General features: G+C 43.5%; 3 protein-coding genes across 4 annotated transcripts; all 3 read right to left on the bottom strand.

Annotated features, from left to right (window-relative positions):
* Window positions 1–4,492: 4,492 nt before the first annotated feature.
* On the bottom strand, window positions 4,493–13,934 carry LOC138757754 (proheparin-binding EGF-like growth factor). The gene is made up of 6 exons (XM_069925553.1): window positions 13,700–13,934; window positions 13,301–13,489; window positions 12,001–12,178; window positions 10,245–10,403; window positions 7,824–7,912; window positions 4,493–5,792 (listed from the first exon to the last, which is right to left on the bottom strand). The coding sequence occupies exons 1-5, from the start codon at window positions 13,743–13,745 to the stop codon at window positions 7,828–7,830; spliced, it is 657 nt and encodes a 218-aa protein (XP_069781654.1). The 5' UTR covers window positions 13,746–13,934; the 3' UTR covers window positions 4,493–5,792; window positions 7,824–7,827.
* A 42,663-nt stretch (window positions 13,935–56,597) lies between these two features.
* On the bottom strand, window positions 56,598–70,286 carry LOC138757758 (epigen-like). 2 transcript variants are annotated; one of them, XM_069925582.1, is made up of 5 exons: window positions 70,199–70,286; window positions 65,128–65,247; window positions 62,924–63,053; window positions 61,591–61,749; window positions 56,598–58,366 (listed from the first exon to the last, which is right to left on the bottom strand). In XM_069925582.1, exons 1-5 carry the CDS (start codon window positions 70,230–70,232, stop codon window positions 58,312–58,314), a joined length of 498 nt encoding a protein of 165 aa, XP_069781683.1. In that variant the 5' UTR covers window positions 70,233–70,286; the 3' UTR covers window positions 56,598–58,311. The 2 variants fall into 2 exon arrangements, with proteins under 2 accessions (XP_069781683.1, XP_069781682.1); XM_069925581.1 differs by having other exon boundaries at window positions 65,128–65,250.
* A 12,581-nt stretch (window positions 70,287–82,867) lies between these two features.
* LOC138757760 (bifunctional methylenetetrahydrofolate dehydrogenase/cyclohydrolase, mitochondrial-like) lies at window positions 82,868–119,889 on the bottom strand. Its single transcript, XM_069925584.1, has 8 exons — window positions 119,795–119,889; window positions 117,066–117,250; window positions 112,640–112,762; window positions 108,722–108,874; window positions 105,298–105,405; window positions 101,064–101,156; window positions 94,691–94,816; window positions 82,868–83,364 (listed from the first exon to the last, which is right to left on the bottom strand). The coding sequence occupies exons 1-8, from the start codon at window positions 119,887–119,889 to the stop codon at window positions 83,249–83,251; spliced, it is 999 nt and encodes a 332-aa protein (XP_069781685.1). The 3' UTR covers window positions 82,868–83,248.
* Between the last annotated feature and the right edge of the window lie 2,007 nt (window positions 119,890–121,896).

Genomic DNA, 121,896 nt, shown 5'->3' on the forward strand with positions numbered 1-121,896 from the left:
AAAGCAGAAAGTACAGGTGCACGATCTTTTATCCGGAACCCTCGGTGGACAGTGTGTTCCGAATTTTGGATTTTTCCAGATTTCAGAAAGCCCACCTGAATTGTGTTGCCATATCCACCCCCACCCCCTTCCAGTTGCCTGGCTGTCTCCCCAAACCACCGGTCCCTCAGCCGCCTGGCTGCCTCCCCCGAGCGCCAGCCCCTCAGCCACCTGGCCGCCTCCCCTGAGTGCCGGTTGCCCAGCTGCCTCCCCTAAGCACCGGCCACCCAGCCGCCTTTCTCCCCACTTACCAGATTTTGGAGCTTTCTGGATTTTAGATGTCCGGATAAAGGATCACGTACCTGTAGAAGTGGATGGAACATATTCTGCGTGGAGGTCATTCATTAGTGGAGCTCCACAAGGATCTGTTCTTTATGATTTTTATAAATATCCTCGATCAGTGGTTCTCAACCTTTTTCTTTCCACTCACATACCATCGGTGCTCTGTGATTGGTAAGGGAGTTTTTTAAGCTGGTATGTGGGTGGAAAGAAAAAGTTTGAAAATCACAATTTTAATCGTACCTAATTGACTTGTTATGTGCACGGTTTCATAACTCCAAAGGTAAATGGACCGTTGACAATTTTTCTCAAGCAAAATATTTCATTAACAATTGGGTCTAGAGCAGTGATTCTCAATTTTTCCTTCCCACTCACATATCACCTTAAGCAATCCCTTACTAATCACAGAGCACCGATGACATAGGGATTACTTAAAGTGGCATGTTAGTGAAAAGAAAAAGGTTGAAAACCACTGACTGAGGTGAAGAAGTGGAAGGATGGGTCAGTAAGTTTGCAGGTGATGTGAAGGTTGAAGGAGTTGTGTAGACTGTTGAAGGTTGCTGTAGGTTAAAAAATGATATAGACAGGATGCAGAGTTGGGCAGAGAAGTGGCAGATTGAGTAAATATGGATAACTGTGAGGTGATGCATTTAGGAAGGTCAAACCTGAAGGCTGAGTACAGGGTTAATGGACAGAAGCAGTGTGGAAGATGAGGGTCCTTGGGGTCAAATCCATAGTTCTGTCAAGGTTGCCATGTAGATTGATAGGATAGTTAAGAAGGCCTATAGGATGCCAGGCTTCAATAGTTGGGGGATTGAGTTTGAGAGTCGAGAGGTCATGTTGCAACTCTACAAATCTCCGGTAAGACCACACTTGGAGTACTGTGTTCAGTTCTGGATACCTCATTATAGGAAGGATGTGGACGCTATGGAGAGGGTGCAGAGGATATTTACCAGGATGCTTCCTGGATTGGAACTTATGAGGCGAGGCTTTTCCCTTTGGAGTATAGAAGGGTGAGGGGTGACTTAATAGAGTGCTACAAGATTCTGAGAGGCATAGATAATCTAGACAGTGTCTTTTCCCAGGGTGGGAGTAGCAAACATCAGAGGACATCTGAACAAAGTGAAGGGAAGAAGGGTAAGTTTTTTACATAGAGAGTTGTGGGTGACTGAAATGCCTTGCCTGGGGTAGTGATGGAGGCTGAAATATTAGAGGGATTTAAGAGAGTCTTAGACGGGCACATAGATAAAAGAAAAATAGAGGATTATGAGGTAAGAAGATGTATCTGGGGAAATATATGACAAAAATGTGACAAATGTTCAGGGAACATTTGTATGGTGCTCGGCACAAGTATAATAAGATGTTAAGGTGAAAATCTATGGTGTAGAAGGGATGTAGAAAATCTACTTAAGAAGAAAAGGTGATGAGCGATTTTATTAGATAATAGCTGATAGAACTCTGGAGAATTACAATAGGCCATGAGAAGGCCTTGGCCATCAAGACTGAGGAGAACCACAAAGAATTCTACAAATATGTGAAGAACAACATGATGAGTCGCAAGAGGGTAAGACCCACCAGAGGTGATATTGGAATTGGAGGAGGTAGCAAAGGTCCTTAATGAATTCTTTGCTTCAGTATTCACCAGAGAAAAAGACCTTGGCCACTGTGAGGATGACTTGAAGCGGACTGAAATTCTTGAATATATTGACATTTTAAAAGAGGATGAGTTGGAGCTCTTGAAAAGCATTAAGTTGGACAAGTCATCAGAGGCTGACAAGATGAACCCAAGGCTACTGGGGGAAGTGAGGGAGGAGATTGCCGAGCCATTGGTAATGATCTTTGCATCATCACTGGAGACAGGAGAAGTACCAGAGAAATGGAGGTTTGCAAACGTTGTTCCCCTGTTCAAGATGTGGAATAGAGATAACTCAGGAAATTATAGACCAGCAAGTCTTATTTCAATGGTAGGAAAGCTGTTGGAGAAGATGATGGATAGTCAGAATGACTTTATCAGGATAAGGTAATATCTCACCAATCTAATTTAATTATTTGAGGATGTAACAAAGAAAATTGAAGATAGCTCGATGGACATAGGGTATATAGGTTTCAGTAAGGCATTTGATATGATTCCCCATGCAAGCTCATTCAGAAAATAAGGAGGGATGGAATCCAAGGAGGCCTTGCTTTGCACATACAGAATTGGATTGTCCACAGAAGGCAAAGTGATTTAGAAGGTTCATATTTTGCATGGTGGTCAATGACCAGTGATGTTCCACAGGGATCTGTTCTGGGACACTTCCCTCTTTGTGATTTTTATAAATTGCCTGGATGAGGAAGTGGTTTAGTAAGTTTGTGAATGATAACAAAGTTGGTGATGTTGTGGATAGTCTTGAGGATTGCCAGCAGTTACAGAGGGACATTGATCGGATGCAGAGCTGGGCTAAGTGGAAAGGTCAAGTTTATTGTCATCTGATTGTACAAGCACATCCCAACAAAACCTCAGTCCTCAGAGCAAAATCTGCAGACACACAACCAGGCATAACACACATACAGACATGTGTGAAATGGTTAATTTCATTCAGTCAAATCTGAAGGCAGAATACAATGTTAATGGAAGGACTCTGAGAAGTGTGAACAAACTGATAGATTTTGGGGTTTGTAATTTCACAAACAGATATCTAAAGCAGGTTTGTTTAATTCAAAAGAAAGATGGGAACAGGATTTGGACATGATAAAAGTCTGGCAAAATTTGTGTAAAGAGGTTATCACAAATACTATTTATGTACAATATCGATTACTTCATGATAATTTTTTACAATAATTGTATATTACTCCTCCGAAATTGAGTAGACAGAGATTGGATTTATCAGATCTATGATTTAGGTGTGGAATAGAAATTGGAACTTTTCTTCATTCTACATGGTCTTGTTCAAAGGTCAATTCTTTTTGGGTTTCTGTTAGTAAATTTTTAAATGGATAACGGGAGTGAATTTTCCTTTAAATTCTGAATTACTTTTGTTAGGAAATTTTGAAAGTGTTACTTCTAAATTATTGTTGTCAGAATCCCAATTAAAGTGTATTAAGTTGGTTTTAGTAATAGCAAGGAAATCTTGGGGCCTGTGTCTATAGTGCACGTATGGCTGCTGTGCAGGTTGAAAAGTGTTGTTAAGTGTGGGATTGAGTTCAAGAAACAGAAGGTAATGTTTCAGTTTTATAAGATCTTAGTTAGACCCCACTTGGAATATGGTATTCAGTTCCGGTCACTACATCATCGAAAAGATGTGGATGATGTAGAGAGGGGGCAGTGGAGATTTACAAGGATGTTGCCTGGATTGGAGAACATGCTTTATGAGGAGTTGAGTGAACTTGGCCTTTTCTCCTTGGAGCCACAGAGGATGAGGGATGACCTGAAAGAGGTGTATAAGATGATGAGAGGCATTAATCATGTGGACGGCCAGAAGCTTTTTCCCCAGGGTTGAAATGGCTAACGCAAGGATGGTATAGTTTTAAGGTGCTTGGGAGTAAGTACAGAGGGGATATAAGAGACAAGTCCCCCCCCCCCCCACCCCCACTCCCACACAGAGAGTTATGGGTGCATGGAATGCACTGCCAGCAATGGTGGTAGAGGCAGATACAATAGAATTTTTTAAGAGACTATTAGATAGATGAACTGAGAAGGAGGGTTATGGAGTAGGAAAATTTTAGGCAGATGGTAGAGAAGGTTATCTGGTCAGCACACTACTGTGCAGTAGATTTCTACGTTCACTTGAACTTTAGACAAATAAACAACTCATAAGAATCTCAGTAAACATTTGCTGGACAAGCCTCATCCTGTAGAACGGGCTTAAGCATTACAACATTTTTTAGAAAAGTCCCCAGAAGGTTTGGTTTCACTAAGGTATTTGCAAGATAAGAATTGTTTCCATTTGGAAAAAAAAAAGTTCTTTAAATAGAATGAATCCCATCAGCTCAAAGAATGTCATATCTTGGCTTCCGATGGACATTGTGGAATCTGCCGAGTATATCCAGCACTTTTGTGTATTAAACTACAATCACAGCACCTGCAGACTCCCTGCTTAACTCAAAGAGTAAAGTGTACTGTTCAGTTCAATTCTTTGAATGATGAGCTTTAAAGTTTAAGCACGTCCATTAACACTAGAGCCAAGTTTCCTTCAACTTATTTTTTTTATTATTGAATACTTTCCACAAACATCTATTCATGTAAAAAATACATTTAAATAATTTAAATAACAAATAAATACAAATATATTAAGGAATCTTTGACACATTGTGCACACCAAACAGAGCTGGAAGAATGGACTGTTCAGGGGCCTGCGGTCAGTAAGGTGTTTAGGCTCTGAGCCGATTAAATCAACTTATGGGGATGGAAGGGTCAGAATGTTCACCACTGATTGCATGCTGGGGCAGAGGTTGCTGAAGGAGATTCCTTCATTTTGACTATGATCCCAACTGAGTGATCTCTGCTGAATGTCCCTTTTCCCAGCTCTGTGTGAGAGCCACACTCCATCAAGCACTTCATGCAAAATAGACACACATTGCAAATGCTTACTTCCCGAGCACGAGTCACAAACAGTTTTACTGGGAGTGTTTTGCGCCAGGCAAAGCAAGCCAAATAACCAGTGCTAGTTCCAGTGCCAGGCACAGTGAACCAAATAACTGGTGCCAGCTCCTCTACTGGTACCAGTTCTGGTTCCAGTGCCAGGCACAGCAAGCTAAGTAACCAGTCCCAGTGTAGGTGCCAGTTCCAGTGCTGATTCCAGACACAGTGAGCCAATTAACCAGTTCCAGTGCACCAAATAACCAGTCTTCCTGGTCTCTAGCTCTATGGAGTGCTGCAAACCAAGTGAAGAAGGGATTCAGATGGACATGCTGGTCTGAATAGCCTTTTTCTCCTCGCTGTGATATATGGGATTGCTCCCTGCGTTGCTTTGCTCTGGCAACTTTTGCAGCAAGCTCTTTCCACCATGCTGTTGCCTTCAGGCAATGAGTCCTCTTGGTTAGTCCCCTCTCCCTCTGCTCTTCATAAACATAAGCCCATCCAAACCCAGACCTGTCTGATCCCCCCCACTGCCTTTCATCCAAAGCTCACCAACTTGACTGGCAAGATAGAATCCACCCATCTTGCCATCCCTCTGCCCCTAGAAGCTCCAGGTTCAGTCACATCCTTGTCTTTCAGGATCAAGTTCTCTCCAAACTTTCCCATGCCATCTGATACATTGTGAAATGCCAAAGATCTTTGTCTCCTCCTTTAGCTCAGTGACAACTGCTGTCCACCAATAATCTAAGGAACTTTTTTTTTTAAATAACTACATTGTGGGCACTATTTTGCTCAGGTTACAGTTAATTTTGGTTCAAGTTTAAAATTACTAAAAAACAGAAGAAACACAAGGAAGAGGTGGGCAGAAGTTTGATACACTGGTCTTCAGGTTTCCAGATGGCCAATGTAGATCTTCCTGTAGAAACAAATTCAGAGCAGTGTGAAGCAATTCAACAAACAATGAGAAACATTCTATGTCAAACACATTAATAGATTTAGAATCTTAGAGCTATTCAGCATGGGAGCAGTTCCTTTGGTTTTACTGAGTCTACAACAACCACCCAGTTTCCATTAATCTCACTTGCAATTCTCTCAAAATCAACTTCCCACATATTCTACCACCTACCTATACACTGGGGCAACGTACATCTGCTAATGAACAACTGACAATGTTGGGATGTGGAAGAAATCTGGAGCATCCAAAGGAACCCCACAAGTCAAGGAGAGAACACATTAACTCCAGGCAGTCAGCGCTCAAGGAGAGATGGAACCTGGGTCACTGAAATTGCGAGGCAGCAGCTCGACCAGGTTTACGAGTTGGTTATATCCAAGTTCTAGCTTTTCCATTGAACATCTAATAGGACGTCAATTATACCCGTTAGGTTGGGCTCTGATCACAAGGTTTTCGGCCTTGCATCAGGCAGGCATTGTACACATCTCCCTGTATTCTTACAATCCTTGGTTATTATTCCAAAAAAAGGACAAAAATAAGGAATGGATCCATACATTTCTCCAAAGAAATCCAGTCAAGAGACTGAGAAGGAAGTTTGTTTTTAAATATCTTCAGAACTTTTTCCTTAATTAGAGGTGTGAACTTGGTGATGAGTTATTGTCATATGCACTGAAATTCTTACTTGCTGCAGCTGAATAAATACTTGTAAATTGTAAAAAAATACTATAACAGTAAACTAATTGAATCAAATTAAAAAGAGACAATAAACACACAAGATAAATGGATAATAAATATTCACAGTAATGCCAGTGTGAAAAAAAAGTGACTTGCAGTTTTGAAGACAGTGCTTTGGTGGTGTCAGAGCAGTCCCCAATTAGAGCAACAAGGGGAGGTTCAAGAGCCTGATAATGTTGGAAAGAAACTGTTCTTGAACCTGGAGGTACTCGTCTTTAGGTGCCTGCACCTTCTGCTCGAAGGTAGCAGTGAGCAGCGGTTGTGATGGGGTCCTTTATGATGCTGGCTGCCTTCTTGTGGCAGCGCCTCATGCACAAATTAACCAGATTGTTGGATCAGCATGTCAATTAAACAGTGCCCTGCTGCTCAGTGCCAACTCTGGTGACCTATTTTCCTGGAAATTTGATCCCACCATCCTCAGTCCTGGCCCCAGGGTCCCACCCCTCAACTCCTGCCATTGGTTGTCCACAGATAGCATTTCAGAGTGTTGCCCCCCTCAATCACCGGTGCTGGGCACTGGCAGTGCTCCATGGCTAACCACAGAGGCAGAAGGTTAAGTGACTCAATTGGATGGACCTTGGATAACTTATTCCCCTCATCTCCAACAGTATGATGCAGCAAGCAAAATATTCTCAGAGATTAATTTCAAGGAAATTTATAAGCAAAACATTTTTAATGTACACCATTATCAAGGATTTTTCCCAACTTTTTGTCAGCCCAGTCTAGGAGGCCCCTTTGTGATTCTGGAGTATTAAGCCAAGTATAAAAAGAAGGGGTCTGCCATCTCCCCAGCTTAAACTGGAGGCAGAGTACAATTCTGGTGAGGAACAGCCTTCTTTCTAAGGAAACCTGACAAACTGACTTATCTCTAAAACTTGATTTCCTTTGGAGTGGGGGAGGGGGGAAATATAGTCCGAATGCTTGTCTTTGACCTTGTACAGAAGAACCATTGGTCATGATCATTTGACACTCAACCTCAGAGACTGACAAATGCAATTCACTTATCTGCTGTTCAGTTTCGCGCATAGGGTGATCAGCCAACTGACATTGGGCTGATTTAAAGCAGAGGTTGGAGAAGTTCTTGGTTAGTAAGGGTGTCAAGGGTTATGGGGAGAAGGGAGGAGAATGGGGTTGAGAGGAAAAAACAGCCATGACTCGAATGGTGGGGAAAACTATTTGCTGAATGGCCTAATTCTGTTCCTACATCTTCTGGCCCTCTATCTCTGCATGAATGACCATGCTAGAAGAAAGTCAACTTACATTTTTAAACCACAATTCCATTCTCTGCTCGCAGTTTCAGTTTGTCTTCATTCTCAGTTTCATTTTCAATTCTCATTTTCTTTCTCATGCTGCAACAGAAAGGCATGGTTCTAGCAATGGTAACAAAAACAAAACAATTCAGCTAGCTGAGCACACAGGAGAGATGGAGAGGGACAGAAGGAGGTCCTTTCTGTGTGGTACCCGTAGCTGAGAAAGAAGATGCCTGCAGTGAGGGGTCACCTTCTGAAACCCCACTGCCTTTCTGTGCAACATTCTGGTCCGAGAACATTTCTGGTGTTACCCAAGTGAAGTATTGAAGTTCTTCCCTTTTTGCACACCCAAGGGATGTGATTCAGCATGTTCCAAAATACTGAAGTAGGCCCAGTACAGGCAGCTGCCAAATGCCAAATACTGGCATCCTGAATGGGATCCCTTAATTTCAACCCTTTGCTTTCTACCCATCAGCCAATTTTCTATCCAATCTAATAGCGTCCCTGTAGTTCCATGGGCCTTCATTTTATTTATCAGCCGAACATGCAGCACCTTATCGAAAGCCCTTTGAAAATCCAAGTATACAACATCCACAGCCTCCCCTTTGTTTATCCTACCTGAGATTTCTTAAAAAAAAACTCTAATAGGTTAGTCAAACATGATCTACTCTTTAAATAAAAAACATGCTGACTAGGACCTATCCTGTCATTCATTTCCAGATATTTCAGATGTATTGCCAGAGTACATACATGACATCACATACAACCCTGAGATTCTTTTTCCTGAAGGCTAAGTAGAATTTTTATTTCTCAGTAGTGCACACAGCTGTATTCAAGAAAGGATGCATATACAAAAGAGAGAAATGTAAATAAGGAAAGAAATGTAGACAAACTGACTGTGCAATGAAGAGTAAAATATTTAGTAATAATGTGGTAAATAAGAGTTCTTAAATGAGTCTCTGATTGAATCTGTTGTTTAGGAGTCTGATGGTATGAGTCTTGTGGCCCCTATATCTTTTTTCTCACAGCCATGGTCATTGATGTGGCTTATTATCATTGATCTCTGGGACATTGTTGCAAAAAATAGGTGGCTAGGTTCTCTGCTGACAAGACACCATTACCTGGCACTTTTTCCACTTACCACCATGCCTAAATGATGCAGGGATGGGCTGCTTCATTTGATGAAAACTTGCAGATTGAATCATCAGTTTTGACATGGTGAAGGAAGGTTGGTCACTGGTGAAGCAGCTGAAGAGGGTTGAGCCCAGATCACTGATCAGAGGAACCCCTGCAGTGAGGTTTCATACTTCTGATGATTGACCTCCAGCCTTAACAACGGAAACTTTCTTGAGACCTGATCATTGGTATTCTCTCTGTGATACCAAAGGCTTCAGTTTCACTGGGGTTCATTGAAGCCACACTGGGTCAAAGGTTGTCTTGATGTCAGGGGAACCCACTGCCACCTCTGAGATTCAGCTATTTGGTCAATGTTTTGACCCAGGCTGGATGAGGTCAGAGGTGAATGGTCCTAGCAAAACCCAAACTGGCACTGGTGACAGGCAGATGGAGGTGAAACAGTCGACTTAATTGTCACAGATGGCTGTGGAGGCCACTGGATAGATTTAAAGCAGAAGTTGACAGGTTTCTCGATGAGGGAAGGGTCAAAGGTTATAGGAAGAAGGAAAGAGAATGCAAGGAAAGCAAGTATACATGAGCCATGATTTGAATGGCAGAGCAGACTTGATGGATCGAATGGCCTAGTTCTGCTCCTACAGTACGTGGACAGGTTATTGATGGGTAAGCAATGGATGGCACAACTCTCCTGACGATTGAGAGTTGACAGATTGGACAGTGATTAGCCAGGTTGGATTTGTCCACACTGGACAACGTTGCCCATTGTGGGGCAGCTGCAAGTGTTGGGACTGGGACTGGGTGTGTTTGTCCGGTGGCACAGTGTCCAGGAGGACAGCTGGAATGTTGTCAGGCCTGTACTCTATTCTCTCATGCAAAGTGAAAGGACTGACCTGGAGACTTGTTTCGGTGCCGGTGGGATCTCAGTGGGGGGAAATACCCACTTGGCACTTTTGGCTGAACATGGCTGTGTATGTTCCAGCCTTGTCTCTGGCTTTCCCAGGCTGGGCACTGCCCTTCCAGAGGGCAACAACCGCTTCCTGTGAGTCAATGAACTGCTCTCCCCCCCCCACTCCAAATGATCATAACCATGATCACATGACCAGATGTGCTGGGACTGGGGTTGCAGAATATATGCTGATATGCTGGCAATGGAACCACTTCGCTCTGCATGCTATTTAACAACAAACTATGTTCACACAAAGCTGTATGGTGTAAGCATCGGACACCCGTGTTGAAATACAAGAGACTTTGGTGCACACATTCAGTGCTCAATAAAATTTCTTCAGATTATACTTACTACAATGTCAGAGCAACTGTCACAGCAGTCAGAGCAAAGACGAGCAGGGTAACCCCTACAGCAATCAGTGTCACTGAGAGGCTATCAAATTGTTCCTTGTTGGTTCCAGTGTGTAGTGCTTGGATCCCACACCGTTCATTCTGATATCCAGGAAGACATCTGCACAGGAGAAAGACAAACAAGAATACACTCAGCAGGGCTGAAAATAGAAAATAACTACCCAAGCGTTCTGGGAGGACAACATTTACAAGTCCAGAGGACTGACAGATTTCAAGCCTCCACATTACAAAGGCACACATTCACTTGTCAGAATTTTGAGAGGTTAAAGTTATCAGGAAAAGATCTCATCTATCATTTAGGATGAAGAATTGTGGAGGTGAAACCTGGAAATGACTTCAATAACATAGATGTAAAGAAAACAAACCGAAATGTGTAAAACTGGGTAATGTATACAAAGCACTGATCACTCCAACAGGGAGGTGGATTGATCATATTAACAGTATTTAAGGTCAACAAATGGCAGGTAATAAATGTCCTCTTTGGGTTGAGGTGGAGGTATGTGAGAGAAGGTTCCTGTGCAGCAGATCCAAACAAGTTTCAATAAAGTGTCTGAACCCCCAACATTGATTGACCATTTCTCCCCATGGATGCTGAGCTCCTCCAGCTTCTCATTGCTTGCAGAGTAGTGAACATTTTGTTGTAAATGTTCTTAGTGCTTCCAAGCCTCCCAGTATTGAACAATTTTTTTTCCTTTGTACAGTGATCTCTGTAGATTTCAATTCTACCCATTACCTACCACAGGTGCCCGCAAGCAGGGAACAATGTGTGGGGGAGGGGTGAGGAGCTCTTTGCAAATTATGCTCACTCTGACCCCAGGAAGAGAATTATGGCACCCCAATAAAAATAAAAATGCATTGATAGTGCCAGTGCATTTTTATTTTTATTGGGGTGCCATAATTCTCTTCCTGGGGTCAGAGTGAGCAAAGTCAGCCTCTGCAGTCCAATTGAAGTCAAGTCAATCGACTAGCACTAGCCAAATTGACTTGGATGTCTTTGGGGTGAAGGGAGATGGGTGGAATTAAAACATACACGAGTCATCAACTAACCACATGGCAGTAAAGTGTGAGGGGTTCAATGGGTTTCTCAGCATTAATATTACCTAAAGTGACAAGATAGACCATCTTCAATCACAGCAACAACTTTACAGCAACAACCTAACAAAACAAATCTGATCTCAAGCCAGACATGTTGAGGACCAAAGTTTGGTGCAGGAGGTAGTGTCATAGAGATATGGAGCATGGAGCAGGCCCTTTGGCCCAACATTTTCATGCTGGCCCAGTTGGTATTCTGGGCAAGCCCCATTTGATTGCATTTGGTCCAAATTCTTCCAATCTCCATGTCTGTTCAAACGACCTTTGAATGTCAAAATTGTACCCACTCAGTTCACTATTATTGTGGACTACCCTCTGAGTGAAAAGGTTGTCCACAGGTCCCTCTTGGATCTCTCACCTTGAACATACACCCTCTGGTTCTAGAAGTATCTACCCTGGGAAAAGGCTGAGCAATCAGTGGCATGAAGGAAATTCCAGAGCAGGAGCCAAAATAAACCAAGGTCACTACCAGCAAACCACAGAACTTGATTTCCTTTATTTTATTCTATACATGTGCTTCCTGCAATTAAAAGTACTCAGGCTACCTTCACATGGAAACATAAACCCATTATTTAGAGGGTATCTTAGCATAGGGTTTTACTTACACGCAAGAGGGTTTACCCAGTTCTTTCAGATACTGGCATTTGCCGTGGATGCAGTAATCCTTGTAAGTGGTTTTGCAGGGATCTCGCCTCTTTTTTCCACTTGTGCTTTTCCTTCTCTTTTGATTTTTTGAGCCCTTTTTCTTTTGACTTTTACTTTGGGGTTTCACAACAGCTTGAACTGCAAGCAAAAGTTAACAGATGTTATTGCAAAATTAGTCTGTATAATCACTGCCAGTTCGAACAACAGTAGAACAGCTTCTTTCCAACAACTCTCAGACTCTTGAACCTTCCCTTGTTACACTAATTAAGAACTGCTCCACCATTACAACAGGTCTGTCTGCACGATTGTATAGTCACTTATTTTGCACTGAATATTTGGCACTGGAAAAATGAATATTTATTATTATATTTTGTATTGAGTGCATCATTTTAATTCAATTATTTTAAATAATTGTTTTCTTTTACCAAGTACCTGATCAGTAACAGCAAGAATTTCAGTGCATATATGCATTGCACAAGGTGTATAACAATAAATTCAAAGCACAAAAATCCCCCTCCATGCATTTGGAAATCAAACACACATATAGGAAAATAGCAAAAGAACATAAGCTGATTCATTAAGTGTCTATCTTTTTAGACATATCATTTATTTCCAAAAACTCTTTCTTGATTACTTAGAATTATAGGCTTTCTCAGGATAGAATGAACCCATTCACGCCACTTCCAGAAGAGCCAAGAAATGGTCTTTGAGACTAATCCCACCTCCCCTCTCCAGATCCGTAACCCCGTCCGTTGTGGCTTTCATCCAGGTTTTAGTGTGAGGAAGGACACTGCCTCCTTTCAGGAGCTTGAAGTCACATTTTCACTCTCAAGATTTAACAGGTGAAGAGTCCAATTGAGGTCTAGAGGCAGAACATCCAGTACTGGCGTGTTCCAGAGAGGGTAAAGGTGTGATTGTGTGTGGAGACTTCCTGTGGACATCCCAAAAATTAATTTCAAAACTCTACCCCAGGTGGAAACTCCAGACTAACTTGACACTTAGACCAGGGAATGTATCAGGGGACGACCGGTTCAGGAGCCACAGTTAGTTTGCCAGCACAACTCTCCTTGCAAGAAACCAGGTGTCCCGCTTAATCCTTGCCCAGATGTGGATTGGTCAGGCTACCTGGCTCCAGAAAGATGGGAGCGAGTTAACTTAAATAAGCGCTGAGTGTTTCGATCCGACCTCACTCATCTAAAACAGGACGCAGGCCGTCTGCAATTTCTGGGCTAAAGGTAATATTATTGAGAGCGCATGAACCTTGAGGTGTTGCCATCCCATCCTCGAGCTCTTCCGATCCCGAAAGCTCATGTTCCTCCTCCTCCTCCTCCTCCGAGGACCCCAGCACTAGCTCGGGGACGAGACGTGGAGGGTCAGCGTGGGTGACGCTGGATACCTGAACGCTCGAGGTGGTCCTCACTTTGCTCTCGCCCTCGTCCACCGTCCAGCCTAAAGAAGGGAGAGTCTTAATTGTTCAGGCAAAGATTAGCAGCGTCGGGCTGCAGCGATCACCCAACATGGAATGCGAGACCGATGCAGCACCACTCCTGAGATAGACAGCGGTGAAGGCACCGAGCTCCCTCCTGACTCTGGCAGCCCGACCCACTCGCTGTTAAACAAGAAGGCTACAAACTCGCAGGGAAGGTCGGAGCCGTTTACCTGTGACAAGCAGCAGCAGCAACGCGCTTTGTAACCTGATCATCATCAGCTGCTTGGTCCAGGGGCCACGCAGCGAGAGTCAGGCAAGATGTGTCCGATCCTGCGCCCATTCGCCCGCTTTTAGCAGCCTGCCAGCCAATCCTGGTGACGTCACGACCCCGCCCCCACCAGGTGAGGGGGGGGGGGAAAGACCAGAGAAAGTTTATGAATGAGGGCAGGGCGGCAAGCCTGCATCAGTACGGTGCGAGGGAGCAGGACTGAGGGAGCGCCGCTCTGTGGGAGGGGCAGGGCTAATGGAGGGACGGTACTGAGGGAGTGTCTCACACACATTGTGGCAGCCCTATACTATGGGTGGGTAAATTTTTCCAGATAAGGTCCTGACTGGTCTATAAAACTCTCAGCTGACTGTGGATGCAGGAATGTGGGAGAGTCGCAGGGTTGGACAGAGGACTCTCAGATGGGATGGACTGTGTGAAGAGTTTGAAAGACACTCCTGCACCTATTGAAGACCATACCCCTGTGACCTGACCAATACTTAATCTGCCAGCACACATCAGTTGCAATAACTCCAATTGGGTCATTATCATGTGGCAGCCTGCCTTTGTTTGCAGAGTGACTACATTTCACACGTATTTCCCTGGCTCTGAAGCCCTCAGCACTGCATCTTGAAATTATATGAAAATTATATCTTGCAGGCACATGTCAGTTCAGGTCAGTATTAATCATTAACCTCTCTGTGACCATGACTAATTGTAATATTGATTCACCTTGGTTACCCAGATTCTTTTGTGGATGTGCAAGGAGCAATGTTCAATGTGAGTTTATTGTCATGTCCCGCATCGGACTTGTCAGCCACAAACGAGCCTGCAGCTGACGTGGACATTTACCCCCTCCATAAATCTTCGTCCGCGAAGCCAAGCCAGAGAAGAAGAAACATAAGTACAATGTACAGATGCATCAACATTCTTGCTTGCTGCAGCGGCCACACAGATAAGTAGAGAGAGAGAGAGAGATACACCAACTGTAATAGTAAAAATGTAAATGACTACAATGCAAGACAAAAAAAATGTGATAACAAATATCAAAAGAGACAAATAGTTAATCAGTCAGTGCAAAGAAAATAAAGTGGTGTTTCAGTAGTGCAGACAGACCTGGAGTCATTTATGGCTAGAGTTACTGCAGTACAGGGAAGTTCAAGATCTCGTAGCTGATAGCTGTTCTTAAACCTAGAGGTGTTGAATGTCAGGCTTCTACCCCAAGGTAGCAGTGAGAAGAGGTTGTGACCAGGGTGATGCAGGTCCATTATGATGTTGGCTGTCTTCTTGAGGAAGCAGCTCATATAAATCTCTTCAATGGAGAAGAGGTTTGTGCCCATGATGTACTTGCATTTAAACTTCTTCCACCTAGACCGTTTTAAGGGAGTGTTTCATTGACCAATACGTGGTTGCTAACAGATTTTAAAAGACATTTAGACAGGTACATGAATTGAAAAGGTTTTGAGTCATGTGGGTCAAGCAGAGGCAGATGGGACTAGCTGGGTTAGACAACTTGGATACATGGACATTGGGCCGAAGGGCCTGATTCTGTGCTGTTAAACTCAATAACTCTATGACTGAGATCTGTTCAGATGGAGACAAAGGTACCCAGAGAGTGATTCAGGGCAGATCATTGAATGAGCATTTAACTCCTCAATAGCAATAACTTTAATTATTCTGTGATCTGACAGCGGAAAATCAACCCAAGGATGTTCACACAATGTTTTTCAAATATCCCAACACCAAAGGCTTGATGACAAATAGCTTTTGTGAAGGAGGCCTATGTAGTGATGGAGAGGTCTAGAGATGGGATCCAGAGCTTGGGGCCCCAATAATGAAAGCAAGACCACATGTGAGGGAGCATGGTGGGAACCAGCACTGATAAAAGGACAGATTGAAGATGGGCAGAGTTTTAGAATGGGAGGAGGTTAAAGACGAGGAAAAATTAGCCCATTGAGGAGAGAGAGCACACAGGAGAGTTCTGGTGCAAGTCTGTGCACATCACAGCAGCTTTGTTTATGACAGATAGCCAGCAAGGGGATCATTGGAGTGGTTAGATCCAGAGATTAAATGAGGGTCTCAGCAGCAAATAGGCTAAGGGGGACATTGTGTGAATAATGTATGATTTGAGGGGAATAGGTGTGAGGTCAGAAATCTATTCTCCCATCTTGTTCAAAGAATCTAGCTCAGTTTCAGACAATTTCACAAGGAAAAGTATGAAATAAGCAGCAAGGGAATGGAGACTGAAACTATCCAACCCACAACCAATTGGGTTGGAATTCAGATTTCTTATCAAAGCACATATATTGCATCAGATACAAACTGAGATTTTTTTTCCTGCAGGCAAAGTAGAATTACTACTTATTGGCAGTACAAATAAAACTGACTCAACATACACACATAAACAAATAAAGAAATGTAATTAAACTGACTGTACAACAGAGAAGAAAAACAATAAAAGGGCAAAAGTAAGAGTCCTTAAATGAGTCCCTAATTGGGTTTGTTGTTGAAGAGTCTGATGGTGGAGGGATAGCAGCTGTTCATGAACCTGGTGGCACGAGTCTGTGGCACTTGTACCTCTTTCCTGATGGTAGCAGTGAAAACAGAGCATGAGTTAATTCCAAAGATCTTTGCTCTGCTACCAAAAGCAGCTTTGAAAGAATCCTATCCAATATTCCTGGCAGTCTTCTGAAACAATTGACTCCTGGATGCTCAGACAAGAAGTTATTTAGAGTTTGGGCCAATTCATCCACTGGGTGGAAACACAACGTGGAAACAGGCCCTTCAGCCCAACTTGCCCACACTGGCCAAAATGTCATACCCACACTGGTGGTAGGAATGGTAAGGCAGGAAGATCCTGGTAAGGAGGGTATAGGTGAAAACTGCTACACTGCTGGAGATCTTCTTTCTTTGTGCACCCCAGGGTGCGTAGACACTGCGCCTCCTATTCTCGTGTTAACCCAGCTGAATCCAGAGTATCTCTAACACAAGAGCAGAACTGACCCAACAGTGAGGTCTTTGTCTGTCAGTGCTGTCTTTTTGGAGTTTGTGAATAAGAGAGGGTTAAAGTGCTTTGTGATAGAGAAGGAACAACATGGGGAACATAGGATGCTGAACTAAAACAACACACCAAATTGATGGAGGAACTCAGCAGGTCAGGCAACATCCTTGGAAATCAGATCAGGCTTGAAGGTTCACGCCCGAAATGTTTACTGTCTATTGCTTTTCATGGATGCTGGTTGATCTTTGACTTTGTTGCCCAGATCTTTATAAATTAAAGAAACACATAAACTAATTTGGCTATAAATGGGATTGAAGGTAAAATTTAAATCTAAATTATTGTTGCATATTGTTTCAGGAAATTACCTGATGTAGTTCACACTTTTAATGTGCTGAGTATTTTCCTTGCAGTTAATTGTTTGCCTCAGGAAATTTGGATAAGTTATGAGCCCATTATTACTGCCAACATTTTAAGGTCCATTGAGTATTTTCATGTCAACAACCCTTTCCAATTCCCTTGGACCACCTTTGAGCTTTAGAATTAGACACTAAAGAAATGAACATGCATGTTTTATTGCCTGACTCAGTGAGATGAATAATCTTCAAGCATTGCAAACTATCCCTCCACGTCTGCACAAAGAACAAGCATTTGACTGCTTTGGCCTCAGTTCTTTGGAGAATAGTTTGGTGGATGTGTAAATTGAAAAAGAAATCCTTGGTTTTGAACCATTGTTCACATTCAAGTTTATTATAATTTGTACCAAGATATAGTGATAGAGATTGTTTTGAGAGCAGACCAGTTTGACATCTCATACATGGTACAACAAATAAAGCACAGTACAGAAGTGCAGAATTACAGAGAGTTATCAGCACAGAGAACATCATTTTGCTATTTTGAGGTTCATTCAGATAACGGTGGGATTTTTTTCACCATTTTTCAGATGATGCATGATCTTACACTCATAAATCATCTTGCTGACAGGAGGAGGGTGAAGAGAGAGTGGCCGGGTGGGATGAGCTGTCTTTTCCAAGACTGTGGGAATTATGGATGGAGTTGATGGAGGGGAAGGACAGAGGGTTGTATGATGATCTGAGTCATGTTCACCACCCTCGGCACTTTCTTGTGGTCTTGGGCAGAGCACTTCCCATCCCAAACAGTGACTTGCCCTGAGTGGTGCCCCTGTGAAAGTTGTTGAAGAATGCAGAGGACATGTCAAATGAGTGTGGAATTATGGCAACCCACATGTGGGGCCACCCACAGCTCCCCTTGGATGTGGAAAACACATGAGAGACTGCAGATGCTGGAATTTGGAGCAACACACACTCTGCAGGAGGAACTCAGTGGGTCAAGCAGCGTCCGTAGGAGCTGATGATTGATGATGGTTTCCAGCCCAAAAATGTTGACTTTTTTTTCTCTCACTGATGAACTCGGCCCAATGAAGCCAATTTAAATGGTATATGGATGGTTGAAAATCAGAGAGTAAGTTGTATGAGTGCCTATAGCCATTAGCAAAGACCCTGAATATGCCATTGGAACTTTAAAAAGTTGTTAACCACACCTGCTGTAATTGTCATCTGAGCTCCTGTCCAGTCCTGTCCCAGCCAGGAGCTGTATGCCCTTGGCTCACTAAAACCAATTGCATTCACAGCTATTCAAGTGTCACTAATGAGAAGACGGCACCTATACTTTGTGGTAATTAAACATCGCCAAGCCTCAGGAAGCGACGTCAACAGGTATTGAAAATACCTGCAAGTTTGTGGCGTGTTTCCTAGGGTTGCATAATCATAATCTCCAGACAAAGTTTAGGTGCCTTTTGCTCATGATTCACACAGGAGTTTTCTTCATAAGGAAGATTACAAAATGGTTGCATCCTGCTGAGGACATCACGGGAGCACATCTGGGCCAGAGATGTGCAATGAAGGACTACTAATTTTATAAAGGCAAATAGTTATGCTTAGGTTTATTGTCACATTGTACCTAGTTTAATGAGCAGGTTCATTTCATCCGATTTAGCAAGTACAAACAGAGGAGAATGTTTGGGTTTACTGAAAGAGAGGATAGGCTGAGAGCAGCTTATACATTCTCATAATGTCCTGGCACCATTTCGGTCATCAGGATTTCCAGGTCTGTATGTGGGCTCCATTGTATGTGTGTATGTGTATATAATACACACACACACACACACACACACACACACACACACACACACACACACACACACACATGCTTATTTATTTATTTAATCATTTATTTACAATGTGTGTGTCTTTCTGAGTGTGCGTGTGTGTGTGTGTGTGTGTGTGTGTGTGTATTTCTGTGTGGGTGGGTGTGTTTTGTTCTGTGTGCAAGTCTCTTTCTGTGTGCCTGTGTGTGGATATGTTTCTGTTTGTGTGGATCAAAGATGGGCAAGTGATGATTCTCCGGAAGACCCTGAAAGTTCTGCTCTTTCAGCCATTTATCGTGCACTTTTTGAAAGTTCCTCTTCCTCACCCTTTCAGACAGCCCACTCCAATTCCCCACAGCACATTACACAGGAGCAATTTTTCTTTCATTTGTGCGTCCACAGCCTTTCCTTGGTGTATCTTCATTGATTCTCCTCAACTATTCAGACTTAACCCATGATCTTCTGACCTGGCTTTGACCCAACCATTTCTTGCTTCCATCGTGTGTTGCATACACACTTGTATAATGATAATTTTTCTTTCACCAAAATATAATTTTATTGACAGCAAATTATTAACAAAAGGAAAACCATTCCTTTCTCACTCTTAGTTTTGTATCCATACATTTCTATCACTAAACATTGTTACATTCATTTCTATTCACACCATTACCACTATGGCTCCCTGATATTATTCCCCCCCTCTGTTGTTTGAGGGGCTCCCCTGTGGTCCTTCCCCACAATGCCCTTGTATTGACTGCGCCAAGCCTCACTGCATTTCTGAGCATGTACTCCTGCAGCCTGGAATATGCCAGTCAGCAGCATTCCCATACGAACATCTCCGTGTGTTGAAAGACCAGCAAGTTTCGGGCAGACAAAAGTCTGTCTTTCACTGAGCTGATGGTCTTTCAGCAGTTCTGGATGTCTGACTCTGTGTGTATTCCTGGGAACACCCCATAAATCAGAGAGTCCTCTGTCACACTGCTGTTGCAGATGGACCATGACAAGGACCCTTGCATTCATCGCCACACACTTAGCAAATCTGCATTCTGCAAAGAGGTGGGGCGACTGTCTCCACTCCACTGCAGTCATCTCAGGGACAAGGTGCATTGAGAGTAATGTTAATTTACAGTTCAGAAGAGAAAACAAAGAGATACTTGGGAGAACAGTGAAGCCCCATGGACTCCAATTATTAAAGCCAGAGTGCAAATAATCTGTGGGAGGAACTCAGTGGGTTGTGCAGCATCTGTGGGAGGAACTCAACGGGTTGTGCATCATCTGTAGGAGGAAATGGATGGTTGATGTTTCAGGTCAGAACCTTTCATTGAGATGGGGAATGCAGAGGAGATATAGTCAGTACAACGAGGAGAGGGTAGGAAGAGTTGGACATGGTCAAGTGGGAGATTGGTGAACCAGGAAGGGGCGAAGAATGATGGACAGAGGCAGATGATTGGAAGGTGTCAGACTGAGGAGGAGAGAGAGGTGAGAGGGAGGAAAGGGGTCAGATGGAGGAAGGTGAGATAAAAAGGTGGAATAATGAGAGGTGAGAGTAGAAAGAAAGAACCCAGGAAAAAGTGGCTGGGAAGGGTTGTCTCTCCCACATGCTCCTCTTTGAAGTTTAGTTAGTAAATAAATAGATGGCTGAAATTCACCTTAAGTTGTACTGTTTTCCTCATATTTTACAGTCATAAAAACTAGCCAAGATAAGGATAACAGACAGCAAAATCATCCTGTGTCCTCATGGGTAAGTCAATAGAAGGGTTCTTCTGCAAGCAGGTTAACAGGTTATCTCTAACTTTCTTACAGCTGTCTACAGAGTACAATTTACAGAGTGTAAGATTACAATGAAAAGGAAACTCAATCAACACCAAGCAAGGGCAGTGTGAGAGCTGCTTTGGGGATTTAAATTCAAATCTCTGGATTATTAGTGATCAGACCTGTCCTTCCAACCTGGCTATTTAACTCTTGCACCACATACTGCTGAAACCAGCATTATGAGGGAAGTTCTGAATGGAGTGTACCCATATTTTCCTGGCTTCAGCATCCCACTGTTTACCGGGACAATGGACTCACATCTGAGATTTATTACCAGTTAAGGACAAATTTCTGAAAGGTGCTGAGTAATGAAACACAACAGTCAAATCAACATTGCCCTCTGCTGGTTTGTACAACATCTCCTTCACACATCAGTATTCATTTTGACAAATAATTTATCAAGAATAAATTTTAATTTGGGAATTAAAAAATTGGAAGGATAAAACACCATATTTGTACATCCCTATTAACAAATATTTTGAATTATTTTTCCATAATATCAATTGGTTTCCTTTGACAATCCACATAAAATTCCTTTTGATCACAATCAAGGGAGATGTTTGCAGAATGGGAGATCTATCCCAGAGATTTCCTATCCCAGAGATCTCCTGTCCACAGAATTAGGGGGGACTCAAGATGGGGAACTGTCAGGACAACACTTCACTTGTAAATCTGCCAGGGTCATCTACTGCATACGATTCTCCATTTGTGGCCTTCCCTACATCCGAGAGACTGGGCAAAGAATGGGACAAAGTCTCGTTGAACACCTTCGCTCTGTCTGCTGCAATAATAGTGGCCAATCATTTTAATTCCAGGCACCATTTCCACCCTGACATGTCTATCCGAAGCATCATGTACTGCCAAACCAAGTCCATCTGCAAATTGGAAGAACAACACCTTATATTCCATATCAGCAGTTTCCAACCAGACGGCATCAATATCGACCTCCAATTTCTGTTAACCCTCCTCCCTGTCTCTTTTCTAATTCTCATCCCTCTGTCTCACTTTTTCCAGCCCCCCACCCCTCTCCTTTTCTTCCACAAGAGAGATACCTTTCTTAGCCCTCTGCCTCTACCACTTCTCAGGTCTTTCTCTTCTACCATTCCACCTCTATCCATCTATTACCTCTTACAGGTTATCCTGTGCTCCTCCTCCACCTTTTCCTTCCCCCCGCCCCCCCACCCCTATCTTTCTACTCTGGCATTGGCTTGATTTTTAACACTCTTGACGAAGGGCTCAAGCCCTAAACATTGACTGCTTTTTACTTCCTATGGATGCTGCGTAACCTGTTGAGTTTCTTCACTCGACCCCAGCCTCCGCAGATTTTCTTGTTTACATTTTTTCACCTTGTGGATTACATGTGCTTGTTTTTACTGGAACAAGAATTTACAAACCTCAATCTTGCGCCATAGAAACTTGAGAGACATTGCATAAATTCCACAAGATAACCAAAAGAGGCAGAACATACAAACTATATTGAAGTTTAACTGTGCTTACATCAGTGTCAATTGTTTCCCAACATCTCTCTCTCTGTCACACACACACACACACACACACACACACACACACACACACACACACACACACACACACACACACACACACACACACACACACACACACACACACACACACACACACACACACACACACATCCCTGTTTCCCATTTCAAGGGGTTCAAAAGACTTCCTTTTAAAGTTTATTTCAAAAGATGAGAGATGGGGGCATAGTCATGCGAAGGAGGTAGCAGATGTGTCTTGTTTGAGCTCTTATTGAAGAGTTTTAAAAAGACGGTTTAAAAGTTTAAAGTTAAGAATTTTTTCACTGTGGATGAACAAAATGAACAGTTTAGAAGCCAAGACAGCAAAAACCAAAATCGGAGGAGGAACGTTGAGTGAAATCACAAAAGGGAGGGGCATAGGAGCTTGGCAGTGCTGGCAGGTTGGTGAGAGTCCATAATATAATCCTGGATAAGATGGAGACTTTATGCAATAATTTCACGGGTGTTGAAACCGCAATAAGAGATATGTCAGAGAAGATGACTGAATTTAAAGAGTTAGTTGATGATTTAATAGAACAAATGGGCCAAGTGGAAGTTGACTTGGTTAAAACGCAAAAGCTGAAAGCTTTGGAAGAAGAAGCGAAGAAGCAGGACTTGGATAAAGAAGCTGTGCTGGATAAGATCGACTCACATGGAGAATTTTAGTAGATGCAATAATGTTCAAATTATTGGTTTAAAGGAAGGGACCAAAGGGTGAGACCTGGTGAGCTTCTTTATTGGGAGAAAATAAGTACAATAGAAATCTGCAAATAGAAAGGGCTCATCGGATCCTCAGATCCAGAAGATCCAACAAGTAGTGACCACAGCCAGTTCTGGTAAGACTTTTGAGTTACTGGGAACAAGAAGCAGTATTGGGAGCAACATTTGATTACTCCAAGCAACACGATGGCTCACTTGAGATTGATGGTGGAAAGGTGTTATTCTTTCAGGACTTTATCTCAACTATGATTAAGCAAGGAAGGAGTTTGATGATGTCAAAAGGCAATTGGGGTCAAGGAATACAAAATACTCGATGATATATCCTGTGACTCTGAGGGTCAAACCAATGGATGGCAATCGTCGTTTTATAAAAATTAAGGAAGAAGTTGAAGAATTTTTGAAAACCATATAACCATATAACCATATAACCGTTTACAGCACGGAAACAGGCCATGTCGGCCCTTCAAGTCCATACCGGTTCACTTGAACAAGATTAAAGATATTAAACCAGAAGATTAAAAAGAATGTTTACAGTGGGACCAAATAAAAAGTCTATTTATTGAGCTGTCCCGTATTTATTGTTAAATGTTATGGAAGTTTGCATGGAGAGTTCAAGAAAGAGAGAGAACTTGTTAAAAAATAGTAAAAAAAAATGTAAAAAATAATAAGGGGGATAATATTAAGGGGGATAGTAGAGCCGGGAGAGGAGCAGTTTTGCAAGATGGTGCTAAAGGGAGGGGTTCTTCTTTCTTGGAAGATTCCGCGGGCTTTTTCTGCGGGGCTTCTTGTTTACGTCACTGTCAGGATAAGGCACTATATATGTTTTTTAAAGGGGAAAGATCACTATTATTTGAATAATCAAAAAGGTTTTATTGCTGAACAATATTTAAAATCTGGTATGGATAGAACGTTAAAATTTGTTAGTCTGAATGTTAATGGGCTAAACAAGCCGGTGAAAAAGAAAAGGGTTTTGGCACACTTTAAAAAACTAAAAGCAGATGTAGTTTTCCTGCAGGAAACACATCTTACTAAATTGTAACATGCTAAATTAAAAAGAGGATGGGTGGGGCAAGTAATATCATCTTCTTTCAGTTCAAAGATGAGTGGAGTAGTAATTTTAATTAATAAAAATGTACCAGTAATGGTAGAAAATATATCGATTGACCAAGCTCTAAGGTTTGTAATGGTACATTGTAAAATTTATGCAGAATCCAGAATGTTTATGAATATTTACACTCCAAATTATGATGATGAAGCCTTTATGAAGGATATCTTTTTAAAAGCAGCAGAAGGTAGACAAAATATACTGGTCAGGGGGATTTTAATTTCTGTCTAGAGCTGATGTTGGATAAATCAGCGAGAACAGTAACAAGGGTGAAGGTCGCAAAAGTGACGCTATCATTCACAAAAGATTTAAATCTGATTGATATCTGGAGGCAGTTCAACCCCACAGAGAGAGCTTCTCCATGGTGGTGAACTCAACCTTGGCTTGTTGGAACTTGTCTTGTGGGAGGCACCGAGCCCGTGTGCACTGGGGGCCTGGCGGTCTCTATGTGGTGCTCCATGCCATGTGATGGGTTGGCGTCATGGAAATTGGGTGCCAGTTGGGCTGGATACTTGGCAAGTAGGTGGGTGTACTCATCTCGGTCCATTGCGTGGATTCCTAACAGTGGAAAAGGGAACTATCACAGGGTGAATAAAAAGTGGTAGCGTTCACCAACCGGCTTCTTGTCATATCCATCAAATGTTCATGTCCCTGTAGGAAGTCTGCTCCGAGTAGGGCCTGTTCCACGGCCACATTTGTGCACACCCACTGGAAAACTGTGTCCACTGCGTGGATTGTGACCTGGCGGGATCTATAGCTCAGTTTGGAGGAACTGTTGGCTGCTTGCAGTGGGAGGCCCTTGGGATTGTGTTTGGTTTCGAAATACGTTGGCGGGACGAGGGTTATCTCTGTGCCCGTGTCAACTAGGAAGTCCCTTTGTTTGTAGGTCCCTGAGGTAGAGTAGGCCTTTATGAACGTCAACCACAGAGGCCACTATCAGTGACCGGCCTGCCCGTTTACCATCGCTGTGTTTAGTTTGGCAGTGGGCGTTTCATCCCCATCGGCAGTGATAGAAGCAGTATTCATTCTGTTTGTCTGGGCACCCATCACATTGTGGTTGGGCCACGGCCACTGCTGGGGGCCCCATCGGGGCTGTTGAGGTGGCAGTGCCGATAGTGTAAATGGGCTGCACGTGGATCGAGCTCTGTTGTGGGGTGCAGAAAAGTCTGTCTGCTTCCTTGGCTACCAGGTGTGAGGTGCTGAAATCTATATCAGAAACTGCCAAGGAAACATGTACCGGCAGTTTGGAGAGGAACAGGGCCTCAAAGAGGAAGCGATTTGTGTGTCTTTCTGGCAGAGCCACCATTTCATTCATGAGCTTGGAGGGTTTCTCTCACCCAGGCCTTGCATATTTAGGATGCGAATGGCATGCTTGTGCTGGCTGAGTTCTAGGGTGTTGAGGAGAAAATGCCAGAATTGCTCATACTGACGCTCTATGGGAGGATTTTCCATGAAAGAGCTTACTCTGGCTGCAGTAGCAGTGACCATGGCGCTGCCGACGTGCCAGAACTTGGTGTCCTCTGAGACAATGCCTCTGACGTGGAACCGTGATTCGGCCAATTGCAACCAATTCCTGGGCTGGTTGGTCCAGAAGGGCGCCAAATGCACGTTCACCACGTTGGACGCAGCCATTGCGACTTTAGCGGTAGCAGTATCCTGCATCCTGTTGCGTTCGAGTAGGGTTCCAAAAACGTTGAAACCATCGGGGGCACCACTATAGTGTCTGCTACGGGAGGCGTCCACACAGGACGAGGGTGAACAGTAACTCACTTTATTATTTGAATTCCTCACGCTGTTTGCAGGGAAACATCCACTTCCAGTGACATGTACAGTGGCTTCTGGAAGTGACATCAGGGCATCGTGGTGTCACTCCTTGACTAGCAGTGCACCACCCAGAAGTAGAGAGTTCCCCTGGGCAATACATGGCGTCATCTGCAGGCTTCTCCTTGCGAGTGAACAGGGACCCTCACCATTTTGAGTCGGACAACTGGGGTGGTGATTCGGCCTGTCTAACCATGTGGTAGCTCGACCCGCTTGCAACATCATGTAGAATTGGATGGTTTGGAGAAAGAGATAACAGAACTGGAGAAAGAATATCAGAGGATGGATTTACAAGAAAAATATAGACTCTTAGAGAATAAAAAACTGAGATATAACACATTACAAACGTATAAAGCAGAAAAATTATTTTAAAACTAAGCAAAAATAATATGAATTAGGAGAACGAGCACATAAGGTTTTGTTCTGGCAAGTGAAGTCAGAGGAGTCATTGAGGATGATAAATGCAATTAAAACAGAAGCTGATATTTTAACGTACAACCAAAAAGAGATTAATGATTTTTTTAGGCAACACTATAAAACTATATAAATCAGAATTATTAGATTCTGGAAGTGACATCAGGGCATCGTGGTGTCACAATGAGATGGATGAGCTCCTAGGAAATTTTAAGCTTCAAAAATTAGAGTTAGACGCTCCTTTCACAAGAAAAGAAATTAAGAAGGCTCTGAAAACTCTGCAGGCCAATAAATGTCTGGGGAGGATGGGTTCCCGCACGAGTTTTATAGACCATTTAATGATTTGTTGATACCTCTTGTAATGGAAATGTTAAGTTGAGCAGTGGAGACCCAGACTCTCCTGGACTCTTTTTCAACAGCTATTATTACATTGTTGCTGGAAAAAAAAACAGGGATCCATTTAACCTCATCATGCAGACCTATCTCACTTTTGAATTCTGATTATAAGATATTGACGAAGGTGTTAGCTAATAGGCTGGGACAATATTACCTAAATTGATACCTACAGATCAGGTGGGATTTGTAAAAGGAAGACACTCTTCAAATAGTCGGGGTAGGCTATTCAATATAATACTTATGGCTAAATCAGGGTTGAATTCCAGTATAACAGTGTCCCTTGACACAGAAAAGGTATTCAACTGCTCAGAAAGACCTTTCTTATTTAAAACTTGGAGAAATTTGGAATAGGTAGAATATTTATAAATTGGATAACAACTCTTTATCTTAAACCACGCCAAAATTATAACTAATAGTCAAATGTCAGTGGTTTACCCTCTGAGTAGGTCTAGTAGACAGTGGTGTCCCCTGTTCCCAGTGCTTTTATTCTTGCGATTGAACTGCTGGCGGAGATTATAAAGAGAAATCCGGACATTAATGACTTCAAAGTTGGACAAGAAGAACATAAAATCAGCCGATTTGATGATGATTTGCTATTATATTTATCTGATCCGGCTGAATCTCTGGAGAAATTAGAAAAATATGGAAGAGTTTCAGGTTATAAAATATGGATAAAAGGAGGATAATTCCATTGAAAATATTTGATTATGAAAGATAGCAAAAATAAAGTCAATTTAAATGGAAAGTAGATGGAATTAAATACTTTGGAATCATAACCATATACCAAATGAAGCACCGAAACAGGCCATTTTGGCCCTTCTAGTCCGCACCGAACTAAGTACTCTCCTCTAGTCCCACCTACCTGCACCTTGCCCATATAACCCTCCATTCCCCTCCCATCTATTTCCCTATCCAATTTTTCCTTAAATGACAAAATTGACCCTGCCGCCACTACTTCTCCTGGAAGCTCATTCCACACAGCCACCACTCTTTGAGTGATGAAGTTCCCTCTCATGTTACTTCTAAACTTTTGCCCCTTAACACTTAACTCATGATTGAGAATAACCTACAAAATTTGTACAAATTAAATTATACTCCCCTGTTGGGGAAGATAGAGCAGGATTTGACGAAAGGGAAAGATTTGCCGATTACTTTGATTGGAAGGGTTGTGTCAAAATGAAAGTGATGCCAAGATTACAATATCTCGTTCAATCGCTACCTATTTCTTTGCAAAAAATATTCTTTAAATTATTAAATAATTGTTTTAAGGAATTCTTATGAAATAATAAAATGTTGAGAATTTTATTGGAAAAATTTTATGTGGGATTATAAGCTAGAAGGACTTAGGCAACCAGATTTTAAAAAGCATTATTTGACAGCACAGGCCAGATTTCTTTAATCTTTCTTTGAGGAAGGCAGCACCCACCCCCCCCCACCACCCTCTGTCGGATTTGAATGGGATCATACTCAATGAAAGAGGGGGCAGAAAAGGATTTTATCTATGTGGAGTGTTAAGTCAATAACAAAAAAGATAGATAATCCTATATTAATACATATGATTATTATGGCAAGAAATCAATGAGTGTATTGGGAACAAAGCAGGGATATCATTAAGAGCACCATTATGTAAGAACGTGTTGTTGCCTATGAATATAGGTAACAGAATATTAAACTCCTGGTATGACAAAGGAATAAATTGCATTGCTATACTGAGTGGACTCATGTATTTTGGTCAATTAAAACAGAAATATGGAGTAGCTAATGGGATTTTCTTCTGTTTTCTCCAGCTAAAATAATTCTTGAAAGAAAGATGGGGGCCAATGTTGGTCTCACCTGAAATTAGTGAAATGGAGTAAACCAGGGGTGTCAAACTCAAATTCACGGAGGGCCAAAATTAAAAACTTGGACTAAGTCGAGGGCCGAACTAAATATTTATTGAAAATTTTCAACAACATCTGCATGTTTTCTCATCTTTCAACATATGTAATGTTAAACTTTTTCTTATTAAAATAAATGCTTAATAATAGTTTTGGATCAACTCTTTCATTGTTGTTGTCATTGTCATTGGCCCATTTCCTTTAGCGTCTGAAACCGTGCACATGACGAGTCAATGAGGGATGATTAAAGCAGTGGTCTTCAAACTTTTTCTTTCCACCCACAGACCACCTTAAGCAATCCCTTACTAATCACAGAGCACCAATGGCACAGGGACGCGAGTGGAAAGAAAAAGGTTGAGAACTGTTGTATTGTGGTAACTCCACATCTGATTAGGTTAATTGTTAGGCAAGTGGTCAGAGAAGGACCACCCCCCCCCCAACCCCACTCCAAGAAAGGCTTAAATCACAGGAACAAAATAAGCTTCCGTCTCACTGCTCCCAATCTTACACACAGTCCTGAGGTTGAATGTGGGGTCGCAGCTCCACGTTCACCCGAGTTCAGGTGCTGTCCGTGTGGAGTTTGTATGCTCTCCCCTTGTCTTGGACCAACAGGTCGGTCGCCTGACGAAGGCACCTGAACCCCCCGTTGAAACGCCGGCGGCCGGGGCGGTGGAGGAATTGGCTGAGAAGAGCGCATTGCTCCCACCCCCCTCCCATGGTTGGAGAGGGATTAAACTGCGATCTCACGGCGCCGGACTCGTCTCCAACAAAAGGATCGGGAGGCGGGGTCTGCTGCGCACGGAGTGAGGGGGAAGACATCGCCAACGAGACATTCGGTCTGGCGTCGCCACTGAAGCGCAGACCCAGCGAGGATGGTCCCCAACTCCAGCTGCGTCTGTGTGTCCGGGAGCCGGGCAGGCTGAGTGCGGCGCTCCGATCCCCGGGATTTGGGAGTCTGAGATCCCTCCACACTTCCGGCGTCTTCATTTTCACCTTCAGTGTGCATGCGCTATACTGGCGCGGCGGCCAGCAGGCCAACTCTAATATATATTTAATATGATCTTGCGGGCCAAATATAATTATATCGCGGGCCAGAGTTTGGCATGTGTGGAGTAAACTATCTGGCTGGCGAGTACACCAAATTTATAACCAAAATGTACTATGCTCTCCAGAGTGAAAGTGCAAAACCAGGTTTACAAAGGTCAAGAAAGAGGGGATTCAGACTTAGGTGTTGTAATATCAGAAAGATGTTGGTCTGATTGGAGTTTTGGATAGTATGACATCAATTATAAATGCAAGATATGGATTGGTTCAATATAACTTTCTATACCAATTATATCTTGTGCCACAGAAGCTACATAAGTTAAAATCTGAAATATTGGAGATGTGTTTTTAATGTGGAACAGGAACGTTTTTACATGCTACATGGTTGTGTGTGAAAGTGATGCCTTTTTGGCAGGATATTGCAGAAATGTTAACAAGGATAACAGGAGTGGGTAATTTTACTGAAATGAGTAAAAATTAACTAAATTCCAAATTTCATTTGTCAAAGTAGCTCTAGCAGGGGCTAAGAAGCGTATTGCAATTACTTGGAATTCCGACTCTCCCTTGCTCATAGCACGATGGACTGCAGAGATGAATAGTTGTATACATATGGAGAAAATTACATACAATCTAAAAAAAAACAAGTATGACACATTTGTCAGGATATGGGAGTCATATTTGGACCATATAGGGGCCCAATTATAATAATGATAATAACAGATGCTGTTGCAATATAAAGATTGTGACTTCCCCCACATAGATTTTTTATGGATAGTATAAATATGAACTCTGATGGTGTGTGGATTTTTATTTTTGGGTGGGGGGGGGAGAGGTTTTTCTTTGTTTGTTTCTTGTATGAAAAAGTTTAATATATTGTGATATTAAATATTTTACTAAGTATATTTATGAAAAATGAAATATAAAATATTTAAAAATTGAGAGATAACTTTGGCCTGACAGGTGATAGAAATGTATTTGAAGTGAATTGGGTTGCCTGCGTGAAGTGAAATGAGCTAACCACTCTAGAATATCCAACATAAGAAATAGGAGCAGGAGGAGGCCATTTGGCCAGATGAGCATGGTACACAGATTCACCACTCTTTGGGAGAACCAGTTCCTCCTCAGCTTCATCCTAAATCAAATTTTGAGTCTCTGTCCTTCAGTTCTTGTCTCACCTCCAAGTAGCAACAATTTTTCCTGCCTCTCTCTTCTCTACCCCTTTTATAATTTTATGACTCATTATGATCCCCTTTCATTCTTCTGAATTCCAATGAGTACAGGCCCTGGAGACACAATCTCTCCTCATAGGCTAACCCCTTTCTCTCTGAAATTAACCCGGTGAACCTCCTCTGCACCACCTCAAAAGCCAGCCTATCCTTCCTCAAGTAATGAGATCAGAACTGCATGTAACCTGCCTGTACAGTTGCAGCAGAACTTCCCTGCTCTTCGATTCAATCCCTCTAGCAATGAAAGCCAACATTCCATTTGCCTTAATCTCGGTTTGGAAATAAATTTGTGAGTCCTACATCATCATGGGATCTCATCTTGGACACCTCTTCCAACATTGGATTTGGGATGGTTGATAAGCAGAGATTGAGTGTCCAGGGACTATACCCATTGAAGATTAGCAGGATGGGGGGAGGGGAGGAATCTTACATATAATGTTATGAAAGGAATGTTATGATAGAACCAGGGTGGTTGTTTGCACTGGTAGGTGCGACTAGAATTAGGGGGTATAGCTTCAAGATTCGAGAGTGGATTTAAGACAAATTAACTGTTTTTCCCAGAGGGTGGTGAATCTGTAGAATTCTCTGCCCAACGTAGCAGCAGAGGTTGTTTATTGAATGCATTCAAGGCACAGAGAGATTTTTAAAAGTAGGAAAATGAAGTACGGCTGGGTAGGTGGAGCTGAGACCACGGCTAGATCAGCTCAATAGGCCAGATGGTCTACTCCTGCTCCTGTTCCTTATGGTTCTATGACAACTTAAAGAGGAACCTGCCTGTTGTGGTGTTCCTCTGCTCTGCTTCCATTGTCCTTAGTGATGGTTGTCATGGGATTGAGAGATGCTGCTGGTGAGACGGTCAGTGTGGCTTTGTGCGGGGATGACGCCGTATCACAACCTTCGTTGAATGCTTTGAGGAGGTGACAGTGGATCTTCTCTATGTGGACTAGGTGAATCATTTAATAAATGTAAGCCCTCATGGTAAGACACACGAGAACTACAGTAAGTAGGTAAATTGCATTCAAAAGTGGTTTACGATCATAAGATAAGAAGACATAGGAGAAGAAGTAGGCTTTTCAGCCCGTTGTGTCTGTCCTGTCATTCAATCATAACCTGATCCATTTTCCCACTCAGCCCCACTGCCCCAATTTCTACCAGCAACCTTTGATGCCCTGGATAATCAACAACCTACCAATCTCTGGTTCACATACTTCCAATAACTTGGCCTCCACAACTGCCTATGGCAACAAATTCCATAGATTCACCACCCTCTGACTAAAGATATTCCTCTGTTCAAAGTGGATGCCCTTCATTCCTGAGGTTGTGCCCTCTTGTTCTAGACTCTCCTATGATGGGAAACAACCTTCCTGCATCCACTTATAAAATGCCTAATCTGCCTAAGTCCTTCTGCAGCCTCCCTGTTTCCTCAACATTACCCAAACCTCCACCTACCTTTGCATCATCTTTTTTTTTTAGACACTCAGCAAGGTAACAAGCCATTTCGGCCCACGAGCCCATGCCACCCAATTACACCCAATTAACCTACAGCCCAGTATGTTTTGAATGGTAAGAGGAAACTGAAGCCCCAGGGAAAAACCCATTATAGCACAGAGAGAATGTATAAACTCCTTACAGACAGCATGGAATTTGAACCCTGGTCCAATCACTGGCACTGTAATGCCATTGCATTAACAGCCATACCAACCGTGCTGTACAAACTTAGCCACAAAGTCATTCATTCCATAATCTAATTTAACTGATCTACAGTATAAGAAGAAGCAGCCCCAATGCTGACCCCTTTGGAACACCATTAGTAACTGGCAGCCAACATGAAAATGATCCCTGTATTCCGACTGTCTGCTTCCTGCCAATCAGCCAATGCTCTACCCACATGAGAATGTTTCCTGTTATACTATGGGCTCTTACCTTGTTAAATAGCCTCATGTGCAGCACTTTGCTAAATGCCTTCTGAAGATCCAAATACACAACATCCACTGCATCTCCTTTATCCAGCCTACTTGTCACTTCTTCAAAGAATTCCAATATGTTTGTCAAGCAAACTTTTCCCTAAAGGAAACCACAGTGGCTTTGGTCTGTTTTGTCATGTGCTCCAAGCTCTCTGCAACTTCATCCTTGACAATCCTGGATAATCCTCCACAATCAACTCCAATGTCAGGCTAATCAGTTTATAATTTCCTTTCTGCTAATTTCCTCCTTTCTTGAATAGCGAGGTGACATTTGTGATTTTCCAGTCCTCTGGGACCATGCCAGAATCTATTGATTCCTGAAAGATCATTACCAATGCCTCCTCAATCTCGAAAGTTACTTTTTTCAGAATCCAAGGGTGCATTCCATTTGGTCTGGGAGACTTATCTACCCTTAGACCATTCAGCTTTCTGAGCACCTTCTCCTTAGAAATAGAAACTACACTCACTTTCCTTCCCTAATACGCTAGGATAACCACCACATTGATAATGTTTTCCAGATATTAAATCTTCGCTGCACTCTTTCAATTTTATTGATATCTTTCCTGTCATTAGGTGACCAAAACTGTAAATATTACTCCAAATTTGGCCTCACCAATGTCTTATACAACTTTATCATAACATCCTAACTCCTGTACTCAGTACTTTGATTTATGAAGGCCAATATGCCAAAATCTCTCTTTACAACCCTATTTACCTGTGACACCACTTTCAGGCAATGATGTATCTGTATTAATTGTTCTACTGCACTCCTCAGTGCCCTATCATCTACAGTGTTTGTCCTACCATGGTTTTGTGGTGATACGACCACCACCCTACTGCAGCCGGTGACCTCTGTACCTGCAGGAAGACCACCTAAGGGGCTGTCTCCACCAGGCTGGCTGTCAATCAACTGACCTGAATATAAACCTGAGCCAGCCCCTCTTGAAACTGGTTTACAGACTTTTAATGGATTAAAGCTTGTTGTACAGTCTTTGCTGAGTTTTGTGCTTGCTTGTTGCTACCTCAGCGCACCACAACTTAATCCATTAAATTTTTTAAAGAGAGACCTTGAAGAATTTTCTGATGATTGGAAGCCTGGAGATCGACCCCCAACACCTGGATCTCCAGGCACGCTTCGAGATCTGGAAGCACATGATTGAGGGGATCATCCAAACACAGGCTGAGGTGATCAACACCAACCAGAAGTGACCCATGGTGCTCAGCACAAAGCTGGGCCCCCGATCCTTCAAAGCCATCAAGGACTGCACGGACTACAAACCTGCGATGGCCAACCTGGAGAGCATGTACAAGTCCCTGACAAACGTAGTCTATGCTCGGTAGTTGCTCAGTATCAGGGTTCAGCAGCCAGGTGAGGTGGCAGATGCCTATCTGGGGGTCCTGTGTGAGCTAGCTCACCTGTGCCTGGACAAGACCAGGGTGACCAAAGGGGAAGTGGAGTGAATGATCCAGGATGCCTGCATGCGAGGGCTGCGCTCAAGGAGTGCCCGAAAGAAGCCGCAGGAGGAAAACATTGCCTCACTTACCAGGACAATGGAGGTAGTCCGCTCTCTGGAGGCTGCAGCTCATCATGCAGAGGTCTTCGATGCCCAGACTCATGGTGAACCCTGCTAAGTGTTAGTTCAGCCTGGAAACTATCAATGTTCTTGGACACTGTATCACCCATGAGGGTGCCATGCCATTGCTGGATAAGGTAGAAGCCATCCAACATTTCCCCAGGCCGAGCACCATCAAGGGCCTACAGGAATTCCTAGGGATGGTGAAATTTTATCATCATTTCCTCCCAGGAGCAGCCACCCTCATGCAGCCCCTATTCGACTTCATCAAACTTATTGACAAGGCACTCTGGTGGACATGCAAAACTGTTGAAGCATTCCAGGCAACCAAAGTGCGACTGGCAGAGGCCACATCTTTGGCCCATCCAGACTCTTTCTCCCCCCGGCCCTTACAACAGACGCATCAGACAGAGTGGTTGGTGCAGTGCTGGAGTAGTGTGTCGATGAACAGTGGCACCCCCTGGCTTTCTTCAGCAAACATTTCCAGATACAAGAACTCAAGTACAGCGCGTTCGACCATGAGCTGTTGGCCCTGTACCTGGGAATATGACATTTCCAGTACATTAGAAGGAAGGGGGTTTTTGTTACCTACACAGACCATAAACCACTCACCCATGCACTGAGCAAGGTTTTGGACCCGTGGCCGGTGAGGCAACACCTCTCCTACATTTCTGAGTATACAACGGACATTTACCATGTCGCAGGCATATCCAAAGTGGTGGCCGACGTGCTATCCAGACAAGCCATCGCTACTACCTCAGGAAGCCTCAATGGCTAAAGACCAGGCGGAGGATGTCGGCATACAGTCCTACCGGACCGCCATCACCAGCCTGAAGGTTAGCGATTTCTGTCCTTCACTGGGGAGCCCAACTTTACTGTGCGACATGTCCACAGGCTTCCCCAGACCAATCCTACCCATGACCTGTCGACAGCGGGTGTTCAACCAAATACACAGTGTGTCACATCATTCCATAAGGTCCACAGTCTGCCTGCTGTCTGCCAAGTTCATGTGGCATGGACTCCGCTGCGATGTAATCCTGTGGGCTAAGACACAGCAAGGCCCCGCACCAGAGTTTCAACCCAGCGCAGTGCCATTTCGACCATGTGCACTTGAATATCATTGGCCCGCTCCCCGTGAGCCAAGGTATGTGGTATTTATTCACAGTAATCGACCGTTTTACCCATTGGCCAGATGCGATACCCCTGACCACATGCGACACAGAGACCTGGCTCTGGGCCAACCTAGCCAAGTTCTGAGGCAGACAGTTACATCACACCACAGCTTACCATCCTCAGGCAAACGGACTTGTCGAACATTTCCACCGCCACCTGAAAGCAGCCCTGAAAGCTCGACTACAAGACCCGAATTTGATGGTCGAACTCCTATGGGTGCTGTTAGGAATTCGCACAGCTCCAAAAGAAGACCTGCCAGTGTCGTCAGCCGAGATGGTGTACGGCTCGCCGCTTACCTTCCCAGGAGACATTTACTTCAACCCTCCCGGCCTACAACCCAGTGCTCTAGACGTCCTCCAGCAATTGAGGGAACAAACAGGTAAACAGAAACCTCCACAACCTTCCTGACATGGCTCTCCACCCTGCCACATCCTGGCAAACCTGCAGTCCACCAAATTTGTTTTCATGCAGAAAGGACAGCAAGGGACACCCCTATAATGCCCCCACGAAGGCCCGTTCAAGGTGTTGCAGCGCAATGGTGTAATTTTCACCTTGGACATTGACGGGCGGCTGGACAGGTTTACCATTGACTGCTTCAAGGCAGTGCATCTGGACTCAGGCCAGCCTGCCCCGGATCCCCAGGTCAGACACAGAGACCGCCTGCCCAAAGATAGTACGGTAACTTGCTTAAAGGGTGGCAGCGATTCTGGGGGGGTTGGTGTAGCAGGCTGAGTGACTGCGCGGTGAGATGAGCCGAATTATCTGACACAAGATGGCGCAGGCCCCCTTCCCTTCCAAGGAGAACCCCATGATCGGCAACATGCATTGCCCGGGGTACAGCACCGCTTCCATGCTGCGCGCCGCTCGATGGGGAGCAACGCCGCGACATGCTGACGTCACTTCCTAAGGCCAATGTGCCCTTCACAGGAAATGGGCGGTCTCCTCGAGCAGTGTGATTAATTCAAAATAAAGTTCAGTTACTGGTTTACCTCATGCTGTGTAGGCGTCTCTCATTTCGGTAGTGCTGCCGTTAGCAGACACTACAGGCCCTTATTTGGTATTTTCTATACCCTTATCTGCGAGGTGCCCACTCATGAAACATCTTAACATCCACCCTGTCAACTTTCTTAGGACACTGAATGTTTGAATAAAGTCTCCCTCATTCTTCTAAATTCCAAGGAATACATAATTCCATCCAGACATGTTACAGTTGTGAGGACTCAATTCAATCGCTTCACCTTGCCTTTCTTTTGTGTCCAAACTGATCTGTTCTGATAAAGCTGTAAGATTCATTCATGTTTCCACTCTGCACGGATCTTTATCTTTTGAGCAACAGTTACGTGTCACCATTCCAATGCGGTTTTCCTTCAGCAATCACTGAGCTTCTGGAGGCACTCAACAAGTTAGGCAGCAGTCGTGGGGAGAGGTGGTATTTTCTAAACAGGCATCGAGCTCACATTCAGAGGAGGAGAGGGACTTGGGAGTCCTCATGTAAGATTTCCTGAAGATTAACCTCCAGTTAGAGATGGTGGAAAAGAAGGCAAATGCAATGCTAGCATTCATTCCAAGAGAGATAGAATATAAAAGCAAGGATATCATGTTGATGCTTTATCAGCCATTGGTCAGACCTCATTTGGAATATTGTGAGCATTTTTGGGCTCCATGTCTAAGGAAGGATGTGCTGGCATTGGAGATGGTCCATTGGAGGTTTATGAGAATGATCCCGGGAGTGAATACGTCATCATATGAGGAGCATTTAATGGCTCCGGGACTCTACTCTCTGGAGTTTAGAAGAATGGGGGGGTGGGGGGGGAAATCTCATTAAAATCTATCAAATACTAAGAGGCCTGAATAGAGTGGATGTGGAGAGGATGATTCCTATGGTGGAGGAGACTGGGTCTGGGCAGCACAGCCTCAGAATACAAAAAAAACTCCCTTTGGAACAGAGATGAGGAGAAGTTTCTTTATGCTGAAGGGGAGGTAAATAGGTTATTGATTAGGAAGAGAATCAAGGGTTACGGGGAGAAGGCAGAAGAATGGGGTTAAAAAGGTTAGAAGATCAGACATGATGGAATGGTGGGGCAGACTCAATAGGCCAAATGACTGAATTCCACTTCTCAGTTGGAAATCTTCTGTGAGATCGTTTATTTTCTTCCTTCTACCTTCACTTACACCCTCTGTCTACACCTCTTCCAAATAATTGTGCTATTTTCAACAAGTATTCATCACCCTCTATTTATGTTATGTGGAAAACCCTGGTTACCAACTACATCAGTGGTCGTGGTGCTTCTCAGCGTGAGAGACTGCAATATTTTCCTCTGTGTACTTACAAATATCACACTTTCTTTCTTTGGCTTGGCTTCGCGGACGAAGATTTATGGAGGGGGTAAAAGTCCACGTCAGCTGCAGGCTCGTTTGTGGCTGACAAGTCCGATGCGGGACAGGCAGACACGGTTGCAGCGGTTGCAGGGGAAAATTGATTGGTTGGGGTTGGGTGTTGGGTTTTTTCTCCTTTGCCTTTTGTCAGTGAGGTGGGCTCTGCGGTCTTCTTCAAAGGAGGTTGCTGCCCGCCAAACTGTGAGGCGCCAAGATGCACGGTTTGAGGCGATATCAGCCCAATGGCGGTGGTCAATGTGGCAGGCACCAAGAGATTTCTTTAGGCAGTCCTTGTACCTTTTCTTTGGTGCACCTCTGTCACGGTGGCCAGTGGAGAGCTCGCCATAGAACACGATCTTGGGAAGGCGATGGTCCTCCATTCTGGAGACTTGACCCACCCAGCGCAGCTGGATCTTCAGCAGCGTGGACTACAAATGTGGAAAAAGACCTTGCACTATATGTATCTTTATTGTGAATAAAGTTTATTCTGAGATGTAAAATATCACACACATTCCCTCTCCTCCCCTCCCCTCCCCCTCTCTGCAATTTAAAACATGTTTGTTTTCTCACTCTTCCAATTCTGATGGGAAGCTGTTAAATTGGAACGTTAACTCTGAATTTCTCTGAGTGAAACAAGAAATTCTGCAGATGCTGTGATTGTAGTTAATTCACAAAACTGCTGGAGAAACTCAGCAGGTCACATAGCATCCATAGGAGGCAAAGATATATAAATCAACATTTTGGGCCGAAGTCCTTCATCAGGAAGTCAAGCCCAAAACATTGGTTATACACTGGATATGTCTTTACCTCCAATGGATGCTACAGGACCTGCTGAATTTCTCCAGCATTTTTCTGAATTTCTCTCTCTACTTGATCTGCAGTGTCTCCATTTTCCAACATCTGCAGATTTTTGTTTTTAGATCAAAATGAGCGTCTGAAGATCAAGATAAAGGGTACAGACCTGAAATGTTGACTGACCACCAGTTCTTTGTCTGCTCAAGATTCTAGCACTGCTGTCTCCTGTGTGTCTCCAGCTTCTATCCCAGTGGTTCTGCCATCTTTTTTGTCCCCGTTCATATACCATCTGTGGTGATATGACCACCAGCTGACTGCAGGGGGCGATCTCTGTACCTGTAGGAAGACCACCTAAGGACTGATTCCACCTGGCTAGCTGTCAATCAGTCAACCTGACTATAGACCTGAATCGGCCCCTCCTGAGCCAGTCACACAGGAACCACCAAAGCATGAACTGGTGTTCAGACTTTTATCTGAATAAATCCTGTTATACAGCGTTTTGAGTTTTATGCTTGCTTACTGCGACCTCAGTGCACCACACCATCTTACGTAATCCCTTACTAACCACAAACTACCTATTGCTTAGGTGATCTGGGATTAGTGAGGGATTACATAAATTGGTATGTGAGTGGAAAATAAAAGGTTGAGAACCACTCCCTAAACATTGACCAACTATTTCTACCCATGGATCAGCCTGACCAGCTGAGATCCTCCAGCAATTTGACTGCTCCAGATTCCAACATTGGCAGAGCTGGAGACCATTCTGAATCCTTTGCTTCCTGCTGCTCTTTCCGGCCCTCTGAATTCCTGTGTTAGCATGTGTGAGCCGCTCGATCACAGGACAAGACAGAAGTGGACAAGAAGACAAGAAGGAGGCAGACAGGAGATTGCAGAAGCTAGAATCAGGAGCTACACACCATCTGCTAGGGGGAAACTCAGCTTCCTTGACCACACATTATGACATTTATTCTTGTTATTCTCCCCTTCAGAATAACTTTCCTTCAGAATAAGTAATAATCCTGGTCTTGCAATCATTTCAGGAATATTGTTGATCTTTTGATAGCAAAACCCTCTGTTGGATGAGGGCTTAGCAAAATAAAAGAGGTTTCTTAAGCTTGTTCAAGTTTTCCTGTCATCTCACAATTTTCTTGTTTATTTTCATTGTGTGATGACATTGTGTAATGGGTTTATTATACTGTATGTGTTGAACGTTTAGTGGGTTGGGATGGTGGGTTGAGGGAAGGGAGGGGGGAAAAGGGGAGAAAATAACACTGTGTATATTCAAGAAAGAAATGTTTGTGTGTGTTTTGGAGAGTATGGTTCATAGTGTGAAAAATAAAAAAAAATTTAAAATATTTTCTTGTCATCTGAGTGTAGATAAACAATCTGACGAAACAGCATTTCTCTGGAGCACAGTGCATACACCATACACAGCATATCATAATCACATATGTATGTACATAAAGATACAATGTAAAATAAATGTATTTAAGTATTTGGAATTATTTACTCAGTTACAGGATACCTCTCAGCAGTCTCACAGTTTTGCAGGAAGAAGCTATTCCCCAGCCAGCCAGTCCTGATTTTGATGCTCCTGTACCCTCTTCCTGATGGTAGTGAGTCAAAGATTCTGTGTATTGGATGGAAAGGTCATCAATAATCCTTTGAGCCCTATTTAAGCAATTCTTCCAGTCAATATCATCCACAGGGGAAAGGGAGACCCCAGTGATCTTCTTGATGAATCTTTGTATTGACTTCCAGACTGAGGCTTTGCAGCTACTGGACCGTACAATGATGCAGCCAAACAGGACACTCTCAGTTGTGCTCCCTTAAAATATTGTCAAGATGGGGGCTTGGTAGACTTGCCCGTCCTCAACCTCCTTAAGATTTGTAGGTGCTGATGTACCTTCCTGAGGTGTTGTGGGCAGCCCAGGGCTTTCTTTGAATCAATGGCTATACACATTGAATCACACCGTTGTACCTTCCTAATAATGGAAGTGTGGTACCAGGACTTGGAGAAGGCATCAGTGAGCGGGAGACAAAGGGAGGGTAATAAATGGCACTGCCTCACCTGTGCCAACTGTTCTTCAATGCCCCATCCCCCTCTCCCCACAAGAGAGCGAAGATATTGAAATCCTTCCAACCCCTCTCCACATCTCCAATTCACCAATGTGTGCTTGTCTATTCAAGTCAAGTTTATTATCATCTGATTGCTCAAAGAAACAGCATTCTCCAAACCTCGGTGCAAAACATGCAGACACACAGCCAGACATGACACACATACAGACATACACATATCACAGTACAAAAAAGGTTCACCAGGGTGTGACCCATTCTTGAGTCAAAAGGAAAGGCTGGATAGGTTGGGACTGTTTTCCCTGGAACTCGTTGAAGGCTGAGAGGAGATAATACAAAACATGACTATACAAATCATCTTACTGTAAATAAGATAAGAGGTCATAGTCCCTTTCCCAGTATAGGAGTGTTGAAATATAAGGTGAGAGGAGAAAGATTTAAAAGGGACCGGAGGGGCGGGAGGTCTGTGGAACAAGCAGCCAGAGGAAGTGGTAGAGGTGGGGACAAAGTTTAAGAGAGATTAACACAATTACATGGAGAGGAAAAGGTTTAGAGAGATATTTATGTAAGAAAAATAGAGGGTTATAGGTGTAAGGTATGGAAAATTAGAGTGTTGTGGAGTAAGCACAACATCATGGGCTGAAGGGCCTGTACTGCACTGGAATAACCACAGAAGGTTGTTCAGACCAGTTCATTAGATATGTTCGATAGGGAGTTGGATGTGAGTAAAAGGGTCAAGGGGTATGGAGAGAAAGCAGGAATAGGTATTGAGGTCACATGATCGTATTGAAAAGTGGAGCAGGATTGATGGGCTGAATGGCCTCCTGGTCCTATTTTCCAAATTTCTAGATGTCCACATCTCTCTACAGGCCAAATGCTGATCAGGTAGGCAACTTGTTGGACTTGGGTGAGTTGGGCTGAAGGATCTGTTCCCATGCTGGCCAACTGAATCACTCTCTAAACATAGAACTGCATCCTCCAGCCCACATGTGGGCCAGTGCTGAACATGATGCCAAATTCAATTAAATCTCTTTTAACTGCACATGATCCCTATGAAGGACTCTGTAAAATCAGTCACATTCAGTGAAAGAGGACAAACAAGGGGGAATTTAACCTGAAATAAAACTGGGACCCTGAAAACACACAGCAGTTGGGCAGCATCTGTGAAGTCAGATGTAGTTCTTGCTTCAGGCAAAGAGCATTCCAATAAGGATGTTCACCTCAATTGGAGAATGGTTGACGCAGCAAAGAACTCGCTCAAATCTCCGTTGACCACAGCCCTTGTGAAGCACTGCCTCAAGAAGGCAGCCAGCAACATAAAGAACCCCATCACTCTAGTCACAACCACTTCTCACTGCTACCTCTGGACAGAAAGTACTAGAAGTCTGAAGACCTGCATCTTTACGTTCAAGAACAAACAGCTTGTTTCCAACAGCTGGCAGGTTCCCTCCACTATCCTAACCATAAACTACTCTGGTATCTCAAAAAGACCTGTCTGCACTATTGAAAACCTCTTCTTTCTGGCACGACTGTACCTATATATTTATTTTCTACCAACCTTTTATACTTATTATCTCTTTCTGTACAAAATATTGATGTATATTTTTGGAGCCCTGTGTGGCTGCAGCCAGTTAGTGCATATATACGTGTACTTACACTGACGCATCTGACATTAAACTCATTATCAAATGAGTTGGGACAAACGGCATTATACTAGAATTAAAGAAAAACACAAATCACCATTATCTTGAACAGTGCAAGTAGTTCTGAATTTGAAATACATCAATTTTTGTTCAGGTGGAATATAAATTTGTTACCCAATATAATGTGCCTATACTAAAACATTTAATGAAGTTATGGATAAAGAAAAATAAAATGATAGGTTCTAAGGGTAAATTATTGGCTTTGACTCCGTTGTATAATAATCAACTTTATTTCTTTTTCAATACATGATCAAAGTTTGTTGCACTGGAGATTTAAAGGTGTGAAAAATTTGGGAGATTGTTTTAAAGAGGGTAAGTTTTTATCTTTTAATCAGATGAGGGAAGGTTTCGGTATTGATAAGAATTCTTTATTTCTTTATTATCAAATTCGATCTTTGGTAAAATGTATGTTTGGTAGAGGTATGATTTTACCTAAAATGACTAAATTTGAAGCTTCTCTTATGAAGGTACCAGAGAAGGGTTATATTTCATCTATGTATCAAATATTACAGGATGGTATGGATATATCTAAAATGAAATGGGAAGTGGATATCGGTTTTACTTTTTCTGAAGAGGATTGGTTAGATATCTGTCATGATAGTGTAACTAGATTGATAAATGCACATTATGCAATGATTAATTACAATTTTTTACATTAATTATATTTGACACCTGAAAAATTAAAAAAATATGGTTTTAATGAATCAGATTTGTGTTTTAGATGTGGTGATACGGTTGGAACTTTTTTTCATGCTGTTTGGTCATCTTTTTGGAAGAAAATTCAATCGTTTTTAGAATATCTGTGTAAGATTAAAATAGTTTTAGATCCAACAGTATTTTTATTGGGTAGTTTGCAAACTCTGAAAGGCTTGGGATTAGATAAGTTTCAGCTTGCTTTTGTATATTTAGCTTTATCCGTAGCGAAAAAATGTATTGCTAGTACGTGGAAAGATACAAATATGATTGATATTAATAGATGGCATAATGAGATGAAATATTGTTTAATAATGGAAAAAATTACATATGTTTCGCATGATAATTATATTTTTTTTATTAATAAGTGGCTGTTATATTCGGAATATTTACATTTCAATTTATATTGATTAGATTTTAATATGTATATTTAACTTTTTTTAATATTTTTTCTTTTTTCTTTTTTTAATGGCTCTCCTTAGGAGAGTTGGCTGAAGGGGGGGGGGCGGAATCTTTTCTTTTCTTTTTTTCTATATACATAAAAAAAATGTTCATGTTCATGTTTAATTGCTGTATGTGTCATGTATTGTTTGTTTTTTGAACGAATAAATAAAGTTTTTTTTTAAATTTTGAACAGTGCTTCCACCTGGCATCATTTCAACTGAATAATCAATCAATAGTGAGTCACTGCATTCCAAGAATAAGTATAATCTCTAAATCATTTAATTGGATGCAGCCAAACATCCTGTAATGGGGTGTGTAAGGAGTCTATTGCTCTGTAGAATTATATAAAAATAAAAGTATTTTGTGGGCTAGTTAATTGTTTTAAAAGTTCCTGATTTACATCTATGGTTGTGTATCTCACAGTAACCCAGCTTTGGGCTCCATAGAAAACCAATTTGCTTATGCCGACTACTCCAATGTGCTCCCTGCCTGATCTCCCCTCCTCAAATCCTGCAAGGATTATCATATGAGGAGCATTTGATGCCTCTGGTACTGTCTTCACAGAGTTTTGAAAGATGAGGGGAAATCTCATTGAAACCTATCAAATACTGAAAGGTCTGGATAGAATGGATGTGGAGAGGATGTGGTGGGGGAGACTGGGACCAGAGAGCACAGCCTCAGATTACAAATACATCCCTTTAGAACAGAGATGAAGTAGAAATACTTTACTCAGGGAATGGTGAATTTGTTGAATTCGATGACGCGGACATATGTGGAGGCCATGTCAATGGGTAGATTTAAGACAGAGGTAAATAAATTCTTGATTAAGAAAGGAATCAAGCATTACAGGGAGAAGGTAGGAGAATGGGGTTCAGTAAATCAGCCACAATAGAATGGCAGGGCAGACTTGATGGGATGAATGGCCTAATTTCACTCATATAGCTCATGATCTTGTGTTCTAAGGATTTCTATTCTTGCATGAAAATCTAGCGCAGCTTTGAACTTCATTGAATCTGCTTCCACTAGCCTTGAAGGCAGCAGATTCTTGATTGTAACAAGTTGCTGCTGGGACATTCATCCTGGTCAGCCTGCTTTCAACTACTGTTGCTGTTACTGAGCCCTTCAGCTCCAGTAATAGTGGGCTCATTGTTTCACTGGCCTCAGAAGAACAAGAGGTGACCTCAGAGATGTACAAATACAATAATTCTTCCTTAGCTGAAACAGAGTTAGATCCAGGGATTCATCATTCTCTTTAATTCCTATCTGTGAACCCGTCGAAATGTCTTTTGAATTGTCCCCACCTCTATCACTTACTTGGGCACCTCGTTCCACACACCCAGCACTCTCTGTTTGAAGAAGGTCCCCCTAAGGTACCTTTTAAATCTTTCCCCTCTCACTTTAAGTCTCTGCCCTTGAGTTTTAGATCCACCTACCCTGGGGAAAAGGCAATGACTATCTATGCGCCTCATGATTTTATAAACCTCTAGAAAGGACTCTCCTCATCCTCCTACACTTCAGGAAGAAAATCCCCAGCCTATCCTGCCTTCCCTTATAATTTAATCCTTAGAGTGGAAATTAAAGCTTTTCTTTCTAGATCAGTGGTGTGAGCTGTCATGAATGACACCGTAAAGAATCAAGGAGAATTCACTCAAACCCTGAAATGGTTGTGCAATGATTACAAAAGCAAAGGCGAGAAATCAGACTGCTCAAACTACAGGGGAATCACGCTGCTCTGCATTGCAGGCAAAATCTTCACTAGGATTCTCCTAAATAGAATAATACCTAGTGTCGCCGAGAATATTCTCCCAGAATCACAGTGCGGCTTTCGCGCAAACAGAGGAACTACTGACATGGTCTTTGCCCTCAGACAGCTCCAAGAAAAGTGCAGAGAACAAAACAAAGGACTCTACATCACCTTTGTTGACCTCACCAAAGCCTTTGACACCGTGAGCAGGAAAGGGCTTTGGCAAATACTAGAGCGCATCGGATGCCCCCCAAAGTTCCTCAACATGATTATCCAACTGCACGAAAACCAACAAGGTCGGGTCAGATACAGCAATGAGCTCTCTGAACCCTTCTCCATTAACAATGGCGTGAAGCAAGGCTGTGTTCTCGCACCAACCCTCTTTTCAATCTTCTTCAGCATGATGCTGAACCAAGCCATGAAAGACCTCAACAATGGAGACGCTGTTTACATCCGGTACCGCACGGATGGCAGTCTCTTCAATCTGAGGCGCCTGCAAGCTCACACCAAGACACAAGAGAAACTTGTCCGTGAACTACTCTTTGCAGACGATGCCGCTTTAGTTGCCCATTCAGAGCCAGCTCTTCAGCGCTTGACGTCCTGTTTTGCGGAAACTGCCAAAATGTTTGGACTGGAAGTCAGCCTGAAGAAAACTGAGGCCCTCCATCAGCCAGCTCCCCACCATGACTACCAGCACCCCCACATCTCCATCGGGCACACAAAACTCAAAACGGTCAACCAGTTTACCTATCTCGGCTGCACCATTTCATCAGATGCAAGGATCGACAACGAGATAGACAACAGACTCGCCAAGGCAATTAGCGCCTTTGGAAGACTACACAAAAGAGTCTGGAAAAACAACCAACTGAAAAACCTCAAAAAGATAAGCGTATACAGAGCCGTTGTCATACCCAAACACCTGTTCAGCTCCGAATCATTGTTCCTCTACCGGCATCACCTACGGCTCCTAGAACGCTTCCACCAGCGTTGTCTCCGCTCCATCCTCAACATTCATTGGAGCGCTTTCATCCCTAACGTCGAAGTACTCGAGATGGCAGAGGTCGACAGCATCGAGTCCACGCTGCTGAAGATCCAGCTGCGCTGGGAGGGTCACGTCTCCAGAATGGAGGACCATCGGCTTCCCAAGATCGTGTTATATGGTGAGCTCTCCACTGGCCACCGTGACAGAGGTGCACCAAAGAAAAGGTACAAGGACTGCCTAAAGAAATCTCTTGGTGCCTGCCACATTGACCACCGCCAGTGGGCTGATATCGCCTCAAACCGTGCATCTTGGCGCCTCACAGTTTGGCGGGCAGCAACCTCCTTTGAAGAAGACCGCAGAGCCCACCTCACTGACAAAAGACAAAGGAGGAAAAACCCAACACCCAACCCCAACCAACCAATTTTCCCCTGCAACCGCTGCAACCGTGTCTGCCTGTCCCGCATCGGACTTGTCAGCCACCAATGAGCCTGCAGCTGACATGGACATTTACCCCCTCCATAAATCTTCGTCCGCGAAGCCAAGCCAAAGAGACACTCCACGAGCATTGTTTTCCAAAAGTATACCACAGTCAGCACCTCATGGCCACAGTATGTCCAAGCTGCACCAATAAACATCTTGACTAACAACTGTAATTCAAAACCACAAAAAGGAACATCTGTACTACTGCTCAGTCACTGTGATCACCGCGAATATTTATTATGTATGCTTTTTTTATTTATTGTCTATTGTTATTCACTTGTCATAATAAATACTATTGTAGCTGTGAAACAATACAGTTGCAGTTGATTTTTAATTGCTTTCATTTTTTTTATAAAGTACCTGTTCGCCTCCAGCAAGTAAGAATTTTGGGACATGAGTCCATTGTAATGATAATAACTATTATAACATAACATATAACATAACAATTACAGCATGGAAACAGGCCATTAGGCCCTTCTAGTCCGCACCGAACCAAACACCCCTTTCTAGTCCCACCTCCCTGCACAATGCCCATAACCCTCCATCTTCTTCTCATCCATATACCTGTCCAACCTTTTCTTAAATAATACAATTGACTCCACCGCCACTATTTCTCCCGGAAGATCATTCCACATGGCTACCACTCTCTGAGTAAAGAAGTTCCCCCTCATGTTACCTCTAAACCTCTGCCCCTTAATTCTTAGCTCATGTCCTCTTGTTTTAATCTTTCCTCCTCTTAACGGAAATAGTCTATCCACATCCATTCTGTCTATCCCTTTCATAATCTTAAATACTTCTATCAAATCCCCTCTCAACCTTCTACGCTCCAAAGAATAAAGACCCAATCTGTCCATTCTCTCCCCATACTCCAGATGCTTAAACCCAGGCAACATTCTGGTAAACCTTCTCTGCACTCTCTCCACTCTGTTTATATCCTTCCTATAATTAGGCGACCAGAACTGCACACAGAACTCCAAATTAGGCCGCACCAATGTCTTATACAATCTCAACATCACCTCCCAACTCCTATATTCCATGCAATGATTGATAAAGGCCAGCATACTAAAAGCCTTCTTCACCACCCTATTCACGTGAGTTTCTACCTTCAGGAAACGATGTACCGTTACTCCTAAATCTTTCTGCTCTTCTGTATTCCTCAATGCTCTCCCATTTACCACGTATGTCCTATTCTGATTCTTCTTACCAAAATGAAGCACCTCACACTTATCAGCATTAAATTCCATCTGCCATTTTTCAGCCCACTTTTCTAAGCAGCCCAAATCCCTCTGCAATCCTTGAAAACCTTCTTCATTATCCACTATTCCACCTATCTTAGTATCGTCTGCATATTTACTAATCCAATTCACCACCCCATCATCTAGATCATTAATGTATATAACGAACAACAATGGGCCCAATACAGATCCTTGAGGCACACCACTGGTCACCGTCCTCCCACCTGACAGACAATTATCCACTACCACTCTCTGGCCTCTCCCTTTCAGCCAATGTTCAATCCATTTGACTATCTTAAAATTTATACCTAAAGACTGCACCTTCCTAACTAACCTTCCATGTGGTACCTTATCGAAGGCCTTACTGAAGTCCATATAGACAACATCCACTGCGCTACCCTCATCCACATTCCTAGTCATCTCTTCAAAAAATTCAATCAGATTGGTCAAACATGACCTTCCTCCCACAAATCCATGTTGAGTGCTCCTGATCAGACCCTACCTTATGATCATATTTGGTCCCAGTTTTTAGACCACTGCATCAGAGTAATTCTTTCTCAAAGCAGTGGTTTTGTCCCAGCCACCTCTTGTGCTGACACCAAGTTTTATTATCACTGTCAAAGTATTTACCCAGTGTGGTGCGCTGTTAGCCAGAATCAGACACACACAAGGTAAAGACTGTACAACAGGCTTTAATCCACAAAGACTTCCACAGAGCCAGGGTGGCTGTAGCTGCAGCAACTCTGAATGAGGCCTCAGGAGGCCGGCGCAGGCTTATATCCCAGAGGGTGATTGACACCCGACCGGGTGGGGCTTGATCCATTCAAGCCGACTGATTGACAGCCAGCCAGGTGTTGTCCTGTCCCCTTACACTCGTGCAGGTACAGATGTTGCCCCCTACAGTAGGCCAGTGGTGTACCATCACATTCACCCCCTTTAAAATTGTCCCAGGGAGACAGTAACAAGGAATCGTATCCACTATACAACATACAATAATTACAGATTGAGATGGTCCGGCAGCCGCCGGGGTCTCTGTGACCATCGTAGGACTGGCTCTTGGTCACTGGTGGGAGGGGAAGTGGGGGGACTGGTGGCAGGGGGTCTGTGTGACTGGTGTGGTGCCGTGCGGAGGGGTGGCCGAGGGGACCAGGGTTGACGTATGAGAGTTGTATTGGATGGGTGGGGGGGGGGCAGGTTCGACCCCCAGGGCTGAAGCGGGCCCCTGGTGGTCAAGGAGGTCCTGCGTGCCCCATAGCTGCCTGGAGATGGGGATGTATGCCCAGTCGGTGGCATCCTGGGCTGAAGGATACCATTGTGTGGTAGGTCCTCCTGCTGGTGCCAGGTCCCTGGTTGAGCCGGTGTCCTCCCTGCCACTGCCGAACCTAACATAGGCGTAGTTGTGGTTTGCATGTAGGAGGAAAACCTGCTCAATCAGGGCTTCGGCCTTGTATATCCATACATGCTTACACAGGAGCACCGGTCCCGGGGACATGAGCCATGCTGGGAGGGACATTCCAGTCGCCGACTTCCTGCCCATTGACTTGAACATCCATCATAGAGTGCCCGAGGTTGTGAGAGATGTCCCTGGTCAGCATGGTGGCAGCCAGGACCGTCTCAGTGTCATAGTCATCGCTCTCCAGTTGTGGCTGGCAATTTATGGCGTCCGGAGGTGTGGGGAGTATAGGTAGGGCAGCCTGGTCATCACCCATGTTGACCATGTCGACATTGGTCATGGGGTGCGGCGTGCAGCAGCCGATGGCGTCCGGAAGCGTGGGGAGCCTTGATAGAGCAGCCTGGTCATCGCCTGTGTTGACCATGTTGTCAGGAGCCCTCCATGTCAGCCGCTGCCTGGACCAAGATGGCAGCGGCACGTAGGGGGCCCGCTGCATAGCTGGCCTCCTTCCCCAGCCGTGTTCATTGCGCTGGGATAAGTGACATCATCGCGGCCGGTGGCAGTGATGTCATTACGTCAGCCGGAAGTGACGTCATGCTGTGAGCCGGAAGTTACACCGCTGTAGTTCTTGGCGAGCGGCGCTGGTGAGGGTGGGGGCTTGTCTAGGTGCTCAGGGCACACGCTGTGATCATCGTTGGTGGAGCTGGATGCTGCACCATCGGAGTCGGTGAAGGCGGAAGTTGTAGCGGGGTCAATGGCGCCATGTGGAGTGGTTCACGGGGGTGGGGAGGTCATAGAGGGCCGCTGAGTTGCTGGTTGGTTTTGAGAGGCACACTTTAGCAAAGTGACCTTTCTTGCCGCATCAGGAACAGTACAGGTTCCTAGCCGGGCAGTTTCGGCGCGATCGTCGGTCTGACCCACACTAGGACCCACAGTACTTACAGGGGGGCCAGGCACCTGCCGCAGCGAAGTTCTCCTCCCCAGCTCAGTCTGGGGCTGCAGCTGCAGTGTGAGAGGGCCATGAGGGAGCCTGGGGGAACCTGGAATCAAAGGCTTTGATGTGCAGGGCTGCAGCTTCCGGGGTTCGGACCACTTCCACTGTATTGGTCAGGGCGTAGATATTATCTTCCAGCAGCTTCTGCCAGATGGCCCTCGAGCGTAGCCCTCAGACGAAGGCATCTCGAATCAGCCTCTCGACCTCCTCTGTGCCTACCCCGGGTTCAGCCAGACACGGTTGGACCAACTCTCACAGGTGTCCCAGGTAAGACTCTGCTGTCTCCCCCCGGGTTGCTGGGCTCAGGTGTTGAGGAGGTACCTTGCACAGACCGCATTCATGGGGGGCTTGTACAAGTTCTTGAGAGTGTCCATTACGCTCTTGTACGTGGTGCAGCCTTTGGTTGTCTGGAAGGCGTGGGGACCCAGCTTTGATCAGCGTAGGACCAATCTCTTCCAATCTGAATCCAGGATGCCATCTTCGTGTGCCTCGATGATTGCCTCGACCGCGTGCTGCCAGATCTCAAAGTGTGTCTGGGCTTCCGGGTGGCGTGGGTCAACTTCAAGGCTCCCTGCACTCAGGAGTGTTTCCATGGCAGCCGTAGAAAAATTTTGTGGATTAAATTGTGGTGCGCTGTTAGGCAGAATCAGACACACACGAGGTAAAGACTGGGCTGAAGGATACCATGGGGTGGTAGTTGGTCACCCCATGACCAACTGGCTTTAAAGCACAAAGACTTCCACAGGGCCAGGCTGGCTGTAGCTGCAGTATCTCTGAGTGAGGCTTCTGGAGGCCAGTGCAGGCTTATATCCCAGGGGGTGATTGACACCCGACTGGGTGGGGCTTGATCCATTCAGGCCGACTGATTGACAGCCGGCCAGGTGTTGTCCTGTCCCCTTACACTCATGCAGGTACAGATGTTGCCCCCTGCAGTAGGTCAGTGGTGGGGATTCCTGGGCCAGTGTCCTGACCAAACATCCTCATCTGCTTCTACAGTGGCCTTTCATCCATTGTAAGGTCAGCTGTGCAGATGTTCTTAATGTTTGCACAATGTTTGATTCCCTTCATGATCATTTGTTTTATCATTGCACTGTCTGCTGTACTTGCCTGGATAGCACATAAAACAAAGCTTACAACCCTGTCCACCTGAGATGTCACCTTCAGGGAACAATGTATCTGTATTCCTAGACCTTTTTGTTCCTCCGCACTCCTCAGTGCCCTACCATTTACTGTGCATGTCCTACCTTGGTTTTCTCTTCCAAAATGCAACACCTCCCACTTGTCTGCAGCAACCTCCATCTGCCATTTACTGGCCCATTCTCCCAGTTGGTCTAGATCCTTCTGCAAGCTTGGAAAATCTTCCTCACTGTCCACTACACCTCCTATCTTTGTGTCATCAGCAAATGTGTTGATCCAATTTACCACATTATCATCCAGATCATTGATATAGATAACAATCAACAATGGTCCCAACACAGATCCCTGAGGTACACCACTGGTCATAGGCCTCCAGTCTGAGAAGTAACCATCCACTACCACTCTCTGTTTTCTCCCACAAAGCCAAATTTGAATCCAGTTTACAACCTCTCCATGGATACCTGGTGTCTTAACTTTCTGGACTAACCTCCCATGTGGGACCTTGTCAAAGACCTTACTAAAGTCTATGTAGACAACATCCACAGCCTTTCCTTCATCTACCTTCTTGATGACTTCCTCAAAAAACTCAACAGGATTTGTTAAACATGACCTACCATGCACAAAGCCTTCCTAACTGTCCTTAATCAGCCCATGGCTGTCCAAATACCTATATATCCTATCTCTTAGAACTCCTTCCAATAATTTACCCACTATTGACATCAGGCTCACCAGCCTATAATTTACTTTTGGAGCCTTTTTTAAACAATGGGACAACATGATCTACCCTCTAATCTTCCAGCACATCACCCTCGGCTAAGGACATTTTGAATATATCTGCCAAGGCCCCTGTGATTTCTACACTAGTCTCCATCAAGGTCTGAGAGAATATCATATCCGGCCTGGGGGATTTGTTTACCTTTAATCACTGTAAGACAGGGGTGTCAAACTCAAATTCACGGAGGGCCAAAATTAAAAACTTGGACTAAGTCGAGGGCCGAACTAAATATTTATTGAAAATTTTCAACAACATCTGCATGTTTTCTCTTCTTTCAACATATGTAATGTTAAACTTTTTCTTATTAAAATAAATGTTTAATAATAGTTTTGGATAAACTCTTTGCAGAAGCATTAACAAATGAGAAATAAAATATTCAATAAATAATATTTCTCTATAGAGGATTTGTCAAATGTTGCTAGTGTGCTGTCGAATAGTAAAATCTGAGGGCTATTGAGAATGTGGGAGAATAACATGATTCCTGAAACAATCAAATGGGTGATTGATTGTGGGCATGAACTCTAGCAGGGTTATTTGCCATGCCCTTTTTCCATTGGTACAGATAACCTTTGATTTACACAGTTTTCAAGTTTTATGCCTAATGAGCTTGTATCCAGGTGCAGGACCATTTTTAACCAGGAATATATTTATCACTGTGACATGAAACTATTGGAAGATCGTTTTATCCTGAGATTAAAGTTCATAATCCTTACTCAGGCCTGTGTGCGGGAGGGCGGGGTTTGTGGGCGATCGGGTTGGACAACAACAGTGCGGGGGCATCGGCTCTCGCTGCAGGGCGGCATCTCGGCGGATCAGTGGCCCCGTCATCGTGAGTCGCGGGTCGGCCTGCGGCAGGGAGGGGGAGTGGGCAACGGTCCTGGCAAGGTCAGGCCCCCCCTGAGTTTCTGCCGGACCCCCCTTGACATGAGTTTCTCCCGGACCCCCCTTGACCTGCTGAGTTTCTGCCGGACCCCCCTTGACCTGCTGAGTTTCTCCCGGACCCCCCTTGACCTGCTGAGTTTCTCCCGGACTCCCCTTGACCTGCTGAGTTTCTCCCGGACCTCCCTTGACCTGCTGAGTTTCTCCCGGACCCCCCTTGACCTGCTGAGTTTCTCCCGGACCCCCTCCCCTTGATCTTCTGAGTTTCTCCTAGACCCCTCCCCCTTGACCTGCTGAGTTTCTCCCGGACCCCCCTTTGACATGCTGAGTTTCTCCCGGATCCCCCTTTGACATGCTGAGTTTCTCCCGGACCCCCTTTGACCTACTGAGTTTCTCCCTTCTGGTGTTTTTACGAGAACCACAGACTTTCGCTCATACATTGATGAGGGGGATCAAGGGCCAAACATTGTCAGGTACCTCTCTGTTGGATAAAGGATACGGTTTAACCCGCTGAGTTTCTCCAGTGTTGGGTTTTCACGAGGTAGAGTCAAAGGGCCGAAGGGCCTGTTTCTGATCTGTAATGTTCTACGGACCCTGCTCTTCTTTCCGTGCCGGTGTCCCAGGACCTTTCCAGGGACGTGCTGGGATCCCGGTCAGCGGTGGAGGAGCAGGTGAGCGCGGCTAATCCCGATCCAGCCCACGCCAATCCCGAGATTGGTGGGGGGTTCCACCCTACCTGCCCGACCAGCCTCGCTCTCCACATGTACTCCGGGCACCCGCTGCTGGTCCGGTGGGAAGGCGCAGGGCGGCCGGCGGCCGGCGGCCCATCGCCCGGCGGGGAGCCCCAATCTTCCCTCCGGCATCCCAATGCCATCTGCAGCTCCAAGAAACGCTGTGCCACTGGGAAGCGGCCTTGGCTTCCCCTGACACCTGCCAGGCCACGCTGCGGTGGGGGGGTGGGCGGGGGGACACGACAGCGTATTTATAAAACCACCCACCACTACTTTTCAAGGACCAGGATCTTTCTCTCTCTCTCTCACCCTGGGACACAGCGGTCACTGTGCATGCGCTATATTGGCGCAGCGGCCAGCGGGCCACTTCTAATACATTTTTGATATGATCTTGCGGGCCAAATATAATTATGGCCCGCGGGGCAGAGTTTGACATGTGTGCTGTAAGACATCAAGCATCTCCTCCTCCTTAATCTCCATATGTTCCATGACACTTCTGTTTGTTTCCTTTCCTTCCTTAACAATCCATATCTATGCTGTCCATTAGTCCTGTCTGTCTGTATTCGGTCCATCGGGTAGGCAGTCAGAATCTTTTCTCCAGGTTAAAAATGTCATGTGTTTAAGGTGAGGGGGAGGAAGTTTAAGGGAAATATGCAGAGCAAGTATTTTACACAAAGAGTGGCGGATGCCTAGAACGGGCTGCCAGGTGTAGTGGTGGAAATGGATGCAATAGCTGTGTTTAATAGGATTCTAGATGAGCACATGAATATGCTAGATGTGAGAGATTTGGATCATGTGCAGGCAATAGATATTTAGTTCATTTTGGACATATTTGCTACAGCATTGTTAACCTGCAACATTGTGTGATAGGGTAGTTGCAAAGAATCAGGCCAGAAGCCAATACAGTGGACCATTAAAATGGCCAAGAAGATCACTGGGGTCACCCTTTCCTCTGTTAACCACATTCACAGAAAGTGTCACTTGAAAAAGGCTCAAAGAATTATCAAGAATCCCCACCACTCAACACACAGTATTTATGACCCACTTCCATCAGAATGGAGGTAGAGGAGCATTCAAACAGGACTGCAGCCTGGGAAATGGCATCTTCCTGCTGGTAACCTCTGTACTTCTGTTCATGAAGTCTTCTGTAGACAGTAGTCATTGACACATCCACCCCTGCCTCCTGAGAGTGTTTCTGATCTGTCGGACAGGCATTTGTGGATTTTTCTTCATCATGATGAGAATTCTTCTGTCATCAGTAGTGGGAGTTTTCCTTGGAATATCAGTCCCTTTGTAATTACTGAGCTCACCAGTACACTCTTTCTTATTAATGATGATGTTCAAACTGTTGATTTTGGTAATCTGAAGGTTTGGTGATGTCTCGTGTTTTATTCTTGTTTTTCAGTCTCTTAATGGCTTCTTTGACTTTCATTGGTACAATTCTGGTCCTCATGTTGAAAAATGGCAACCACAGTCTCTAAAGGTGATCAAAAGCTTAGAAGCAAGCCTAGCTCTCTTATACCTGCACCAATGAATGAGTTAAACATACCTGAGTGCTCATAAATGCCTGTGAAGTCAAATATCCCAAACATTATGGTGCCCTGAAATGACGGGACTATGTATAAAAATGTGCTGCAATGTCTACATGGTCAAAACAAAATATATACAAATAACCTTGAATAAAATCTGGAATGTGCACTTTAATTGCTTGCGAATTGTTTGATTACAAATTTAAAACTGTGGAGCACAGCGGCAAATAAAGGAAAAAAAGTGTCTTTGTCCCAAACTTTATGGAGGGCACTGAACATGTGATTATTCTGTGCTGCATATTGTGTGTGTTTGTGCACCGTGGTCTGGAGAAATGCTATTTCGTCAGGTGGTATATGTATAGCGTAAGGTAAAACATCATGAGATGGGAATGTGTAGGGAGTTACCCTGTACAGGGCAGTAACGGGAAGGGGAGGTGTCCTTGTACTCCTGTTAGGTAAAACATCATGAGATGGGAATGTACAGGGCTGTAACAAGATGTAAATGCATCCTTGTACTTACAAGATAAGAGAGACATTGATGGATTGAGAGGCAGGAAGCTAGCAGGGAAAGGATAGCAACAGTTTTAGTCATTGGACAAGTAATGATATGATGATGTTCTAAGCATGTATCCAAGGGTATAAAAATCACCATTTTGCTGATAACGGCAGAATGCATTCTCCGTCTAACATGGTTGGTCGCAAGTGTTACAATCCGGTAATAAAGAACAAAGAACCCTGATTTCGACTCAGCCTGGTGTTTGTCTCACTCATTCATGAACAAAGCAGACCTAACAATTGTCAGATGATAATAAACTGGAACTTGAAGTACTGGTGGCTGTGGGTACAGTTACATCAGAGGAGGGAGTCATTGGGCTCATCAACCTTCCACTGTCCCTAAAGGGACTTTATGTCTTTGTTTCCTTTCCTCTTTGCAGGATGGCAACGGAGGATGGCAACTCTTTGCTTGGCTTAGAATGGCACATAGAAGAAAGCTTTTTGTTGTATATTGGCACATGGCAAAAGCATTAAATCAAAATCTAAACCTGGTATACAAAGGATCACACATTAGGACAAAAAATAATTTATTTGGGTTAACAAATAAATACTGGCAATATATAATATTTGGCTTTCATCTTACAATGCATAATTTTTAAGATAATACAGACAATCATTTCATAGAATAACGACATGATTACAGTATCAACAGAGACTATTTGCCCCCATGAGTCTGTACTGGTGATGCAAGAGCAATCCAGCCAATCCCACGCTACACCCACCTACAGCCTTGCTAATTCTTCAGATACTTATCCTCCTCCCTTAATGCTACAATCTATCTCCGCAACTTCCCCAATAGTGGATTCCACCTCTCAAACTCTTGTTGCATCAAAACACTGTTCCTCCTGTCACTTTTAATTCTTTGCCAGTAATCTTCATTCGATACCACCCTCCACCAATTAGAACAGTGTCTCTCTCTTTCTATCTTTTTCTTTCTCTCCCTCTATATCTTGCCGTCTCTCCCTCTGTCCCTTCCTTCCCCCTTCCTTTCTGTCCTTCTCCTTTTCTTTGCCATCACCCTCTATCTCTTCTCCCCTCCTCTCTCTCTCTCTCCCCCCTCCTTCCCCTCTTTACCCCTCTCTTTCTCCCTCTCTTCCTTTCTCTTTCATGATTTTAAAAACCATATGATGCTTCAGCACCTGTTCTGTCGTAAACAACTACAGTGTCTTCAGTCACTATCCAGGACTTTCCTGATCTTTTTAATTTTTAATTGAGACATGCAGCATGGTAACAGGCCCTTCCAACCCCATGAGTCCGTGCTGCCTTAAATACCCCAATTTGCCTTCAACCCCTGTACATTTTGAAGAGTGGGAGGAAACTGAAGTACCAGGAGGAAACCCTGGCAGAGAAGGGGAGAACATAAATACTCCTTACAGGAAGCGCCAGATTCAAATCCGAATCACTGGCACTGTAATAGCATTGTTTTAACCACTGGGTTAACCAAGCTGCCCTCTGGAATCTCTTCTGCACCTGCTCCAAAGCCTTCAGATTTTTCTGGTGAACTGCCCAGGATTGGATACAATATTCCAGACATGGTGAATCAATGCAGACGCAGTCTCACTAAGGCTGCACTAATTGCACTGATGCATTTTCATTCCTGCATTCATCTCCTGTCATAATAAAGACCATCATATGTACAATTGCTTCATGCACCTGAGTGTTGGCTTTCAGTAAATGTGAACAAGGACACCTAGGTCGCTTTGGTGATCAACATATCTCCATTTGTCTCCATTTCATAGAGATTCCACCTTGTGCTCTATGCAATAAACTGGACCATTTCAGTGTTTTATTTTCTATTCATCCACCATCTTCTTCCCCACTCACTCAATTTATCTGTTGCTCGTGGCGCCTTGTTAGATCCTCCTTCCTGCTCACAATCAAACCTAGCGTGGTAGCATCGACAAACCTGGAAAAGTGATACCCAGTCCTTTCCTCCCAACTCGTTGATGTACTTTGTGCACTCTCGGGTCCACCAAGGCACATTGACCAGGCACAGAATGTATCACTTGAACACATCTTTACGTATCAGCTTCTAAAACTTTGCAGGACTGAATTAAGCATTTTCCGTGTCACAGGAGATGCTCAATGCTGTGTTGCATGTTTCCATCATTCTGCTCAAGTGCAATATGGAATTGCAGAGTTTATTTTACTTCTGAGGCAGTTGGATTACACCAGTCAGTTAGTTGATCAGTAACAGACTGCTGGAACAGGGTCACAGAGCAGGTCAAATCCTTGCCTCGATCGAGCACGCATTATACTGTGTTTTAGATTTCTCGCATCTAGGAGTAAACAAAATTATTATTAGAATATTTGGAAATCTACTTCACACTGACAGACAATGACCTTTTGGCCCAGATCCAGAATTATTATTATTAATGATTATTATTAAATTATTTACTGTCAATTGTACCAAGATACAGTGAAAAACTTTGTTGGGAGTGCTATCCAGGCAAATCAACCCATTCGTGGTACAGCAGGTAGTGTAAAAAGGAAAATAAGATGATACATTTGAACAACAGTTCAAGGTATAGTGTTAAAAGTACAGATGTGCAAAGCATCATCTTGCATCGAAGGGAGGTCCATTCAAAAGTCTGATAACAGCAGATAAGAATGGTCTTTGAATTCAGAGGCTCATGTTTTCAAGCTCGTGTTTCTTCTGCCTGACAGGAAGGGGGAAACGAGAGTGTGGCTGATCCTGTTCAGACCAGTTCTTTGCAAGTTCTTAACTATAGCCAGAAATAGATCATTGCCTGTCTACAATTCAGTCATTGCTCCCAACCTCAGGTCCATTGAAGTCTTTTCCTTCAAATGGTATCTCAACCACAGGTGAGGTCTAAAATATTTCCCAGGACCCCATCCCTAGAACATTCTTTCCTGACCTCATGTGACCATTTCTAATGGCAATTGAAAGTGAAGAAGAGACAAAGCTTTGTTCCATCGGAGATAAATGGTCAGCACCTGCCTACTAACATTTCCTGACAACTCAGCCAGATTATTGAACAAGTGAATAACACTTTGTGAGCTTATTGTGCCTTTAGCTTCACAGAAACATTTCAACTTGCTTTACGAGAGTATTTATCAGACAAGCTACACAGAAGAAGATTTGAATTAAATTAAATAATTAATTGTGATAAGTACTGAGATACAGTGAAAAACTTTGTTCTTTGTGCTATCCAGGGAAGTCGACCCAATCATAGAACAACAGGCAGTGCAAGAATACACATAGAAGTACAGGGAATTGTGTCACATAAAGATAAAGTTCAAGGTTTACTTCAAAGAGAGAAGTACAAGTCATCATTTAAAAGCCTGCTGACAGCAGCAGGAAAGATTATGAGAGGTATAGATAGAATAAATCCAAGCAAACATTTTCCACTGAGGTAAAGTGCGACAAGAATGAGAGGATATGGGTTAAGAGTGAAAAGTTAAATGCTTAAGGGGAACATCTTCATGCAGAGAATGGTGACAGTATGGAACGAGCTGTCAGCTGAATAGGTGAATGAGGGCTTGATATTGACATTTAAGAACAATTTGGATAGATACATGAATGGGAGGGTATGGAAGGCCATTGTCTGGATGCAGGTCATTGAGACTAGGCAGAATAATGGTTTTTCAGAGGCTAGATGGGCTGAAGGGCCTATTTCTGTGCTGTAGTATTCTGTGGTTCTATGGACCATATTAAAGAGATCCTGCAATTTCAGGAGAAAGCAGTGCATAGATAGGGAACAGAGTTGACAGTCCAAGCAAAAGAAGGCCAGCCGATCAGTGATGGAGTAAGTAAAATGAAAGGACCACAGGGATCTCAGAAGATATGTAAGGTGTCACCCTGGCCAACCTCTGCGGTGGACACCAAAGATTGCTCAGTCCTGTTCCAAAGGAGGGAGAGGATTTCTCCCCGGCTCCATGGCTCACTTTGAGAAATGGTCACATCAAAATTCAAAGTAAAGCAGATGCTGGCATGCTGAAATAAAATCAGAAAATGTCAGAAACTCTCAACAGCTCAGGCAGCACTTGTGGGGAGGAGAATCAGAATGGTTCTGATGAAAGGTCATCAACCTTAATTCTGATTCTAACCCTGGTTCTGTAAAGCGGGAATGAGCTAGAAAGAATAGAAAATTCTGCTAATGTTCAGGAAGTCAGGCATCACCTGTGAAGACTGAGGCAGGTTATCATTTCAAGTCTTTGATCAGAACTAGGAAAGGGTGAAACTTAGTTTGATTTAAGTCAAGAGACAGTGAGGGGCTAGGGAAAGGTCTGGTTAATATTTAACAGGTTAATGAGAGCAGTTAGAGGGAGACAGGCAGAGACAGCGAGAGTGAGAGAAACAGAAAGACAGAGACAGTGCATGTGTGGGAGCTGGAGAGCAAGAGAGAAACAGAGAAAGAGAGAGGGGCAGAGAGATATAGAGACATAGAGAGAGAGAGAGAAAGAAAGAGACTGATGAGATGTGCATGTGTGTAAAAGAGGGGAAGAGAGAGAGCAAGAGAGACAGAGACAGATGGACTGAGAGACGGTGTGCGTGAGAGAAAGAGAGAGATGTATATAGAGAGAAAGATGGACAGACAAAGAAGCACAAAGCCAGAGAGAGAGGGGGAGTGAAAAACAGAGAAAGAGAGAAAGATAGGATGTGTGAGAAAGAGGTAAACAGGTTTCCTAAGAGGTTTCCTATCTGGGAGCCGAAACTCAATTCTTTACATATTATTCGTTGGTGACCATGTTTAGTAGGAGGGGTAAGATTAGTGTGGGAGGGTTTTTCTCTTTCTTTTTCTTCTTTCCTTCTTTTCCTTTTTTTCCTTCTTTTTCTCTTTATAACTATAAGAGATTACTCTAATGAGATAATTTACCATGAACACATTGTAATATTAGAATATGAGGTGAAGTTTTCCAAAGGGAATTTCCATTGTATCCAAGCATTGTATATAAGACAATGTATAAATTAGTTATTATTCATATTCTCTATTGTATTGCGTAAAGTTGTGTGCAGTTAGTGTGTAACGTAATATTTCTCTCTTCCAAATCAATAAAAATATAGAAAAAGAAAAAGGCAGACAGAAACTGAGAGAGAGAGGGAGAGAGACAAGCAGATCAGAAAGGAAGAGTCAGAAGCAAGATAGAGAGAGAGAAAGAAGTAGAGGGAGAGCAAACAAAGGGAGATATTAAAGCTGTTGATCTGCAGGTCAAAGCTGTTGCTGAGGCCTGTCACCCATAAGAGAATGCTGGAACCCAGTAAGAAAAGCTGCATGGTCTGTCAAGCATTTCCAATGCATTTTGTTTTATTTCAGATTTCCAGCATCTGCAGTGTTTTGATCTTTAATCCACCAGTTTCTGAATGTATAGCTTATAACAATAATCCAAGCATAACTATTACCATGGCTTTTGTGAGGCTCAGAAGGGATCGAATCGACTGTAATCACTTTAGGAAATTAGGAGTTCCAAGCATAAGTTAAAATTCTATCTTCATTGAAGAAGCTCCTTTATGTGAGGTTATTTTCATCCTGGGTCTTACCTCATTCGCAAGTAGTAAGCAAGTAAGACAGCCAGTCCACTGAGTAACAATCCGATCCCAATCCCAACCGTGATGTACAGATCGCGTTCTGTCTTTTTAACTGCATGCGACGTTAACAGTGCATGTTGGCACCTTGTTCCTGTAAATCCACGATTGCAACTGTTGAGAAAACCCCATTAATACATTAAACATTACAAGCTAAACACCAAAACTTGGTTTCTTCAGAGTTAAATTTATGTTGTAGTTAAGGACAAGTGCAGAAATGATGGGACATCAATAACTAACTTCATAAATAACTCACCTCCTCCATGCTGTAGAACTCTACAACTCCTTGACACCCTCCACTCCTGCAATTGGTCAGTCTGCATGTCCATCTTTCAAGCTCACAGCCAGTTGGAAGCAGTTTCTTTTTTGATATTTATTGACTCTCGGTCAATTATTCCTTTTTAAATTTTAATTTCATTGATACAGCATTAGTAGAAGGTCCAAGAAACCTCTGCTGCCGAATTACATTTGATTAATATTCCAACCCCATACATTTTGGAGGGTGGGAGGACACTGGAGCTCCCAGAGAAAACCCACACAAGTCTCAGGGAGAAGATGCCAATAAATAGCACGGGATTGCTGGTGTAGTAATATCATTGCACGAACTGCTGCACTATCTGTGCTACCCTGTCTCTCTGTTCAATTGAAGAGTGCAAACCATTTCCAGAGGGTGAATGGCCAAAAACCAAAGCAATGAAGATGGTGTAGTTCTGAAATAGAATCAGAAAGCAGGCAGCCTCCATTGTAGAGGAAGAGAGTGGAACTATCACCTTGAATACCTTGCAGTGAAATGGGAAAAAGTTAAAACAATGAAGGGGTAAAAACAATGAAAAGAGCAAGGGCAGGAGAGAACAAAGAGAGGGCCTTGTCTCCTTGGTGAAGACCAAGAGAGTCGGTGGTGGTGTAGGCTGAGAGAGGGACATGTAGGAATGCAGAAGGTGTTAAGGGAAGAGATTAGGAGAAAGAAAGACAGGATTTGAAACTGGCTGGTTATCAGAAATTGTTGAAGGATTGCAACTTGCTCAGACATGAGATGAGATTTTATTCCTTAAGCTTGCATGAGCATTACGAGAACACTGGCGATGGAGAAAGGCTGAGAAGTCAGTGGAAGAGGGTCAGAGCATCATAGAGACAGAGGATTCAGTAACTCAGGGTCAGACAGAACGGAGGGGCTTCACAATGTGGTCACCCCATCGAAGTGCAGAGGAGCAACCATCTTGAGCTCCAGAAATGGTTGACTCTCTCCATAGGACTTCAGGTCCAAACATTTCAAAGGAAAATGACTTACATGCAGATTGGATGTCTGGTGTCCTGATCTGGATCTTCGTGGTACTGGCAAATGCCATTCAGACAGTAACTTTTTTCACTTTGCTTACAGGGTTGTTGTGATTTCAGAACCATTGGGAGACTGGAGTTTCCTGTCAAATGGAGAAAATTCAGGTTCAGGAACAAGATTAATTTTGGCAGACATCACTCTCACTGGAACTCACCACTTTATCATCATACAGCACGTAGTAAGGCCACCAGACCATCAAACCTGCCTCCTGGAAACACTCCCTGTTCTCTACCTAAACCTTGCTTAATCTTCTCTGCACTGATTCTATTCTTGTGGTTTTAGCACATATTCCTTAGTGAGTGCTGCATTGCCTGAAGTGTTTACTTTCAGGTATTAAAGGTTACTTTATGTGTCACTTTATTTGGCCAAAAGCAATTTTGAAGAGAAGAGCTATTTTCCCTTGTGTCCTTGGCCAATACTTCAAAACAGGTCACTTAGACATTATCCCATCCCTGGTCATCGCACTATACAAAGGATGTCTTTAAACTAGAGAAGTGCAGGGAAGATTCACAAGAATGTTACCATCATTGGCTGGATGGAGTTACAAGGCGATCTGAGGGGCAAGTTTTACCACACAGAAGGTAGTGGGTGTGTGGAACGAGCTGCCAGAGGAAGTGGTAGAGCAAGGGCCATGGAGATTAATAAAGAACTAGAATAGAAAAGCAAGGATTTAATACACAAATGCGATGGGAAAACTCAGTGGGTCACGCAGCAATCATAGGAAGTAAAGGAAAAATAATGTTTTGGACCTGGGCCCTTCATCAGGTTTATGATGAGGCTTTATAGGATGTTGGTCAGTCCACATTTGGAGTAAAGTGAGCCATTTTGGGCCCCAAATCCAAGGAAGGATGGAGAAGGTCCAGAGGAGGTTTATGCTAATGATCTTGGGGTTGAGAGGATTAACATATGAAGATCATTTGATGTCTTTGGGCCTATATACACAGGAGTTTAAAAGGAGGATTAGTGATCCCATTAAAACATACCAAATATTTAAGGACTGGATAAAGTGAACGTGGAGAAGATGCTTCCAGAAGTGACTGAGACTAAGACCAGAGAACACAGCTTCAGAATAAGAGGACTTCTTGTTATAATAGAGTTGAGGAGAAGTTTCTTCAGACAGACGGTGGTGAATATGGGATTCATGACCATAGACACCTGTGAGACCAAGTCATTAGGTAAATTTAAAGCAGTGATGGACAGGTTCTTGATTAGTTAGGAGTTCAAAGTTATGGGAATAGGGCAGGAAAATGGGGTTAAGACTAAAAATACACCAGGCATGATTCGATTGGTGGAGCAGACTTGATGCATCAAATGATCCAATTCAGCTCTATTGTTTTGTCATCTTATAATGAAGCAAGTCATGGCTACATGATGCAGTGTTCAGTAGCAGGAGCAATAATCAATAACATCTGTGACCCACAAGAGACTGCAGATGCTGCAGTCAGAACCCAAAGACAATGTAGCGTAACACCCCCTGCCTTAAACCTGCCACCCTGTAATCTTTGCACTGCTCCTGCACTAATATCCAACTGTCCTGATGAAGAGTTTTGGTTCAATCATCAACCACTCTTTGGCTCTCACTGATGCTGCTTGAACCAGAGGAAGGTGAGGGTTAGAGGGATATTGGCCAAATCCAGGCAGACAGACTAGTGTGGAGAGGCATGTCGGTCACCTTGAATGAATTGGGCCAAATGGCCTGTTTCCATACTGTAAGACTATAATTGTGAATTTAAGCGTCCCTCAGTCATACGGGGTGATTTCAATCTTTATTTTGCAATCTGCGAGGCTTGAAAGTTATTTAACTCAATTATATTTTGAATTTCCTGTGGTAAAAATTCTTCAGTGTTCACCCAACACACTGCAGATCAGAAAAAAAAAACAATCTACTGGTGGAACTCAATGAATTGAGTAGCATCAGTGAGAGAAGAAGAATGGTTGATGTTTTGGGTTGAATCCATCATTGAGAATTTTTTCCTCCAGCAGATGGTTTTCTCCAGTATCCTGCAGTATTGTGTTTCATGAAAGCTCAGTGGTGGTGGGTTCCAGAGAACCTTTACAATGAGGCCTGATCTTGGAACATTGAGGACACTCTACTGTAAATCTCGGCCAATGTTTCCAGCACTGCTAAAGTGGACCAGCAACGTCGGTCTCCTTACCTCCGTGTGTTGGAGCAATGGCTTCCTGGTCATTCAATCCGTTTTCCAACACAGTGAAAGTCCGGACAGACCCAGTGTCAGGATGAGTCAGATCACTTGTAGTTGAAGCCACAGCAAGAACTGCTGAGAAAACACAAAGGCTTTTGTTAGTGGCACCAGGAGTGTGGTAAATCCATACACAGGCACTGAGTCTGTGTTAGATCCATACACAGGCACTAGGACTGTGTTAGATCCATGCATAGGCACTGGGTCTGTGTTAGATCAATACATAGACACTGGGTCAGTGTTAGATACACATAGGAGCACTCGGACTGTGTTGGTGGGTGGGCAGCCAATGCCAAAGTCCTTGTGGCTCAGCTCTCATCAAAGCCACCCTGAACCTTACTCTTCCATTCTGTTCATCCCTACCCATCCTTGACCCCTGACTCTTCACTCTTACCCCTGACCCAACCCAGCCCCCAATACCTTGCTCCTGACCCCTCATCCCTGACCCCTTTGGCCCCCGACTGTTCACCCCCTACCTCCTGACATGATCCATGCCCATGACCCCTTGCCCCCTGACCAGTCCATTGACCCTTTTCCCACTGGCCCCCCTGGTTCTTGTTAAATCTGTTCCCCTCGGGTTGGGACAAATATTTGCAAATTGGATTAAAACTTTATATAATGGACTGAAAGCTAAAGTTGTAACAAATAGGCAGATATCAGCATCTTTTAATTTAACTAGATCTCGTAGGCAAGGGTGTTCTGCAATAGAATCACTTGCAGAACTGATTCGATCTTACCCTGATATTAAAGGTTTTTTAATTAGCCCAGAGGAAAATAAGATTAATTTATTTGCAGATGACATATTAATTTACTTGACAGAACTAGAAGGCTCACTATGTAAATTATATGTATTTTTAAAAAACTTTATTTAAAATTTTAAGCTGCATTATATTCTATATTCAAATATGATCATTCATATACAAAAAACAACATATATACCAAATCCCTCCTCCCCCACCCCTCTCATCCACCCCAACATCCATCCCTCCAATCCCTTCCCCTCCCTACTACCCCAACCCCAAAGATAGAAAAAAGCAAGAAAGAAGATGCACCCATCAATAACATAATTAAATACCGTGGATTAGGGTAACACCACCACAACAGGCCGAAGAAAGTTCAAAACTTTAAACCCACATAAGATCATTATCATATAGATTATATGTTATCTTTTCCAATGGAATGCATGATCTCAATTCCATATGCCATCATTGCAAATTTAAATCAATCTAATTTTTTCATGTATACATTTGCTATACATTTTCTTGCTGCAGCCAAGGCTGTAAATTATATTTAAGATTAAAGGAATATTGGACAGTATCCAGTTATAAAGTTAATGGGGATAAATTATGCCTCTTTGTGAGGTGATTATACTCAGATTCAAAGAAACACTCAATTTGAATGGCTGATAAATGGAATAAAATATTTAGGATATGGGTAGATAACAATTTAAATAATTTATTTAAATTGAATTATTCCCCTGAGGAAAATTGATGAAGACTTGAAAAAAAAAATGGATGGAATTGCCGGTAACATTACTGGAAAGAGTTAATTGTATTAAAATGAATATATTTCCTAGAGTACAATACCTTATTCAAGCATTGGCTATAACCTTACCACAGAATTCTTTTCGGGAATTAAATAAATATGTAAGAACAATTCTTTGGAAGGGCAATGTTGAGGGTTTCTTTAGAAAACTTAACATGGAAACTTGATTTAGGAGGTCTACAAATTCCAAATTTTAAAAATTGCTCCCTTAATACCTGAAAGTAAATTTTAAAAGGCAACACAAATGAGATTTATGTCTTCTTTTTCAAAGCAGGAGATAAACCAGCATGGATTAAGATAGAGATGGATAAGATAGGAGAGAAGACACCAGAAGATTTTATGGGATCCAAGATATATTTGGTGACAGGGAAAGTCCATTGTTGACACATTTGATTAATATATGGAATAAAGTAAATACTGAAATGGAAATGAGGAACTCTGTGTTATCTAAAATGCCTTTGAATCAAAATAGACTTATCTCATTTACAATGAATAATCAGCTTTTGACTATTTGGTTTTCTAAAGGAATTAGAAATATAGAAGAATATTATGAAGGAGGAAATTTAATGTAATTTGAACAGTTAAAAAATAAATATAGGATACAACATAATACAATATTTTGTTATTATCAAATAAAAGCATATTTACGAGATAAACTGGGACCCACAATGTTATTACCTAAAAGTAGTGAAATAGGAACCTTGATTTGTAATAGATCTATTATCTCAGCCATGTATACATTATTGCAAAAGGGAACTTAAAAACAAGGAATTCATAGGTCTAGACAGAGATGGGAGACAGATTTAAATATTATTACTGAGGTGAAAAATTGGCCAGAAGTATGTCAAGATAGTATGACAAATAAAATAAATGTTAGATATAGATTGGTTCAGTATAATTTTTTACATCAACTATATCTTACCCCACAAAAAATATTTTTTTAGATGTAGCCAAGAGATTGGTACTTTTTTACATTCTACATGGTCATGTCCAAATTGAGACCATCTTGGATAGAGTTAGGAACTGTTTTGGAACAAGTCACAGGAATTAAATTTCCACAGGATTCAATGTTGTTTTTACTGGGTAATATTTCAGTCATAAGACCAAATTAAAACTGAATTGATATCAAAAAGAATTTGTAAAAATTGCATTAGCAATTGCAAGAAAATATATAGCAGTGACATGGAAATCGGATTTTCATTTAGGTTTGGAGAGATGGCATGTGGAAATTCATAACTCTTGATAAAATTACATATAAATTACAAAATAAATATGATACATTTTTTAAATTTGGTGCCCATATTTATATATTGTAGGTATAAATTTATAAATGGCTTTCCCTAAACCTCGTGAAATCTCGTTAACATCTTTGAATAAATAAAGCAAATAAAACTGTACCCTTGACAACCAGATCTGCTTCTTTTTTCTTTCTTTATTAAATAGTATTCTTCTTTCTTTCTTGTTTTCTTCCTTTTCAACCCTTATTGGGGTCATTATTTTGGGGGGGAGGGGAGTTGGTGGGTTTTTATTTTCTTTTTTTTTGTGGTTTTATAAATCCATCATGTATAACGGAATTGATTTGACTATACAATTATTATATTTTGAATTTTGACATTAATACATGTATGGAAAATTTAATTAAAATATTTTTAAAAAGTCTGTTCCCCCCTCACCTTAAACCTATGTCCTCTAGTAACCAATTCCCTATTCTGGGCAAAAGACTGTGCCTTTACCTAATCCATTCTTCGCATGATTCTCTCTATGAGATCACCCCTCATCCTCCTGCACTCTAAGGAATAAATCCTCACCTGCTCAACCTTTCCCTTTAGTTTAAACCCCCTGAGTCCTGGAAACATCCTGATAAATCTTTCCTGCACCCTCTCCAATTTTACAATATCTTCACGAGAGCATGGTGATGGGGAAAATCGGCAATGAACCATGAACAGCAAATGGACAATAAATTTCTAAAATTAAAAGCATCTTGTCAGGGTGCATCACTGAGTAGGTTTGGAACTGCTCCATCCAGGTCTGTGAGAAACTGCTGAGAGTTGTGATTGTGGCTTAGAGCATCTCACCCATGTCCCCTCCATCAGCTCCATCCTTAACTCCCGCTACCTTGGAAAAGCAGCTAACAAATTAAAAGACTCATCCCACCCCAGCCACACTCTCTTCACTCATCCTCCCATCAGAAAGAAGAGTCACGAGTGTGATGTCATGCACCACTCGATCCAAGGACTGTTTCTTTCCTACAGTTATCAGACTCCTGAATGAACCCCAAAATAGTAAAATTATGTTGTCTTTACTCTATCCTAACTGATCTCTCTCTGTAACTCTCCACTTCTGTATTGGGTTTTACTTATTGTATTATGCATGTCTGGGGCCTGCTCTTAAAACGATCTTTCTCACTGCATTTTTGATACCTGTGACTTGGGATCTCCCTGTAGCACTTGTGCTTCCCTTTCTGTGATTGAGCAGCTTAGGCCCTAGAAAACGAAATCATCTGTCCTCTCTCTTTTAAGGGTGCTATAAAAACACACATTTTTGTTGTCAGCCTTGGCTTGTAGAAAGGAGAGAGGGCAGCTCTCCTCAGCACCATGGTACTGATCTGGAGCCACCTTGTGTTTGGAATGTGCAGAATATGCTGGATACAAGAAAGGAAATAAATTCCTGCAGATTCCACACACGAGCAGTGCCTGGTGCCTGTAAAAACTTTCAATACACGCAACCCCTGCCCTCGTCGCTCTGCCCTGAAAGTTCCCAATCTCATTCCCTTTGGAAAGCATTTTGTTGAACCTGCTCTCGGTGCCAGATAACATGAACTCAGGCAAATGGGACTAGCTTGGATAGACAACTTGGTCGACTGAAGAGCCTGTTTCTGTACTGTAAAACTGGATGATTCTATAAAAACATTCTCCTTTGACTAAATCTCATGTGCCCAGCTCTGCTTCTCCTGCCAATCTCCTTCACTCTGCTGGCACCTCACCCACAACTCCCTCACCAGAAACATTTGCTCCTCATTCCTAACCTTATACGTTTCCATTCAATCTCACGTTGAATTCCTCTTTTCACAGATAGCAACACCATCTCACTGTGAGGTGTACAGTACAACTGCATGAACCAGCGGTGAATTCCAAAGCAGAAAACACTGGAAACACTTGGCAGGTCAGGCAGACAAAAACCTTCACATTCCTTTCCTCTCAATGCTGCCTAACCTGCTAAGAGTTCTTGGCATTTTATGATTTTGTTTCAGATTTGCAACATTTTTTTTCAGTTAATAGCTCTGGAGACTTTTTACCCCAGGGTTAAAGTAGAGGGAGCATCCAAACTCAAGTCACTATCAATCTCTCTGCCTTCAGACACAATCCTATGACTAAATAGGACTCCACAGTACAGAAAGTTGCTAATTTCTTCCTTGAAGCATTGGCAGGGAGCTGGAAATCAGAGTAAAACAATTGCAGAGCAGTTTAAGGCAGAGACTTACCACCTAATATGTAGACACTCGCCCTGGATTCCATTCTCAGTCTCCCAGCACCTTCTCCCTCTTGATCTACACAATGTGGTTCGCCTCGTTGCTGTGTTGGGACTGGCTGATCTACCTGTATTTAAACTTGCTCAGGGGGAGTGAGTCACCAATAGGAAGTAATGCGTCAGAAAGGCTTGGAGCTCAGCCCACATTCTAATTTCAAGTAGCTTCATAGCAGTCCTAGTCTCAGTAGCTTGTACAGCATTCCAGATAACCTGCGGCAGGATCTAGCATGCGGGCTGTACGTCAAAATGTACAAGCAATCCTTTTGTGCATTTTGTTGGATCCAGGGTAACTCCCAAAGCAAATCCACAAAGGACCTAGGCAACGGGGATTCAGCAAAAGATTGTTCAGTGCATTTCCTGATGACAATTGCTTGCACCCCATTCATATTCCCAGTGGAGCATGACATCAAACCAGCACCCTATACCAACAAAATTACACCAGTTTGTAATTTTATTGAAGCATTAAAGCCAGTTGCCTTTGAAGATCTCATGGAGAGACGTCTGCTATCAGCCGATCAGGGGTCAGAGGTCTGATCGGCTGTATGAAGACTGTGGTTTGAGGTCTTTCAAGATCACATCAGCATCTCATCATTTCACAGGATCAATTCCAGAATTGCTAGAACATTGGCTTCTAGAAATCACAGCATCTCCATACTCAACTCTTTCAACATTCTTAAGTTCAAGTTTATTATCATCTGATTGTACATATACTGTACAACAAGATCAAACAGCATTTCTCCAGATCACGGTTCACACACAGAATCACACAATGCCAACACATAATAATCACATATATACACAAACATGTAATTTAAAATAAATGTGGATGTAGGATATCAGATTCTTGGGATTTAGCAGTTTTTGGTTTCACAAACTTTTCTAGGGCTTTCCTTCAGTTCATGTTTTGAGACATTTAATTCCCAAATATATCTGGCAGGTTTTGGGTGCTTTCTTCTGTGGAGATAGACACTGACTATTTAAATTCTCCTGTCGCTGTCAAGGGCCACCTTTGCCCTCACTACCTAATAAATTACCTATTAATGTCTACTCTCATTTTCTATCTTGAAGAGGTAGGGCAGGTCCTGAATGAATACTTTTAGTTAGTGTTCACCAGGAGGAGGGACCTTGGTGAATGTAAGGACAGCAAAGAACAAGCAAATGTGTTGGAGCATGTTGAGGTGAAGAAAGGTAGCATTGGAGCTTCTGAAAAGCATTCAGTTAGCTAAATCCCTGAGGCCAAACCACAGGTTACCACAGGAAGCGAGGGAAGAGATTGCAGGGGTGTTGTCCATGATCTTTGCATCCTCCCTAGCTTTGTAGTCCCTTTGTTGAAGTAAGAGGGAGAATCCAGGGAATTATATACCAATGGGTCTTATATCAGTGGTTCAAAGTTCAGTTTTATTGTCAGAGTACATACATGGCATCACATACAATCCTGACGTTCTTTCTCCTGTGGGCCAAGTAGAATTTCTACTTACACTGGACAATGAAGAGTTTGCTTCCTGAATTTTATGGATTTTGAGCTGCTGGTCTTGAAAATCACCTTAACATTTTCCTCTCACATACCACTTTTTTTAGGTATAACCTATTTTTGTGATTTCCTGTCTACAGTATATTGCCCACAAAGCAAAATGTTTTGGTCAGTCCAAGCATGCCTGTGCATGTACTCAGAGTAGGGGCTATGCAAATGTTGTCTTTGGTCTGGGCATACTTGCAAGGCATTTAAAAATGTTGAGAATTTTCTTGTCAATTACAAAGCACCAAACTACATCCAGCTGATTGACAACATGCTTCCGGCATACAAAACCATTTTCCGCAATTGCACTTGGACTTCTTCCCTGCTGACAAACAGGGTGAAAGGTTTCACCAGGACATTGCAACCATGGAAAAGGTGTCAGGGCAATTGGAATCCATAAATGCTGGCCGACTATTGATGGACACTGACATGAGAGGCATCAGAATCTAAGTAAAATTGAAAATCAGTGGCAAAACATTTTTAGGTCAGTTGAATTCATGCAACGTGTCAGCATCATTATGTGATTAAACATGCTAAATTCAATAAAAGTTAATTTCATGTTTCTCCAACTACCTATGTGATACAGCAAATCTGAAATTATCTCTGTGTTTAGCCTGAAGTCCGTCATCATCCCCAATTTTTTTTCAGGAAGCAAACCTTTTGAATATTCAATAATAAATAATGTGCAAGGTACGAATCCTTAAATACGTCTCTGATTGTCGTTGAGGAGTCTGATGGTGGAGGGGTAGCAGCTGTTCCTGAGTCTGGTAATATGAGTCTTGTGGCACCTCTACCTCTTATCTGATGGCAGCAGTGAGAACAGGGCATGTCCTGGATGGTGTACATCCTTGATAATTGTTGCTGCTCTCTGATGGTAGCATTCCATGCTGATTTTCTCAGTGGTAGGGAAAGTTCTGCCTGTGATGTTCTGGGATGTGTCACTACATTTTTCAAGTTTTCCACTCAGAGGTATTGATGCCTCCATACTATGATGTCATGCAGCCAGTCAGCACACTTTCCACCACATATCTGTAGAAGTTTGCCAAGGTTTCTGATGTCCTTCCAAACCTCAGCAAACTCTTAAGAAAGCAGAGTTCTGTCTTCACAATGACATTAGTATGTTGGGTTCAGGAAAGGTCCTCCAAGATAATGACTCCCAGCAATTTACATTTGCTCAGTGTGGTGAATGTCTGCAAAGTTGCCTGTCTCCCCTCTGGTGAGCCTTGCTGTATTAACATTGGCTGTGCATTATCTCTACTGTTAAGGACACTCCCCTTGGATATAACTGTATATGCATCTATTGTCTTTCATTACTGTACCATGAATTTCTGCTAATAAAAGCCATGATTATTGTTTGACCACATCGTCTTTGTCTACTTCATCAACTGGTACTTCACTCAGCCTCTCCACTTCTGATCCCACAATGATCACTGTATTGTGTACCTCTAATTTTCCCCTCCTAAGGTCCTCAATTAGCTCCATTGTTTTGGTGACTGAGTATGAGGTTGTTTGTTCATCATTCAGCCAATTTTTCAAACTCCCACCTGTATGCTGACTCATCGCCCCTTTTCATACAACCCACTACTATGGTATTGAAGATGATGCTATTGTCAATTGAACCAGTCATGGGTGTATAAAGCAAGTGGAGCAGTGAGCTAAGTGGAGCAGTGTTCTGGTACTAATGGAGATTGTGGAGATGTTCTTACCAATCCTCACTGATTGTCATCTGAAGGTGAAGAAATCCAGTATCCAATTACACAGTGGGGTATGGAGGCTAAGGTCTTGGAGTCTGCTGATCAGTTTTGAGGGGATGATGGTGGTGGGCAAAATATTGAAGAGTATACTTATGGACAGGATTTATGCTGGCTTTCCCCTTTTGTTTTTGTATTCTTGCACTCTCTGTTGCATGATGTGCAGGTTGATTTGTCTGGTTAGCAAGCAAAATAAAGATTTTCACTCTTTCTCAGTGACACATGACAGTAAATCAATTAAATTTCCCTAGAATGAATTCTCTTATGTCCCCATCAATTCCCTATTACTCATCTGCACACCAGGGAGTAAATTACGGCAGCCAGTTAACCCACCAACCCACAAGTCTTTGGTGTATGGGACTGCGAAGCGCTGTGGTGCAGCAAGCAAACACAAAACACGAGAACACTGTACTACAGGCTTTAATCGACTTAAACTCTGTACAGTTGTCATACTTGATGGCTCCACATGTGCCCAACTGTCCTTTGCTGGCTCCATATGTCCAACTGATCCAGGAGGGGCTGGTTCGAGTCAGTGATTGACAGCCAGCCAGGTGGGGCCAACCTTCCAGGTTGCCTCCCTGCAGGTACAGTGGTTGTCCCCTGCAGTAGGCTGGTGGGAGTGCAGCTAGTGTTGTGGTTGTATCATCACAGGGAGGAAACCAGAGCACTCAGGGAAAACCCGCACAGACACAGGGTGAACGATCAAACTCCTTACAGATAATGCCTAATTCAAGCCCGGGTCACTGGCACTGTAATAGTGCTGTGCTATCTTTCTAGGGAAGGTTCTAGTTATATCCTCTCAGTGTAATGACATTCTCCTCTCCCTCTGGCCCTTTTGCCAATCCCTCTCCTCACTCTCTTCCATGAGAAACTGTTGCTCCTTGGTTATTCTTAATAAGCCCCTACCTGGGTTTACAGCTCCCATACTTTAAAAATGATTACCGAGCGGTCCAGATGAGATTTCTTACTTCCTTTTTTGAGGAAGGAGATAACCCTGCATGGTTGAAAATAGAACTAGAAAAAGTAGAAGAGAGAATAGCAGAAAATTTTATATGTAAATTGGGAAGCAAAATTAGTATCTGGTGTGAAAAACGCCCTCTTGTTAAAACGCATAATTAATATTTGGTATAATAAATTATGAGATTGGAACAGAAGGGAGTCTATCTCCTAAAACACCTCTGATTCAAAACAGGTTTATCCCTTTTATAATAGGTAATAACATTTTAGAGACTTGATCTTGTAAAAGGATCAGATATATTCAGGATTGCTACGAGCAGGGGAAACTTATGTCATTTGAACAATTAAAAAATAAATAATGGAATCCTTAAATACACAATCTTCTGCTATTTTCAATTAAAAGCATACATAAGGGAAAAACTGGGGTCAACAATGTTTTTATCAAAGTGTAGTGATGTGGAGAGTTTGAGTCGAAAGGAAAACACAAATAAATTCACTTTGGCCATGTATTTCTTACATCAAACAGGAGCCCGTGAACAGGGAGTTCATTAGTCTAAACAGAGGTGGGAATCAGACTTAAATGTAAGTATTAATGAGCAAAACTGGTCTGATTTATGTAAGGACAGTATGACAAATACAATAAATGTATGATACAGATTAGTACAGTACAATTTTTTTTGCATCAGTTATATCTCATGCCACAGAAATTAAATAAGTTAAAGTCAGACTTATCAGATAAATGTTTTAGATGTGGTGAGGAGACAGGAACTTTCTTACACTCGACTTGGTTATGTTCCAAAGTGATACCTTTTTGGGCGGATATAGGAAATATTTAGAACAGATTATTGGAATTCCATTTCCACAAAACCCAGAATTGTTTTAATTGGGAAATATAATGGGGATAAGACCAAAATTGAGAATTTTCCTTCTACTGCCAACAGTTTTCTAATATGAGATACATTTAAATCTTATTTGAGGGGACAAATTATTTCTTACACTAAAAATCTTAAGAGAGAATATGCAAGAGATTTAGATGGTCTGGAGAAGGATATAACAAAATTGGAAAAAGAACATCACATATCAAGAACACAAGAATAATATAGAATGTTAGACAACAAAAAGTTACAACATAATACATTACAAACATATAGAACGAAAAAAATCTACATTAAAAACTAAACAAAAATATTATGAACTAGGAGAACAGGCACATAAAGTGTTATCTTGGCAGGTTAATGCAGAGGAGTCATCCAGAATAATAAATGCAATAGAAATATAATCAAAAAGAAATAAATAATGTTTAGACAATACTATATGAAACTATATAAATCAGAATTAGTAGGAAATAAAAACGAGATGGAAGAATTTTTAACAAATGTTGAACTTTCTAAAATTGAAGAGAGAGAAAAAGATGATGAAGATACTCCTTTTACAGGAGAAGAAATAGAGAAAGCTCTGGATACTTTACAGGCTAATAAGCCTTTGGGGAAGATGGGTCCCACCCGAGTTCTATAGACAATTTAAAGATTTGTTGATGCCCCTGTTGATGGATGTGTTAGACCAGGCGGTGGAGACCCAGACCCTCCCAGAAACTTTTTTCAACTGCTAATAATTATAGTGCAAACAAAGAAAGGTGGAGACCCATTAAAAACCTCACCATACAGACCAATATCATTCCTGAATGCAGATTGTAAAATTATAGTAAAGGCACTAACCAACTGATTGGGTGAGAATTTACCAAAATTAATACATCCAGATCAGGTGGGATTTGTTAAAGGAAGATATACTTAAAATAGTCTAGGTGGATTATTCAAAATAGTGCATGGCAAAAATCAAAGTTGAATCCAAACATAATTATTTCTTTAGATGCAGAATAGGCATTTGACCTACTAGAATGGTCTTTATTATATAAAATTTGGTGTCGGTAGAAAATATATAAATTGGACAAATGCTCTCTATCATAAGCCACAAGATAAAATTATTATAACTAATAACCAAATGTCATCTATTTTTCCCTTGAGTAGATTGCATAGACAGGGGAGCCCCCCCATCTCCAGCATTATTCATTCTAGCTATTGAAACTCTGGCAAAGATTATAAGAGATCCAGATATTAAGAGCTTCGAAGTTGGACAGGAAGAACATAAAATCAGTTTATTTGCTGATAATGTGCTATTATAGATGATTGATTCAGCTGAATAATTGATAAGATTACAAACAATATCAGAAAAATATGGAAGAGTATCAGGGTATAAAATAAATATGGATAAAACTTTGATTATGAAAAATACCAAAAAGGCAGTAGATTTAAATAGAAGAAGTATGGAATTAATAGTTAGGAATAATGACAGGTAATAATTTACAGAACTTATATAAGCTAATTATATCCCTCTACTAGAAAAAATAGAAAAAGATTTACAGAATGGAAAGATCTTCTGATTACATTATTAGGAAGGGTAAATTGTATAAAAATGAAGGTAATGCCAAGACTACAATATCTCTTTCAATCATTGCCTATTGTACTAACAAAAACTTTCTTTAAATTATTGGATAATTGTAAAAGACAAATCCTATGGAATAAGAATGTACCTAGAATTGCACTGAAAAAGTTAACATGGGACTATAAATTGGGAGGATTTAGATTCCTGGATTTTAAGAAGCCTGCAAGATTTTTATCATCTTTCTTTGAAGAAACAGTCCCCATTTCGTAGATTCGAGTGGGACTGAATTCAGTAAAAGAAGAGACCATGAAGGACTTTATTTATAAGTGGAATGTTAAGTCAATAAGGAAAAAACGGATAATCCTATATTAATACACATGATTAGAACATGGCAAGAAATAAATGAATGCATTGTGGAAAAAAGCAGGTATATCATTGAGGACACATTATGTAAAAATGTACAACTGCCTATGAATCTGGGTAACAAAATATTGAATTCATGGTATGACAAAGGAATAAGATATGTTGATGATTGTTATGTGGAAGGATCTCACGTCTTTTGAACAATTAAGAAATAACTATGGAGAAGCTAATGGGACATTCTTTTGCTTTCTCCAGTTAATATCATCCCTAAGAGAAAAATGGAGACAAAACTTGACCCCACCTGAAATTATTGAGATGGAATGTATGATTTGGCTGGGAACACACCTAAATTTTTATCTAAGATGTATTTTGCTCTCCAAATTGAAAGTGCAAAACCAGGTTTACAGAGATTGAGAGAGAGAGAGAGAGAGATGGGAATCGGATTTAGGAGTTGCAATATGGAAAGATGCTGGTCTGATTGGTGTTTGGATAGCATGACATCAATTATAAATGCAGGGGGGGCATGGCATTATGGCGTAGACAGAAAACGTGGAGAACACCTCCCCTGGTAGAACTTTTTAAAACCTGTATAAAAGTTTCAAAATTACCTTAAAAATTGTTGGTTGTATTGCTGGAGTATTCTACTAGCAACTATGAGAAAAACTAAGACTCAAACAGTGAAGAAAACAACTAACTACAAAAGAGGAATCTTGGCCAACCTTACAAACCTTATAAAAGTTTCAAAATTACCTTAAAAATTGTTGGTTGTATTGCTGGAGTATTCTACTAGCAACTATGAGAAAAACTAAGACTCAAACAGTGAAGAAAACAACTAACTACAAAAGAGGAATCTCGGCCAACCTTACAAATGCAGCCTGCCGACTCGATTTCTCTTCAAACTCGACCACAACGCCATTCCAGCAATAAGGTGTATACAACACCAGCGCCTACTTTGCATGCGGTTGCGCAATGGTGCTGCTGTACGACTTTGACCCACTCCCAACCAAGAAGATCAATTGCACATGTGTGAAGTTTCGCACATGTGCACATCACCCAAAATGGCCCAGGCTGCCAGGGGACCCGATCTCCCTCAGCCCAGTGATTCTGGGCTGGTGGGCGAGGGTATCCACACCCATAGTCAGGCTGAAGTGGCCTTTATACCAACAGAGGAAGAAGAGGACATCATTGGAGTGGAGGAGGAAGAAGAACAATATCAGATGGAAGAGGAAACAGCAATATTTCAGGGTGGGCCTTTACCTTTAACTGCTGATCTGGCTTTGCAAATAAGACAAGGATTTTCAACTATGAAAGATCAATGTGCCGAAATGAAAAGGGAAATAGCTTCAATTAAAATGGATGTGGCAAAATGTTTGTAAGCTGTGGATAAGGTTCAGGACAAATTTAAGAAGATTGAAGAAGAATTTATTGACTGTAAAGATGATGTAGATCATTGCAAAGAGAAGGTGGGACAGATGGAGGATTCATTTACTGGTTGGGAAATTCAGAAGACTGATTTGTTGAAAATTGATGCTTTGGTGAATCAAAGTCGGAGGAATAATGTTAAGATAATTGGTCTTCCGGAAGATTTTGAAGGTCCGGAGCAGTCCAGTTTTTTCAAAAGCGGATTCCCAAGGTTTTGGTTTATAATGCATTTTCTGAACAGTCTAGAGTTGGACAGGGCTCACTGAGCAATGAAAAGGAAGGCACTTCCTGGCCAAGCACCACAGTCTATTTTGATCCATTGTTTGCGTTATCAGGACAGAGAATTTATTTTGAGACTTGCGGTACAGAATGCGAGAAATAACCAGGGCCCGTTGCTTGTTAAGAATAACAGGGTATTTTTTTAATGCTGATTTGAGCCAAGCTGTGATGAAACTTCGTAAAAATATAAATGTTTCTTCTGATTTATGTTTTAGATGTCACAAGGAAGTGGGTACCTTTTTACATTCAGTTTGGTTATGTGAGATGGTTAAACATTTTTGGAATAAAATTAAGGAATTTTTGGAGGTTCTGTTCAAATTTTAAATTGAACTTAACCCCAAGATACTTTTTATGGGTTGTGTTAAAAAATTAAAATTAGATAGATTTCAAATTGCTTTTTTAAGACAAGCTTGAGCAGTGGCTAGGGAATGTTTTACAGTTACATGGAAAAATTAGACTAAAATGAATATTCCTTTGGAGAAAATAACATATAACTTACGAAATAATAATTTTTTAAATTAAAACTTTGAACCCGTATATGGAATATATGCAACTAGATCATTAATATTTTCTTTCCCATACATTGATGGTGCGGTCCCAATCCATGGCAAATGATTGAATGCCATTGTTGTAGTAGATCTCCTCTTCTCTTTCTTCTTTTCTTTTGGTAGTTTAGAGGAGGGTTGGGGGTTGGAGGGTGGGGGGGGGGGTAAAATATTATATATTGGATGGTGTTTTGATTGTATGATTCATTATCATTTATAAATAATATTTACCAAAAAAAATTATAAATGCAGGATACGGATTAGTACAATATAATTTTCTACATGAATTATACCACACACCACAGTAATTATATAAATCAAAAATCAGAAATGTTGGAGATGTGTTTTAGATGTGGAATAGAAATAGGAACATTTGTATACGCTACTTGGTCATGTGTGAAGGTGAGACCTTTCTGGCAAGATATTACTGAAATACTAAAAAGGATAACAGGAGTGCCCTTCACGGACGACCGACCTGAAGTTTTATCTTTTGGGCAACTTTATTGAAATAAGTAAACTAACTAAATTCCAAATTTCATTTTTTAAAATAGCTTTAGCTGTGGCCAATGAATGTATTGTGATTATTTGGAAATCCAACTCCCCTCTACAGAGAGTGCGATGTAAAACAGAGATGAACAGTTGTATACCTATGCGAAAAAAATCACATATAATCTAAAGAACAAATATGACATAGTTATAAAAATATGGCAATCATATTTAGATTATCTAGGGGCCCAAATATAATAAAAAATAAAAAAGGTGCTATTATTATAAAAATATAAGTGACCTCCCCAATGGAGACTTTCCTTTTTTAAACCCAACTGTAAGCCGTGATGGTGTACAGATTTATACTGTGAAGGGATGGGTGGGTGGGGGGGCGGTGAGGGGAGGGAAGGGGTTGTGTTTTGTAAGAAAAAGTTATACCTATACTTACATATTTTGAAAATGGAAATTTTTTTATATGTATATTTATGGAAAAAAAACAAAAATAAAATATTTTTTAAAAGGCCATAATTGAAATGATCAAAATATCAGGTTGAATTTGTTCGAAATGTATTGGCAGTGGCGAGGAAGTGCATTGCAGTTACATGGACGTCTGGCTCCAATCTAGGTTTGGCGCAAATCTTTAGTTTCTTCCAGTCCTTAAGTCCACGTTAACCTTCCCCAAAGACTAGTTAAATAATGAATTGAAATCCGTGGAGTGAATGCCACTTTCCAGCGACCTTTCTTATTTTCCCTCCCTATCTTTCTTTCTTTCTTTCTTTTTCTCTTCTCACACTTTTTTTCAGGGTCTTTTGGGTGGGTGGGGGGTTGGAGGGTTTGGGTTACAACCCACCATGCAGCATAGATTTGTCTACTTATGTATTTGTATTTTTTAAATTTTGTATTTGACTTCATGTATGGTCTAAAAAATTTCAAATAAAATATTCCCAAAAAAGCCCCTACCTGATTTTTAACATATCTACCAAACCTCCTCCTGACCTCTGGTCTAAGAACAATCTCTCCAAATACTCTCTCCTTACTATTGTGAGATTTTATCCAATATTGGATTATTACCATAGGCCGATCTATAATTGAATCTTAATTTCTTTAATATTCTACCTGAACCATCAACAAAGCAACATACCCAAACTTTAAGGGAATTTGCTGATCCTTCAGAGATTGGAAAGGTGTGATTAGATACCTTGAGCTTGAGTTGACTGGTGAACAAAAGGCCATGCAACTCTGGAGAGTACAGGACACGGACACACAGCATCTCTGAAGGGACTCTCCTTTGCTTCTCTTTCTTGTTTCAGTAATGGCAATGGATGAGTTGGCAACTCTGTGTTTGTCTTTGCCAGAAAGGCAAAGATTTTTGTGCACCTTGTGCACACAACAATAAAATGAAACTGATGAGAGATAACCTCCTTTATTTTCACCACTCTCCTCCAGTTCTTGCTTCTCAATGACTTTGGAATTTCATCACCAAGAGCCACGTGGTCAAGGCCTACGGCTCAGAATTTCCTTTGACTCTGTTCTGAATTCCTCTGACAAGCTTTAGGGCATCTGTCTAAATATCTTTTCTGTGGCCCAGTGCCAAACAAGATAACACTTCTATAATACATCTGGTGAAAATCTACTAGGCTAAAGGTGTTTTATAAATGCAAGGGCTTGGTCTTACTGTCACAACTTCAAACAACCAGCCACGTATTGCAGAAAAAAGCCCTTTAGCCCATCGAGTCTGCACCCATCAGCCACTCATTTTGTTCTCTCACAATCCCATCAACTCCCCAGATTCTACTCCTCTAGGAGTACACAGTAAGGGTGCCAACAAAGACTTTCATCATATGTGTACATTGTACTTGTGTACATGTGTGATAGTACAGATCTATCACCAATGTACATAGTGTATATAGTTACTGTATCTAGACTGTGCTTACAGCGATTGGCTGAGAGCTAAGCCACGCCTATTGTCTGGGCCTTAAAGGGTTGTGTCCCTAGCCAGGTCGGATCATTCTGGACTGGTCGGCCACCTGTGAAGAGCTCCTGTCTTTTGCTAATAAAAGCCTTGGTTTGGATCAACAAGTCTTTGGTTCTTTCGATGAGCTCTACAATATGACAATAAATTCTGTCATTCATTCATGGGGACAATTTGTAGCATCCAATTAACCCAAGCTCCCCCCCCTCCCCCCACCGCTGAACCTTTTCCTGGGGCGGAAACCAGAACCTACTTCCGGGGTCCACAACACCAGAGTAGCAGAACAACCCAAATCCCTGTGAACAACAGGCTTGGCAGCACTGATTCCAACAGGCATCAAGAAGTAAGGGGCTGAAGGAGGGAGGTAGTTGATGCATGTGCATTATGGCAGAACACAACACAAACACTGGGCCAAAGGTAACTGCTGATGCTGGAATGTGGAGCAATACACAACCTGCTGGAGGAACTCAATGGGTTGAGCAGTATCAAGGGGACAAAATGGTCACCATTTTGGGTCAGAACACTTCATCAAGATTGAGAGGGCAGAAAGGAGATAGTTAGATAGTTACCTCGTACCTTTGGAACTGAGCTCCTCCCCTCCACCTCCCTCCCCCACCCCCCCAACCCCCACCATTCTCAGGCGCTTGCTTACATTTTTTCATACCTTGAAGGGCTCAAGCCCAAAATGTGGGTAATGTATCTTTGCTATATAAAGTACAATGTTTAATCTGCTGAGTTTTTAAAAATATTGTGTTTTTACTTCAACCAGTGTCTGCAGACTTTTTGTTTCAATTCGATATAATGAGGACAGGTTGGGAGGGGTTGGACAGGGGCCAGTGGGGGGGAGGCGTGAAGGAGGATGGTCAGAGGCAGATGATTGTGAGATGGCAGATACGGAGAGGGAGACACACACAAAGGGGTCAGACAAAATGGAAGGGGGAGGGGGTGGTGATCAGAGATGGAAAAGGTGCCAGTGCTCGAATTTGGGAAGGAGAGAGGGTGACAGTAGTGGTACAATGAGAGAGCAGATGGATCGAAGAGGAGGGTGGGGGAGTGCTGCAGAGGGAATGTGTGTAGAAAAGGATGGGGCCAGGGAGGGAGGGGATGAGAATAGGTGAAGTGTGTGCGTACGTGGGAAGTAATCATGACACGACAGTTTCCAGCAAATCTAAATACCTGTAGATATGGTAAACAAAAATATCTTTTATATCATAACTTAAGCTGTCCTCCACCTTGAGAGAGGGTGTCTGGAGCTAATGTATTGGCACTGTCTTTAATAAGTGACAGACTTCTTGGCCACGATTAGTGTGTTCTTCATCAGCATTGCTACTGTCATCGGACCAACTCCACCAGGAACCGGTGTAACGTAACTAGCCTTCTTCTTGATCTCTGCAAGGAAACAAAACATCTTAATTGTTTCCAGGCAGAAGAGCAATGGTGGATGTGAGATGGTTGGGACTGAAAAGCCACTATAAAAACACAAACATTTGTTAATCATTTGATGTCTGTTACAATTTTTTGAGCATCTAAGATCCAGACCAGTTTGTCAGACCCCTATCCTGTGTGACCCAAGATCATTGATCAGAAGAAGGCCCCGTGTTCCTCAACAAACTCATCACGAACAGACTACTGCATGCATCACAGTGTGGGACGGGACCTGCATCACAGTGTGGGACGGGAGCTGCTCTACTCGATCATGAGAAGCTGCAAAAGGTGGCAAATGCAGCTCAGAGCATCACGCAAACTTCCTTTTCATCTATCTCTCCCACTGCCTGGGAAAGGTAGCCAACATACTGAAGGGCCTATACACCTCAGAAACACTCTCCTCTCTCTTCCCATCAAGAAGATTCAAAATTGCAAATTGTACACTAATTGGCTTCAAGACAGTTTCTTCCCCACAGCCATCAGACTTCTGTATGAACCCTACAACAGTGTTCCCATGCTGCCCTTGTTTGGTACTAATTGATCTTCTTCATATAACAGTACACTCTGCAACCATGCTCTTGCTCTTCTATGGTTGTATGAATGTAAGAGATGACTTGCTGGACCATTCAGGGAAGAATCCTTCTCTGTGCCAGATACCTGGATACTGTTTGACTTACCAAGTTCCTCCAGCAATTCTTTGTTTGCTCAAGGTTTTAACTTCTACAGTCTTTGTCATTTTAGATAATGAGAAAATAAACTTGAATTGAACTTCTCATAGAGTTATAGAACAGTACAGCATCAAAACAGGCCTTCAGCCCAATTTGTCCATGCTGACCAAGTTGCCCATTTGCCTACAGTTGACCAATATCCTTCTAAATCTTTCCTCTTCATGTAACTATCTAAATATTTAATTAAACATTATAATAATTCCCCACCTCTACCACTTCCTCTTATTCCACACACCCACCATCCTCTGTGAGAAGAAGGCGCCCCTCAGGTCCCCTTTAAATTTTTCTCCCACTGGGATAAAAACTGTCACCATTCACCTTATCCTGCTATAACCTCTGTAAGATCACCTCTCAGCCTATTCAGCCTCTTCTTATTCAGTCCACCAATCCTGGGAACATTGCCATGAATCTTTTCTGCACTTTTTCCAGCATTATGACATCCATCCTGTAGCTGGTCTCACCAACATCTTGTACAGCTGTAACATGACATCTCTGCTTTTGTACTCTATGTCTTGGCCAATGAAGGAAAGTGGAATGGGTTACTGGGAAATAAGCAGAGGAAATGGCAGTGATGGGATCGGTCTTGGAGTCAGCGAAGAGTCTGCCATGCCACTGAGAAATATGCAAGGTTAAAACCAGGTAGAATAGAATGTATCTCAGGGACTGGTCTCAGGGAGCAGAAACATGCTGATTGCTTCATTAAAGGTTCTTTGAAACATACCTCAAAGTTATGAAAGACAAACATCGTTTGGAAGTGGTCAGATGAGTTTTCAGAGTTCAGGGAGAGTGCAAGAATCTTGAGGTGTGTGCTGCAATCTCTTTCCCTCCCTCCATCTACCCTGTGTCGCTGAGGAAACCTGTGCTTTTAATAAACCGAACAATAACTGTACAAAAACAAACCACAGGTGAAGCTACAAAAACAACTCAAGGTAAAAGGTCTCTTGTCAAAAGCCTGGTGTGGAGTTTGACTATGTCGGAATCCATTCTCTTACTTGGATGCAGGAACCTCCCAATGTCGTACCTGCTCTGTTTACATTCCAGATTTTTACGCAGTGTCAATAAAAGTCACTCCCAAAGTGATCTCCTGTGGTGAGGGTCAGCTCTGTACAGGAAGATTGAGTAATGTGGTTCAGTCATCACGACATTAGCAATATGAGAGTGAATCTAAGGGTGCTAAGGAAATTGGTGGATGCAGACAGGAGTCTGGGGAGGAGTGGGTTGGTAAGAAGAAGCTTCTTCTCTCAGAAACAGGTGAACTTTGAACTCCCTCCCCCAGAAAGCTCTGGATGTCCACTTGCTGAGGTTGAGAAGGCGTTGAGTTTTGGAGTTTAATTGTCATTCATCCATTGTTGTCAATGAAGACCTCAACACCATTTGCCTCTTGGATGCATGTGTCCGAAGATGACTGGTCTAGCCAATTCGGGCATGGAATGTCCTGGCGCAGCTCGCACTTATGTTGTGCTTCAGCACTGTGCTTTGCTTCGTAAACTTGACAGCCCGTGTGAATAAGGCTACGCCAGGCAGTTTGTGCCAGCATTTCCCAGGTGGTCTTGACTATGTCAAGAAACTTCAGGAAGGCCTTTAATGTGTCTTGGTAACATTTCTTCTACCCTCCATGCAAGCATCTACCAACAGAGAATTCCCCAAAAAGGAGCTGCTTGGGTATCCGCTCATCCAGCATACCGATGACATGATCTACCCACTGGGTCTGTGCTCTCATCACCAGTGTGTGGATGATGGTAGACTTGTTCTAGAGAGAACTTCAGTGTCTGGTGCTTTGTCTTGCCATCTGATGCCTTATATTATGCAAAGACATGTGAAAATGGTTGAGTTGTCCTGCATGCCTTCGATGCACAGTCCACATTTCACAGGCATACAGGAGGGTAGTGAGTACCGCGGCTCTATAGACCTTTAGTTTTTTTTGCTAGACTATTCCTTAACGTTCCCATACAGTGGAACGCAGCCTTCTGAAAGGAGAACTTGCCTTTGCTATTCTGCAGTTAACTTCTGTATCAATAGTCAATGCTTGGGGAGAGGGTGGTGCCAAGGTAAGTAAACTGGTCCACTGCCTGTAGTTTATGGATCCACTGCCTGTAGTTTCTGCCCTTTAATTGTGATTTTGGGTTCTGTTTACGGAGCAGGCTGGTACATGACTTCAGTCTTTTTAATGTTGATGGTGAGTCCAAAATTGGCACAAGCCTCTCTGGTTCTGAGCCAGCACGCTTTTGGTCAAACCTACAGCAGACAGACCAGAGACATGAACAACCTTAGTTGTCAGAGAGCTTGCAAGATACAAGATTGACATTGCAGCCCTGAGTGGGACTCATTTTGCCAACGAAGGTCAGCTGATTGAAACTGGAGCAGTCACGACAGAGATGAGTGTTGTGATGCTGGAGTTAGATTTGCCTTCAGGAGTCACCTTGTTTGGAAACTTCAAGATTCAATTTATTATCATGGTAATAAAACAGTGTCATATAAAATGAAATTTCTTTTTGCCTGCTGTAAGGCAGACAGATTTGCCACCGGCAAATATTGCCTAAGTGCCTCTTATAGTCAGAGAGAGGGAAGCAAAAGAGAGTCCCTCCAGAGTCACGTAGATTCATCGCCAGCGCTTCTGCAGTCCCTGCAGCTACACAGAGTCAGGTCCAAACCACTGGAAACCCCGAGTTCCAGATCCGAACCTCCGGCATGTTCAGGGTCCCTTCAGAATCCTTGGTACCTCCTCACATCCCAGTTCCGATACCTGGTAGTTTGAGCCAGTCTCCAGCTGTCTGCAGCCCGGTGTAAATCTCCCGACAGCAGTCTCCAGCAGCCCGCAGCTTCTACGGGTTCCTCGCCTCGAGTCGCCAGCAGCCCCGCCATATTTTCAGCTGTTAAGCCGCCTCACTGGTCTACTATCATTGTCACTGTCCCTGCGGTCATCTCCTCTGCTTCATCTTCTCAGATGGTGCATGATCTTCCCATCCTCTGGTGCCCTGCTCCAGATCTCTGTTTCCCCAGAGACCCTCGTGGCTGCTGCCGATTAATAGGCGCTTCCATCTTGGGCACAGACCCACGGTCACAGAATTTCAACTATAATCACCGTTGGCTCTCTCAAAGCCCGTGTGGAGCTGATGGCAGTTGACTGTTTGGATGGACCCCACGGGAGTGCTGCACCTCCACTCCCTCACTCCCCAAGGGTCCACACCCGAAGCAGCGCTGCCGCTACAGTGGCTCCAGCAGCACCACCATCTTTCAAATCCAGTCTCCCCAAGGGTCTGGACGACTGGCTCATGACACTACAGCTTCCGTTACAGAACAGAGCCAAGCCACCCTGATCAGTGCCTATGCCCCCACAATAGCCAACCTGGATAAGGCGAAAGACAGGTTTTATGAAGAACTGGACACCCTGCTATCAGCAGTGAGCAGCATGACAAGCTGATCTTGTTCGGCAACTTCAATGCAAAAGTAGGGTGCAACTCTGCAGCCTGGCAGGGAGGCGTTGGGAGACATGGAGTGGGCTGGTGTAACAGTAACAGCCTACTCTTACTAAAGACGCACAGCACATGACCTCCTCATCACCAACACAGCTTTCCACCCCCCTACCTGCAACGAGACCTCCTGATGCATCCCCACTCTAAGCATTGACATCTTATCGACTATGTCATTGTCAGGAGAAATGACAGGATGTCAGAGTGACCAAGGCTATGTGTGGTGCTGACTGTTGGACAGATCACAGGCTCATTGTCTCCAAAATGAATCTCCACATCAGACTCAAGAGTGACTACAAGGAAGCAAGACCATGAAATGAATCAATGTCGTCAGGCTGAAGAACCCCAGCATAACTTCAGCACTGGCTGAAGACCTAGAAACTAAATTTGCTGACTTACATCTTGCAGGGAGTGCTTAGGACAACTAGGAACACTTCAGGAATGCTGTCCATTCATCTGCACTGATGATGATAGGAGCCTCTCCCTGCAAGCAGCATATGGGCCTACTTGTTGAAAAGCTCTGCCTTCATCGCGGCCATCAGCTGCCAAGAAAAACGCCTTCACCAGTGTTCAAAGGACAGTGCAGAATAAACTGTGTAAAATGCAAGATGCCTGGCTGAGCACCAAGGCAGATGAAATGCAGGGATACGCTGAAAGAAACAAGTTGAAATGGTTCTATGAAGCTCTCAGTGTCATGATAATGAATATCATGTCTATCGAGCAACGCCTCATGCAAACACTGGAAAAAGTCCTGCAGAAGCATTTTTTGGGAGAAAAATCCGCACAAAAATGCCAGAAATAAAAGAAATCCGAGATGACCAGGAGATGAGGGACCACGATGCTGAAAAGAAAGGTGCAGCAAAGCTGTACACAGATTCGAAACGTGGAGCCAAGTACTCAGACATCATGCCAGGAGATAATGTTCTAGTGAGGCATGAAACTGGTGGTAAGCTAGACACACCTTATTACCATCAACCCTATACTGTCGTATCCAGAAGTGGCAGTATGGTGACAGTCAAGTCTCCGACTGGAGTCCTGTATAAGAGAAATGTATCAGGTATAAAAAGGTACCAGTCCAGAGATATATCGAGCGAAGGGGTTGAAAGGCCAATACGAGATGCTGAAACTGAGAGACCTGATGATGTTCCAGAGGCAGTTACCAGCACTCCTGATGAAGTGACTAAAGCGCCAGAAACACCCGAAGTCGTGGCAAGCAGTATTTCCGACGCTGAGAGTGAACAACCGAGAAGCGACGACAATATCGCAGGCAGGCGGAAATGAAACTGGAAAGTGCCCAAACGATACGAAGACTTTGTGCCATAGTTTTAATAAGAACTTTGGGACAGTATTTTAATCTTATATCATAAAGTGCATGTATGAATGCTGTAGGAAGTAAATTTTATGTAGTTGAGTTATAGTATTACCATTAGTTACGATGTTTGTATGTTTGCGAGGGAAAGTGAAGGTAAAGTTTATTTCTGATTAAAGGAGGGATGTCATGATAATGAATATGTATGAGATATACCGGAAGTCACGTGGTATGAGAGAGAGATAAGAACACAAGCAGGAGAACAAAGGAAACCGGAGAATAAAAAGACACTAAGAAGTTTACCTGATAAAACTTGTGTTTAATGTTTCATTAACTTCACATTTCGGGCCACAAATGTGACACTCAGCACTTTCTACAGGCCTCAGTCTCTCGGGAGCTCTCCCTTCCTGAGTACAGATGGTGCAACTCTCATTACAGAGAAGGCTCAAATCCTGCAGAGATGGGCTGAACACTTTGAAGCCATCCTCAACCAATCATCATCTATCAGTGATGAGGCGATAGATAGGATTCCCCAGGTGGACGACAACTGGCCCACCAGTAGTAGTCGAAGTCATGAAAGCTGTCAGCCAGCTATCCCGTGACAAAGGGGCAGAGACCATACCTGCAGAGATCTACAAAGACAGTGGTCCTGTACTTATCGAGAAGCTCACCGAGTTGTTCCTCAGGAACTTAAAGATGAATCCATCGTACACCTCTACAAGAGGAAGGGCAATCAACAAGTATGCGACAGTCACTAAGGTATCTGGCTGCCTTCCATTGCAGCAAAAACCCTTGCAAGAGTCCTGCCAAATTGTCTGGTCACTCATGTGCAGCTGGGCCTGCTGCCAAAATCAGAGTGTGGCTTCTGCAAAGGTCGTGGGACTATTGACATGGTTGTTGACGTGCGCCAACTTCAGGAGAAGTGTCAGGAGCAGAACCACAAACTCTATACAAACTTTGTTGACCTCATGAAAGCATTCGACACCGTCAGTCGACGAGACCTGTGGAGAATCATGTCAAAGTTCAGCTGCTCCGCCAAATTTATTCAGATGGTACGCCAGTTCTGGCATGATGGCCAGAGTGCTGGACGGTGGAGAATCCTCTAAAGCATACCTATTCACTAATGACGTCAGGCAGGGCTGTGTGTTTGCAACCACAATGTTCAACATGATATTTACTGCCATGCTGAATGATGCCTTCCCGGACAGTGATCCTGGGATCAGCCTCAGGTGCAGAGGGGATGGGAAGCTCTTCAACCTGAAGAGACTTCAAGCTATTGCCAAAGTGAAGGAAATTGTTCTGGGAGACTTCCTCTTTGCTGATTTGTCGGTTATAATCCTACCGGAGGACAGTGAAGAGCAGGGAGACTCCTGTTCCCCACCACACAGTGAATCAACACAGACAGCTCACCGACATAAGTCGGGAGCTGCCCCTGATGTGAAGTAAGTTGTCTCTAGATTAGTTTCCATTATGTTATCTAGGCAACATTCCCTGCCCTTCTGGCCAAGGTTCACAAGAGAACATTCCCATCCACACACCTCGTCAGATTCCTTAATTCCAGCCACTTTTCCCCCTATCAGAGGCAGAGAAGACCAGAGGACATGTATTTCAGGTAAGGGGAAAGAGATTTAGTGGATGTAAATGGGGGAATCATCTCCACTCAGAAAGGAGGGATGTCTGTAACATAGTGCTGAAGGGTGAGGTGGAACCTAGAACGTAACAACACAGTACAGGCCCTTTGACCCACAATATTTTGCTGAGATAGAAACCTACTCAACAAACTAAACCTTCCCTACCAAACACCCATGACCCTCTATTTTTCGTATCCATGTGCCTGTCTAAGAGCCTTTTAAATGTCCCTATCATACCAGCCTCCACCCCCACCCTTGGCAATACATTCCAGGCACCCACTACTCGCTGTGTTTAAAACTTTCCCCTAAACGTCTCCCCTCACCCTGACATTCCTCCCCTCACCTTGTACTGATGTCCTCTTGTGTTTGCTACTCTCACCCTGGGATAAAGGCGCTGGCTGCCCACCCTATCTATGCCTCTCATAATCTTGTAGACCTCTATTAAATCCCCTCTCATCCTTCTTCACTCCAAAGATAAAAGCCCTAGCTCTGCTAACCTTGCCACATAAGACACGTTCTCCAATTCAGGCATCATCCTTGTAAATCTCCTCTGTACATTCTCCATGGCTTTCACATCATTCCTGCAATGAGACGATCAGAAATGAGCACAATATTCCAAGTGTGATCCAACCAGAGTCTTATAAGCTGTAACCTTATCTTACGCCTCTTGGACTCAATTCTCCGACCAATGAAGGCCAGCATACTATACTCTTACTTAATCACTCTACCAACCTGTGTGGAAACCTTGAGAGATTTATGGGCTTAGACCCCAAGATCCCTCTGTTCCTCCACACTAAGATTCTTGCCATTAACCATGTTGTCTGCCTTCAAATTTAACCTTCCAGTGTGTCATTTCACACTTATCCAGATTGAACTCCATCTGCCCTAACTACCACCCTACCTTCATCAATTACTTTTGTTACTTAATCAAAAAGTTCAATTTGGCTTGTGAGGCACGACCTCACAAAGCCACTCTCACTATTCCTGAGAAGACTATACTTCCCTAAATGCTTGTGAATCATGTCTCTAAGAAACCTCTCCAAAAGTTTGCCCACCATTGAAAGAAGACCCAGTAGTCTATAATTCCCTGGATTCTCCCTATAACCTTTTTAAACAAGGAACCACATTTGCCATTCTCCAATCATCCAGTACCTCCCTTGTGGTCAGGGAGGACTCAAAGATCATTGCCAAAGCCATAGCAATCTCTTGCCTTGCTTCTTGTAAGAACCTGGATTATATCTCATCCACTCCTGAGGACTTACAGTATCAATCCTAATGTTTTTAAGAAGATCCAGCTCTTCCTCCTCCTTAATTTCAACATCCTCCAGCACATAGTATAAGCTTTTTCTATATTGACCTCACACTGACCAAGGTCCCTCTCTCTGATAAATACTGAAGCAAAATATTCATTAAGGACATCCCCTACTTCCTCTGTCTCCAGGCACATGTTGCCTCTATTATCCTTAAGTGGCCCTACCTTCACTCTCATCATTCTTCTGCTGGTTGCTGACATTGTGGCAATGTTGCACTAACTGCGACGCTGGCCGTGCTGGTTAGATTGCACTTCTGTGCTTTTCCCCAAGAACATCTGTTCCCAATTTACTCTCCCTAGTTCCTGTCTAATGCCATCATAGTTATCCCTTCCCCATTTAAACACTTTACCATTTAGTCTATTCCCATCCTTGACCATTGCTATTCTAAAGGCTAGGGGTCACTTTCACCAAAAGGCTCCCCCACTGCAAGGTTTGTCACCTGAGCAGGTTCATTACCCAGTACTAGGACCACTATGGCCTCTCCTCCAGTTGGCTGTTCCACATAATGCGTCAGGAATCCTCCTTGGACATGCCTGACAAGTTCTGTCCCATCTATCCCTCTTGCATTAAGGAGGTGCCAGTCAATATTTGGGAAGTTGAGGTCTCCAAAAACAACCACCTGTTATTTCTGCTCCATTCCAAAATCTGCCTACTTATCCGCTCCTTGGTGCCCCAAGAGCTATTTGGGGGCCGATACACTACCCTCAATACATTGATTGCTCCTTTCAATTTCTAACTTCTACCCAGGTTGACTAGCTCAGTAGACAATCGCTCCACGATGTCCTCTCTTCTGCAGCAGTTTTACTGTCCCTGATTAGTAATGCTACTCCACATCTCCTTTTTTACCCCTAATCCAATCCCTTTTAAAACTTCTAAATCCCAGTACCTGGATCAGCTTATCCTTCCCTTGCATCAGCCAAGTCTCTGTTACAGCCACATAGTTCCATGGACTGATACATGCTGTAAGTTCATCTACCTTATTCCTAATACTTTGTGGATTGAAACTGACTACATTTATGCTTCCTCCCCTGCCTGTCCTTCCTCACAAACTCACTATACATTGCATCAACCTTTCCACCATCTGATCCACTCTTTACCTTCTTTCAGTTCCCATCCCCCTGCCAAGCTAGTTTAACCTCCCCCCCACCCCACCCAGAGCAGCACTAGCAAAGCCTTCCTGCAAGGATAAGTCTTCCGCCAGTTCAGATGTGAACCACCTTCCAGAGGTCCCACCTTTCCTGAGAGAAAGCCCAAAGATCCAGAAATTGAAGGCCTCCCTCCTGCGCTATCTCTTGGATTTTGACTCAGCTCGCTGTGCTGTAGTTTGAGAATAACCACTCCTTGTTTCACAGCTTGGTCTCCACAGCCTTAATACAGAGTCGATCCCCATGAAACAGCTCAGAGCAATGAAGTGATTCAGCTCTGGCAACCTAAATCAGGTAATATGTATTGCCAAGAAAGCAAGAGGGAGAGATGCCTGACATGGTCACCACTATGCAAAGCCAGCCATGCAGAACCCAGCTGTTATTGCACACATTCGGACTCCAAAGGAACTTCACTGCTTCCTTTCTGTGTGGATGCAGTCGGTGCACAATGACAGCGGGCAGCCAGCGTTAACAAGATCAGCACACAAAGAAAATACTCGTGGGTCAAACAACATCCGCAGAAGGTGATCAACAGTCAATCTTTACGCCGAACCCCTTCATTGGGGATTCATCAAGAAAACCCTTCATTCCAAACCCTTCACCTGTACCTGGTGCAACATCTGCAATCTTAGTCGCGGTCTCTCAGATGAGACCATTCCCCTGCACTCCAAGAACAACACTCCAGACTCCATCTGGGTAGTCCACAACTCAATGGCAATCTACAACCCAGCAGATGCGTACAATCCAATGGTAGTCTGCAACATAATGGTAGTTTACAACCCAACAATAGTCTTACAACACAACCTATACCTTTTCCCCCAAAGGTAGCAATGACCAATAACAGAGGACATTTGTTTAGAGTGGAGGAAAGTTACAGGAAGCCATCAGAGCTAAGTTTTAGACACAGTGTGGTGGGTGTGAGGAATGCATTGTTGAGGGTGGTGGGGTGGAGGTTGGTGCAATAAAGACATTAAAAAGATTCTCATACGGATGTAATAAAAATAGAGGGATATGGGTTGTGAGGGTGGGATTGATGTGGAGTGGGTTTATGTGGGTCAGCACAAAATTATAGGCTCAATGACCTGTACTGTGCCGTAATATTCTATGTTCTGATCTACGAACACTGAGTGTCCAATTTCAGCCATCCCTCACCTCCTGAGTATTCTAACTCTTTTTCTACCTCTCACTCTCATTCCGATCCATCCCCCATGTTTGTTCTCTTTCCTATGGCCTCTCTCCAGCCTGATCATCCACCTTCATTCCCCCTTCCCCTCCTGGTTCCATCCACCCACAACCCACACCCATCTTGTTTTGTCAACCCTTTAACTCTCCCCTAATGGTTCCCAATGGTAGCTTTGTGCTCCTCTATCACCCTCCAGTAGCTATCCTTATCTTGACCCTTCCTTCCCCATACCCCCGTGGCTCAATTTTCCCCCTGTCTGCTATCACTTATCACCCACCAGCCTCTTGTCTCCCAACTCTCATGCCACCCTCCATCATCTTTCACCTTCCTAGGTCCACATATTTCACCACTCCCATCTCCCCTCCATCCTGTCCTCATTGCAGGACTGAACTCTCAGTCCTGACCCTGAAACACTGATGATTCCCCCCTCCCCAAACTGATGGTACCTGACCTGCTGAGTCCCTCCCGCAGTTCAATGTATTGACCTTAATCTTCTCATGCGTTAGATTACCTTCAAAGTCAGCATCTCCCACCAACTTGGTCTTGCCTGTCACAGAATCCCAAACACGGTTGATGCCAACGTCAATTACAGCTGTTCCCTTCTGAATCATGTCTGCAGTGATCAATTTAGGAATTCCTGCAAGAAAGCAAATATTTCATAATCACTGTATCCACTCTGTTAAGTAAATCACTCATTGATTCTCCCTATGCACGTGGAACAGGAGAATGGAAAACTTTCCATTTTTGTTCATTAAATAATTTGTTGCCCTTGAGAAGTTGGGAGTGAGCCACCTTCCATAAGATCACAAGAAATTGGAGGAGGCCCACCATTCAATGAGATCACGGGTACCTACCGCCCTTTTCCCCATAACCCTTAATTTCCATACTTTGAAAAAATCTATCTATCTATCTGAGTTTTAAATATACTTAATGAGGCAGCCTCTACTGCTTCCCTGGGTGGAGATTCCCCACTCTCTCTGGGAGAAGCAGTTCCACCTTACCATCCTAACTCTAATCTTAAGGCTCCATTTCCCCCAGTTCCACTCTCACCTATCAGTGGAAACAATTTTCCTGCTTCTATCTTATACTGTTCACACTTATATATGTTTCTATAAGATCCACTTTCATTCTTCTGAATTCTGAGTACAGTCCCAGGCAATTCATTCTTTCCTCATAAGCTAACCCCTTCACCTCTGGAATCAAGCTGGTGAACCTCCTCTGCTACAACATCCTCCTTCAAGTAAGGAGACCAGAACTGCCATAGCACTCCAAGCATGGCCTCATCAGTACCATGTTGCAGCAGAAACTCCCTGCTCTTCAATTCAGTCCCTTTAGCAATGAAGGCCAACATCCCACCTGTCTTCATCCTGACTTGGAAATCTATTCTAAATCCTTTTCTGCAGCTGTGATGCTATCCCTGATTAGTAATGCTATTCCTCCTCCCCTTCTTTTACCTCTCTTTTGAAACCTCTAAACCCTGACACCTGCATCTACCACCCTGTTCTTGTGTCAACCAAGTCTCTCTCATTGCACAACATTGTAATTCCGCGTACTGATCCACACTTTAAGTTCATCTCCCTATTCCTATTATGTCTTGCGTTGAAGTAAACATATTTCAATCCTTCCAGCTGATTACATTTATGGTCTCTCATGGCCTGTCCTTTACTCACAAACTCACTACACAACCTTTCCACCATCTGCTCTATTCTCTGCCCTATTGATCTCCTTCCCATTCCCCTGCTAAACTAGTTTAAACCCTCCCCAGAAGCTCCAATAAACCTCACCGCCAGGTTATTGGTCCACTTCCAGTTCAGGTGAAACCAATCCTTTTTGACAGATCGTACCCTACCCAGAAGAAATCCAATGATCCAGAAACCTGAAACCCTGCCCCCTGCATCAATTATACAGCCATGCATTGATCTGCCATATCATTCTATTCTTAGCCTAACTGACTTATGGCAGAGCCTCATCTCTTTCCTTACTATGTCATTGATATCAATATGTACCACGACTTCTGGCTTCTCACCTTCCCTTTTTAGGATGCCATAAACCCAATCTGAGATATTCCTGAACCTGGCTCCTGGGACGCAACAAATCATCGAGGTGTAATTTTCATGCTGTTGGCGGAGGGGGAGGGGGGGGGTTTGAGATGGTGGATAGGGTCCCATCAAGCCGGCTGCTTTGCTTGGATGGTCTCAGGAGGTGTTGGAGCTACACTTACCCTTTCAGTAGAGTTCTATCAAACTTGTTAGCCTTGAAGACCAGCAGGGTCTCAGGAGGTGGCAATACACAGCCTTAATCTCTGTATTCACCTCAGGATGTTAATGGTGGAGGAATCAATGATGTGTCTGATATTTTGAACTCAGACAACAATTGGAGAGTGGTGCCAGCTGTAAGATGAGAGGTGGCGGTGAAGGCTCAGGACCCTGTACATGAGACCCGAGTTAAGGTGCTGTTGACGAGGTGGGGTGGGATAAATTAAGTGGGAGGTGGGGGGGGAGGGAAGGGGGTAGTAAGGGTTTTTTTTATTATGTGACAGCAGACGCGGACAGAGATCGCTAAAGTGACTCCCAGGACAACGAACTGGCGGGGGTAGAAGCTGGGGCAGCATCAGACCAACAGCCCTAAAATGGCACTGCTCAAGCTAGCCAGGTAACTCAGCCTCAGCAGAAACAGGCTGGGGAAGAAGGGCATTCATATACATGGATGTTCCCGCCCGCTATTGTTATTCATATGGATGACTCAGCAAATCAGCAAAAATGGTGAAAATTAGAACAGTATAAAAGGAGCCTTTCCAGCCCTAATAAAGGAGTGAGCTTAACCTGTGTGTGTGTGTTTCTTTGTACCGGTTGGCTACAATTTGTGACCACCAACGGTTTAGAAGGAATCTAAACCTAGCGATGGAGAACGAAGTAGCAGTCAGCGCAGTCGGCCTGAAGCTCCCGACTTTCTGGACAGTTCGACCATGCGGAGGCTTAGTTCCAGATCCGGGGCATCACTGTAGAGACCATCCGGAACTACCATGTGGTCAGCGCCCTGGATTCGCAGACTACAGACAGAGTGGCCAACTTTATCCACAGGCCACCATCGGAAGGCACTTACACTGTCTTCAAAGAGCTATTAACCGAGACATTTGGACTCTTGCGGTGATAGCGAGGAGCTCATTTGCTCCACCTGGATGGGCTTGGAGACAGATCCCCATGGGACTCATCGACAAGATGCTGGCCCTCCTGGGAGATGAGCAGACCAGCATCATGTTCGAGCTGGTGTTCCTGGAACAGATGCCTGAAGACATCCAACAGCTCCTGGCGGATCCGGATTTCACCAACCCCCAGAAAGACGCAGCACGGGCAGACATTCTGTGGAAACAGAAACAGAAGTGCTCGGCTACTGTGGGGCTCATAAAGAAGTCCCACGCTCAGACCAGAGCAGTCCCAAGCAAGGAACAGCAGACGAGAGACAGGAGCGAGTCCAGCGACAGATGATGCTTCTACCACCGGAGATGGGGCACTGAGGCCCGCTGATGCCAGTCCCCCTGCGAGTTCCAGGGAAACAACAAGGCCAGCCGTCGCTGATGGCCACGATGGCTGGCCATCAAGAGAGCCTCCTGGACATCTGGTACCGCCTGTCCGGCAGACGCTTCCTGGTGGATACAGGAGCAGAGGTCACCGTGATACTCCCAACAGGGTTGGACACTAGGGGCAGGCTAGCGGGACCCACAATGAGGGCTGCCAATGACAGCAGTTCTATGGCACCCGTAGGGTCGAGCTGCAGTTCGGGGGCAGTCACTTCTCGTGGGAGTTCACGCTGGCCGCCATAGAACAACCACTCCTTGGAGCGGATTTCCTGTGAGCCCACAGCTAACTCAGCAGAAACAAGCTGGGGAAGAAGGGCATGTATGTTCCCGCCTGCTATTCTTATTCATATGGTCAGTCAATCAGCAAAAAAACGGTGGGAACTTGAGCAGTATAAAAGCAGCCTTTCCAGTCCTAATAAAGGAGTGAGCTTAACCTGCCTCACTGTGTGTGTGTGTGTATTTCTTTGTAGCAGCTGCAATTAGACTATTTTGTATGTAGATGCTTTGTAAAGCTTTTAAATAAAATTTTCCAAAAAAAAAGGTGCTTTTGACATTCTTCCTGATGTTCCAGTCAATACAACAGCGCACAACTGTGGCAGGAGGCGATCTGCTGGAAGAACTCAGCTGTTCGAGCAACATCATGGAGAAAAAGAATGGTTAACATTTCATGCCAGAACCCTTGATCAACCATCTGTCCTGATGAAGGGCTCTGGCAAGAATTCTTTTTATCCTCCTGTTGCTGCTCAACCTGCTGAGTTCCTCTTGGAATTTGGGCCCTCTCATATATTTAGCATGTTTTGTGTCTTCTTCCACATTTGAATGGCCTGTCTTGTGAAGGACAGAGACGAGTCAGGACAATCAATGGAGTCCAAACTTTTCCACCTACTTCAGGTTCCCTACTCTAACTATGGACACTGACTGGTCCTTGGCATTCGAGCTCCCAGACAGTACCACAAACTGACACAAGTGGCATCGATGCATTGTGGGAGAGGTAGCACCAAGGGACTGCCATGTTGTCTCCGGAGCAGTGCTGAGGGAGTATCACACTGTTACCAGTGCCGCCTTTCTGTGGAAACATTACATCAGCTGGGGTCAATCCTGTGTCACCACTTTGAATAAAAGCAGAGAATCTTTCCTGCTGTATAATGCACGATCAATTACACAAAGACTGAAGATGCCGAGACTGAAGACTTTTATTTGCAAGGGAAGGACAGCATCCCCGTGTTGGTCACTCACATTGACCCGGACTCGAACTGGGGGCAGGCTTGTGGCATGACAGCCTTTATGGGGAAGAAAGGGGGAGAAGTCATGAGCCGGCCAGTGAAAGCAGGGTCAACCAGGAAAGGACATGACATTTACATATGGCAAACATATACCGTAGTGGTTTCACCACACTGTACAACCCTATATTCATCCCAGAATCACTAAAACACGTGATGTATTTTCTATCATGTTGTAAACTTGCGGGAGCTTTCTGTTCATGGAATGGCTAGGGTTTCTACCTTATACACTATGTCTGTATTACATTTGGGATCAACCTCAATATATTGCAAGGGGCTATACAAATGCAGGAGGGAAGGTGCTGTGAATATATGACATAGATTCCATGTTCAGCAATGTCCTGGGTGATTCTGATACATCAGACCAACCACTTCAATTCCACATCCCATTGCCATACTAACATGTCTGTCCATAGCTTCCTGTACTGCCAAGTTGAAGCCACTCTTAAATTAGAGGAACAACACCTTACATTCTGTCACAGCAGTCTCCAACCAGGCGGCATCAATAGCGGCTTCTCCAGTCTCTGTTAACTCCTTCCCCAGTCTCTCTCGATCTATGATGACTCTCTCTTTCTCCAGCTCCACTCCGTTTCCCTTCCTTTTCCTGTCAGAGAGCACCTTTCTCAGCCTTTTCCCCCCTAAGACCTCTCAGCTCCTTTCTCTTCTTCCTCCTATTTGTATTCACCCATCACCTGCTAGCCTGTGCTCTTCCCCTTTCTCAACCCCCACCTTCTCATTTGGGCATCTGCCTGCTGAGGAAAGGCCCAGGCCTGAAATGTCGACTGTCTTTTGCTTCTGAAGGACGCTGCATGACCAGCGCCATTATGTCTTGCACTAGACCCCAGCATCTGCTGACTTCCTGTTTCCCTCCACCAGGGGTATGTCCAAACCCCTCCTTGAGAGCAACCAGTGTGTGAAACACACTTTTTAGCCCAAACAGCCAGACTACCAAATGTGACAAGTGTTGCAAACATCATAATTGTTGCTTCCAAAACATGCTTCTGCAGGCAAGTCACAACACAGTTTGCATGTGTGGACTGAAAAATGATAATTGGTACAGCAAGATAGAAAGCCACAGTTAAAACTATAATGGATAATCATTCAATATACATAGAATATACATAGAATCATACATACATACAGCATGTATGTACAAATTCTAATATCTCATGGGTTACATACATACAGCATGGCCCATAGCCATCTAAATGTAATTGTCTCCAACCTTGACACTTCCTCTGGCAGCTCATTCCGCACACTCACCGCCCTCTGTGTCAGAAGTTTGTCCATCAGATCCCCATCAAATCTTTCCCCTCTTACCTTAAATCAATGCCCTCTAGTTTTAGATTCTCCTATCCTAGGAAAATGACTGTGACCATTCACCTTAGCCATGCCCCTCATGATTTTATCAATCTCTGTAAGGTCACCCCTCAGTCTCCTGCACTCCAGGGAGAAAAGTCCCAGCCATTGAAGTGTCAAATATGAGACAGCAAAGCTTTAAAGTGAGAGGGGGGAAACTGTAATGGGGATCTTCCCCATACAGAGAGTGGTGGTGCCTGGAGCAAGCTACCAGGAGAGATCGTGGAAGTGATGTTTAAGAAGTATAGGAACAGGGAATGAAGAGAAACATACAAACCACGTGCAGGCAGATATAGAGTTGAAATTGTCACCATGGTCAGCACAGCAAAGGGCCTGTTTCTGCATTGCACGGATCTATATTCTATCCAATCTCTCCTTATCACTCAAGCTGACGGTCCTGCACCGGCGTAGTAGTTAGCACAACACTATTACTGAGTCATTGACCTGGCTTTGAATCCGCTGCGGTCTGTAAGGAGATTATATATTCTCCCTCTGCTTGCGTTTCCTTTTGGTGCTACAGTTTCCCCTCGCCAAATTGTACAGGGTGGTAGGTTAATTGGGTGTAATTTAGCGGATTAGGTGGCACAGGTTTTATGGGTTGGAAGGGCTTCTACCATGCTTTATTGGTAAAATTATTTTTTTTTAAAATAGATTTAAGCAGAACTTGCCAGCTCCCACGATGACGATATCAGCCAGGAGGGTGTGAGCCATCAGTTGCTCCTTGGGAGTAAACCTATGGGTGATGGTCACCGTAGCATCACCTGCAATTCACAAACAACAGCCTGAATAACTCAGCACTTTCAACCAATAAATACCATGAAGCAGAGATCAAGGGAGGTGACAGAAAGCTTGGTTACGGAGGAAGAAATAATTCCTGACCTTGGAAATTTGGTGAGAACGGCCAGCCGGAGTGAGGTCAGAATTTGAGGGCTGCAGAGTTCTTAATGGGTTGGAAGAGACTTGATGAAGGATTCTGGCCCAAATCGTTGAAAATTCCTTTTCTCCCACTGATACTGTTCAACCTGCTGAGTTCCTCAAACAGAGTGTGTTTTGCTCCAGATTTCAGCATCTGCAGTTTCTCCTCTGTTCCGTGTTTATAACCAGTCTTTTCCACACTTTCCCTTTCTTTACAGGTGTCCATTGACAGATTTCCACATTCCTTCCCAGAGAAGGCCTCTCGAGCCTGATGGCTCAGCACAATCCCATTCTATCTACTTTTCCCACTGACCTACTCTGCCCACATTTCTATCAACTCCCCTCAGATTCAAAAGTTCAAAGGTTTGTTTTATTGACATGTAATGACACATTAAAAATGTAATAAACATGATATACTTTAACATTTGTCTGCCATAAGGCATTCATCATGAGCTTTGCCCAGCACCCCTAACAATAGGAGAAAACTGGGGCAACTAAGCCCCCCCCCCCCCCAGGCCCATGTCTTTGGGGTGTGGGAGGAAATCAGAACACCCAGGAAAATCCATGCATTCACAGGGAAAATGTGCAGACTCCACACAGATAGTGCCGAAGGTCAGGATCAAACCTGGGACTCTGTGTCTGTGAGGGAGTGGCTCATTAATTCACTACTCTGCTGTCAACAATGGCATTCACTATCTCACAGGGAGTAAAGAATGGTGCTGGTGTACAAGGACTGTTGGTAATATCGGGAAGGTTCATGAGAAAGAAAGTTACAAGGAAATTATTCTACAGAGCAATGAGGTTTCAGGGGAAGTAATTACTGACAGTTCTTTTCAGGAAAGATGTTTTTCAGCATTTAACTGTGTTTCATTCTAATATCTGCATGGGTTACGAGTTATCCAACCTCTCTATTGATATTATATACTGCATAAATGTGATTTTTATGTACTGTGTTTCGACCAGTTGTATATGTAGTCAGATGACAATAAACTTGAACTATCTCTGTAACTCCACCAGTCCTTCAAACCTCTGAGATCTCTGTCCCCTTCCATTCCTGACCCCACACACACCCACAGCATATTTCCAAAAGCACTGCTGGAAATTTGACATGAAAGGAGAAAATGGTTGAAGCACTCAGTTGGTCAGCTGTGGGGAGGAAGAAAGAGCTAACCTTTTTGGTCACATGCATGGGCATAGGTACTTTTTCTGGCAGAGTGTACCTTCCCCATTCGTTTTAAACTCTACATTCCCTGGAAAATTTATTTCATTTCTGTGTTGGAAAATGTGAAATAGTATGTTTGGGTCTAAATAGCAGTAGCATCCAATAGTCCAGAAGTTCTGCTAATCCAGTGCAACTAAAGTCCCAAAAGTGCAAGATCATTGGAGTTTTACTGCAATGGATAAATAAAAATCAAAACACTACAGAAAATCTGAAATAAAGAAGAGATAATACTGGAAAGAAACGGCAGGTGGAGAGAGACCGTATCAGATCTTCAGATGTGACCTAGAAATGGTCCAAGGCTCCATCAAGGACAGGGCTCAAACCTGGGGAGATGCAAGACAAAGTTTTAAAAGGCTGACATGCAGCAGCAGAGCCGTGCGTACCAGTGATGAGAGCCCAGCTGGGGCATGACTGTTCCTGTGCTGGGGCAAGCATACACGGGCAATTCCTGGCAGAGAACACACTGCTCTAACATCAGGAGGGAGGAATCACACGCAAGAGAATGAGCCCTGAAATGTTCTTGTTTCACTCTGTTGATACACGAAATTAAGTCTCTGTCACATTCCTGAACTCCAGGGTGTAGAGTTTCTCCACAGGTTCTGGTATTGTGCTTGCACACCCACCCCAGAGAATGAGTAGATAAGTAATCCAGTGTAATCTAGCCACTCCTGAGAACAAATAGGTCAGGAATCCAGAGAATTCCACCTTTTCCTGGCAACAAGTGGGTCAGTAATCCACCCACTTCTGGAAGCATGGGTCAATAATCCAGAGTAATCTATCCTCTCCAGAGAACGTGGGTCAATAATCCAGAGTAAACTACCCTCTCCAGAGTGGGTCAGTAATCCAGAAGTTCAAAGAGACCGGTTCAGATCCCACCAAAGCAGCTGTGACTCTTGTCATTGTTCAAATAAAATGAAAGGCTACTGATACACAACTTCAACATTAGAACACATAACAAATGCCTAACCAAAATAGTTTGTGAGCGCACTGCACAGCTCAAGGCTTCTACACTTCTCAGATCACCCTTGATGAGGTAGGGCATTAGCTGCCTCCATGATTCACGGAAATCCTGGTCGCACAGTGCCGTCAGGGAGACAATTCTAGGATTCAGACCCAGTCACAAAGAGGGAACACCAACATTGTGGAGGGGTACCTCAGTACTCCTCACCTCTTGTTGGTAGAGGTGATGGGTTTGGGAGGGGCTGTCAAGAGTAGTTCGGGGACTGACCACAATCCGTTTTGTAGGCAGGTCATCCTGCAGCCACTGTAGAGGGGGTGGAGTGTCTGCAGTGCTGCATGGGGAGCCAATCGAGTGGACTGCCTTGTCATTGGTGCACCCATCTGAGCAAGTGGAGAGTATTGACCACACGCCTGATCAATGCGAGAAAGGTTTTTGGGCAGATTGAAGGTGTGTCACTCACCGCAGGGTCCCCAGTATCCCACCTGCTCACAAAGTCATATTGATGCAGATCGCTTGATCGAGTTTCTGTCAGAAGTTTGGTGATGAGGATCTCCACAATAGAATGCCATTATGTGGTTGAGTCTCTTCCTTATGGGTCATCCCCATTGCCTCTGGTGCTGATGCCACCTGCAATTTACTAGCCTCAGGTGGACATGGACCTTCACTTGTGGAGCAACTGTGAATGGACCTGAACATTGACCAATCGTTCACATGAATCCCCACCTCTGACCTTCAGCTGGGTCACTGATGAAGTAGCTGCTTAGACATAGGGCACTGTTCCAGATGTAGGCTGTTTAGATCTGACATGAGGAGAAAATTCTTTACTCAAAAGATAATGAATTTTGGAATCCTCCAGCCTGGTTGAGAAGTTTTGGCCATTAACAAAGATCAATAGAATTCTGGATTTTAAGGGACTTAGGGTAGAACAGGAGAATAGGTGTGGAGAGAACTTTGAGGCTTGGTGCTGTTTCACGGCAGATCAGGCAAGGTTCAGAAGGGCTGACTCCTGCTCTTCCTTCTAGAGAAGGAAGAAGTTGAGGGAGGGAATTCTAGTGCTTTGAGTCTCAGTAGCTGAAGCCAGCAGTGCAGCAATGGACGATGTTGATCAGCATCGGCCAGGAGTTGAAAACATCTCTCCCACAAGGTGGGTGGGTGACAGCAGGTTAGAGTGATTTGTCAGTCCTGAGAATGCTGCCACCATCAACAAAAACCTCTGTCATAGCCCTGCACATTTAGTTGTGTGCAAGGACAATCACTCTCAGGACATGTGTTCCTTGAGGAGAAGAAGTTAAATTTTGGACCCTTTTGGTCTATGAGCCTCTGTTGCCCAATTACACCCAAATGACTTACAACCCCCTGGTACATTTTGAAGGGTGGAAGGAAACTGGAGCCCCTGGGGAAAACGTAGACAGGCATGGGGCGAACGTACAAACTCCTTACAGAGAGTGCGGGATTCAAGCCCCGGTCATGATAGCTGGCACTGTAACAGCATTGCTCTAACCATTACACTAACCATGCCGCCATGTGCCAGGTATAATATGACAATGAACTTGAACTTGAAAATTTGAGTATCGCACTCTAATGAAGACATTTACCACAAGGTCTCTTCTTCCCTCTCAGAACACACAGTGTGGCAGTGAGAAGTGGAACTACACCCCATGTCAATGTTATTGCTTCTCATCATGCTACTGCCCTTGGGATGCTACTGTGCACTGTCCATCCATCCCATTCCTACTTCCCCATAGCAACCATGTTTCTGGAAGGATTCTGTGGAGAGGGTCAAGGGCAACGCGGACTTGCCTACCACCAGGTCTCTCATGCCTGCCGTCCGTATGCAGGAGTACAGCGATGGGCATCCCAACGTTCTTCGACCTCCCGACAACCACCACATTCTTGCCCAATGTCTTGATCCCTGCAAGGAAGGAAGGTGGTGTCAGCATTTGGTTGACCTCACTCCGAACTAAAGGCAGCAGGATGAAGGATATCCTCAAAGGAGCACAGAAATCATAGGTGTGGGCTTGATGTCAGCACAGTGACCGAGAGGGAAGGGTTGTCCGCAAGACTGGTCCTGAACTTCCCAAGCCTTCTGCCAGCAGAGCAGGACAATGAAGCTCATCAGTTTGCAGCAAGAGAAGGTCTGTAGAAGGTGGCAAAACCTAGCCAGGTCATTAAAGACTCCCACCTCCCATCCACTCCAGACATGGATGTGAGAGGTGCTATCACAAGAAGGCAGCCAGAATCATAGATCTCCATCACCCTGGTCACAACCTTTTCTCACTGCTACCTTCGGCCAGAAGCCAGAAGGCAGCACCTCTAGGTTCAAGAGCAATTTATTTCCAAAAGCTATCAGGATCTTGAAACTTCCATTGTTACACTAATGAGGGACTACTCCAACAGCACAAAAGGACTGTCTGTGCTATTTTTGCTCGAAGATTACTGTGAATATTTATAACCTATTTTATGTATTTATTGCCTTTAAATACAATTAAGTTTACTATTATAGGATTGTTTAAAAATACCTGTTCAATTACAGCAAGCAAGAATTTCAGTGCATCTATACATTGTACATTGTGTATTACAACAAACTCGTTATTATGTCCTTTGCCCCTCCTCCCATACCTGTATTGACTGACCTTTCACTGTATCACAACACCCTGTCATGTTTTCTTGCTCTACTACTTTATATTATTGTTGAAGCTGACTTGCTTGACTGCTCATAAAATGAGCCTTCTTACTGTACCAGTTGTAATGTGACCATACACATGAACATAAACAACCCTGTGAGACTCTGCTCCTCTCCCCTCCCCCTACCCCCAACATTTTGTTCAGATGCCTGCCTACATTTTGCTCATACCTCAATGAAAGGGTCAAGCCTGAAAAGTTGGTTATGTATTTTTATCTCTGCTATATAAAGTACACTGTTTGACCTGCTGAGTTTCTCCAGCATTCTGTTTTTAACTGGAACTTGTTCATTAACTCCATCTATCCCTTGATTCTGGAACCTTTAACCTCTTTACCCAACAAACATCTCTGCCTTCGTTTAGAATTTTTTTAGTGGACTCTTTCCAAAATTTTCCACCTCAGCAGCTCTGTGGAGAGGAAAGAAGCCTGACCAAGATGAATCCAATCATAAGCCCTGTCCCATTAGTTGCCAAAGCCCATATATCCAGCACACACCATATATCCAACACCCTGGTAACAGCCTGTCAAATATAGTGTGGGCTCTGAACTTTATGCCCATTTTGGTTTTGTGTTCTGAAACTGAGAATAACTGGGAATAACTTGAGAGTCGGCAAGTCTCCTGCTGTATTTCCTGCTGCAGTTTGGTCACTGGAAATGTATCTGAATGTAATCAATGGAAACGTCGAGTTTAAAGCTTCTAATCAAATCTCATCATTGGACAATCTGCTTTACCGAAACAACCCCACCCTTGCAGAGTCTCATTGGCACTAAATTCTCTCTGCAACTTTCAAGGCCCTCAATGTCCTTAACCACGTACATTGAGCATTTAACGTTAATGATAATTCATTCGCAGCAAGTGCTGGGTTGTTTCTCTGCTGCACTCCAAGTTAGGGTTTCATTCCTGCTTCCTGGTGTTAAACATACTACAAAGGAGTGCATTGTAGTTCCAAGATCCAGTTCCTGACTTCCAGCCCAGGTGTTGCTATCCTACCTTAATGCAGTGAACAAGCTAATGCCCTCCAAACCCTGCTCTCTCCTTGTTTGCCCTGTGGTAGAAGTTGCTTAGACTTTGCCGTTTATCATGTAATTTCTTTCACATTTCAAGAGCTTTAAAGCCATTTGTTTGAAATCTAGTGCAGAACTCTTCAGACGGTCCCAATCCAGAGCAAAGACTCAAGGCCAAGGTGTGGTAGAACCTGATTCACACTTTGGCCAGCCAAATTCAGGAGGAAACTCCCAGCTGTTTTCCTGTAAGGTGCTGAGCCCTGATCCAATCTTTGAAAGGACAACATCGCCCTCCAGCGCTGCCTGTAATGACCACACACACACACCCTCCAGAAAAAGACACAGCACAGAACACTTGGCCCATGGTATCTGTATATGGTCTCTGAAGAACCCTCCAGCTAGCCCCACTCCACTGCATGACTTTTCCTTTCAAATGTTTATCCCGTCCCCTTGAGAAAGCTGGATCTATTTTCACACAAGGGATACAAGTTAATTGTTCCAGGCAGACAGCCTTTAATGTACACAATAACGAGTACAGGAGTCAGGATGTGATGTTACAGCTGTACAAGGTATTAGTGAGACCACACGGACCACTGGGTCCAGTTTAAAATTTTTAATTTAGACGAACGGCATGGTAACATGCCCTTCCAGTCCACAAGCCCGTACTGTCCAATTACACCCAATTAATCTACAATTCTCATATGTTTTTGAAGGGTGAAAAGACACCAGAGCACCCAGAGGAATCCCACACAGTCAGGGGGAGAATGTACAAACTTATTTCAAAGTGCAGGATACAAAACTGGATCGCTGACACTGTAACAGGCACTGTGCTAAATGTACTGCCCAGTTCTAGTCATCCAGCTATAGGAAGGGTGCTATTAAACTGGAAAGGGTGCAGAAAGGACTGATAAGGATGCTTCCCAGACTGGAGGCTTGAGTTTTAGAGAAAGACTGGATAGATTGAAACTGTTTTCCCAGATTGTAGAAAGTTGAGGGGTGAACTTATGGAGGTTTATAAAACCATGAGGACATAGATTAGACATAGACTTTTTCCCAGGGTAGGAAAATTGAAAACTAGAGGGCATAGATTTAAGATGAGAGTGGAAAGATTTAATGGGGGCCTGAGGGACAACATTTTCACACAGTGCCTGGAGTGTTTGTGTGGAACAAATTGCCTGAGGAAGTTGATGAAGTGAGATTAATTTTGATTATTCCAAAAAGGGATATGGATAGAAAAGATTTAGAGGGTCAAATGCAGGCAACTGGGACAAGCTTACACAGACAACTGGTTGGCAAGGACAAGTTGGACCGAAGAGCCTGTTTCAATCGTGTAAAACACTCCTCTCCACTGAGGCCTTACCCTTCTCCTCACATTTCCAAGAATGGTGTGAGCAATTTTATAGGTTTTATTTGCTCTCCAAACATTCCTGTGTCCAAGCAAAGCAGTCTCATCCACCCCGCCTCTCCGTACATAATGCTGATTGGTCATTTGACTGCAGTTACTTCTGATGTCAGGGTGGTTGCATGGAACACTCACATACCCGTCTGTTTAATCATCTCCCATACAGCTGCAGGAGTGGCTGGGAGAATCGCTTGCTGATCCAAGCATAGCCTTCCGACATTGACAACGTGGAACCCATCGACATCCTTCTCTGGGGCCACCGCGTTACAAAGTAACCGCTCATCGATGTGGTCTGCAGGTCATACAACAGAGCGTTTCAGAATAAGCAGCGGCATTCTTGGTCTTAAATCCCTCCCCACCCTCAACCCTACGATTCCTATCTGTCCCCCCATTCTCCCCATCAGTCTCTGTACTCCCCCTGCACCATACCCCACCACCTCCTTCCCCCATCTCCCACCAGCCTTCTACTCCACCTGCCCATTATATCCCACCCACCTGTTTCTGTACTCCCCTCACCTCTCTTCCTCTCCTCCCGCCCATCATACTCCATCCTCCACCAGTCTCAATACCCCACCCCTGCACATCATCCCCACCTCACCTCCTTCCCCCATCCCCCACCAGTCTGTATACTCCTCTCCCCTCCTTGCCCATCATCCCTCACTTCATCCCATTCCCCCATCCCCATCTCACCCCATCTCCCGCTATGCCTTGCCCTAGCCAGGATCTCAACCCAAGACCTGACCATCACAGATCCTACCAACCCGATGAAATCCTTTGGCTTTCATCTTCACATCCAACATGGGTTCAGTATCTAGCACACTGACTTCTAAGGTTCAAACCACCCCCCCTCCCCCACAGTCACCTGAGCATGAAGAATAATGGTTCTGTCATTTCCTTCACTCCCACCCCTCCTTTCCATAAATACCATGTCAACTGATGAGAAGCAGGGTGCAGAGAACCATAGAGCATGTAATTTTGGCCCACTGTCTTCTGCTTGTCAAGCACCTATTTATATTCCCAGAACTCAGATCTGGGATCACGAGTGACATTTGACCTCAGAGCTAATAATTTAACCCAGAAAGCAACAGAGGAACAAAACTACAGCAACTTCTCCCAAAGTAATTTACTTTTAATTTAGAGATAGAGCAGACAAGCCCATGCTACCCAAATGTACTCCTGTGTCCAATTAGCCTACAAACCCCATATGTCTTTGGAATGTGGGAGGAAATTGGAGCACCTGGAGGAAACCCATGCAAACATAGGGAGAATGAAAAAATTCCTTACAGTAGCAGCGGATTGGAACCTGAGTCACTGGCACTGTAATAACATTGTGCTAACCACTACACTAACTGGGCTGCCCACAATTTAAGAGTGCACTTCACTGCAAATGTTGGTGGTGGATGATAGTTAGATGTAAATTATGAGTTTCAATTCTACCTTAGTCACTCACAGCAATGCAAGATTAGTTGGCTGTGAAATTAGCCAATCACACTCACTGTCTCTCAAAATAACGTGCCCACTATTACATCCCCCGGGGGGTGTCTTATCCTATCAGCACAGATGCCAAGTGGCCTAAGGGTGGGAGGGAGAAGCCCTTAAGGTTCCCAACACCTTAAAGTGTCATAGTATCAGGTCAATTGGCGCAAGGAAACCTGCTCTCGATCACCCATCAACCTCCTACAGCTGATTAATCAGTGATGATTATTGTCTCACACACACAAGTAAAATAAGAAAGAAAGCGGTGTTTCAATAGTCCAGACAGTCCTTTTGTGATGTCAGAGCAGTCCCTGATTCGTTTAACAAGGGGAGGTTCAAGAGACTGAGACGCTGGAAAGGAATTGTATCTTCTACCCAAAGGTAGAAGAGAGAAGAGATTCTGAGCAGGATGATGGGGATTTTCTTTGATGCCTTCTTGAAGCGGCACCTCACCTAGATGTTGAACCCTTGAAGATGCTCTGAGAGTAGTGATGTCACACAATGTCCCCTGGATGGGGACATCACAAGAGTGGATCAGGGGCACCATCGCTGACTGAGCCAGCCGGGTCCAGGAAGTCAGGGCTGCCGGATTGAGTGTGCGGCAAGTAACGTGAACCAACATCAGGGGGGATCCAATGGAGCTCATCCTCACCACTCTCTCTCTGTGCACCAGAGGGTTGGAACATGGAACATCATTGCACAGTTCAGGTCCTTCAGCTCACAATGTTGTGCTGACCTATGTAAACCTACTCCACAACAATCTAATCATCCTTCCCTCCTTCACACCCGTAACCCTCTAATTTTCATTCATCCATGTGCCTATCTAAGAGTCTTATTGTACCAGCCTCCATCACCATTCCTGGCAATAAATTCCAGGTACCCACCATTCTCTTTATGTAAAATGTACCTCTGACACCACCCCTCAACTTTTCTCCATTCACATTAAACAGATGTCCTCTGGTATTTGTTATTGTCACCCCAGGAAAAACCTGTTGGCTGTCCATCTCATCTAAGCTGCTCTTAATCTTACCTACTTCTACGAAGTCATCTCTCATCCTCAATCACTGCAAAGAAAAGAAGCTCAACATTTCCTCAAAAGACATGTTCTACAATCCATGCAACATCCTTGTAACTCTCCTTTACACCCTCTCTAAAATTTCCATGTACTTCCTATAATGAGGGAACCAGAAATGAACACGATGCTCCAAGTGTTGGTCCAACCAGAGTTTTAGATAGCTGCAACATTACCTTATGACCCTTGAACTCAATTCCCCAACTAACGAAAGCCGACACAACATACATCTTCTTAATCATCCTATCAACTTGCCCAGCAACCTTGAAGGGATATGGATCTGTACCCTAAGATCTCTGTTCCTCCACACTGTTAAGAATCCTGCCATTAACCTTCAAGTTCACCCTTCTAAAATGCATCACTTCACACTTCCTCGGATTCAACTCCATCTGCCACTTCTCCACCCAACTCTGCATCCTAACTCTATTTCTAACCTACAACAACCTTCTGTGCTATCCACAACTCCTCCAACCTTTGTATCATCTGCAAACGTACTGACCCATCCCTCCACTTCTAGTCCAAGTCATTTATAAAAATTACAAAAAGCAGGATCCCAGAACAGATCCCTGTGGAACTCCTCTAGTCACTGACCTCCAGTCAAAATGCATTCCATTTACTACCACCACACTTCTGCGGGCAAGCCAATTCTCAATCCACACAGCCAAGTTTCCATGGGTCCCATGCCTCATGACTTTCTGGTCTTGGTGGAGATGACTCCATTCACCACCCAAAGTACAGTGTGAACTATCTACAACTACACTCGAGTCCTTTGCCCAGGTTACTCCAATAGTTCCTCCCAAACTTATGACCTCTACCAGCAAAGATGAGGGTAGTAAGTTCCCCTTCAATTCACACACTAATCCCTTCTTGGAAATAGATCATAGTTCCTCCAGGATCAATGGGTCTCAATTCTGTGACGTGGGAGGACTTCATCTGGAGGAACACAGCACTTCAAGAAGATGAGACTATTACCTTTTCCGGGGTGATTTGGGTTGAGCAATAATTTCTAGCCCAAAAACATTCAACTCCCAGAAACTGTCAAATAATTTCAAAATGCTTCCATAATAACTGTTGGTGCCTTAACAGTGACAACACAGTGACACTATTAGTGGAGCCTGCTGCCTCACATATCCAGAGACTCAGGTTCAATGCTGACCTCTGGTGTTGCCTCTGGATTTTACACATTCTCCCTGTGTGGATTTCCCCCAAGTGCTCCGGTTTTCTCCCACATCTCGAAGGTGTATTGATTTGAAGGTTAATTTGCTCTGTAAATTGGCCCTTGTGTGTGTCAGAGAAATTGTGGAAAGTTGATGATAGGTTAGAGGGAAATAAGCAGGAAGATGGAAATGATGGAACCATTCAGGAGAGCCAGCACAGACTGAAGGAACTGGGCAGCCTAAATTTTTGCTGTAGGAAAGCAAAAGATTCACACAGTTCTGATGGATGGAATTCAGTGTGAAAAAAGTTAATGGAGTATTTTTCTAACGCATTGCGTAAAATCGCACTCACCAGGCAGAGGGAGCTGAACCAGCAACCCAGTCACTTTTGGATCCCTGTTCAACCTGTCAATAAGTTCCATCAGCTCCTCCTGTGACACACTGGCAGGTCGCTGAATGGTTTCACTCTTGATGCCTGGAAGCAGAGTGAAGTTAGAGAACATATTTGGGGAATTGCAAAATTACAGGCAATCGATAAAAGATAGACAAGTCAGAAATGTCTTTACTTGGAGAATGCAGAGCTGTACAGTTATGTAGAGATACGGGGAGACATAATGGTGAAGAAGACGTTTGGGACACTTGCCTTCATTGGTCACGACAATGAATACAAGAGCAAAGACATCATGTTACAGCTGTACAAGATGATGGTGGAGCCACACTGGGCGAATTTGTGCATATTTCTGTTCACCCAGCTGTAGAAAGGATGTCATTAAGATGAAAAGAGTCAAGAGAATGGTAGGCTTGAATTATAAGGAGAGGCTAGATTGGCTGGGACTTTTCTCCCTGGAGTGTAAGAGGCTGATTGGGAACCTTATAGAAGTTTATAAAATCATGAAGGCCATAGAACATGTGATTTTGTTTTTGCAAATTTTATTTATTAATCAAAATGTCATACAACAAAAATACAATACAAAATATTTTGTCCCATATAATCCCCCACCCCCTAACCCTAACCCACCCACCCCTCCCAACCCCCCTCTAAACTACCCCAAAGAAAAGAAAGGAAAAGATAGAATAAAAGAGGAGATCAACTTACATAACAACCTTCAATTATTTCCATGGTTTAGAGCAATCCCAACAATTGTGGGGAAAAAAAAACTATTACAAATTCAAAAACATATATCTCATATATGGGCTCCAAACTTTAACAAAGAAAGAATATTATGTAAATTGTACGTTATTTTTTCCAATGAAATACAAGATCTCATTTCCAAATGCCACCTTTGAATACTCAAATCAGATTCATTTTTCCAAGTAATAGCCAAACATTTTCTAGCCACAGCTAATGCCAATCTCAAAAAAGCAATTTGAGACTTATCTAATTTTAATTATAAACTCAATTTCTTAATATAACCCAATAAAAATACCATAGGATCAAGCAAAATTTTAAATTTAAATAAAACTTCTAAAAGTTCCTAAAGAAAATGTGAATATTCATAGGCTTTTTCCTAGGGTAGGGGAATCTAAATCTGGACAGTTCAGATTTAAGGTGAGAGGGGAAAGATATAAAGGGGACCAGAGAAGATGGTGGTGGGTGATTGGAACAAGCTGGCAGGGAAGTGATAGAAGTGGGGACAGTGAGAACAACTGTGATATTCAAAAGACATTTAGAAAGGTCCATGGAAATCCACAGTTTAGGGGGATATGGGCAAAATGCAGGTAAATGGGACTAGTTTGGTCAGCATGGACAAACTGCGCCAAAGGGCCTGTTTTCCTGCTGTCAAACTCCATAATTCACTCACAGGGAATGTTGACAAGGAAAATACAGACAGCTGAAAACAACTGCTGGAGGAAGTCAGTGGGAAAGCCAGCAGAAATACTCTTCAGGAGGTAGGTGTGGATGTGTCAATGTCTACTGTCTGCAGAAGACTTAGTTAACTGAAATACAGAGACTACACTGAAGGATGCAAATGACTAATTGGCCACAGAAACAGGATGGCCAGATTACAGTTGCCAGAAAGCATTTAAAAGAGTCTGCAGAATTTATGAGACTAATATTAACCTGTATCAGAGTGATGGCAAGAGCAAAGTGTGGAGGAGTAAAGGAACGGCCCAAGACCAAAGCATACCACCTCATCTGTGATACATGGTGGTGGGGGTGTTATGGCCTGAACGTGTTCAGCTGCCATAAGTATTGGTGCACTTATCTTCATTGATGATGTAACTGCTGATGGCAGTGGAAAAATGAATTTGAGGTGCATAGAAGCATCATAGAAACATGGGCAACATGATTAGCTCAGTGGTTACCGCAATGCTGTTACAGCACCAGCGATTGGCTGGGGTTGGAATCCCAGTCTTGATCACTGTCTGTAGTGAGTTTGTACGTTCTCCCTGTGTCTGTGGGTTTCCTCCAGGTGCTCCAGTTTCTTCCCACTCTTCGAAACGTACTGGGGTTTGAAGGTTAATTTTGGGTGTAATTGGGCGGCACAGGCTCATGGGCCATAAGGACCTGTTACCGTGCTGCATGCCTAAATTTAAAATTGATCTTATTTGCTCAAGTCCAAACTCATTGGACGGCACTTCAGCCTAAACCAAGACAGTGATCCCAAACATACTGTTAAAGCAACAAAGGAGTTTTTCAAAGCTAAAAACTGGAAATCTTGAATGGCCAAGGCAGGCACCCAATCTAAATCCAATTGAACATGCCTTCTGTATACTGGAGAGAAAACTTAAGGGGACGAGCCCCCGAAACAAGCAGGAGCTCTGCAGTAGAGGCCTGGCAGAGCATTACCAGAGAAGATACTTAGCACTTGGTGGTGTCCCTGAAATGAGGGGATTATGTATAAAAAGTGCTGTAATTTCTACATTATCAAACTAAAATTTATACAAATAACCTTTAATAAAATCTGGAATGTGCTTTAATCATATGTGAATTGTTTGATTACAAATTTAAAACTATGGAAAAAAAGTGTCTTGTATCCAATTATTATGGAGAGCACTGTAAGTTCCTGTCAAAATGCCTCCTAAATGTAGGGACTGTATCTGCTTCCACCACCTCTTCTGGCAGTGAGTTCTAGATATCAACCACTCTCAGTGTGTGAAATAAAGGTACCCCCTCAGACCACCTTAAACCTATATCCTCTTGTATTTGATACTCAACCATTAAAAGAGATTTTGACTATCTATCTGTGCCTCTCATAATTTTTCATCTTGATCAGGTTACCTCTCCACCTTCTTAACTCCATCTTGTCTGATCTCTCCCTATTACTGAAAGCTCTCCAATAAAGATAACATTCTGAACAGTGAGGCAAGGTATCTGAGATTACAACAGGGTCTAGATGAAAATACACCAAGGAATGGATCATGGGATTTAACACGGAGAAGGTGTTGCACTTTGGGAGGCTAAACCAAGGAGGTCATACATAGTCCATGATGGGGCCCTGAAGAGTGTTGTGGAACAGAGAGATATGGGGATACAGGCACATTGTCCCCTGAAAATGGTGACCAAGGTAGGCAGGTGAAGAAGAGCATAGAAGTTGGAATGTCATGTTTCATCTGTACAAAATGTTGGTTAGACCACACTTCAAGGATAGTTTCTTTCCTGTGGGTGTCAGACTTCCAAAGCTCAAAACTGTATGATTACGTTGCCTTTGCTCTCCACTTCTATATGATGTGTTTCATTTGTACTGTGCATAAGATGTCCACTAAGCTACTCACAAAACAACCTCTATCATTGCATCCCAGTCCATGTGACAATAAACATGAACTTTAGTACTGTGAGAAGTTCTGATTGCACAGCTAGAAGGATTTGAGCTATAAAGGAGGTACAAAGGAGATAGGATGTCACTGGGACTGAGTTCTCAGGAGTGATGGGTAGGTTGGGAATTTTCTCCCCAGAGCATAAGAGGCTGAGAGGTATACAAAATCATGGAAGACATAGATGAGGTAAGTAATCTGTGGAATGGTGAGCTCTTTACCCAACATTCAGAGTTGCAGAGAAACCACTCCATTGATGACACTGACACCAGAATATCTGCTGCTGTGAGTGCTGTGAAAATAAGGACACCTTCAAATAGGTACAGGAGATGTAAACAATGGAGGATTACAGACATATATAGCGCAAGTTGTCCGGGCTATTTCCTACAGCAAAGATTATTTAATTATTTAACAAACAATCATAGATATGTTTTGAGTCTCGTCAGAATTGGCCTCTCTCAACACCAGCTTGGTTTTTGCAACTGTTTTGAATGAAAGAGAATAAATCAGACCAAGATGTGTATTTCCATAATCCCTCAGGACTCCCAGAAACTGTTTCCGCCAATAAAGACCTTGGGAACCAATGTGCATAGCAAGTTTTTGTGGTAGCAACTGCCCCCTCAGAGTACAGCATCTCCTTAATACAGTTGTGAATGGGTAGCCAAACATTTTGTCCTCAATCCTCTGGTCTGGAACTAGAATCACAGACATGGGAGCACAAGGCTTCTGAACTACAGCGTAATCAAAAGAATAAATGCAGATGCTGGAAATCTGAAATAAAACCAGAAAATGGTGGAAAGCACTCAGCAGGTCAAGAGGTGTCTGAAGAGAGAGAAAGAGTTAACATTTCAGGTCAATGAAAGGATATCAGCCTGAAACGTTTCTCTCACAAATGCCACCTGGCCTGATAAATGTTTCCAATTCTACTGATAAAAGGAGAAGAGTTGTATAGGTGTTCAGGTGTGGGCCATTCTTGAGGAGAGGTCAGGGGTTCAGGTGTAGAGGGTAATACCTGTCCTCACCTACTGAAGCAGCAGCCTTGGTTTTATTCTTCACATAAGACTGGCTGCCAGGATCATTGCCCACCAGCACAACGCTAAGTTGAGGTCGCACGTTGCCGAGAGACACCCATTCTTCCAGATCTCTCCGCACCTCTTCACGGATCTGCTTGGCCAGCACTCTTCCCGAGATGACCACGGCCTCCTGCATGACGACAAAGTTTAAGGTAAGAACATAGAACAGAGCAAAGAACAGACACCAGCCCAAGGCACTGTGCTGACCTATGGAAACGTATTTCACAACAATCTAATCCTTCCATCCCTCATGCCCATACCCTCTTACATCCATGTGCCTATTTAAGAGTCTTGAATGTCCCTAGTGTACCAGCTTCCACCACCACCCCTGGCAATGCCTTCCAGACACCCACTACTCTATAAAATACTTACCTCTGATGTCTCCCCTAAACTTTCCTCCACTCACCTTAAACAGGTGTCCTCTGCTATTTGCTGTTGTCACCCCAGATAAAAGTTGCTGGATGTCCACTCTATCCATGCCCTGATACTCTTATAAGTCACTTCTCACCCTTCATCTTGACAAAGAGAAAAGCTCTTTCAACCTTGCTTCATATGGACATGATTCTAATCCAGCCAACATCCTGGTTAATCTCCTCTGCACCTGCTTTAAAGCATCAACATCCTTCCTGTAATGAGGCTACCAGAACTAAACACAATGTCGTCTAACCAGAGTTTCATTATCTCATAACTCTTCAACTCAAGATCCACACTGTTAAGTATCCTGCCATTAACTATGTACTCTGTCTCTAAATTTGACCTTCCAAAGTCATCACTTCACACTTATCTGGATTGAACTCCACATGCCACATCTCCATCCAACTCTGCATCTTGCCTATATCCTGTCTGTTGACACAAAATAACTAGTACAGTGAGAAGGGTTAGACTTCTGCGAACGTTTTAACAGTTTATCTCTAGCATTTACGGTGTAGTGGTTAGTCCAATGCTATTATAGTGCCAGCGATCCAGGTTCATATCTGCCACTGTCTATATGGAGTTTGTATATTCTCCCATTGGGTTTCCTCTGGGGCCCCAGTTTCCTTCCACCCTCCAAAATGACGGAGATGGAAGGTTAATTGGTCACATGGGTGTATTTGGGCAATTAAGTCACAGGCTGGAGGGACCTGTTATCATGCTGTATCTCTAAATTAAAATGCAAAATAATTTAAAATTACATACAGCCATGTAAATAGCATAGAATTGCAATGAAAAGGAAGATCGATTAGTACCAACCAAGAGTAGTGTGAGAGAACTGTTGTGGGGTTCATTCAGGAGCCTGATGGCTGTGGGAAACAAGAATGCAAGCTGTCAGAGCCAGTGAATATTTCAGACCAGTTCCACATCAGGACTAGACTGCATGACCAGCTCCACATTAGAACTAAACAACGTGACCATTTCCACATCAGGATCAGATAATCAGATCAGCTCCACATTAGAACCAAACAGTGTGATCAGTTCCACATCAGGACCAGATAATCAGACCAGCTCCATCTCTCGATCAGATTCTGTGATCATTTCTATATCAGGACCAGTGCTGTGTGCTCCCATTGGTGAGTTAACTAACTCAAGCACTCAATCTCAGGATCACAGTGGGGTCATGCAGCATGAGGGGTGGCACTAATGAAAGTTCTGCTGCCCAGCACTAATACAGAAAGAAATACCATCTCCTCCCCCATGGGTTCCAAAGGAAAGTTCCTCTTCTCTGCCTTTCACAGTGGAAAATACTGTTTTCCACCCAGCACTGACCTTCACCAAATGTTCAGCATTTCAAATCGCTTACTGCATTAGTATAGAATCGCACATCATGGAAACAGGTCCTTTGCCCAACTTGCCCATGCCAACCAAAATATCCCACCCACAGTGTAGTCCCATATCCCTCTGAGCCCATCCAACCCATATATGTCTAAACACTACCCGGCACAAACATATCCTCCGGCAGACCATTCCAAACACCCACCACCCTCTTTATAAAGAAAGTTCTCCCTCAGGTTCCTGTTAAATCTCCTTCCCCCCCCCCCCCCACCCCATTCCCCGCCCTTTACCTTGAACCTACAGTATGCCCTCTGGTAACTCTGCATTGGACAAAAGACTCTGTGCGTTCACTTCATGATTTTGTCCACTCACCCAATATATTCCTCTCATGTGCTTTGGGTAAAAATGTCCCAAAAATTTGAGTCACTTTTTACAATATTGCTGTTTGGTTTTGCCAACTTTAAAAAAAAAGCCTTTGGCCAGATTTAGAGTGCAGATGCAGCAGCCCTGGAGACTGATCATAACGTGAACATCTTCTATCACTAAAAAGTCTACCGCATTTAAACTCGCCACCAGATGTCGTGACTCACCATCCCAAGTCACGAAAGCTTTTGCCTGACATTTGCAAAAATAAAATCCCACCACTAAATCCACCTGCAAACCCAGCTAATCCCAGAGATGTTTGCAGTCAGCAATAAAATTATATTTCGAATTGGCTGTTTGTTTTGCGAAAGGAAAACTATTTTTATTCATATCCGCAATGCTGAATTAACGTTGCGGTCTCCCAGTTCTCTTGCTGCCGCCGCAGTTCCATCTCTTGTTTGCTGCAGGCTCTGTGCCGCCCGGTGCTCGGGGCGCGCGCACCTGGGGTCTGCCACGTTCCCGCGGGGCCGCCGCGTCACCTACCTGCCGGCCAGGTGTTGCCTTACCTGCAGCCGCTGGCGTGCAGCAGCCGGTGCACAACGGGCGCCAGCTTCAGCACCGCGGCTCGGACAGGCAGCGAGATGATGCAGAGAGAAGCCATGACGTGTCATGCCAAGCGTGCAATGCCAGAGAGAGGGTGTCGTCTGTGTAACTGAATGCAAGTTAAAAGCACATCATTGGCTGCTTCTGATTTCGCGCATGCAGCTATCAAAATGACAATTCTACCAGAAGCGAGTGACAATAGTGAGAATTGCACGTGCAAAGAAAATTTGCATTTTAAATCTGCACTTCAAAATCCATAGAAGCCAACTAAGCACTTTTGCAGGATTCTCTCTTTTCTGTTACATGTGGAACTCTGCAGCTCAGAAGTAAAACAGAAAAGTTTGCAGACACCTTGGTTGAAGTAAAAACAAGGCTGGAGAAACTCAGCAGGTCAAACTGTATTTTATTTTTCTTTTATTCTTTGGCTTGGCTTCGCGGACGAAGATTTATGGAGGGGTACATCCACGTCTGCTGCAGGCTCGTTGGTGACTGACAAGTCCGATGCGGGACAGGCAGGCACGGTTGCAGGGGAAAATTGGTGGGTTGGGGTTGGTTGTTGGGTTTTTCCTCCTTTGTCTTTTGTCAGTGAGGTGGGCTCTGCGGTCTTCTTCAAAGGAGGTTGCTGCCCGCCGAACTGTGAGGCGCCAAGATGCACGGTTGGAGGCGAGATCAGCCCACTGACGGTGGTCAATGGGGCAGCCCCCAAGAGATTTCTTTAAGAAGTCCTTGCACCTCTTCTTTGGTGCACCTCTGTCTCGGTGGCCAGTGGAGAGCTCGCCATAGAACACGATCTTGGGAAGGCGATGGTCCTCCATTCTGGAGACGTGACCCACCCAGCGCAGTTGGGTCTTCAGCAGCGTGGATTCGATGCTTGCGGACTCTGCCGGCTCGAGTACTTCGATGTTGGTGATGAAGTCATTCCAATGAATGTTGAGGATGGAGCGGAGACAGCGCTGTATTTTATATATCAACGGTAAAGATACATAACTCTACAGCTGGTTTGTACATGACAAGTTCCTTCAAGTTCAAGTTTATTGTCCTGTGTACTAAGATGCAGCTAGAGGTTATTTTGGGAGTAGTGGACATTCCTTACATGGTACAACAAGCAGACAAAGTTCAGAAGTGCAGTTACAGAGAGCTGCTATGGAGCAAAGGCACCATCATTTAACTATTTTGGGGTTCATTCTGGAGATGATAATGGGGGAAAGAAACTGTCCTTGATCCTGAAAACAAACAAAAAAAGAAGCGGAGTTGGCCATCTGGTCCATGGCTAATCTGGCAGTGGACTCAGCTCCACTTCTCCACCTGCTCCCCATAACCCTTAATCCCCTACTGTGCAAAAATCTCTAACTGTGTCTCAAGTCCATGTAAGACAAGTTAGGTGTAAGACACAATTAGGTGGAGAAGCTGTCCTCGCTGGGACTCAATGCCCCTCTCTGTAACCAGTCCTGGACATCCTAACAGAGAGTCTGTTCGGGTCGATAGCACTAACATGCTGAGCACTGGCGCACCTCAGGGCTGTGTGCTCAGCTCACTCCTGTTCACACTACTGACTCATGACTGCGTCAGCAACAATGATGAGTCGCACTACAGAGAAGAGGTGGAAAATCTCGTGATATGGTGCGTGCGTTTCTGCACGAAAACCAACAAGGTCAGGTCAGATACAGCAATGAGCTCTCTGAACCCTTCTCCATTGACAACGGCGTGAAGCAAGGCTACGTCCTCGCACCAACCCTCTTTACCATCTTCTTCAGCATGATGCTGAAACAAGCCATGAAAGACCTCAACAATGAAGATGCTGTTTACATCTGGTACCACACGGATGGCAGTCTCTTCAATCTGAGGCGCCTGCAAGCTCACACCAAGACACAAGACCAACATAGCATCTTTCAGCAGCTCCCATCAAAGAGATACAGGAGTCTCAGAGCCAGCACCACTAGGCTAAGGAACAGCTTTTTCCCACAGGCAGTGAGAATGCAGAACGACCCAAAAAACTGCTCACACCAACCAACCAAGACTCTTATTTGTTTATTTATAAAATAAACATTTATTTATGTATTTTTAT

The sequence above is a fragment of the Narcine bancroftii genome, chromosome 3 (assembly GCF_036971445.1).
Source record: "Narcine bancroftii isolate sNarBan1 chromosome 3, sNarBan1.hap1, whole genome shotgun sequence".
Taxonomy (NCBI): Eukaryota; Metazoa; Chordata; class Chondrichthyes; order Torpediniformes; family Narcinidae; genus Narcine; species Narcine bancroftii.

Bases quoted from the DNA above. Each gene is read 5' to 3' on its own strand.
- LOC138757760 (XM_069925584.1), bottom strand. From the start codon at position 119,889: ATGGCTTCTCTCTGCATCATCTCGCTGCCTGTCCGAGCCGCGGTGCTG. The intron at 117,251-119,794 runs GTAAGGCAACAC...CTTTGTCGTCAT, and splicing joins CTGCACGCCAGCGGCTGCAG to GCAGGAGGCCGTGGTCATCT. The intron at 112,763-117,065 runs GTGAGGACAGGT...CTCTGCTTCCAG, and splicing joins CAAGGCTGCTGCTTCAGTAG to GCATCAAGAGTGAAACCATT.
- LOC138757754 (XM_069925553.1), bottom strand. From the start codon at position 13,745: ATGATGATCAGGTTACAAAGCGCGTTGCTGCTGCTGCTTGTCACAG. The intron at 13,490-13,699 runs GTAAACGGCTCC...TCCCTTCTTTAG, and splicing joins GCTGCTGCTGCTTGTCACAG to GCTGGACGGTGGACGAGGGC. The intron at 12,179-13,300 runs GTTCATGCGCTC...TTTTGCTTGCAG, and splicing joins TGGGATGGCAACACCTCAAG to TTCAAGCTGTTGTGAAACCC.
- LOC138757758 (XM_069925581.1), bottom strand. From the start codon at position 70,232: ATGGAATCCAGGGCGAGTGTCTACATATTAGGTG. The intron at 63,054-65,127 runs GTAAGGAGACCG...TCCATTTGACAG, and splicing joins CATTGCTCCAACACACGGAG to GAAACTCCAGTCTCCCAATG. The intron at 58,367-61,590 runs GTAAGACCCAGG...GTTTACTCCTAG, and splicing joins GCTTACTACTTGCGAATGAG to ATGCGAGAAATCTAAAACAC.